The sequence below is a fragment of the Phyllobates terribilis genome, unplaced genomic scaffold (genome assembly GCF_046119375.1).
Source record: "Phyllobates terribilis strain yellow unplaced genomic scaffold, ASM4611937v1 Scaffold_8__6_contigs__length_399053987, whole genome shotgun sequence".
In the NCBI taxonomy this organism is placed as follows: Eukaryota; Metazoa; Chordata; class Amphibia; order Anura; family Dendrobatidae; genus Phyllobates; species Phyllobates terribilis.
The window spans coordinates 361754482-361866772 of record NW_027362768.1 but is presented as its reverse complement, the minus strand read 5'-3'; the positions used below and the strand labels follow the sequence as shown (position 1 = coordinate 361866772).

At 48.3% G+C, this 112291-nt stretch overlaps 1 protein-coding gene across 2 annotated transcripts; it reads left to right on the top strand.

Moving 5' to 3' along the window:
• The first annotated feature begins 19332 nt into the window (after nt 1-19332).
• Nucleotides 19333-87965, top strand: SHQ1 (SHQ1, H/ACA ribonucleoprotein assembly factor). Of its 2 annotated transcripts, XM_073644764.1 has the most exons (13): nt 19333-19412; nt 22684-22837; nt 23309-23373; nt 24234-24356; nt 26928-27079; nt 28183-28295; nt 33310-33422; nt 37554-37708; nt 40527-40580; nt 52426-52549; nt 57409-57529; nt 84938-85564; nt 87408-87965. In XM_073644764.1, the coding sequence occupies exons 2-13, from the start codon at nt 22695-22697 to the stop codon at nt 87433-87435; spliced, it is 1818 nt and encodes a 605-aa protein (XP_073500865.1). In that variant the 5' UTR covers nt 19333-19412; nt 22684-22694; the 3' UTR covers nt 87436-87965. The 2 variants fall into 2 exon arrangements, with proteins under 2 accessions (XP_073500865.1, XP_073500866.1); XM_073644765.1 differs by lacking the exon at nt 87408-87965 and having other exon boundaries at nt 84938-85643.
• The last annotated feature ends 24326 nt before the right edge of the window (nt 87966-112291 follow it).

Below are 112291 nucleotides of genomic sequence, written 5' to 3'. Positions count from 1 at the left end.
AGAACTATGACAGTGTTCCCCTGCCTTTGCTATATTGAAGTTGTGTCTCTCTCGCCTGTAGTCCTTGGTTGTCCAACGAAGAGTGCCCTCTGCCGCCAGCGCTTTCAGATGGGAATTTTTTTAATAGTTCCTCAACAAGGGCCTTCTGGTACTGCCCCATTTTGTAGACCTGTCCGCCTTAGGAATAAGAGATATAAAGTTCTCCTTGTAGCGTGGGTCTAGAAGTGTCACCAACCAATAATGACTGTCACCCAAAATTTTGAGAACGCGAGGGTCATGGGAAAGGCAGTGTAACATAAACTCAGCCATGCGTGCCAAACTACTAACAGGCAAGACTTCCATGTCCTTACCAAGAGGATGACTGACCATGCTCTCTCCTCCTCCTCTCTGTCCTCTGGCCATCCACACTGAACAGACGGTATGGCAGCTGTGCAGGTAGTACCGTCTATAGCGCATGAAACTAGCTCCTGTTCTTCCTGCTCCTCCTCTTCTTCATTGTCACCCAATCCACATTGGGATGAGATGGGGCTTGGCTGTGTGTAATCAACCTGTATGGTTCCTTGCTTCATCTCATCGGGCTTCGCCTGCAATGCATCCTCTTTGATTGTGAGCAGAGAGCGTTTCAGAAGACTTAGAAGCGGGATGGTGACGCTAATTATGGCGTCATCGCTGCTCACCATCTTGGTGGAGTCCACAAATTTTTGGAGGATGATACATATGTCTGACATCCATGTCCACTCCTGAGGTCTCATGTGTGGAGTCTGAACTGAATACCGACGGCCTTGTTGATGCTGGTAGTCAACAACTGCCCTCTTCTGCTCACAAATCCGCAGCATGGGCATTGACATTGCGCCTTGTCATTGGGAACCATGGGGCGCGGATTACCAAGCATTTCCCAAGCGTTTATGCTGCGGAGATTCCGCAGCATAAACGCTTGTAAAACGCTACGTGGGCATATACCCTAACAAGCAGATTCGGCAGCTCTGGGTAGGATTTGAGAAACCTCTGAACCACGAGGTTAAGCACATGGGCCAGGCATGGTACGTGTGTGAGGTCGCCTCGCCTCAGAGCCGCCACCAGGTTCCGACCATTGTCACACACGACCATGCCTGGCTGTAGATTCAGCGGTGTGAGCCACAGATCTGCCTGCTCTTTCAGAGATGTCCACAACTCTTCAGCATTGTGCGGTTTGTCACCTAAGCATATTAGCTTCAGCACAGCCTGTTGCCGCTTGGCCGGGGCAGTGCTGCAGTGCTTCCAGCTTGTGACTGATGTGGTCATTTCGGAGATGGAGGCTGAAGAGGAGGAGGAGGCTGAGGAGGATGAGGTGCAGGAGCTGTAGACCGTGGGGGCAACCCTGATTGACCTAGGGCCCGCAATCCTTGGCGTCGGGAGGACGTGTTCCGTCCCAAGGTCCGACTGGGTCCCAGCTTCCACTATTTTAACCCAGTGTGCCGTCAGCGAGATGTACCACCCCTGCCCACAAGCACTTGTCCACGTGTTCATGGTTAGGTGAACTTTCCCGGTAACTGCGTTGTTGAGGGCACGGCTAATGTTTTGGGACACGTGCTTGTGTAATGCGGGGATGGCACACCGGGATAAATAGTGGCAGCTGGGGACCGAGTTTGTGGAATGCTTCCGTCTCCACGAGCCTAAAAGGCAACATTTTGCGCACAAGCAGTCGTGAAATGCGAGAATTTAGTAGTGTGGCCTGTGGGGCATTGGCTGCATATTTGCTCTTGCATTCCAAGGTCTGGGGTATGGACAACTGAACGCTGCGCTGGAACAAGGATGTGCTTCCTGATGCTGCTACTTGAGAGTGCGCAACGACAGGTGCAGGGCAGGAGGCATCTTCGCATGCACTATGGATAGGGGATTGGCTTGCATGCACAACAGCGGAAGAAGCAATGGACCCACCCATAGACACTGTTCATTGACCCTGGGGTTTGGCCCACAAAGTCGGGTGCTTTGCTGCCATGTGCCTGATCATGCTGGTGGTGGTCAGGCTGGTCGTTTTGCCACCCCTGCTAATTCTGGCCTGGCAGGTGGTGCAAATTGCCTTTTTGGGATTATCAGCAGAGTCTTTAAAAAACAACCAGACTCTGGAAGACCTAACAGTTGTACTGGCAACTTCCTTCGTGTTAGTGTTAAGGGGAACTGTTGCCTGCCTTCTGTCTGCGGCCACCACACTGCTTCTTCCTGGCTGTTGGGGTGCTCTGCCTCCCTCCCCCTGTGTGCTGCTGTCCTCGCTCTGCATTTCCTCCTTCCAGTTTGGGTCAGTTACTATATCATCCACCACCTCGTCTTCCACTTCCGCACCCTGTTCCTCCTCCTGACTTTCTGGCAATTGTGTCTCATCATCGTCCACCTCTTGTGACACTTTCCCACCATCTCCTTCGTGTGACCGTGGCTGCTCAAATATTTGGGCATCGCTACATGTGATCTCCTCTTGCCCCGCTTCAAGTGGACCGGGCGAGGGGCCCGAATCTATAAATGGAAAAGTGAACAGCTCTTCAAAGTGTCCAAGTGTGGGATCAGTTGTCTCTGGGTACTCGGCATGGTGGGAGGAAGGAGGATCAGGGTGAGGAATATGCGGTCCAGACTCACGGCTACTGAGACTTGACCGTGTGGAAGACAGGGTGGTGTCGGTGGTGGCTAAGTGACTGGAAGCATTATCCGCTATCCAACCAACAACCTTTTGACACTGCTCTGTGTTCAATAGTGGTGTGCTGCGGTCCCCTAGGAATTGGGACAGGAAGGTCGGGCGAGAAGATGTGGGTGTTTGTTGTGGCACAATTTCAGCTTGTCCACGGCCTTGTCCTCGTCCTCTGCATGCACCATTACCATCACGTCCAGTTCCCCGTCCCTTGCCACGTGCCTTGCCCATTTTAAATGGAGGACAATATCTTCCACGCTCACTACAAATGACTGAGTTTGGAGCGAACTTATATGTGATCCGTGTGACGGAGAAAACAGAGTTTTAAATACCTGGCCTGTAGGTAAGTAGTTTGAACAAACTGGTGTCATAGAATCATAGAATCATAGAATGGTAGAGTTGGAAGGGACCTCCTGGGTCATCTGGTCCAACCCCCTGCTCAAAGCAGGATTCACTAGATCATCTCAGACAGATGTCTGTCCAGCCTCTGTTTGAAGACGTCCATTGAAGGGGAACTCACCACCTCTCGTGGCAGCCTGTTCAACTCATTAATCACCCTAACTGTCAAAAAGTTTTTTCTAATATCTAATCTGTGTCTCCTCCCATTTAGTTTCATCCCATTGCTTCTAGTCTTTCCTTGTGCAAATGAGAATAAAGATGATCCTTCTACAATGTGACAGCCCTTGACATATTTGTAGACAGCTATTAAGTCTCCTCTCAGTCTTCTTTTTTGCAAGCTAAACATTCCCAAATCCTGCAACCGTTCCTCATAGGACATGGTTTGCAGACCAGTCACCATTCTGGTCGCTCTTCTCTGAACTTGCTCCAGTTTGTCTATGTCTTTTTTAAAATGTGGTGCCCAAAACTGTACACAGTATTCCAGATGAAGTCTGGCCAAAGAGGAGTAAAGACCGATAATGACTTCACGTGATCTAGACTGTATGCTTCTGTTAATACATCCCAGAATTGTATTTGCCTTTTTTGCTGCTGCATCACACTGTTGACTCATGTTCAGTCTATGATCTATTAGTATACCTAAGTCTTTTTCACATGTACTGTTGTTTAGCTCTATTCCTCCCATTCTGTATATGCTTTTTTTCATTTTTATTGCCCAGATGTAGTACTTTGCATTTTTCCCTGTTAAAAACCATTCTGTTGGTTGCTGCCCACTGCTCCAGTTTATTTAGGTCTTTTTGAATCCTCTCTCTCTCTTCTCTAGTATTAGCTATCCCTCCTAGCTTTGTGTCATCAGCAAATTTAATCAGTTTACCCTCAATTCCTTCATCTAAATCATTGATAAAGATGTTGAACAATACAGGTCCCAGGACGGAGCCCTGTGGTACCCCACTTGAGACATTCATCCAGCTGGATGTGAAGCCATTTACAACCACCCTTTGAGTCCGATCACTAAGCCAGTTATGAATCCACCTAACAGTTGCGTGGTCCATTGCATACTTGGTCATTTTTTCAATAAGGATGGTGTGAGATACTTTGTCAAATGCTTTGCTGAAGTCAAGATATACTATATCTACAGCATTTCCCTGATCCACCCAGTCAGTGATTCTGTCATAGAAGGAAATTAGGTTAGTCTGACATGACTTGTTAGTTACAAACCCATGCTGACTCTGGTTAATCACTTCATTCTTATCCATGTACTTACATACATGTTGTTTAATAATTTGTTCAAAGATCTTTCCTGGTATAGAAGTCAGACTCACCGGCCTATAGTTCCCTGGGTCCACCTTCTTCCCCTTTTTGAAGATAGGAACAACATTTGCTCTTCTCCAGTCTTCTGGGACTTCTCCTGTTCTCCAAGAATTTTCAAAGATTATGGAGAGTGGTTCTAAAATTTCTTCTACGATCTCCTTCAGTACTCTGGGGTGTAATTCATCTGGACCTGGAGACTTGAACTCATTTATGTTAGCTAAATATTCCCTCACAATCTTTCTGTTTACAGATAACTTGGATTCCTCTATTCCTTTAAAAGGACAGTGAAGATCAGTTGATGTTACATTTTGTTTCTGAGAGAAAACAGATGCAAAATAGGAATTAAAAAGTTCGGCCTTCTCAACATCCTCTCTTACCATTTCTCCATTTTCATCCTGTAAAAATCCTATAGCATCTTTGACTTTTCTTTTACTTTTGACATACCCCCAAAATCCTTTTTTATTGCTTTTGACATCTCTTGCAAGCCTTAATTCATTGTCAGCTTTAGCTAACCTGATACGTGCCCTGCAGGATCTGCAGACTGCATTATAATCTTCTTTAGATATGCCTCCCTCTTTCCATTTAATAAACATTTCTTTCTTTCTTTTTAGCATGTGTTTAAGTTCTGTGTTCATCCATCCTGGTTTCCTTAAATGCTTCCCATTCTTCCTACTTTTCGGGATTGTTAACGATTGTGCTTTGAGAATCTCATTTTTAAAAATTTCCCATCCTTCCTGGACATTTTTGTCCTTAAGGACATCCAGCCATTGGATCCCTCCTATTCTCTTTCTGAGTCTCTTAAAATCTGCCTTTCTAAAATCTAACCTTGAAGTTTGAGTCTTCACATGTCTTCCTCCTCTAGTTATCCAAAATTCTATAATAGCATGATCGCTGCCTCCTAGGGTCCCAGCCACCTTTACCTCCTCGACCATTTCCTCCCTGTTTATAAGGATTAGATCCAAAGTAGCAGATCCCCTTGTTTTCTCCCCTACCTTTTGGAAGATAAAGTTGTCAGCAAGAGAGGATAAGAATTTGCTTGACCTGTTAGTTTTACTTGAGAGAGATTCCCAACAAATGTCTGGATAGTTGAAATCTCCCATGACCACTACGTCATATTTTTTGGAGAACTTGGTCATTTGATACATAAAGAGTTCATCCATATCTTCAGCTTGCCCAGGTGGCCTGTAGTAAATGCCTACAATGGTGTCCTTTCCATTGTTCTCTCCTTGTATTCTTACCCAAACAGTTTCCACAGAACTCCCAGTCTCTGAAGCTTCAATCTCTGTGCAGATATACGCTTTTCTAACATACAATGCAACACCTCCTCCTCGTTTATCAAGTCTGTTTCTTGCAAATAAGTTGTATCCTTTTAGCCTTTTATTCCAATCATGTGTATCGTCCCACCAAGTTTCAGTGATTCCAATGACATCATATTCCTTTTCCTGCATTAGTAGTTCCAATTCTCCTTGTTTGTTGCCCATGCTTTGTGCATTTGTATAAAAACATTTTAGTTTGTGATTGGTTTCTCTTCCTCCCATATTTTTATTATTTAAATTGTTTTGTCTTTGTTCTTCCTTTCCACTTCCAGTAGCAGAGATCTCAATAGTATTTGTCAGCTGTATGGCTTTTTCTGGCCTTTTGCTTCCCTTCCCACATTGTTCTAGTTTAAAGCTCTTCTGATGAGTGTAGCAAGGCGACTTCCAAATACATGTTTTCCAGTCTTCGTAAGGTGCACCCCATCTCTAGCAAGTAGTCCATCGTATAGGTAATTCATTCCGTGATCCAGAAATCCAAATCCTTGTTGACGGCACCATCGACGTAGCCAGTTGTTCACCTGTAGAATCTTATTCCACCTCATTGTTCCATGGCCATCCACAGGGAGGATGGATGAGAAGACCACCTGCGCTCCCAATTCTTTCACTTTCTTGCCTAAGTCTTCAAAGTCACTGCAGATGGTTTCCAGGTCCTTTCTTGCGGTGTCATTTGTCCCCACATGTATTAGCAGGAATGGGTAGTGATCTGTAGGTCTGAAGAGTCTTGATATCCTGTCAGACACATCTTTAATTTTTGCTCCTGGAAGACAGCACATTTCTCTTGAGGTTATGTCTGGTCTGCAGATAGCGGCCTCTGTTCCTCTTAACAGGGAATCCCCCATGACCACCACTCTCCGTTTTTTCTTCACAACATTCTTCTTTCTCCATCCAGGAGGATTCTGAGGGCTTACAAGGTTATTCATTGCTGGCAAAGTCTTATTTTGCTGTATTTCTTCATGGTTCTCCTGTGTGAGAGCCTGGTACTGGTTCCTGAGCAGTATGGGTGCTGACTGCCTCTCGATCCTCCTGCTTCTGTGGGTCACATGCTTCCATTCCTCTGTTTCCTCAGGTGCAGTTCGAATTTCTTCTCTTTCTGAATCATGAAGAGATAATTCTGCTCTGTCTAAGAACTCTTCACCTTCCTTAATGATTTTCAAGGTAGTTAACCTCTCTTCTAGATTTCGCAACTTTTCCTCCAACAGGGACACAAGCTTGCATTTCTGGCATGTGAAGTTTGGCTTTTCCACTGGCAAGTCTGTGAACATGTAGCAGGATATGCAGTTCACCAAATGGCTCCTGGACTCTTCCATGTTCTTATTGTTAATGTTCTGAAAACAATGAAAAAAGCTTAAAAAAAAAGCTTCAAAATGCGCGCGCCTTCCGGCGCTCGGTTTACCGATGTCCTCTTTTCAGCTCCAACAGCCAAAATCCAGTGTTCTTTGAGCTCGCGGAGACTCTTCACTTACCCCAAAATGCAGTGGGAATATGCAAATTATCTCCTCAGGACTCCTCCCCTGGTTTTGTCAATTGTCTAAAGAGCGGCAAACATGCAGGGAGGGGACCCGAGCATCTCGCAAGTACTCGGCGAGCTCCGAGCATCTCGAGTACTGAGATGCTCGGGCGAGTACCGAGTACTTGCGAGTATGCTCGTTCATCACTAGAAACTAATGAAATACAATATAATTTAATTAAGAGAGGTCGACTTCAGTGCCATCCGATGCTTCCAGCTGCTCTACATCCGCATGTGCACAGTTTCTTCCCCCTCCTCTGTCTCTGCAAGTGATGAAGGGGGCTGTCTGTCTGTCTTGGCTCAGTTCAGGGATGGACATATCATTGGTACAACCAAGGCCCAAACGATAAGGGGGCCACTACCACCTCCAAAAAATGTGGAATTGTGCGTTATGATGATTGCAAAGGGTCTTGCACAGGGGCCCTCTTCTATCTTTGTCTGCCAGTAGCTCAGTTCATTAGCTAAGCCAGCCCCCATCTCCATCATGGCTGCTGCACAGACTGAGAAATGGATTGGCTTAGCTATTGAACCCTTCATTATGTGCCTGAACTGAGAATGGGGGAGTTGCTCTGCTGTGTCGGAATGAATGCCGAAGTGAAGTTTCCTAGTCTGTGCCAATGGTGCAAAAATCAGGACAGTTTTCAGAATTAAAGGGGTTGTCCAGAATTTAGGACAGGTCATCAATAAAGGTTACAACACTTGGCACCCCCACCAATCAGTGGCAGCTGGATGCACCTGGTGTACAGAAATGGAATAGCACACGGTTTAGTGGCCGCTGCTGAGCTGTGCAGCTCAGATCATGCATGTTATGAAGCTTTCTATAATCTCCAGACCTGTCCGCCATGCAAACCAACCAATCAATCACATCTTGTCCCTAGAGACATACATTGCACATAGATAAACTACGTTATCATTAACCCCCGCTATCAGTGATCAGCCATGCACAAGATACTAGCAGTGCTGCCAGTCATACTGCTGTGATATGTATGGGCGGCCAGCTATGCCCTGCAGAGATAACCACTCTCAATTGCTGGGCGTGACTTGTAGACAGTGCAATATCTGGGAGATAAATACTAGGATGGGATTAGCTGCCACAATCCCAGAGATGGCCACAGAGACCCCCCACATTACTAGCCCCTTATATCACTATGTACTCCGCTACAAGCAATGCTGGAAAAATACAACATGCAATGGAAGATTTTTTGTATAATTTCATCATAAAAAAAAATCTGTATGACACCGTACACCATTGCAGCCATACAGAATTGGCACATAGATTTCTATGAATGATACATTACAGACTCTGTAATTGGGATGAACCAATGCTACTTTTGAGTAATTGCAAAAAGTTTTCAAACTTTTGTATTTCTTGTTTGGATATGTACTTTTTTTCCTTTAAAACATCGATTCCACCATTGGCAGATATAGGAGACATTCAGGCTCCCCCTCTACCTATTAAAGGGGCTATACCAAGACTTTAAATTATCCCCAACCCATAAATTATTGTTCACTGAGGGTCCGAATGCAGGGACCGCCATCAATCCCGGGAACAGGGCTCTGCGGGACTCCGACTGGGTGGAGGTAAACCGTGCGCACCTCATTTTGGCAATGAATGGAGTAGTGGTGTGCATGACCGACGCCATTCTTGGGATCTGTGGGGGTCCCAGACATCAGACCCCCAACAAATATTTGAGTGATCCCTTGGAGATTATTTACATTCTTGGTGAATTCGCCACAGCATTGATTATAATGGAGCAACAAAGGGCAAAGCTCAAATATCAACTCCAGATAAACTTCCTGCCTTGTTTAAAGGGACAACGAACGTTCGTCTCCACCATGTTGTTTCTCATGAAAGCTTTGAAGGACGTAGGAATCTTCATATTCCGCAATTTACTGATTGTACTGAACATGTGAAAGTATAAGAGAAAACAGACGCCGTTCATGATGTTTATCTGTGAGTCGACATGTAGCCCTAGAGCAGAGTTCCCCAACATGTGGCTCTCCACCTGCTGCAAAACTACAACTCCCATCATGCCCTCACAGCCGCAGGCATTATTGTGTGACTTATCTGAGTGCCGCCATGTAGCCTTATGCAGCCTCCTGGCTGTTGGCATGATGGGGGTTGTTGTTTTACAGCAGCTGGAAACTCACAGGTTGGGGAGCACGGGCTTAGGAACGAAAGTGACCATTACTGGGGATTAATGAGCACAACTATAGGAAGGAAAGTGACCACATCTGGGGAAAAAAATAGAAATCCTTTCAGTCATACCTTCACAGAACAACGTTTTTTTGCAGCATATCCCTTCATAAATGCTGGGCAAACTCCTTTACGTTCACTGTGCCACCCTAAGTGCCAACCTCAGGCCCTCCTCATGTAAACAGGTGCTTGGGATCCAACAGCGCAGATGAGGACACAGCGCTAACTTAACCGAGGCTTATTTATTCCTCTAAGGCTATGTTCATACAAAGCATTTTTGCTGCATTTTTTGCTGAGTTTTTTAATACAAATTTATGCAAATTAAAAGATGCGCTTTACAGTACCAGCAAAAGCTATGAGATTTCGCACATTGTTTTTTTTCTGACTGAATTGGAAAACTGCTGCGTTTTGAAAACTGCAGAATGTCAATTCTTTCCGCGTTTTTGCACCATTTTTCACCCATACAAAGCAATAATGTCTTGGTCTCCTTATCTGAGAATGGCAGTTAGAATTAGTACTGTTTAATTAAATTAGTGATGAGTATAAAGTAAACATCGGCCAACTAAGGTGTGAAATGGAACAATACCTGATCACTTCAAGGACTGACCAAAGTGTGAAAGTAAACTGTCCTACAAACTCAATGCTCTGCCAATGACTTGGGTAAACTATTCCAAACCAATTCACCCCCACCTCGCTGTTACATTTGTAATTGTGCATTTTTTAATGAACTCATATGAACTTTTTTGTTCAGAATAGTCACTATTGTTTGAGACATAAAATTATTTTTCCAATAATTTGATCAAATTGCCCTTTTTCCAAAATTGGTTTTATGGTTTCATAAATGTATTGCATTGTTGAGCTTCTTTACTGCAGAGAGAGTCGGTTTTGCATGCAGAAAAAAAAGTAACGCAAACACAAAAATGCAACGTGTGAACATAGCCTAACACAACAATTTGATTCAGATACAAAATTTAAATGAGGTTAGGGTGCAATAAAGGATTATTAGGGTGCAATAAAATATTTTACAATTTAAAAGTGTCACTTCTTCGGATTAGAGCAGCAGTAACGCATATAACAGTTAAACTCTATCATACTAGACAAAAAAACATTTACAATGGATACAAGTGTCTCTATTCTCTTATTTTGTCCTATGGTGCGTCACAATCAGTTATGTACCTATCTCCGTCATTGCCTTGTCACTCTGTCCAGTCCAGGCCCTAACGAGAGTCTATGCTACTACACTGTTATGCCACAAGTCCCTTTACGGTGAGTTGCTTGTAGCATACGTTGTGCTGGCCACCTTCATTCCCTGAAGCACAGACCTGGTCCCCTGTGTACCGTACTTCTGCACTTCACGTGGCGGATCTCATGAATGTCCTTCTAACACGGTCCGCTTGCTTCTGGAGCCTCTGGTTATGCTCACTCGGTTTTGTTTTAATTCATATAACTCCGGTTTTGGTCCCTTGGTTCTTCGGGTCTGGTTTCTCGGTTCTTCTCACGGGTCTGGTCTCTCGGTTCTTCTCTCGGGTCTTGTCTCTCGGTTCTTCTCTCGGGTCTTGTCTCTCGGTTCTTCTCTCGGGTCTGATCTCTCGGTTCTTCTCTGGGGTGAGGTCTATCTGTTCTTCTCTTGGGTCTAGTGTTTTGGGTCTTCTCTCGGGTCTGGTCTTTCAGTTCTTCTCTCGGATCTGGTCTATCGGTTCTTCTCTCGAGTCTGATCTCTTGGTCCTTCTTTTGGGTTTGGTACCTTGGTTCCTCTCTCGGGTCTGGTCCCTCGGTTCTTCTCTCGGGTTTGGCCCTAGGTTCTTCTCTCGGGTCTGGTCTCTCGGTTCTTCTCTCGGGTTTAGTCCCTTGGTTCTCCTCTCGGGTCTGGTTTCTCGCTTCTTCTCTTGGGTCTGGTCTCTCTATTCTTCTCTTGGGTTTGGTCCCTTGGTTCTTCTCTCAGGTCTGATCTCTTGATTCTTCTCTAGGGTCTGGTTTCTTGGTTCTTCTCTCAGGTTTGGTCCCTTGGTTCTTCGTTTGGGTCTGGCTTCTTGGTTCTTCTCTCGGTTCTTCTCTTCAGTCAGGTTTTTCGGTTCTTCTCTCGGGTTTGGACCCTTGGTTCTTCTCTCGGATCTGGTCTCTTGGTCTTTCTCTCGGGTCTGGTCTCTCGATTCTTCTCTCGGTTTTTCTCTAGTGTCTGGTTTATCGGTTCTTCTCTTGGGTTTAGTCCCTTGGTTCTTCTCTCTGGTCTGATCTCTTGGTTCTTCTCTCGATTCTTCTCTAGGGTCTGGTTTCTTGGTTCTGCTCTTGGGTTTGGTCCCTTGGTTCTTCTCTCGGGTCTGGTTTCTTGGTTCTTCTCTCGCTTCTTCTCATAGGTCTGGTTTCTCGGTTCTTCTCTCGGGTTTGGACCCTTAGTTCTTCTCTCGGGTTTGGTCCCTTGGTTCTTCTCTGGGGTGTGGTCTATCAGTTCTTTTCTTTGGTCTGGCTTTTTTGTTCTTCTCTTGGGTCTAGTGTATCGGTTCTTTTCTCGGCTCTAGTGTGTCGGTCCTTCTCTCGGGTCTGGTCTCTCAGTCCTTCTCTCGGGTCTGGTCTCTCGGTTCTTCTCTCAGGTCTGGTCTCTCGGTTCTTCTCTCGGGTCTGGTCTCTCGGTCCTTCTCTCGGGACTGATCTCTTGGTTTTTCTCGGGGGTCTGGTCTCTCGGTTCTTCTCTCGGGTCTGGTCTCTCGGTTCTTCTCTCAGGTCTGGTCTCCCGGTTCTTCTCTCGGGTCTGGTCTCCCGGTTCTTCTCTTGGGTCTGATCTCCCTGTTCTTCTCTCAGGTCTGGTCTCTCACTTCTGGTCTCTAGATTCTTCTCTTGGTTCTTCTCTAGGGTCCGGTTTCTTGGTTCTTCTCTTGGGTTTGGCCCCTTGGTTCTTCTCTCGGGTCTGGTTTGTTGGTTCTTCTCTCGGTTCTTCTCTTGGGTCTGGTTTCTCGGTTCTTCTCTCGGGTTTGGACCCTTGGTTCTTCTCTTGGGTTTGGTCCTTTGGTTCTTCTCTGGGGTGTGGTCTATTGGTTCTTCTCTTGGGTCTAGTCTTTTGGTTCTTCTCTTGGGTCTAGTGTATCGGTTCTTTTCTCGGCTCTAGTGTGTCGGTCCTTCTCTCGGGTCTGGTCTCTTGGTCCTTCTCTCGGGTCTGGTCTCTCGGTTCTTCTCTTAGGTCTGGTCTCTCGGTTCTTCTCTCGGGTTTGGACCCTTAGTTCTTCTCTCGGGTTTGGTCCCTTGGTTCTTCTCTGGGGTGTGGTCTATTGGTTCTTTTCTTTGGTCTGGCCTTTTTGTTCTTCTCTTGGGTCGAGTGTATCGGTTCTTTTCTTGGCTCTAGTGTGTCGGTCCTTCTCTCGGGTCTGGTCTCTCGGTCCTTCTCTCAGGTCTGGTCTCTCGGTTCTTCTCTCAGGTCTGGTCTCTCTGTTCTTCTCTCGGGTCTGGTCTCTCAGTCCTTCTCTCGGGACTGATCTCTTCGTTTTTCTCTGGGGTCTGGTCTCTCGGTTCTTCTCTCAGGTCTGGTCTCTCGGTTCTTCTCTCAGGTCTGGTCTCCCGGTTCTTCTCTCAGGTCTGGTCTCCCGGTTCTTCTCTTGGGTCTGATCTCCCGGTTCTTCTCTCAGGTCTGGTCTCTTGGTCCTTCTCTCAGGTCTGGTCTCTCACATCTGGTCTCTAGATTCTTCTCTTGGTTCTTCTCTAGGGTCCGGTTTCTTGGTTCTTCTCTCGGGTTTGGCCCCTTGGTTCTTCTCTTGGGTCTGGTTTCTTGGTTCTTCTCATGGTTCTTCTCTTGGGTCTGGTTTCTCGGTTCTTCTCTCGGGTTTGGACTCTTGTTTCTTCTCTCGGGTTTGGTCCCTTGGTTCTTCTCTGGGGTGTGGTCTATCGGTTCTTCTCTTGGGTCTGGTCTTTTGGTTCTTCTCTTGGGTCTAGTGTATCGGTTCTTTTCTCGGCTCTAGTGTGTCGGTCCTTCTCTCGGGTCTGGTCTCTCGGTCCTTCTCTCGGGTCAGGTCTCTCGGTTCTTCTCTCAGGTCTGGTCTCTCGGTTCTTCTCTCGGGTCTGGTCTCTCGGTTCTTCTCTCGGGGCTGGTCTCTTGGTCCTTCTCTCGGGTCTGGTCTCTCAGTTCTTCTCTCGGGTCTGATATCTCGGTTCTTCTCTGGGGTGTAGTCTATCGGTTCTTCTCTTTGGTCTAGTCTTTTGGGTCTTCTCTTGGGTCTAGTGTACAGATTCCTCCCTCGGGACTGGTTTCTTGGTCCTTCACTTGGGTCTGGTCTCTCAGGTCTGGTCTCTCGGTTCTTCTCTCAGTTCTTCTCTAGGGTCTGGTTTCTCAGTTCTTCTCTCGGGTCTGTTCTTTTGGTTCTTCTCTCAGTTCTAGTGTATCTTTTTTTTTCTCGGCTCTAGTGTCTCTGTCCTTCTCTCGGGTCTGGTCTCTTGGTCCTTCTCTCAGGTCTGGTCTCTTGGTTCTTCTCTCGGGTCTGGTCTCTCAATTCTTCTCTCGGGTCTGGTCTCTCAGGTCTGGTCTCTCGGTTCTTCTCTCAGTTCTTCTTTAGGGTCTGGTTTCTCAGTTCTTCTCTCGGGTCTGGTCTCTCGGTCCTTCTCTCAGGTCTGGTCACTCGGTTCTTCTCTCGGGTCTGGTCTCTCAGTTCCTCTCTCGGGTCTGGTCTCCCGGTTCTTCTCTCGGGTCTGGTCTCTTGGTTTTTCTCTTGGGTCTGATCTCTCAGTCCTTCTCTGGGGTGTGGTCTATCGGTTCTTCTCTTGGGTCTAGTCTTTTGGTTCTTCTCTTGGGTCTAGTCTTTTGGGTCTTCTCTTGGGTCTAGTGTACAGATTCTTCCCTCGGGTCTGGTCTCTTGGTCCTTCTCTTGGGTCTGGTCTCTCAGGTCTGGTCTCTCGGTTCTTCTCTCAGTTCATCTCTAGGGTCTGGTTTCTCAGTTCTTCTCTCGGGTCTGGTCTCTTGGTTCTTCTCTCGGGTCTGGTCTCTCAGGTCTGGTCTCTCGGTTCTTCTCTCAGCTCTTCTTTAGGGTCTGGTTTCTCAATTCTTCTCTCGGGTCTGGTCTCTCGGTCCTTCTCTCAGGTCTGGTCACTCGGTTCTTCTCTCGGGTCTGGTCTCTCAGTTCCTCTCTCGGGTCTGGTCTCCCGGTTCTTATCTCGGGTCTGGTCTCTTGGTTTTTCTCTTGGGTCTGATCTCTCAGTCCTTCTCTGGTGTGTGGTCTATCAGTTCTTCTCTTGGGTCTAGTCTTTTCGTTCTTCTCTTGGGTCTATTGTATAGATTCTTCTCTCGGGTCTGGTCTCTTGGTCCTTCTCTTGGGTCTGGTCTCTCAGGTCTGGTCTTTCGGTTCTTCTCTCAGGTCTTGTCTCTTCGTTCTTCTCTCGGGTCTTGTCTCTCGGTTCTTCTCTCGAGTCTGGTCTATTGGTTCTTCTCTCAGGTCCGGTCTCTTGGTTCTTCACTCTGGATTGGTTTCTTGGTTCTTTTCTCGAGTTTGGTCCCTCGAGTCTGGTCTCTCGGTTCTTCTCTCGGTGTCACGGGTGTGTCAGTAGTGACAGACAGTTGCCCTGCTGTTGGTTGTAGGAGATCCCTTTGTTTGGCATTACAGACACCTTCTTACAAGCTGTCTCTCTAGCGGCTACCTTCCTCTTGCTAATTAACACTCTGGCCTGGGTGTATAAATACCTGCTGTTTGCTAGAGGGAGGTGCCGGCGATACTCACATGATCCCTTGTGCCCTTGTGAAGGCTTGGAGCAAGTGCATTACTACTTCCTCTGTGGTGCTAAGAGGAAGTGTGTTCATCTCTCTGATGTTGACTAAAGCTAAGCTATCTTCTCTTGTTTGTTCCCCCTTGTTGTCTTTAGTTGTCAGTGGGGATCGACTAGTGCTCATCCCCTCCCTTCTCTAGCCAGGGCCAAATGCCAGGGAAAGACAGGGCGAGGTTCCTGTGCGGCGATTGGTGCGGAAGTAATATAGGGACGTTAGGGGAGACAGGGTAATATAAGGTCAGCCTAGGAGGTCTCCACTACCCCTTTTCCCTAGAGTCTGGGCCCCCTTTTCCCCCTTCCCTTTGTGTTGCACTTTGTCTTTCCTACACCTTGCGTGACACTCGGGTTTGGTTCCTTGGTTCTTCTCTCGGGTCTGGTCTCTTGGTTCTTCTCTCAGGTCTGGTCTCTTGGTCCTTCTCTCAGGTCTGGTCTCTGGGTTCTTCTCTTGGGTTTGGTCCCTTGGTTCTTCTCTCAGGTCTGGTCTCTTGGTTCTTCTTTTGGGTCTGGTCTCTCGGTTCTTCTCTTGGGTCTGGTTTCTCAGTTCTTCTCTTGGGTCTGGTCTTTTGGTTCTTCTCTCGGGTCTAGTGTATCGGTTCTTCTCTCGGGTCTGGTTTCTTAGTCCTTCTCTCAGGTCTGGTCTCTTGGTTGCCAGCCTAAGGGACCACGGCCCTGGCAGGAGGGATACAGATCTGCTCCATTGACTATCAAAGAACCCATGGATACATTTGGGGAAAACCAGGTTGGGACAATTAGGTCACCTGGTCCCATAGAGATGTTTGGGGTAGCCATGTTGGGACCCACCGGTCACTTAGGACCCACAGTTACGCTTGGAGAAAGCCAGGTTGGGAACCACCGTTCACCTGGTTACATGGATATGTTCTGAGGAGCCAAGTTGGGACCCTCGGGTCACCTAGCCACAGACATCACTGCTCTCGGCTAGTTTCCTAAGCTTGTCGTTACTTCCTCTCTTTGGGTGCCCGCCAAAAGTGGGGTGCCACTGGTGGAAGTAGTCGGCCCTGGAAGCCCGCAAATCGCAGCTGCCCTAATCCCGGCAAGCAAGTGGAAGGGGGAGACTGTGTAATTTTGTACCATCTTGGGTATTTGCTGGGACTGTTCTATATGTTTATTGTCTGTTTGGTGGTTGAATAAAGTATTGCCACACTGTTTTACGCTCACTCTGTGTTGTCTGAGTGGTATTATGCCCACGGGAGACCTCCATGTCTCCACAATTACTAACTTCGCCACAACTATCACCTGACCTGGTGTCTCCTCCAGTATTTTCCCCAGGGAACATGCACTTCACTCTTCAGGTCTTGCTAATGTAATTATCTCTGATTTCCCTTTTATTATCATCTCTGACCAGTAGCTGGGGTGTTCACTTGGGGACACCTTGTTAGACATTAACTGTATGAGTCTTCTCACTTGTCCATCTCCTTACACTCACATTATCAGCCACTGTGACCCCATACAGGCCATCCCCAATACTCCCATAATAGAGCAAGGGGGCACTATGGCGGGCCTAGATAAGTGCCATATCAGACCATACTGTATTACATAGCCAAATAAAAAATAAATATTATCACAATCCTTCATAAAACCTAAAATAAAACAATATCTGCCGGAATTAGACGACGCTTGTCCTGTACATGACCCGTGAAATCCGAAACACGCTCATAAAATGAAGACGATAAAAACCAGCACGTGGGGGTAGAAAGGGGCCTCTTCGGCTTTAAAACAGAAACACGAATCCCTGGAACATCTGGATAGCTTAGGACGACTCGAAAAAGGGTCGTACAGCTGCATTGACTTCACGGGCCGGGCGGCAATGGTGCGGCAGTCGCTGACTAAATCACAAGAAGAAAGCGGCGCGTTCTCTTTCGCTGCATGACAATTACATGAGAGGACCAGATATATTTACTTTCCTCACTGAAAATGGTGTCGAATTGAATCTTTTTTTATTATAGGCCCAAAATGAAGCCTGCTCTAAATTACTCCCCGAAAGTAACGTCTGACTAGAAATATGACCGCACTACGCTACTGTAACCTGGAGTGAACCGTCGCTGCGGCTCCACATTTGGCTTTTGAATGGATTTATGACTGTAGAGAGGGTCCTTTTTGGGGGGGATTTGAAATGAATCTTGGAAATATCAAATCACAGGATGTAAAGTCACAAATGGGGGATTACATTCCCTGCTCAATAGGAGCATTTATCCTCCCTCGATAAGTTGTCTTTATTACATATGGTACGTATTACGGATGGCAGAAAGGCACGGCCCGGGAATTCAGGGGGAAGTATTGTGTTTTATGGAAAGAAAATATCGCTTTTTTTGCTGAGTAAAGCGAGAATAATCTCCCGCGTCGGCAGCAGCGTTTTTGAAATTTATTATTAAAAGCAGAACTTTCGCCACCAGTATTTAAAAAAAAAAAAAATAACCCAAAATGATATTTTTAGTGTTAACCCCATGATTGCAGTGGAGGCTGAAAATGAAAAGACAACATGTTGTCATAGGCTGCAGGGCATGCTGAGAGTTGTAGTTTTCTAGCAGTAGTACATCTTGTAGACCACTGCCATTCATTTCTGCAGTGGTGGGGACATTTTTTGCCATAAGGCCACCCTAACATTGCTAATTGTGGTACCCCTGTAAGCAACAGCTGCAGCCCCCTTACATCGCCAGTCATAATGACCCCATTCCTACCAACCACAGTGCCCTGGAGCAAACCATAGGGCCTGTCAGAGTAGCAGAGCTGACAATTTGCACACACACAGGAGAAGTGGCTAAGAGGCAAATGCCAGTACAAAGAGAGGGGGTGAGAGGTTTCAGGGAGAGAGAGAACCTTAATATTTCTATAACAGGGCCCATATAACATTGCTCGCTATGGCGACCTAAAAAGTGCCAGCTACAGCCCCAACCTACATTACTAGGCACAGCGACTCCATTCTTGGCAACCTCAGACAGCTGTGGTGTCCCATAACACCAAGACCTATGGTTGATCAATAAGGGACAACCACAGGCCCCCAATGTCAGATCATGAAACCATAGTGCCCGGGCCAGCTCCACGTTTCTGCAGGCCATCAGGGCGACAGTGGGACCCTCTCTGCTTTCGTTTTTTCTTCCTCACCTTCTAAGAGCTATAATTTTTTTATTATTTTCAATAGAGTTGTATGGAGGCTTCTTATTTGCAGTATGAGACACATTTTTTATCATTACCTTTTGGGGTCCATATGACTTTCCATTCTTTTATTCTGAAATTTTGATTTGTTTCTGCGTTCGCCATTTGAGATTAATAATATATGTTATTAGCTTGGACTGTTACTTACCACATACGGTAGTTTTTTTTTAAATTATTTTATTTACGTTTTGGAAAAAGGAGGATGATATGAACTTTTATATATTTCAACTTTTTTTTTTTTTTCTTTGTTTATATTAGTCTTCCTGCAATTGCTTGTACAAAACACCATAATACTATAATATTGCAGTGTAATGCAAAATTAATGATTTCCTATGAAGCCACAGGCAAACATAGCACAAACATAGTAGACACGGGGGGCTTTCATCAAGTCCGAAGCAGCCAGGATAACACCTCTGGCAACCTGCCCTCATATTTCCTGGGGAGGGTGGGATGGGCATCGATAGGCACACCACCACCTATTTCCAGTTATTGCAGCAAGTATTGTGTGTAATATATATATATATATATATATATAGTAGATAAAGTCTGATGTAAACGTGCAGCTGTGCAATATACTTTGTATTTCCGCTTTTTGCCATTTTAGAAATCTCTGCTTGCCGTCACATTCTTATTCCCAAAGAGAGACTGAAAACCTGATTGTGTCTTACTGGTGCAGCACATAATCAGGACAAGTATTGAACCTCTGCAAACAGAAAAGGTCCTATAGAAAGCAAGCAGAGATCGTAAAAAGTAAGGGATATTTAATGAACTAATTTATATGTTTTTCTTTATTTCCTTTAATAGATTATGGTACATAGCGCTTTTTTTATTTTTCGTTTCCATGACAACCAGGACGCTTGGTTGGCACTTTCAGACTTTCAGACTTCTTTCCGCCAACCACAAGATGTCTGAACGCCCCGCCCCGCAGCCGCTGTGTCAGCAGCCAATCTCCGCCCGTTTGTTTCTAATCCAAGATGTCATTGGTGAGGAGGTTCAGGGGGGGTGGAGACTCGTTTCATCAGTCGTCCAATCAGTGCTCTGCTTTTGGTCTCATTCTGTAACACGTGCAGACCCGGAAGTAGTAAGACCTGGAGCGCGGCGTGTGCGGAGTGTGTGGCGCAGGTGAGCGGTGAGAGCGCTGCGGTGCTGGAATGTGGTTACTAGCCTAAGAGTAACTGTACCGTGCAGAGGAGGCGTCTGCAACATATGGCTGTACGGTTTGGAGGGGGCTCTGGATCTCAGGGCATGCTGGGAGTTGCAGTCCCCACGAAGCTGAGAAGTTGCAGATTGTCAGTCATTGCATGATGGGAGTTGTAGTTCCACAGCGATTGCAGAATCACAACTTGCAGCTCCCTAGTGAACAGAGAATTGGGGTGTTGCCTGTGTGCAATAACCATTAATAATCTGGAGGGAACTACAAGTCTCAGATATATTCACCATTAAGTGTATTGTATGGACCTGCCTTTGTCTTACATGGGCTAAAATTGGACCTCCAAAAAAGTCTGGACCCCCCTCTGTAGCTGATCGTGTGTATATATATATTTTTTTACACTTTTTTTTCAAGATCCACAGCTGTCTTTTATATTTTCCGGCTCCATACCCATATGAGGGCTTGTGTGTTTTTTTTTTTTTTTTTTTTTTTTTTTTTTTTTGCTGGGCGAGTTGTAGTTGTGATCGACCCCATTCATTTTACCTTACAATTGTGGTGAAATTGTAAATAAATTTTCTTTCTTTTTCCGTTTTATAGCGTTTATTCTGCAGTAAAAATGACCTGGTAACATGAGTCTCCGGGTCATAATGATTTCTGCATATCTAATGTGTTTAATTTTTTTTATTTTATTATTTAAAGGGAACCTGTCGGGTCATTTCAAGCATCTAAACTGTCCCCAGTGCGTTGTTAGTGATGCAATGTGCATCACTAACACGTTATTTTCATAAAAAATGGTGCTGTAATGATGTATAAAAAGCACTTTATATACTTATATTGTACCTGCTCGTTTAGACAGGAAAAGGAGTAAATGGGCACAGCAAAGTCATGTAAAGGAGTGCTACAGATACCCTGCAAGGATAAATTAAATTGCATTCCTATTGTTTTCTCATCTATATCTCTGGTCATAGTCTAATACATCTTGTTACAATACCAGGGACTAATATATATCTTTGCCCTTATTATGATATGTACCTGCGGTAGGGGTTTATCATATTGGATTATTTCATCCAACCCCTTTAAGATTAATGTGTGTATCTTTTTAAATGTTTTTAATTCTCCTAATAAAATTTTGATGATATTTTTCTAAATCTGGTGCGCACATGCTTCTTTCTGCCCTGTGTCTTTCTCTTTCTTTGTGGTACCTGCTCGTTTAGTTATAGGAGTGTGATTCATTTTCTGTTCAGTCATGGGCATTGCCGCCCACTCAGTTTGATTGACTTCCCTGTTTGCAGTGTGTAGCGTGGAGCCAGCCGTGTTGTGCAGTGTAGAGCGGGGAGCTGCACATGCGCCATGACGCGCGGCTCCCCGCCCTACTCTGCGCAAGCGCGGCCGGCTGGGAGCAACCACGCTGCGCAAGCGCGGGATTCTAACGACTGAACAGAAAATGAATCGCACCCCTATGACTAAACGAGCAGGTACTATATAAGTATATAATGTGCTTTATATACAGGTAAATCACTAAATTAGAATATCATCAAAAAGTTAATTTATTTCAGTTCTTCAATACAAAGTGAAACTCATTATATAGAGTCATTACAAACAGAGTGATCTATTTCACGTGTTTATTTCTGTTAATGTTAATGATTATGGCTAACAGCCAATGAAAACACAAAAATCATTATCTCAGTAAATTAGAATAATTAACAAAAAACACGTGCAGAGGCTTCCTAAGCTTTTAAAAAGGTCCCTTAGTCTGTTTCAGTAGGCTCCACAATCATGAGGAAGACTGCTGACTTGACAGATGTCCAGAAGGCAGTCATTGACACACTGCACAAGGTTCCAGAGTCTGGAGGAAGAGTGGAGGGGCCACAATCCAAGCTGCTTGAGGTCTAGTGTGAAGTTTCCACAGTCAGTGATAGTTTGGGGTCATGTCATCTGCTGGTGTAGGTCCCCTGTGTTTTATCAAGACCAAAGTCAGCGCAGCCGTCTACCAGGACATTTTAGAGCACTTCATGCTTCCCTCTGCCGACAAGCTTTTTGGAGATGGAAATGTCATTCTCCAGCAGGACTTGGCCCCTGTCCACACGGCCAAAAGTACCAATACCTGGTTTACACACAACAGTATCACTGTGCTTGATTGGCAGCAAACTCACCTGACCTTAACCCCATAGAGAATCTATTATAGAGAATCTATGGGGTATTGTCAAGAGGAAGACGAGACACCAGACCCCACAATGCAGATGAGCTGAAGGCTGCTATCAAAGCCACCTGGGCTTCCATAACCCCTCAGCAGTGCCACAGGCTGATCGCCTCCATGCCACATTGCCGCATTGATGCAGTAATTGATGCAAATGGAGCCACAACCAAGTATTGAGGCATTTACTGAACATACATTTCAGTAGGAAAACATTTTTCAAGCTGTTATAAAGTATTCTAATTTACTGAGATAATGACTTTTGTGTTTTCATTGGCTGTAAGCCATAATCATCAACATTAACAGAAATAAACACGTGAAATAGATCACTCTGTGTGTAATGACTCTATATAATATAGGAGTTTCACTTTTTGTATTGAAGAACTGAAATAAATTAACTTTTTGATGATATTCTAATTTAGTGAGATGCACCTGTACATCATTGCAGCGTCGTTTTTATTGATAATAACGTGTTAGCGATGCACATTACATCACTAACAACGTGCTGGGGACAGTTTACATGCTTGAAATGACCTGACAGGTTCCCTTAAATTATTTTATCGGTTAAAAAAGTTCCAAACTTTCTTACGAACCAAATTTTTTTTTTTTAAATCTCCAACTCCCGAGACATGTCAATTTTTTATTTTTTTTTTTTTGCATGGCCAATGACTGTTTTAAAGAGATTGTCCACTATTAGGAGAAACCCCTTCTTAAACTAAATGTTTGGCCCCGATAAAATAATAAAGCACAAGCAACAATTTGATTTAGTTTTTTTTTTTGTCCACATTTTTGGAGCAATCTACTGTACCTACTGGGGGCACGGGGAGCCCTAAGCCCTATACACCTGGTAATGCAGCTGCTGTATGAAGAGAATATATGGCGTCCTATAGGGCAGTGTGGTGTGGATGCACCCGTCTTCTTTCTTTCTCTCATCCTGTGGGAGCTAATGTTGGAGAATGCTGATTTTTTTTGGTTAGGTCGGGCGGCTACTTGTCCAAAATCAGTAGATATGAAAAAAAAAAAGTGACCTTTGTTGTGTTCTCTTCTAGTGTGATCCGCAATGATCACTCCGGCGTTTGACATCACGCAGGATCCGGACTTTCTTACCATAACCATCAAGGTTCCCTACGCCAGAGTGTCAGAGTTTGATCTTTACATCGATGGAGAGGACTTGAAGTTCTTTGCCAAGCCGTACTTCCTAAGGTGAGAGATAAACCACGTTTGGCCTCGTTCAGATGCCCATTTTTCACACATGGGTTCTCACCGATGAAACACATTTTAGTTTATGTTTTTTTTTGTGGACTATTTATTCAGTTTTGCTACGGATTTTTACTGAGGATGCACAGTATGAAATTGGTGGAATGGGTGCAAGGAAATGAATGTGTAAAACATGCGTTTTTCCACAAATCTGATGCAGCATTCGTGTTGAAATTTGCAATGAATTGTTCCTATCCAGACGACTCTTAAAGGGAACCTGACAGCTGATGCATGCAGCCTGATCCACGTGCAGCATGGATCAGACGGTGGCTGCTCGATTCCAGCCATATACGTTTAACTCTGGACCGCGCCGCGCTGTAGACCAGTCGGACAGGCGGGTCCCCTATGGCTTCTCCCCGCCGGCTGCCCTAGATTGACAGGTCTTTGTATAGGTTCATGGTTTTCTTCTATCTTTAGATTAACGCTGCCTGGGAGGATAGTGGAAGATGGAAGACAGAAAGCCACGTACAATGCGGATGATGGTAAGAATTTATAACGCCCTTCTTATACACTTTTTAGCAGCGAAGGCTGGAAGCTTCTTTTTTTTTTTTTTTTTTATTATTATTATTCTTTATGGCTTTTACTTACTTAAACATTTACGGAGAAGCCTATGGGAAATGCATGAAACAAATGCACAAAAAATGTGGAAAAAATGCGTCAAATGCAAAAATCTCTCTCTGTAGTGCATCTGATATTTTCCTATTTCCTCACAGCAAACGTGATAGATGATACCTTGTGGGAATGATGGAGGTCTGGCCACTCGGACCCCCACTCAGCCCTAGAGCTTGGGTCTGAAATAACCCATTGGAATTGATGGGTGGCTGTATACAGTGCTCCGGCGGTCCCGTAGAGAATTAGTGGAGCAGTGGGCATTCTCGAGCACAAAAAGTGTTGTTTTTTTTTGTTTTGTTTTTTATTATTATTACATCTTGCCCATTTCAGTCTATGGTTGTACTGCCATATACAGACGAAAGCAGTGGTGTTTTGTTTTTTTTGCGCAATTCAGGTTTATACATCCAACTTAGCACACTGTATAAATGTGATATATGCTTCCTAATATGTCGAGCTTTCCCACTTCAGGTGAAGCTGCTCGGTGTGAATGTCTGATAGCAGGACTGAGCTAAGATAGTGGAATTTTGACAGCAAGCAGAGATCTTTAAGATAGTGCAGCATGAAAACACATCTTGTGTTAGAAATTTGCATAACTTTTTATTTTAATCTGTTTTTGCTTCATTTACATAGGAATGGAAAGTAGTACAACAGCCATCCCCCCCGTTTTTTTTTTTTGCAACTGCTTATTTTTCTGTACAGCTCACCTCTGCGATTTGTGCCTCTTTCTTAGGTGTTTTCACTCTCCAGGTGCCTAAAGAGACCCCCGGACAGCAATTTGAGGGCCTGACTCTGCTGACATCCCTGTTGGCACCTAAGGGGGCACGGACGTGTAAGCCCTTGATTGAAGAGATGGGTGAGTGCTTCTCTTTATTTATGTCTCAGTTGGTACCTGCAAAGTGTAAATCTGACCTTGCTCATTTCCCCCGTCCGCCATCTCTCCCAACGCCCCCCATACAGGAACACTCAGCTGAGTGTTTGTGCGCGAGAGCAGAGAAAGCCGCTGCCAAAAGGATCAGGTGGTGAAATTTACTTTGCCGGACCCTTATCGCCCCTCGACCCATCAGCTGTTGGGGAGCGACACCTGGTGATCCCAAAAATGGGGCTGTACCGTCCCTGTCTGAATGGAGCCGAGGTCGTACATGGAAACCTCCGCTCCATTCATTCTTTATTTGACTGCCAGAAAAAAAAAGCCATTTTCGGCGCTCGTCAATCTCCGACAGCCCCATAGAGAGAGAATGTAGCGGAGGTCATTGTTCTCGGGATTGTTGGGGGGATCTCTGTGGCAGCCGGACCCCCAGCAATCAATACATTTCTTTGGGACTCGGAGGCCCCTGGTGTCGCATCTGGTTCTGATGGTTTACGGTTTACAGGTTTTGCAGATAATGTGATTCACGTCCCAGGATCAATATCTTCTCTCCTGGCGCGCTGCAGTTTTCTGCGCAGACATCGTGTGATGTCCCCGTCTGGGGGAAGCCGATCCCGCAGGAGTAATTCAGGTGCACGGAGCAGACACAGCTGCTTCACTCGCTTCTCCGGAGTCACGGCCGTCTGCGCTCCGCTATCTGGCCACGGGGATGGAGACGGCTATTGACTGCAAACTGTCATTAAGCACTGGGGAAATGCACAGCTTACATGGGATGGAGGGACGTGTGCTGGCGAAAGCAACATTAGTAATGGCTTCTCATAACTGAGGAAGGAGAGTCCACCCCTGGGAGATCCTTCTAGATGATTTATGCAGGAATAAGCAGAGCTGGAGAAGAAAAGTCCCCGCCGTGTCCCTTCGCCGCTGCTTTATGAGGGGATAATACAGAAATGAACGATCCCACTGTGATTAGATCACTGGATCACCGCAGGTTGCATTGGTTTTTCCACAAGTGTTTGCAACAATGCCACCAAGTGGTTGAAGTAGGGTATTGCAGGATAATTTTAAGCAAATTCTTGTGCGAATGCAATTAATAATGGTGACGTATGTATTTCTAAAATTATACTCCCATCACGGAGCACAGGTTTCATATGCTTCTACCCTTGGAGGAGCTTTTTTTTGTCCTGCGTGTCGCCTCCTGCAGCCGTCCAGCGTCTCCTTAGCATCCATTTTAATGGCTGCCCAAAATAAAGCAAGGACAGCGCTAGCCCACCAGGACAGAAGAGGCCCTTATACTGATCCACTAACCGTCGACCACCAGGAAAGCCAATATTAACCCCTCTATTACCCTACTCCACCAGGAATTCCAGTATTAACATATACATGACCCTAGTCTGCCGGGGAAGCCAGGATTACTTGTCTATAGTCTACATCCACCTGCGAAGCCCTCCATTACCCTTATTCTGCCGAAAATCAGGCATTAACTGCCCTCTCCCACCTGCTATTACCCTAGTCTATCTAGAAACCAGTGTTAACCCCTTTACTACACTAGCCCACCAGGGAATCCAGCATGAACTGCTCCACTATCTTAGTCTGCCAGGGAAGGCGACATTACCCATCTATTATCATGGTCAATCAGAACAGCCAGTATTAACCCCTCTACTATCCGAGACCACCAGAGAAGCAACCATGAAACCCTCCATAACCCTAGTCGATCAGGAACCCTCCATTACCCTAATTCAGCTGAAAAGCAGGTGTTAACCCCTCTACTACCCTAGTCCACCAATGTAGTTAGAATTAACCCCTCTACTACCCTAGTCCACCAAGGAAGCCAGAATTAACCCCACTACTCCCCTAGACCACCAGGAAGTCGGTATTAACCCCTCCATTATCCGATCTTTCAGAGAAGCCAGAATTAACCCCTCTACTACCCTAGACCACCAGGAAGCCAGTATGAACTTCTCCATTATGCTATCTTCCAGAGAAGCCAGAATTAATCCCTCAACTACCGTAGTCCATCAGCGAAGCATTCATTAAAGCCTCCACTTCCCCGGTCTATTAGAAAAGCTAATATTAACCCTTCCACTGCCCTAGTTCATTGAAGTCAGTATGAATTCCTCCACTAACCACAGCCCCCGAGGGAAGCAGGCACTGATAAGATAAAATGATTAGCCCATCAATATTAAATCAGCAGGGGGTGCAATTCTTGGATCACTCATCTGTGTGAAGGGGCTTCCGCACTCGTGCGAGTGTTGCGGCCGCTTGATCGCTCATCTGCTTACGGGCCGGTTCATACCCTCTCGTGCCGCACTTTACCATCGCTGCTACATACGAGCCATCCTGCAAATCCATCTTAACCCTGAAGACGTCTCAGCGCTCTCACAAGCACCGCGGCCTCATCAAACCGTCAATCTCAATTGATTTAATGCAAACCATGAATTTTAAAAGACGGGATAATCCCTTTAACTCTGCAATCGCCGAATCATTGGAAACGAAGAATGGTTTTAGCTAGAGTTGTGCGCCGACTCGTTTTCTACTTGTAAATTACTTTTTCTATTTTAGGTTCTGCAAGTGAAGTCCCTGAAGTGGAAGAGGAGGAGGAGTTTGATTGGCAGATAGAGCAGACCCCCTTTGAAGAACCGTCCGGTGATGCCCTCCCACATTGCGGCTATGGATTCGGGAACCTGCGTGCCGGCGTGTTCGGGAGGCTTCAGGTGCGGTCTGTGTAGATAGACGGGCAGCGTCAGGTATAGCTGCGGCGATGCCATCGTTATCCGCTGGTCTATATCCCCACATTAGCACACATTGCTGCGCGTCTTACTAATTGCTGCTTAATTGTTGATGTCTTATCTCTTGGCACCGACTTCCGCCTCTCGGGGACGTTCGCGCTCCGGCTGTCGTCTCCAGCGCGTCTTAATATTTTATTCCACTGTTGCCCTGCTTCTTGTTGGAGCGAAAACGCTGCAGAGTAACTTTCTAATACAAGTAGTCTCCATTTTCAGGATCTCTGCTTGCTGTCACTGGATGAACGCTCTTGTTTTCAGGCATCAAATAAGTTGTTTCTAATCTTCCCAAATATCCGTGAACCACGGGCATCTGCGACACCCAATCTCTTGCAAGCCAAGATCTGATTGTTTGCTACAGTGTATCAGTGCAGATAAAAGGCATCAGTTTGGAGTTGTCCCAACTGGATGCGATTGTAGCAAACTCCCAGCTGTGAGCATTATGAGGTCTACATCCAAGGGCTATAACTGTTTCTGTTCACTGACATCAATGGAGAGATCTTGGGAAACACTAAGGCACCCGAAGCAGCAGCTAGTGCAATGGAGGACGACTACAATCTGCTGCACTCCCGCTGTTGTGTGACTACAATGCCCAGCGTGCTCTGAGTGGGCATTTACCATAAGCAGCTGGAAAGCCACAGGCTGCTCATGGTAAAAGGGCACATAGTAATACCACTCTTCAACAGCAGAGGCCACTGCAGGAGAAATGTGCAGCTGCCGCCGCTTTCTGCATCGATCACAGCTGATCGCCGGGATTAAGGTAAGCACCTTAAGGTCTTTCGTTAAAGTGTTTTCCGCATTGGGAAAACGTCTTTAAGGTATAAGATGACCCCCGAAGTATAGGGCGCATCATTACACCCAGCGGTCTCAATAACAGCATGGTATCTTCTGCTTCCTTATAACCTCGATGTCCATTCTGACCGGTCAGACTAGAGACCATCGAGCTCCTCTTCATCACTCTGCACATTATCATCCATCCCCTTGAAGCCTTTGTGCTCGGCCCCCGGATGACACGCTGCTCTCTGCTCTTACAGGAGGAATTGAATGATGTTATTGACTTACGAGATCCAGACGTCACCCCGGCCTCAGAACGCACGCACCGGCGTCTGGCAGCTGAAAAGGCCAAGTTTGACCCCGATCATTACCTGTAAGTGCCTTTTAATGTCTGCGAGGCAGCACAGTCCCCAGAAGGATTGACATCACTTTAGGTTTGATCCTGTAAGATCTGGCGCCTGTGTATTTTTTTTTTTTTATTCTCTCCATGTATTTGCTTTGATGCGTTTCTCCAAGAGCCTGAAGAAGAGTCCGTGTCAGATCATGTCTTGGAAATGCACCGTGTAGACGGCGGCCCCCTAGTGGGGTGTAAGTGTAACCGTACTGGGGTCATTAAAGGGGTCCTCCCATATCTCTAGATATTCTGTAACATTCAGGGCGACCGTTGGGGCTGCGGCCAAGGTTCCCGAGGAATCCGTGCAGGAGTTTCATCACGTCGTTGGCATCATACCTGCTTCATTCATTGTTTGAGTGAATCAGCAGATAAATGGATAAGCATTCATCAGTATTCCAGACATTCAGTTTACACATTTAGCAGTCACACCCGCGGATGCAGATTTCATGTCATTCGCTTTCATTCACTCTTTCAGTAGCTTACTCTCTCGTAATTCACTCTTTTTTTCTTCACTCGTTCTCATTTTTCCTCATTAATTTTTTTTTCACTTGTATGCCTTCATTAATTCACGAATTCATCTTCATTCAGTCATTCACGGACTGACTGAATGAAGATCTTTCCTTTAATTCGCTCTCATTTATTTTTTTCATTCTTACTTTTTTCCCCTCACTTATTCAATTATTCCCTTTTAATGCTTTCATTCACTCATATGTTCTCACTTTAAGTCAGTTGTTTTGTTACTCATTCCCTTGTTTATCTTCTCATTCAGTAGTTTCCTTATTATTTGGTCCCCCCTCATACTGCCGCCCTCGTTTCCTCTCGCCGCCGCCCTCGTTTCCTCTCGCCGCCGCCCTCGTTTCCTCTCGCCGCCGCCGCGGCCCTCGTTTCCTCTCGCCGCCGCCGCGGCCCTCGTTTCCTCTCGCCGCCGCCGCGGCCCTCGTTTCCTCTCGCCGCCGCCGCGGCCCTCGTTTCCTCTCGCCGCCGCCGCGGCCCTCGTTTCCTCTCGCCGCCGCCGCGGCCCTCGTTTTCTCTCGCCGCCGCCCTCGTTTTCTCTCGCCTCTTACTACCAGTTTTTTGTTCATTTCCACTTTCCTCATTCCGTTCTTTCCTTCTTTCTTTTCTTGTCCCTTATCGCCTGACTTTTCCCGGCTCCCGCATTTATTCCTTCAGTTGTTTTCAGTAATTTACTCTTCTTTCCTCCTTCTAATTGTTCCCTTACCCGGTCAGTCGCCGGCGCGGTCCCTCCTCCGTGTCTGCTCATTCATTCCTTTATGTATATACATGGTGGTTCATTCATTCCCTTGTTCTCCCCGCGGTCCTCGTCTTCTGTCAGTGAGCGCTGCTCTTCCCTCCTGCATATTGTGTGCGGCGCTGCAGTCGCTGCCCCCGGTCCTCCTCCTCCTCGCTTCTTGTCTTTTCAGCTTTTATCTCCCTGGTCCTGGTCCTCCTTCCCCCGTCCGCGCCGTCACTATGGCTACAGCTCCGTCCTGTGCTGCGCCTCCATCCCGGCGCCCCGCAGGCAGCGCTGTCCATCCATCACTTCCCGGGCTCCGGCCCAGCGCGGCGATCCTGCACAATCCCGCCCAGCTCAGGGTAATCCGCCTGATGAACACCAGAGGAATTCTCTGCAGTTGCCGCTGACATCATTCATTCATCCATCAGCCGGAGCCAGCTGGCCGCTCTCCTACCAGCGCTCGTCTCTCTATTTTTATTGCAATGATGCCCATCTATTAAGGGGAGGGGGAATTTAAAGGCAATGTGCCCCGACGCCATTCACAGCATAGCGTATTCTGCATATCGCCAGGCCGTGACCTTTAAAGGGGGGTCATTGCATAGGAACACTTAAAGGGGTCGTGCATTACGTTGATGATCTTATCTTTAGGATGGGTCTTCACTATCAGCTCCGACTGTACGCAGAGCTCGAGGTCCAGAGATTCAGACCACTGAATATTGCTCCAACCTCCATGCCGGTTCTATTCACTGTGTGCAGAATTATTAGGCAAGTTGTATTTTAGAGGATTATTTTTTATTATTGATCAACATCTATGTTCTCAATCAATCGAAAAGACTCAAATATCCAAGCTTAATATTTTTGGAAGTTGGAGTGTTTTTTTTTTAGATTTGGCCATCTTAGGAGGATATCTGTTTGTGCAGGTAACTATTACTGTGCAGAATTATTAGGCAAGTTAATAAAAACCAAATATAATCCCATCTCACTTGTTTATTTTCACCAGGTAAACCAATATCAGTGCACAACATTTAGAAATAAACATTTCTGACATGCAAAAACAAAAAACAAAAAAATTAGTGATGAATATAGCCACCTTTCTCTATGATGACACTCAGCCGCCTCCATCCATAGATTCTGTCAGTTGCTTGATCAACATTGCGTGCAGCAGTCACCACAGCCTCCCAGACACTGTGTACTGTTTTCCCTTCCTGTAGATCTCACATTTTATGATGGACCACAGGTTCTCTATGGGGTTCAGATCAGGTGAACAAGGGGACCTTGTTACTATTTTTTCTTCTTTTAGACCTTTACTGGCCAGCCATGCTGTGGAGTAGTTGGATGCATGTGATGGAGCATTGTCCTGCATGAAAATCATGTTTTTCTTAAACGATACCGACTTCTTCCTGTACCACTGCTTGAAGACGTTGTCTTCCAGAAACTGGCAGTAGGTCTGGGAGTTGACCTTCACTCCATCCTAAACCCGAAAAGGTCCCACAAGTTCACCTTTGATGATACCAGCCCATACCAGTACCCCACCTCCACCTTGCTGGCGTCTGAGTCGGAGTGGAGCTCTCTGCCCTTTACTGATCCAGCCTCTGGCCCATCCATCTGGCCCATCAAGAGTCACTCTCATTTAATCAGTCCATAAAACCTTTGAAAAATCAGTCTTAAGATATTTTTTGGCCCATTCTTGACGTTTTATCTTATGTTTCTTGTTCATAGGTGGTGGTTTTCCAGCCTTCCTTACCTTGGCCATGTCCCTGAGTATCGCACACCTTGTGCTTTTTGATACTCCAGTAACGTTGCAGCTCTGAAATATGGCAAAACTGGTGGCGAATGGCATCTTGGCTGCTTCACGCTTGATTTTCCTCAATTCATGGGCAGTTATTTTGCGCCTTTTTTGGCCAACAAGCTTCTTGCGACCCTGTTGGCTATTTGCCATGAAACGCTTGTTTGTTCGGTGATCACGCTTCAAAAGTTTGGAAATTTCAAGACTGCTGCATCCCTCTGCAAGACATCTCACAATTTTGGACTTTTCAGAGCCCGTCAAATCTCTCTTCTGACCCATTTTGCCAAAGGAAAGGAAGTTGCCTAATAATTAAGCACACCTTATATAGGGTGTTAATGTCATTAGTCAACACCCCTCCTCATTACAGAGATGCACATCACCAGATTTACTTAATTGGTAGTTGGCTCTCAAGCCTATGCAGCTTGGAGTAGGACAACATGTATAAAAAGTATCATGTGATCAAAATACTCATTTGCCTAATAATTCTGCACGCGGTGTATATTTACAACAGCTCCGCCCTCGTCTATTGGTTGCATCCGGTATTGCAGCCATGTCCTATTTATTTGAATAGGGCAATACCAGATGCAGCCTGTGGGTAATGGTGGTGCTGTTTCTGTAGTCCATAGGTCTAAATCTCCTTATCCAATTTTTAATTCGGAGTCAAGTTTCTTGAATGGAAATAAAACTCTTCTCCGGGAAGCAAATAATCATGATCCCCTGGTTTTTTTTTTTTTTTTCATCCCTGCCGAATCGATTCTCCGGACCTGTGATGGTTTCTCATTCCAGGACTTGCTGTCAGTCATTTTTATAGCTGTCTGGAGCTGCGGGCGGCAGGAATCTGAGCGAAGGACCGGTGTCAGATGGCACGGCTAATGAAAGCGGCTCTGCACCTGGGAAAGGACTGGTAGTAATGGAGCTGGCGGGGACAGGACCCGGGAGCAATTCACCATTCACCTCTGTGCTGCGACTTTCTTTAACTCTTTCTTTCCTGCTGCTTGGATTTGTGCCCATGTTCCTACTCAGCAAAACTTCACATTTAGGCCTGATGTCTGACACTTCGTGCAGGGCCTGATGACACTAGGCAGTGTCAACTGCAACTACCTTTGTTGTCTGGAAAGTTACTTTTAAAAGTTAGCTCAACTTTTGAAATGGTTTTGATTTGTCAGGGCCCGTCTAGCAGTTTTCAAGGTCTGAGGTCTGGGTTATAGACTCCCCACCAAGTAAGTGGCCGAAGCCCTCCGCTTATCCTTGAGTGACGTACTGACTTATAGACTTTCTACTGAGCCTATATACTGCCTTCCTGGCGAGTCAGTGGTATACGGGCTCAATAGGGAGTCTATGGGTCTGTATATCGCTCACAGATAAACCAAGCTCTTCAGCCCCTTAATTTGAGCGATCAGTGGGGACGTCGGGACTGGGACCCAATCAATCAAAACTACTAAACAGCGGCTAAAACTTATAAAAACTTTTGGCTCCAATTTAACAAGCCGCTCACACCAGGTGTAAAACTGCTTTGCTTAAAATGTCGCAAAATTCTACGAGTTGCTCAAAAACTTTGCAGCTTTTGGCTTCTTTACTACAGAATCAAGTTATGTCTGAAAAGTTATTGAAAAGTGAGCAGAGCTCAACTGGGATGGGACAAGCCGAGCCCGACCGACAAACTCATACTAACTTATGCCAAAAAAAGTGCCGTAAAAGATGTACTCCATTACTGGCGGTGGCATGTCTCAATGAATATGGCGCATCTTACTCCAGCGCACTGTTTTGGATGTCAATTTTGATGACTTTATTTACAGTTTAGTTGCCCTTTATGACTGTCTTTGCAAGAGATGAAATAAAGATTTTAACAGGAGACTGAATCCTTTGTATCTACAAGTGATTTTTTTGATTTGGAGAACAGAGGTGCAAGTTCTCTCTACCACGTTTCCGTGCAGTAACAAGTGGCTAATTTTCTCCTTTATTCGCTCCTTTAGAGCCGACCTCTTTGAGGACGACGCCATTCAGCACCTGCTGAAGTATAAACCATGGTGGGTGCAGGTAGCGAAAGAAGTCAGCGGCACTGCACCGGCCCGCCAGGACCCCAGAGGTGAGACCATCTGCCCCCTCATGGGAAGACGTAATAACATAACCTTCCAGGTGTCCTCAGGACATGTTTGTGATCTCACAGAGCAGCTGCTCCACGATAAGAATGACTGATTGCGGCCGGCAGGAGATGGCCGTGATGCTGTAATCATAGGAGAAGCATGTTATCTGTAGAGCGGCCGGAGACAGAAATGCACCCCCCTCAATTTCTAGGGAGAAAACCAATATCTTATTTCAGCAAATCATAATCTGTGGGGGCTGGTGGATGGTAACCCAATACCGGAGGAAGCGAAAAGCCTGCTCTGACCTGGCCGGTCCCCGAGAGCAAGCTGCGAGGCACCCCGCCGGCCCCCAACATGCTCTGATCTGGCCGGCCCCCAGGAACAGGCTGCAAGGCACCCCGCCCGGCCCCCATTATGCTTTGACCTGGCCGGCCCCCTGGAGCAGGCCACGAGGTGCCCCGCCGGCCCCCAGTATGCTCTGACCTGGCCGGCCCCCAGGAACAGGCCGCAAGGCACCCCACCGGCCCCCCAATATGCTCTGACCTTGCCGGTCCCCTGAAGCAGGCCGTGAGGCACCCCGCTGGCCCCCAATGTGCTCTGCCCTGGCTGGTCCCTGGGAGCAGGCCGCGCGGCACCCTGCCAGCCCCTAATATGCTCTGACCTGGCCGGCCCTCGGGAGCAGTCCACGAGGCACCCCGCCGGCCCCCAATATGATCTGACCGGGCCAGCCCCCAATATGATCTGACCGGGCCAGCCCCCTGGAGCAGGCTGCAAGGCACCCCTCCGGCCCCAATGTGCTCTGCCCTGGCTGGTCCCTGGGAGCAGGCCGCGAGGCACCCTACCAGCCCCCAATATGCTCTGACCTGGCTGTCCCTCAGGAGCAGGCTGCGAGGCATCCCGGCAGCCCCTAATATGCTTTGACCTGGTTGACCCTCGGGAGCAGGCCATGAGGCGCCCTGCCGGCACCCATTATGGTTTGACCTGGCCGGCCCTTGGGAGCAGGCCATGAGGCGCCCTGCCGGCACCCATTATGGTTTGACCTGGCCGGCCCTTGGGAGCAGGCTGCGAGGCGCCCTGCCGGCACCCATTATGTTTTGACCTGGCCGGCCCTCGGAAGCAGGCCATGAGGCGCCCTGCCGGCCCCCATTATGCTTTGACCTGGACGGCCCCCGGGAGCAGGCTGCGAAGCACCCCATCTGCCCCCAGTATGCTCTGACCTGGCCGGCCCCCAGGAACAGGCCGCAAGGCACCCCACCGGCCCCCCAATATGCTCTGACCTTGCCGGCCCCCTGGAGCAGGCCGTGAGGCACCCCGCTGGCCCCCAATGTGCTCTGCCCTGGCTGGTCCCTGGGAGCAGGCCGCGAGGCACCCTGCCAGCCCCTAATATGCTCTGACCTGGCCAGCCCCCTGGAGCAGGCCGCAAGGCACCCTGCAGGTCCCCAATGTGCTCTGCCCTGGCTGGTCCCTGGGAGCAGGCCATGAGGCGCCCTGCCGGCACCCATTATTGTTTGACCTGGCCGGCCCTTGGGAGCAGGCTGCGAGGTGCCCTGCCGGCCCCCATTATGCTTTGACCTGGACGGTCCCCGGGAGCAGGCTGCGAAGCACCCCATCTGCCCCCAATGTGCTCTACCCTGGCCGGTCCTTGGGAGCAGGCCGCGAGGCGCCCCAGTGGAACCCAATATGCTTTGATCTGGTAGGCCGCGAGGCTGGAGGAAGCGAAAAGCCTGCTCTGTCCGTGCCGGCCGCAAGGCACCCTGCCTGCCCCCAATATGCTCTGACCTGGCCGGCCGTGGGGAGCAGACCGCAAAGCTCCCTGCCGGCTCCCAATATGTTCTGACCTGGCCGCCCCCCCCCCTGGGAGCAGGTCACAAGGCACCCCCCCCCCCCCCCAATATGCTCTGACCTGGCCGGCCCCATAAATAGGTTCTGCATCTATTGCCGAGCAGGAAACCTGGCCTTAGCAGACCCTAAAGCTAGGCCCTAAGTCAGCTCCACTGTAAACTAAAGTACACACAGGGGAAACAAACAGGGATGACACCGGAGAAAGCACAGAAACAATCCACGAAGGAACTCCAAGGTAATTCTTGCCGACTACTATAATCCCAGGCCTGAATAGGAATAACACGCTATCACCAGCAACTCTCTGAGGATCTGAGTGTATATAAGGACACAGGAAGGAACTGCTGATTAACAACAGAAGGGTGAGGATACCTCAGGGTCCTAAAGGGAAAGGTATAATCCCCAAGCAAGGTGAGGATCACCTCTGGTTCCTAAAGAGGAATCATAAAAGGATTATGGAGACGTTTGTAAGGCTAAAATCAGTGATCTTCCACAGCCGGACACCGTATGACTGTCTGTCAACCCTGACGGGGCCCCACCGGCCCCCAATGTGCTCTGATGTGGCTGGTCCCTGGAAGCAGACCGCGAGGCGCCCTGCCAGCCCCCTATATACTGTGAACTGATTTGTCCCTGGGAGCAGGCCACAAAGCGCCCCGCCAGCCCGCGATGTGAACTGACGTGTCCCTGGGAGCAGGCCACAAGGTGCCCCGCCAGCCCGCGATATGTTCTGACCCGGTCGGCCCCCGGGAGAAGACCACGAGGCACCCCACCGGCCCCCAATATGCTCTGACTTGATCGGTCCCCGGGAGCAGGCCGTAAGGTACCCCACCAGCCCCCAATATACTCTGACCTGGCCGGCCCTCGGGAGCACGCTGCGAGGCGCCCCGCCGGCCCCCAATATGCTGTGACCTGGCTGGTCCCCGGGAGCAGGCCGCGAGGCTCCCCGCTGGCCCCCTATGTGCTCTGACCAGGCTGCCTCTCGGGAGCAGGCCACGAGGTGCCCCGTTGACCCCCAATATGCTGTGACCTGGCCGGCCCCCATGGACAGGCTGCGAGGCGCCCCGCCAGTCCACAGTATGCTCTGACCTGGTCGACCCTAGGGAGCAGGCTGCGAGGCGCCCCGCTGGCACCCTGTATGCTCTGACCTGGCCGACCCTAGGGAGCAGGCCATGAGGCACCCCGCTGGCCCCCTGTATGCTCTGACCTGGCCGACCCTAGGGAGCAGGCCGTGAGGCACCCCGCTGGCCCCCTATGTGCTCTGACCTGGCCGACCCTAGGGAGCAGGCCATGAGGCACCCCGCTGGCCCCCTATGTGCTCTGACCTGGCCGACCCTAGGGAGCAGGCCATGAGGCACCCCGCTGGCCCCTTATGTGCTCTGACCTGGCCGACCCTAGGGAGCAGGCCATGAAGCACCCCGCTGGCCCCCTATGTGCTCTGACCTGGCCGACCCTAGGGAGCAGGCTGCGAGGCACCCCGCTGGCCCCCTATGTGCTCTGACCTGGCCGACCCTAGGGAGCAGGCCGTGAGGCACCCCGCTGGCCCCCTATGTGCTGTGACCTGGCCGACCCTAGGGAGCAGGCCGTGAGGCACCCCGCTGGCCCCCTATGTGCTGTGACCTGGCCGACCCTAGGGAGCAGGCCGTGAGGCACCCCGCTGGCCCCCAGTATGCTCTGACCTGGCCGACCCTAGGGAGCAGGCCATGAGGCACCCCGCTGGCCCCCTATGTGCTCTGACCTGGCCGACCCTAGGGAGCAGGCCGTGAGGCACCCCGCTGGCCCCCTATGTGCTCTGACCTGGCCGACCCTAGGGAGCAGGCCGTGAGGCACCCCGCGGGCCCCCAGTATGCTCTGACCTGGCCGACCCTAGGGAGCAGGCCGTGAGGCGCCCCGCTGGCCCCCTATGTGCTCTGACCTGGCTGACCCTAGGGAGCAGGCCATGAGGCGCCCCGCTGGCCCCCTATGTGCTCTGACCTGGCCGACCCTAGGGAGCAGGCCGTGAGGCATCCCGCTGGCCCCCTATGTGCTCTGACCTGGCCGACCCTAGGGAGCAGGCCGTGAGGCACCCCGCTGGCCCCCTATGTGCTCTGACCTGGCTGACCCTAGGGAGCAGGCCGTGAGGCACCCCGCGGGCCCCCTGTATGCTCTGACCTGGCTGACCCTAGGGAGCAGGCCATGAGGCGCCCCGCTGGCCCCCTATGTGCTCTGACCAGGTCATCTACCCATTGTTTGGTTTTTATGCTGTGGCTGATTGACAGAAGACTTTTTATTCTAATGTTTCTTTCCTCCCCTACCAGTAATATTTACAGAGAGCGAGAAAGAGCGGCTGCGAAAATTCACAAACAAGTCGTATCTCCTGGAGAAGAAGGCTGCGCAGCTCGCGTACCTGGGCCTGATGGATCTGCTCCTGGCTTACTGCTATGAGGTCCGCGTTACCGAAGGAGAGAGAAATGTAAGTGGGATTTTATTTTTCCTTCCTCCCTCGCTCTGGCTCAGTCTTCTGTCTGGAGAATACTCCTGCCAAGAGGATTCTGCTGTAATAGCCTTCTATTGTGAGCCTCACGCCTCCTCTCCTGACAGCGCGGCAGCCGACAACCAGCCAGGAATAATCTGACAGGTGAAAAATGAGTCCCACTCGCTCAGAGGATAAGGCTGAAGGCGGCTGTTAGAAGTATTTTGCAGTAGATTTAGCAGATAGTGAGCAGCGCTCCCCGCCTATCCTGGCATCACCGCCGGCGGCACGTAACGGAAAATATCTCCCAGCAAAACTGCGTCCTGTATAATGTATATTGATGTTTTCTATCGGCTCTGTACATCATGTCCTGACTGCGGGCAGAGAAGATGTTTTCTGCAGGATAAGTTAAAGGAAATGCACATTTTGCTTAGTCTATAGTTTCCTCTATCAGTCCATAAAAATTTTATATATTCTACAGAAAAAGACGAATTGCTTCAAACATACATTACATTACTTATCCTGTATTATACTCCAGAGCTGCACTCACTATTCTGCTTGTACACAGTGACTGCACTTACATTACTTATCCTGATTTACCTCCTGTATTATACTCCAGAGCTGCACTCACTAGTCTGCTGGTGCAGTCACTGTGTACATACATTACATTACTGATCCTGAGTTACCTCCTGTATTATACTCCAGAGCTGCACTCACCATTCTGCTGGTGCAGTCACTGTGTACATACATTACATTACTGATCCTGTACTTACACTGAGTTACATCCTGTATTATACTCCAGAGCTGCACTCACTAGTCTGCTGGTGCAGTCACTGTGTACATACATTACATTACTTATCCTGAGTTACATCCTGTATTATACTCCAGAGCTGCACTCACTATTCTGCTGGTGCAGTCACTGTGTACATACATTACATTACTGATCCTGTACTGATCCTGAGTTACATCCTGTATTATACTCCAGAGCTGCACTCACTATTCTGCTGGTGCAGTCACTGTGTACATGCATTACATTACTGATCCTGAGTTACATCCTGTATTATACTCCAGAGCTGCACTCACTATTCTGCTCGTGGAGTCACTGTGTACATACATTACATTACTGATCCTGAGGTACATCCTGTATTATACTCCAGAGCTGCACTCACTATTCTGCTGGTGCAGTCACTGTGTACATACATTACATTACTGATCCTGAGTTACATCCTGTATTATACTCCAGAGCTGCACTCACTATTCTGCTGGCGCAGTCACTGTGTACAGACATTACATTACTGATCCTGAGTTACATCCTGTATTATACTCCAGAGCTGCACTCACTATTCTGCTGGCGCAGTCACTGTGTACAGACATTACATTACTGATCCTGAGTTACATCCTGTATTATACTCCAGAGCTGTACTCACTATTCTGCTGGTGCAGTCACTGTGTACATACATTACATTACTGATCCTGTACTGATCCTGAGTTACATCATGTATTATACTCCAGAGCTGCACTCACTATTCTGCTGGCGCAGTCACTGTGTACAGACATTACATTACTGATCCTGTACTGATCCTGAGTTACATCCTGTATTATACTCCAGAGCTGCACTCACTATTCTGCTGGTGCAGTCACTGTGTACAGACATTACATTACTGATCCTGTACTGATCCTGAGTTACATCATGTATTATACTCCAGAGCTGCACTCACTATTCTGCTGGTGCAGTCACTGTGTACATACATTACATTACTGATCCTGAGTTACATCCTGTATTATACTCCAGAGCTGCACTCACTATTCTGCTGGTGCAGTCACTGTGTACATACATTACATTACTGATCCTGAGTTACATCCTGTATTATACTCCAGTGCTGCACTCACTATTCTGCTGGTGCAGTCACTGTGTACATACATTACATTACTGATCCTGAGGTACATCCTGTATTATACTCCAGAGCTGGACTCACTATTCTGCTGGTGCAGTCACTGTGTACATACATTACATTACTGATCCTGAGGTACATCCTGTATTATACTCCAGAGCTGCACTCACTATTCTGCTGGTGCAGTCACTGTGTACATACATTACATTACTGATCCTGAGTTACATTCTGTATTATACTCCAGAGCTGCACTCACTATTCTGCTGGCGCAGTCACTGTGTACATACATTACATTACTGATCCTGAGTTACATCATGTATTATACTCCAGAGCTGCACTCACTATTCTGCTGGCGCAGTCACTGTGTACTCTTTCAGATCCATTTCTAGATGACCTGTGTCGCGGTGCTCATAGATGGGCAATTCCCTAACAATCGCTCTGTAGCTCTGGCAGCTTTTTGAATTGCACACCAAGGAGTCAATCGAATATTTTCTCTATACATCTCTGCAGGATACAGACTGCAAATGGAAAAAAGTCAGGAATCGCTGGGGTATCGCACGCTGGTATAAGACTCTGTATTAGGGAATTGTTATTTTAAAGGGGGTGTCCACTACTTTCACATTGATGCCCTCAATGTATCAGGGTCAGGGTCTCGCACTCAATTGAATGGGAGGCGAATGTGCAGTACCCTGTGCCGGCCACTACAACTTGATGGCCAAGCCCCGCAGGTAAGTACTTGCGGCCGGCGGCCGCCGGCACCTATAACAGCTGATCGCCTGTCGCATGTGGGACCCCGGCCGATCATACATTGATGCCCTATCCTATGGATAGGGCATCAATGTGAAAGTAGTGGACAACTCCTTTAAGCCCTTTTCTGTTCACCAGATATGAGCTGCCTCTGTGTCTCTGCTTTCTCTGTGACGCAGGTGGAATCTGCCTGGAACGTACGGAAGCTGAGCGGGACCCTCTGCTGGTTCGAGGTGAGTCTCGCCCCAATCATGCAAACGTCATATGAATTGCGGTATAAAAGTTTTCACCCTCCAAAAGAGGCAAAAAGGGGGGGAAAAAATAAAGAAATCTCCCCTGGCCTCCATAGTCATCACCCAAGAGTCATCATTTGCATCTGCACGCCCCCATGTATTCCTAAGGATGCATCCAACTTTATCATCTACTCGAATCCTAGGGATCACCCCGAATATCAGACCCAGCTCAGAGCAGATTCACTATGAAAAAGAGATGCTGTCCCATTAAATACATTATTTTACCAATATTTAGCAGGAAAAGTGATTAAATGTGTGATCGCATCCTGAGAAGGGGCTCCATTCACCACTCCATTCACTTCCATGGGTCTATAGGAGCAATGGTGCAGATGTGAGTATCTTCAAGAAACAGCGCATCTCCTGTCCACAGGTCTTATCTGGTATTGCATCTCCACTACATTGAAGTGAGTGAGGCTCCGCTGCAATGCCGCCGACATGCTAGAGGCGGCTGTTGCTTTTGGAAGAAAGCAGCCGTGTTATTCTATTCTTGGACCATCCCCTTAATTCTTGAATGTCGGGGGGGTGACTAGAGACCATTTTCCCAGCACATTTAAGGTGGATTTGCGACTGGTAGGGATTAAAAAAAAAGTAATCTGCTCTTTCCAGAAACAGTGCCCCCCCCCCTTCCCCGGGTCTGTAGGTTACATCTGGCAATGCAGCTCATCCTATTCAAGTGGATAGCCCCTGCAGTTCCATACTCCCCCCACTGACTAGTGTGGCGCTGTTTCTGGGAAAGGAAGGCAACTTCTGATTTCTAATCCTGCTCAAGCCCTTTAATTGTTTTCCACCGCATCGTAAAAGGGCATGGAAGGGGTTAATGCGAGTATGTGACGGACGTATGATCTTGGCATTCGGAGGCCGAGCCGCTTGAAAGGCTTCCAGTAATAATAATATCGCGTTTCGGCAATAGGAAAGACGTGTGACCACCGGCGCTGCCGGCTGCAGGAATATCAACATGTCCGTGTCAGATCCAGGTCTGGGGTTTTTTATTTTTGTGCTTTCGTTGGCGGCAAAAAACTGTTGATGTAAAAACTCAGCGTTTCCCGATCTCCTGCGACTGACGGTCCTGCACGATGTCAGTTGGAGGGCTGTCCGGTCAGGAACATTGGAGGCCGCGGCACCACTAGTATGGCCGCCATTATGGCTTCCATCGTGGGTTTGCACCCAAGTTTTTCAGCCCCTTATAATAGGTAACAATTGGGCCAGTCACCTCTGCAATTTGCTCATTGACTAGGTCTGGGCAGGGGGCTTCCCGGCTGAGGCAGGCAGGGGGCTTCCCGGCGGAGGCGGGCGGGGGGCTTCCCATCATCACATGCACTGTTGTCATCCCTAAAGCGGATCAGACTATTCTACCTAAAATCCATGTGGAAAATCGCTGACAGCGGGTACAAATGGTCCATCCAGTGGTGTGCCCCCTAAAGCTATGCCGAACTGTCCCACCCCCACCTGCTGGCCGCCCACTTCTCTCTATATCCGCCCCATATGTATGGCAGAAGTTATATGGAGCCGAGTCTCCTCCATACCCGGCTGGTGCCAGCAATCACGGGCATCTAGGCGGTTAGACAGGGAAAAGGGACTGACGAAGCTGATGTGGCGCTGTCACCGCAGTTGGGGGGGCCCATGTGGTGATGGGTGGGCACAATTCAGACCTGTGCTGTGCTGAGGCCCCAGGATATTTATCTATGCCGCCGGATCCAGTTCATCGCACTCTGGTTACATTGTTTCTTTAAGGTCTATAACCATAGTAGCACATTGTTCAGCATAAGAGCTGTGTACACAAAACAGTATTTTTAAAACAATTTGCAAAGATGCTTAATTTTTTTATTTTTTTTTTTAGCTTGTGGCAAATCCTTTTTAGAAAACTTTCTTCATGTCTATTGTTAGGAAATTCTGAGTGAGTTAGAGAAATGTCGCCTGTCCTGGCCTGGGCTAATTCGCTGCATCATTCTCCAGTAATAGTCTGTGCTGGTGCCACCGTTACTATGAAGGGATGATAAATGTTGGCGCGATGTGATACCGCGATCTCCCTGTGTATCGTCTGTCGTCCGCCGTCTGTCCTTCACTCTCGCGTATCCCCGTCCTGATGCCAGTCTTGCAGCTCCGCTCGCTGGCGCCGTGCCATCTCTTTGGTGGGGGATTATCAAAGTGCGATCTTATCTGTGCCCGGGGCGACACTCGCGCAGTATGTGATAGACCTTATTGTGCTTTGAAATCTCGCCAGAGGAATCCCCCGATGCGCGGCAGCGTGCAAAACGCGCACCACGCGCCCCCGTCTCCTTTTGATGCTCGGTGCCTGGGAATAAAAGGGAACATTGTAGATTGGGATAGATTAGATTTCTATTTAATCCCCATTCTGTTTCTTTTACTAAAAGAAGAAAGAGAGAAGAGAAAAAAAATAGAAGAAGAATCTAAGCTCAGCCCAGAAGAACAATTGTAGTCCATTTTCTTAAAGGGTTAGTCACAAAATTGGATATAACAGGATAGCTTGATGGTCTCTGGGACCCCCCACCCCGCGATCCTGGGACCATGGGGCTCTAGATCCTCTGCAGAGCCCCGTCCTAAATGGAGCGAGGGCGCACATCCTCTACCTTCACTCTGCACATTGTCTATGGGACGGCAGACAATGAATGGAGCCAGGGAACACATTCCCAACTCCACTCTGTGCATTGTCTATGATACTGCCGGACGTCCCATAGACAATGAATGGAACGCAGGTGCACGTGCTCTACCTTCACTCTGTGCATTGTCTATGGGACTTTCTGCTGTCCCATAGATAATAAATGGAGCAAGGGCGCATATGCTCTTCCTTCACTCTGTGCATTGTCAATGATACTGTTGGCCATCCCATAGAGCACGTTCACCTGCGCTCCATTCATTGTCTGTGGGATGGCCGACAGTATCATTGACAATGCACAGAGTGGAGGTAGAAGGTACAGCATGTGCACCTGCCCTCCATTCATTGTCTTTGGGACGGCCAGCAGTATCGTAGACAATGCACAGAGTGAAGGTAGAGCATGTCCACCTGCGCTCCATTCATTGTCTATCTTCACTCTGTGCATTGTCTATGGGACCGCCGACAGTCTCATAGACAATGAATCATAGACAATGAATGGAGCGGAGTTAAAGCTTCTGCATCTGCAGAATCCATTCTCGCGTATGCAGAGCCCTCATCTGAAGATGATCTCCAGGTTATCCTCTATTCTGTGGATAGGGGACAACTTATTATTGCAGGATTTTTATGGGATAAGGAAAGGCATCAATATCAGATCGGTGTGCACCCCGGCGATATGAACGGGCATCGGTGCTCAGGTAGACCGTCTTTTTCCACATCACCTACTGCGCAGGGAACCCTGTGAATAATACCATTTTATCTGCCTGATACCACCACTAGGGGGCGCTTACTGCACACAGATATTACATTGAGTTCAATGGGAGTTTATTAATCTAGCTTCAGTAAAATGCACCTTGCCGTATGATGGTACTTTACACCATGATTATAACACGTGATTGCTTGGCCTTCTACACCCACGGCTGCCATCCCTTGTGCCACGTCCCTTTGCGCTGCCCCGGTTGCGCTTGTGTCTTTCTCTGTTTTGAGCTGTATTGGTTCTGTATTTGTTTTATCGCTTTGCTTCTGGAATAAAGGTAGAAATCGCTCGACGCCGGGAGCCGCGTCTTGGCACGGAAAAGCAGCTGTGATCATTTATTTAAGAGGCCTTCAGGAGACACAGATGGGTTGCAGCACTTACGGGGCACGGCAGGACGGCACTTCTCAAATTGCAGAGGATGTCAGTGGATTACAGACACATGTTCAGGAGTTGGCGGCGGCCGGTCTCTCGGGGGTTAATGCGGGCGGTACATGGGGTAATGAAGATCATTGCTTATTGGGGGGGGGGGGATATTGCAGTTCTATTTAGTGGTCTCCTGGTTATTCGTGGTGGCCTGGGAGGGTAGATAAGTCAATATGGCTCATCCGTCCTGTGGATGACCCGGAGTGCTTTTCTCCGTCCTTCAGGAGAATGGGAAAGCTGGGTGCTCACCCTCCTTGGTGACTCAATGGTGGCCATATTGTACTGTCACCCAGCTTTCCAGATATATTTAAGGGGGTATTCTCCGTAAACAGGTGCCAGAGACGGAGAACGAGGGGATCATTGGTCAAGGGGGTAACCACTTTCTGCATTCACTTCTATGAGATTTATGGAGACAGCTGAGCCAGGCATCTTGGAGATTGTTTGCGTAGATAATACTGTCTATAAAGAGTTAATTCCAGCATTAAAAAGTTTTGCTCCTACCCAAAGGATCGATGATAATTTGCAAAACGCTGCAGCACCCTCCAGTCTTGAGGACGCGGCGGTGGCCGTGTATGCACCATTCATCATCCACGGGACTGTACATAAACCTCGTCTGGCAGTGAAGGGGTGGCGTTTTTCCGTACAGCACTGGTGAAATATTCATGCCGAGGCTCCGCAGGGCCAGCGCCGGTTTAATTTTTAATCTGCGGTAAATGTCGACGTCTAATAAACACAAGCTCGTTCTTACGCAGAATCCTCCGCCGCCAATGGCTAATTACCGCCTCCAAAGACTCCGCTCTCACCTCTGGCTCGCTCCACTCTCCGCCGCGCACGACGCTCAGCCGCCGGATTATGCATCCTCCCCCACAGCCCTTTTGTCAGCGCTGAATTTCTGGGAAACGGTCTCATAAATCATCTTTAAAGATCAGCTACGCACTCGCGTCTTCTATAAATACCACATGTTGCGTCGCATTTGGAAGGGAGAAATAAGATTGCGAGCGCTGAAGGACGCGGATGGTGAAGGTACAGGCTGTGACGCAGGCTTAATTAAAGGGGATGTTTGCTGCCACCTTTTTTATTTGTATCACTTTCATTCCAAATTGCCAATGGACTTTGTAGAAACACATCCTGCAAACCCAGCTGTCAATTTGATTATACATTTCCAGGAGCAATAACAGAGGAACGGCACCATGTAGAGCAGGGATGTCAAACTCAAACCCACATAGGGCCAAAATGAAAAACAGAAAAGTCGTGGGCCGACCAATATACAGTATAATGTGCCCCGCGTAGTCCTCCATACAGAATAATGGGCCCCGCGTAGTCCTCCACACAGAATAATGGGCCCCGCGTAGTCCTCCACGCGGAATGATGGGCCCCGCGTAGTCCTCCACGCGGAATGATGGGCCCCGCGTAGTCCTCCACGCGGAATGATGGGCCCACATAGGGGTGGTGATTCTGGTGTCTCGGGCCAAATATAACCACCGTGGGAGCCAGATTTGGCTCATGGGCCGGAGTTTGGCATGTATGATGCAGGGGTCCCAAACACGCGGCCCGCAGGCACAGACCCCGTAACTATCGCGGCTCTCTCCTGCAGCCGTCGACATCAGCGCTGTAGTGCAGTGTATTGCCGCGCAGAGACCGGCTCTCTGCACAGCAATACCAGTGTCACCCGCCGACCTATCAGAGGCCAGCAGCTGCCATCTGCGTCCCAGCGCAGCGGAGTATGACGTCACTGCCATGGGCAGATATCAGCTGCTGGCCTCTGATAGGTCGGCGCTGATATCGGCGGCTGTTGGAGAGAGCCGCGATCGTTATGGGGTCTGTGGCTGCGGACCACAGGTGTAGAAAGGACGCCGAGGGAATGGAGGACAGGTGAAATACACCACAGGGGACCTGTGCTCAGTATGGGGGGACGGGGACCCTGAGCGCAGTATGGGGGGGACGGGGACCCTGAGCGCGGTATGGCGGGGGGGGGGACCCTGAGCGCGGTATGGCGGGGGGGGGGGACCCTGAGCGCTGTATGGGGGGACGGGGACCCTGAGCGCTGTATGGGGGGACGGGGACCCTGAGCGCTGTATGGGGGGACGGGGACCCTGAGCGCTGTATGGGGGGGGGACCCTGAGCGCGGTATGGGGGGAGATGGGGACCCTGTGCGCAGCATGGGGCGGGTGCCCTGTGCGCACTATGGGGGGGGGACCTGGATGGGGGACATGTCTGCAAGATTAGGACCAGGATGGGGGACCATGACTGCAATATGGGGGACCTGGATGGGGGACCATGTCTGCAATATGGGGGACCTGGATGGGGGACCACATCTGCAATATGGGGTACCTGGATGGGAGACCACGTCTGCAATATGGGGGACCTGGATGGGAGACCACGTCTGCAATATGGGGGACCTGGATGGGAGACCACGTCTGTAATATGGGGGACCTGGATGGGAGACCACGTCTGTAATATGGGAGACCACGTCTGTAATATGGGGGACCTGGATGGGAGACCACGTCTGTAATATGGGGGGACCTGGATGGGAGACCACGTCTGTAATATGGGGGGACCTGGATGAGAGACCACGTCTGCAATATGGGGGACCTGGATGGGAGACCACGTCTGCAATATGGGGCACCTGGATGGGAGACCACGTCTGCAATATGGGGCACCTGGATGGGAGACCACGTCTGCAATATGGGGCACCTGGATGGGAGACCACGTCTGCAATATGGGGCACCTGGATGGGAGACCACGTCTGCAATATGGGGCACCTGGATGGGAGACCACGTCTGCAATATGGGGCACCTGGATGGGAGACCACGTCTGCAATATGGGGCACCTGGATGGGAGTCCACGTCTGCAATATGGGGCACCTGGATGGGAGACCACGTCTGCAATATGGGGCACCTGGATGGGAGACCACGTCTGCAATATGGGGCACCTGGATGGGAGACCACGTCTGCAATATGGGGCACCTGGATGGGAGACCACGTCTGCAATATGGGGCACCTGGATGGGAGACCACGTCTGCAATATGGGGCACCTGGATGGGAGACCACGTCTGCAATATGGGGCACCTGGATGGGAGACCACGTCTGCAATATGGGGCACCTGAATGGGAGACCACGTCTGCAATATGGGGCACCTGGATGGGAGACCACGTCTGCAATATGGGGCACCTGGCGGGGAGACCATGTCTGCAAGATAAGGACCAGTTCAAAAGATGTATAGAAAATAAAATGGTATCACTAAAAATGTCACTTTGTCATGCAAATAATGCGGCCCCCCAAATGAAATGTTTTTCCGTGTGCGGCCCATATGCCCAGCTGAGTTTGAGACCCCTGATCTAGGGTATATAATATACACAGGGGCCCGTGTGTGTATAGACTTCTCGAATGGCACCAGTCCCATTAATTCACGTCCGTGTTTAAACACTGATGTGTGAAGGAGGCCTTAGGCAATAATAATAATAATAATAAAAAAATATATATATATTGGCGCTAGACCCCCTTCACACATCAGTGTTTAAACACGTACGTGAAATAAGGGGACTGGTGCCATCCGTGTTATTCATCCGTGTCTCCGTTTTTACGATCATTGTAGTCATCAGTGTTTTTCCAGTATGGATAAAGAAATGACAAAGCTTCTCCTATACTTCACAATGTTATCCCCTTAATGACCAGGCCATTTTCCGATTTTGCGTTTTTCGTTTTTTTGCTCCCCTTCTTCCCAGAGACAAACTTATTTTGTTTTTCGGTCAATATGGCCGTGTGAGGGCTTGTTTCTTGCGGACGAGTTGTACTTTTGAATGACACCATTGGTTTTACCATATTGTGTACTGGAAAACGGGAAAAAAATTCCAAGTGCGGTGAAATTGCAAAAAAAAGTGCAATTCCACAGTTGTTTTTTAGGGTTATTTTTACCATGTTCACTAAATGCTAAAACTGACCGGCCATTATTATTCTCCAGGTCATTACGAATTCGTAGACACCAAACATGTATAGGTTCTTTTTTATGTAAGTGGTGAAAAAAAAAATCCAGAGTTTGTTAACAAAAAAATGGCGCCATTTTCCGAGACCCGTAGCGTCTCCATTTTTCAGGATCTGGGGCAGAGTGAGGACTTAGTTTTTACGCACCGAGCTGACGTTTTTATTGATACTATTTTGGGGTAGATCCGATGTTTTGATCGCCCGTTATTGCATTTCATTTAAATGTTGCGGTGACCAAAAAAACTTCATTCTGGGGTTTTTCATTTTTTTTCTTGTTACGCCGTTTACCGATCGGATTAATTCTTTTTTTACATTGATATATCGGGCGGTTCTGAACGCGGCGATACCAAATATATGTATATTTGTTTTTTTTTATTGTTTTATTTTGAATGGGGTGAAAGGGGGCTGATTTAAACTTTTATACTTTTTTTTTCAAAAAATTTTTTTTTACCTTTTTCATGATTCAATGTCTCCATGGGAGACTAGAAGCTGCAGTTGTCTGTTCTCCTTTACTACACACAGGCGATCATCAGATCAACTGTGTGTAGCAGAATTGCTCACTGGCTGTGAGCGCCAACTGCTGGGTGGCACTCATAGCAATCTGGCAATGACAACTGCAGGGGTCTCCTGCAGACCCCGGGTTATCATGCCAAACCATCGGCGACCTGCAATCATGTGATGGGGTCGCCGATGGGTGGAGCCAGCGATGCGTTTCCGATAAGTGTCAGTTAAATCCGCTGTCCGAGATTGACAGCGGCATTTAACAAGTTAACAGCCGCGGGTGGATCGTGATTCCACCCGCGGCTGTTGCGGGAAAATGTCAGCTGTATAGATCAGCTAACATGTGCCCGGAAAGGTGCGGGCTCAGCACCAGAGCCCGCGCTAAACAGGGGGTTGTGATGTGTGTCGTACTATTACGGCAGACGTCATAAAGGGGTTAAACCCGTACAGCACACTGATGGTACTCTAACTCCATCCATGAGCTGTACGTGTTTATCACGGACCCATAGACTTGTATTGGCCATTGTCATCCGTGCTGCCAGAAAAAACAGACCTGTCTCCATGTGTTTTGTAAGGACACCCGGTTAGGTTATAACGGGTACCGCATTTACTCTTCCGGGGTGGTGCCGTGTATACACCAATTGTCTCTGGTGATACATTTTGTAATATCACAAGGTAGTTTTCTGTCCACAGCATGGATGTCTATACCTGAGGGACTGTCGGGGCCTATTCCCTCACACATACTACCAGGACAATGTAATGACAGAGAGTAATAATTATACTGAGGATTCATTCCAAGCCTGTGTATTATGGTCTGGGTACATAATGCATTTTCCGGACTGGCTGCGAGTCTCCTCACCCGAACCCAACAGCTTCATATGTGCCTGAGGATGTGGAGTGCGGGGTCCGGAGATTCACAGTCCATATAGCCTTAGGGCCGTTCACACTGCGTTCTTCACCACGTTCACTCGGGGCTTGCGTCCGAACCCCCCGCAAAACAGGATACGTGCATATGCGCCGACAGGACCATTGACTATAATGGTGCAGATAGGACCATTGACTCTACCGTCACCATTATAGTCAATGTCACTGTCAGCGCATATGACCGAATCCTGCTTTGAATTTATTAAGCATGTGAATTAATATTCAACAGATGGGAGAAAAGCAGCACGAGCCTATAATACTGTGTGGATGGGGCCACGGTGGGATTTGAACCCACAACCCAGCGCCGCACCCGTCACTAAGCTTTGAGCCACCAAACCTGTAGGAAAAAATTGTGCTTCGGCCAAGACCACTTCATGTCTTGGAGTCCCTGGCAATGTCCTGCCAGCTACATATGTGGTGGGCAAGCCACATAGGAGAACTCTCTGATCTGCTGCCTATCTATCCTATCTATCTTCTGATAGATATCTGGCTCGCTGGCAGATGCTTTCTTTATGACACTACCATGATCTCTGCACTGCACCCGATTATACAGGTAAACCTCAGCTCTATTTATGTGCCCGTGATGGCAGAAACTTCTAACTTAGGGAGACTTAAAAAAAAAAATATTTAAAGAGACCTGCTGGCAGTGACCCCGCCCCTGCGGGCAAATTGTCCCGCCCCTGCTGACAGTGACCCCGCCCCTGCTGACAGTGACCCCGCCCCTGCTGAATATTTAGGGCAAATTAGTTGAAAAGTCGCTGGTATTGCCACCAGCTCATTTGCATAAGTCGGTGAGTGAGTGCTCTGATTGGCTGGCTGTGGAATGCTGCATCTGCAGCCATGTGATAGATGGGAACATCATCCTGACAGGACAGGTCACTGCACGAGGGACACGAGGTCACAGATTAAGGAAATGGGGCGTAACTCAGGGCTGTATTTACCCCTGGGCACCTTAGAGCGGGTGCCTAGGGCGGCAGACTGCAGGGGGCGACGTCAGCATGATTGAATAAACAAAAATGTATTTCCCCTGCTTCACAGCTGGACCGAGCGTCAGTATCACCGATGATATTTGGTGGGGATATCTATCCATCATCTACCACATCCTATACATAATTTAGGGCAGGGGTCCCAAACACGCGGCCCGCAGGCACAGACCCCTTAACTATCGCGGCTCTCTCCAGCAGCCGCTGACATCAGAGCTGTAATGCAGTGTATTGCTGCGCAGAGACCAGCTCTCTGCACAGCAATACCAGTGTCACCCGCCGGCCTATCAGAGGCCAGCAGCTGACATCTGCGTCCCAGCGCAGCGGAGTATGACGTCACTGCCATGCGCAGATGTCAGCTGCTGGCCTCTGATAGGCCGGCAGCTGACACTGGTATTGCTGTGCAGGGTCTCTGCGCAGCAATACACTGCATTACAGCGCTGATGTCGGCGGCTGCTGGAGAAAGCCAAGATCGTTATGGGGTCTGTGGCTGCGGGCCACAGGTGCAGAAAGGACGCCGAGGGAACGGAGGACAGGTGAGAATCTTTTCTTTTTTTTTTTTTTCTCTGACATGTGAAATACACCACAGGGGACCTGTGCGCGGTATGGGGGGAGACGGGGACCCTGAGCGCAGTATGGGGGGAGACGGGACCCTGAGCGCAGTATGGGGGGAGACGGGACCCTGAGCGCAGTATGGGGGGGGACTGGGACCCTGAGCGCAGTATGGGGGGGACGGGGACCCTGAGCGCAGTATGGGGGGGGGGACCTGGATGGGGGACATGTCTGCAAGATTAGGACCAGGATGGGGGACCATGTCTGCAATATGGGGGACCATGTCTGCAATATGGGGGACCTGGCGGGGAGACCATGTCTGCAAGATGAGGACCAGTTCAAAAGGTGTATAGAAAATAAAATGGTATCACTAAAATTGTCACTTTGTCATGCAAATAATGCGGCCCCCCAATATAAATGTTTTTCCGTGTGCGGCCCATATGCCCAGCTGAGTTTGAGACCCCTGATGTAGAGCGTTAGAAAAAAAAATTCACTTTTTTTTTTTTTTAAATTATTTAATGGGAAATAATTTTATTTTTTTACTATAACAGACTTTAAGAAAGTTACATTTCTTCTAGGATTGCTAAAAAAAATACAATGAGCAGACAAGTCCTTTTGAAGGGTAAGGCCAGACGGGAGCGCCTTACATCTGCATCGCAGCCATTGTGTCTGGCCGTACCCTAAGGGTTTGTGCACGTGATTATATCGCTGCCGCTCGCTCCGCCCCACGATCAGTCGCAATGTTTGGTGTAATTTGTAGATGCTTCATGTAGCTACAGCTCCCCCGCAGGAGAAGTGAGGCATTACACCATTCCCATTGAAGTGACAATTTGTAGCTGCCCTCACTATGGCTAATAGATGAGGGTCCTAAACAGAGGAACCCCCTTCAGTGGGCTGATATCTGTAATTTTTTTTTTCAAGCCAGTTGCTATGGTTTACCCTGAGACCAGCCTGATTGCATTTCTGCGCCGCCTGCATTGACTCGCCAGTGTATGTGGAAGGATGGAAGTTTCTGATTGCACAACATATGTCCCTTCTCTTTTCTTTCGCACAGAATTACCGGTCGGTCACAGATGTCCTGGTGTCATTCGGGAGGCGGGTTTTATGCTATCCGCTTTATAGAAACTTCTGCCTGGTGACCAGGGCTGCAGAGGATGCGTGCACTCTGCTACAAATGGGTAAGAAATTGCATCTTGACATAGAGGAGAGATTAATATGTCTGGTCTGTCTCCCATAAAACCTTGCTGACCGGGGGTTAGAGGGGTACACCCGGGATTGTTGCTCTGACTGTGGCTCCTTCATCTTGAGTGGTGAGGTGGTGGTCCAAAGGTAATAATCTGTCCCACCATTATGCTGTCACTAGTATTGTGTACCCCCAACCTCCCTCCCACCTCAAATCTTTCTGTTGGATCCGGTTACAGCTGAGTATTGAAGTTTATAGACAGGAAGGCAGGAGCAGAGTGAGGTACAGGCGTTGACAGCTTGTGCTGCTACTTTCTAGCACGTGTTTATCCCACCGCAGAGCTGGATTCACAGCTACACTGTTTAGTACTCCTGTGTAATGTCACCTGTATTGGTGCTTTCTAGTAAGTAATTCTCACTTCAGAGCTGGATTCACAGCTACACTGTTCAGTATTGCTTTATAATATGATCTATATTGCTGCTTTCTAGTAAGTATATCACTTCAGAGCTGGATTCACAGCTAAGCTGTTTGGCACTGCTTTATTATGTCACCTGTAATGGTGCTTTCTATTTCACTTCAGAGCTGGATTCACAGCTACACTGTTCAGTGTTGCTGTATAATTTCATAGATGTGCTTTCTACTGTTTGTCTCACCCCAGTGCTGGATTCATAGCTACACTGTTCAGTGTTGCTGTATAATCTCATAGATATTGCTGCTTTCTACTGTTTCTCACCCCAGTCCTGGATTCACAGCTACACTTTTCAGTTCTGCTATATGTTGTTCGTGTTGCTGCTATTTAGTATTTCTCACTTCAGAGCTGGATTCATCGCTCCACTGTTTAGTACTGCTAAAAAGAAGCAAGACAAAAATATATCTCATACCCTACCATAATTATATATAAATGTAAAGCAAAGTTGCATAATAAATATAGGGTACTTGGTGAACTATTTTTGATCAAAAAAAGTATACAAGCCGTCCCACCAGCGGCAAGGTGACCCTAAATTGGGACGGTACCTATACTGCCTATATTAAAAACCTTACTGTATATCAAAGTTGAAATAATGCATATAAAAGGGTAGACAAATAGGACCGGGTCCCAACTCCAGACCACCTAGGCCCGTGGTAAGCTACATATATACCAATCAGCTCAACAAAGGGCATGCCACACCCTTAAATTGCACAGAATGCAAACAAGTCAAAAAACCAGACAATGTGAACTGAGGTCTAAGATGGCAGACATACAAGAAACAGAGGCATGTTCACACTAGCAAAAAAGAAGCAAGACAAAAATATATCTCATACCCTACCATAATTATATATAAATGTAAAGCAAAGTTGCATAATAAATATAGGGTACTTAGTGAACTATTTTTGATCAAAAAAAGTATACAAGCCGTCCCACCAGCGGCAAGGTGACCCTAAATTGGGACGGTACCTATACTGCCTATATTAAAAACCTTACTGTATATCAAAGTGGAAATATTGCATATAAAAGGGTAGACAAATAGGACCGGGTCCCAACTCCAGACCATATAGGCAGTATAGGTACCGTCCCAATTTAGGGTCACCTTGCCGCTGGTGGGACGGCTTGTATACTTTTTTTGATCAAAAATAGTTCACTAAGTACCCTATATTTATTATGCAACTTTGCTTTACATTTATATATAATTATGGTAGGGTATGAGATATATTTTTGTCTTGCTTCTTTTTTGCTAGTGTGAACATGCCTCTGTTTCTTGTATGTCTGCCATCTTAGACCTCAGTTCACATTGTCTGGTGTTTAGTACTGCTGTATGTCATTCATGCTGCTGCTTCCTAGTGTTTCTCACTTCAGAGCTGCATTCACGTCTACACTGCTCAGTAGTGCTTTAAAATGTCCACCATGTTGGTGCTGCTTCTGAGCATGTGCTACCTAGAGACAGGAGAGCAGGAATCCCTCATGTCTGTGTGTGCTGTGTATGGGAGACATCATAGCAGCTTGTCTCCACCCACCAGCTCAGAGACAATTGGAAATAAGATAGACCCTGCAGGGAGGAAAACTAGTGAAAAATGTAGGATACAAGTCATATAATGTCCAGATACATTATTATTCCTCATGTCACATGAACACTCCTTCTGAACAGCGACCTAAAATGACAGGTGGAATGCGCTTTGTCCAACAGTTGACTTTGCAAATCGATACCTGGTGCCATCGCTCTGTCTGGGCAGCACCACTTACATCTGGCTCGGGAGATTCAATACCCGGTGCCATCGCTTTGTCCGGGCAGCACCACTTATTCCTGGCTGCGGAGATTCAATACCCGATGCCATCGCTCTGTCCGGGCAGCACCACTTATTCCTGGCTGGGGAGATTCAATACCCGGTGCCATCGCTCTGTCCGGGCAGCACCACTTATTCCTGGCTGGGGAGATTCAATACCCGGTGCCATCGCTCTGTCCGGGCAGCACCACTTATTCCTGGCTGGGGAGATTCAATACCCGGTGCCATCGCTCTGTCCGGGCAGCACCACTTATTCCTGGCTTGGGAGACTCCATAACCGATGCCATCGCTCTGTCCGGGCAGCACCACTTATTCCTGGCTGGGGAGATTCAATATCCGATGCCATCGCTCTGTCCGGGCACCACCACTTATTCCTGGCTGGGGAGATTCAATACCCGGTGCCATACCCGGTGCCATCGCTTTGTCCGGGCTGCACCACTTATTCCTGGCTGGAGAGATTCGATACCCGGTGCCATCGCTCTGTCCGGGCAGCACCACTTATTCCTGGCTGGAGAGATTCGATACCCGATGCCATCACTCTGTCCGGGCAGCACCACTTATTCCTGGCTGGGGAGATTCAATACCCGGTGCCATCGCTCTATCCGGGCAGCACCACTTATTCCTAGCTGGGGAGATTCAATACGCAATGCCATCGCTCTGTCCGGGCAGCACCACTTATTCCTGGCTGGGGAGATTCAATACCCGGTGCCATCGCTCTGTCCGGGCAGCACCAGTTACTACTGGCTGGGGAGTTTCAATACCCGGTGCCATCGCTCTGTCCGGGCAGCACCACTTACTCCTGGCTGGGAAGATTCAATACCCGGTGCCATCGCTCTGTCCGGCAGCACCACTTATTCCTGCCTGCGTAGATTCAATACCCGGTGCCATTTCTCTGTCCGGGCAGCACCACTTATTTCTAGCTGGGGAGATTCAATACCCGGTGCCATCGCTCTGCCCGGGCAGCACCACTTATTCCTGGCTGGGGAGATTCAATACCCGGTGCCATCGCTCTACCCGGGCAGCACCACTTATTCCTGGCTGGGGAGATTCAATACCTGGTGCCAGCGCTCTACCCGGGCAGCACCACTTATTCCTGGCTGGGGAGATTCAATACCCGGTGCCATCGCTCTGCCCGGGCAGCACCACTTATTCCTGGCTCGGGAGATTCAATACCCGGTGCCATCGCTCTGCCCGGGCAGCACCACTTTTTCCTGGCTGGGGAGATTGGCGGGATGCAGGAGACCACATACCTTTCTGCGGGTTTCTGCTTGCGCCTCGCTGGGGAAGTTGCGGGTTTTGTGTTAAAGAAAAAAAATGTGTGTTTTCTTTAACACAATCTGGATATCATTTTAGCCCAGCGCGTCGCCTGCCAAGAGAAGGGGTGTGAAAACGCGACAGCGCAGAGCAATGCCAAAAAGACATTTCAGTTTAGACAACAATCTCTGTTATTTTTATCCCCTGCGGGTAACGGAGCCAGGAATACGCGGTGGCGGCGAGCTCAGGAGAAGCCTAAAGGGCGCTTCTCCCGTCGTATATTTATCCTTGGATATATATATCCAGCATCTAGGTATACTCTGTGCCGGGGCAATTAAAGGAGAATTTCCATCTCACACATTTATAGCTTATCTGTTCATCAGCAGGAGACACAGTGCTGGTGACTGGGGGGGCCTGCCTCCTGCTGGTGACTGGGGGGGCCTGCCTCCTGCTGGTGACTGGGGGGGCCTGCCTCCTGCTGGTGACTGGGGGGGGGGCTGCCTCCTGCTGGTGACTGGGGGGGGGGCTGCCTCCTGCTGGTGACTGGGGGGGGGCCTGCCTCCTGCTGGTGACTGGGGGGGGGGCCTGCCTCCTGCTGGTGACTGGGGGGGGGGGCCTGCCTCCTGCTGGTGACTGGGGGGGGGCTGCCTCCTGCTGGTGACTGGGGGGGGGGGGCTGCCTCCTGCTGGTGACTGGGGGGGGGGGGGCCTGCCTCCTGCTGGTGACTGGGGGGGGGGGGGGCCTGCCTCCTGCTGGTGACTGGGGGGGGGGGCCTGCCTCCTGCTGGTGACTGGGGGGGGGCCTGCCTCCTGCTGGTGACTGGGGGGGGGGGGCCTGCCTCCTGCTGGTGACTGGGGGGTGGGGCCTGCCTCCTGCTGGTGACTGGGGGGTGGGGCCTGCCTCCTGCTGGTGACTGGGGGGGGGGGCTGCCTCCTGCTGGTGACTGGGGGGGGGGCTGCCTCTTGCTGGTGACTGGGGGGGGGGGCTGCCTCTTGCTGGTGACTGGGGGGGGGGGCTGCCTCCTGCTGGTGACTGGGGGGGGGGGGCTGCCTCTTGCTGGTGACTGGGGGGGGGGGGGCTGCCTCTTGCTGGTGACTGGGGGGGGGGGGCTGCCTCTTGCTGGTGACTGGGGGAGGGGCTGCCTCCTGCTGGTGACTGGGGGGGGGGGGGCTGCCTCCTGCTGGTGACTGGGGGGGGGGGGGGGCTGCCTCCTGCTGGTGACTGGGGGGGGGGGGGGCTGCCTCCTGCTGGTGACTGGGGGGGGGGGGCTGCCTCCTGCTGGTGACTGGGGGGGGCCTGCCTCTTGCTGGTGACTACTATGATGTAGTTTTTCTCTTTTAGGTAAGGCTGCGGTCCTGAAATGTTTGCTGGACATCCACATCACATTTCAAGAGAACGATCCCGCGTATATTCTCAACGATCTCTATATCACTGACTATTGTATCTGGATTCAGAAAGTCAAGTAAGTAACGAAGCCTTTATATTACCTAGCACTGTGTGTGTATTATAGCGTGACTGTATGCAGCCAGCCCCGGAGCGCCCCCTAGTGGGGGCAACAGGCTGACCCAATATTATATCAGGGAAAAAACATTCCAACTACTGTACAGATATACATTTTTTTAAAAAAGAAGAAGAATGGACACAAAATTGTGAATTTATTTCACTTGAAAGAATAAAATGATGTTCAGGGGTGTAAATTTACATTAAATCGTACCTGTATTTTGAAACTTTAACTGTAGAAAATCATGGTCCATACCAGATATGTCTCCTTTCCCATGCTCTGTAACTGGAGTGAGGCAGAGATGTTGCATTCTGCTGGCACTGTAGGAGCTGGAACTTCCTTTCACTCATTTCCCAGTATACAGTCTTCCTGCACTATCCATTGGTGTGCCTGCCCTGAACTGAGCGATTTCCTCAGTCTTATAAAATTTGACAGGCAAGAAAGAGAGCAACAGCAGAGAGTTGGCGAGCCCCGCCCCCGATTTTCTGTGCAGTGACGGGGAGCCGCCCCCCCCCCCCCCCCCCGATTTTCTGTGCAGTGACGGGGAGCCGCCCCCCCCCCCCGATTTTCTGTGCAGTGACGGGGAGCCGCTGCCCCCCCGATTTTCTGTGCAGTGACGGGGAGCCGCTGCCCCCCCGATTTTCTGTGCAGTGACGGGGAGCCGCTGCCCCCCCGATTTTCTGTGCAGTGACGGGGAGCCACCCCCCTGACTGGTTTACCCCTTTCCTTGCAGCTGCTGCCACTTAGGTCTTTCCAGCTGTTCTGCAACTACAGCATATGTTGGGAGTTGTAGTTCTGCAGCGGCTGGGTGGCCGTTGGCCGCGGACCTCTGCAGCGGCTGGGTGGCCGTTGGCCGCGGACCTCTGCAGCGGCTGGGTGGCCGTTGGCCGCGGACCTCTGCAGCGGCTGGGTGGCCGTTGGCCGCGGACCTCTGCAGCGGCTGGGTGGCCGTTGGCCGCGGACCTCTGCAGCGGCTGGGTAGCCGTTGGCCGCGGACGTCTGCAGCGGCTGGCCGGCTGGCCGCGGACCTCTGTAGCGGCTGGGTGGCCGTTGGCCGCGGACCTCTGCAGCGGCTGGGTGGCCGTTGGCCGTGGACCTCTGCAGCGGCTGGGTGGCCGTTGGCCGTGGACCTCTGCAGCGGCTGGGTGGCCGTTGGCCGCGGACCTCTGCAGCGGCTGGGTGGCCGTTGGCCGCGGACCTCTGCAGCGGCTGGGTGGCCGTTGGCCGCGGACCTCTGCAGCGGCTGGGTGGCCGTTGGCCGCGGACCTCTGCAGCGGCTGGGTGGCCGTTGGCCGCGGACCTCTGCAGCGGCTGGGTGGCCGTTGGCCGCGGACCTCTGCAGCGGCTGGGTGGCCGTTGGCCGCGGACGTCTGCAGCGGCTGGCCGGCTGGCCGCAGACCTCTGGAGCGTCATTTTCATTCATCCCCAGCTATTTAGTGTGAATTCGGCCTTCGGTCCAGGCTGTGCGTCCCCTCGGCCCCGTCTCCCTGTGGAGTGGGAGTGTGTGATATAACACTGGCGGGGAGTATCGGCACCAGCCATCTGCGCAGCGTGCCGGCTCGAGTGCAGCGCGGATCAGGGATTTGAGAGCTGGCTCGAGTGCGGAGCGCTCGGCCCCCAGAGAGACACATGGCAGATTGCTCTAACTTTCCTGGCTGTCACAGTGACAAGAGCGAGCCGGGTCTGTTCTGTGAGAAGACGCCGGAGAGAGATGAAATATGAAACGTTTCCAGCATAAGGAGCAGCCGGGGTGGAAGCTCAGCGTCTCAGGATGGGGGGCTCTGCCTCAGCATGCTACAGATAAGGGGGGTGCGAGCGTGAAGGCATCTGTAGTGTGGAACTAATGCCCTAATCTTGGCTGTAGCCCGTGTCCCATCAGTAATGGAGAGTGGGGGCTGCTAGACGATGCCCCGCTGGCTGCCACAGGGGAAACGGGGGTCAGACACTATATTTTCTTAGACTTGCCGTACAGCGAAGTTAAAGGGGTTTTCTTAAGTCTAAGTGATGTTGGATTACAAGGTTCTGACCTTGAGACCTCCTCTAATCCAAAGAATGAAGGAACGGCAGCACTGAATCCTCCAGTAAAATGCGCCGGCCGCAGTTCCATGCATAGCCAGATGGATTTGGGGGCGCTGATGAGCAGCACTGGAACCCCCTTATTGGGATCGGCGGAGGTCCCAAAAGTCAAACTCTCAGCGACCATTAACTGCTGAGAGATCCTAGCTGTATGCCACCGCATGCTGAGATGGGAACACCCCTTCAATATGGCTGCGGTGTAATACCAGGCACTGCCTATGGACAAAGGTGGCGCTGCTCCTGATGGTAAAAAAAAGTGTCCCCTTCCTTTAGATCCAATATACATTAGATCCGACTTTTTCATATAAAAAAGCGTCAGATCCTCCGCTCCCGAAGGGCTGTCGATGGCCCCATTTAAAGGGATCGACCCCTTTAAAGTGTTAGGTTCAACATCACTAATGGTTTAAGATTGCAAACTGCTTGTAAAAAAAAAAAAAAAAAAAAAGTCTACTCTTCAATTTACCGTCTTTTATTGTTTACGGCTCATTACCTAGGTGGCTGAGCATGCACAGCTCTTTTCATAGAGCTTGTAAGCGCTGATCTAAAGCTGGTTGTATCGCAGTAGTGCACGGTCTGGACAGCTCTAGTGCTTCTCTGGTCGGAGCGGGCACACGGTTCTGGCTATCGGCGCAACAATGTAGCTGGTCCGAGCTGTCAATCTGTATAAGTACACCCCTTGACAAACAGGAACCCAGGAGGCAGGGGTGCGGGGCGGCCCTGAAGATGAAACACTTTAAGTGACTTCTCTTTTCCAACCTTTTTTTTTTTTTCCCAATCTTTTTAAAGTTTTCATTATAGTTTGTCCACTAGGTGGCGCTGTTCTGCTTCTGCCAGTAAACATGCAACTTTCATAGTGATCAGAGGATGATGGTTTCAGTATCGTCTCCAGTATCTTTTCATGTACGAGCCGGGTGGCCTCATCTTGAAGGTTAACGCTTGTAACGAGGAACATCTTGAGTTGGAGGATTAGGGAGAAATGTGGATCGTGCTATTTTTCCCTGGTCGGGGAGTCTCGGGGGTTAATTCTATGCACTCAGCGGAAACGTCTTTGTTTCTGGGTGAAGAGATTCTTTTCCCCTCCTGAATGATCTCCGCGCGTCTCCGTATTGTCAGCTAATGTTTTCAGTGTCGATTAGGACCATTGCTTGGCAGACGCTGTGCAGGCATGTGCAAACTACAGCTTTTCACTCGCACTCTCTCCAGGGGAAAAGCTTTGTGGAAGCTGATTGTGCCCAGACGCACGCACTCCATATATTGTGTGCAGCGCGAGAGGAGCAGCTGTTCCCAAATTCAGTCTTTTTTTTTTTTTTTTACTATTGCAGAAACCGCTCTATAAAATCAGAAGTGTAAATATCTCGGCTCCAGACATTGATACTTTCCTGGAGCTTTTTCCTTTAAAGTAGCTGGAAGGCGACAAATACATCTGTGGCCATGTTCTGGAAGCCTCAAAATAATAAGGTTACCTAAAAGGTTTGCCAGAAGGGGTCTGACTGCTGGGGCCCCAATGGTTCACCACAACGGGTCTGACTGCCGGGACTCCCATGGTTCACCGCAACGGGTCTGACGGATAAAACCTCCAGGGTTCGGGAGAACTGTTGTGACTGCCAGGACCTCCCACGGTTCCCCAGAAGGGCTGTGATGGCCAGGACCTCCCACGGTTCGCCAGAAGGGCTCTGACGGCCGGGGCTCCCGCGGTTCGCCGGAAGGGCTCTGACGGCCGGGGCTCCCGCGGTTCGCCGGAAGGGCTCTGACGGCCGGGGCTCCCGCGGTTCGGCGGAAGGGCTCTGACGGCCGGGGCTCCCGCGGCTCGCCGAAAGGGCTCTGACGGCCGGACCATCCGAGATCGGGAGAACTGTTGTGACTGGCGGGACCCCTATTGATTACAAGAGAGGGTCTTACTTGGACTGTCACTTATCATGACAAAGGGTTTGACTACTGAGACCACCATTGATCAATGGAATGGGTATGACTGTCTTAATCCCCTCCATCATACCAACTCTACTGCTGGGATCCAGTAGATCATAAGAACATGTCGGACCTCTGGTATCCTGCAGATCAGGAGAACGTCTCTGACCGCTGAAAAGGAAGCCACACACGGCGGCACCGTGATCCAGTCGCTTTGTCTTTGCCCCTTCTCATCAGTCACTATTAGTCTGTAATCATTGTATCCACCTTCCCTCTAATGCATCTATTAGGAAATTGCCTTTTAAGCATTTTTCTTGTACAAGTGAACATTTTTTTTCATGTAAATTAGTGAGGAGAGCAGGCGCCGAGCGCAAGAATGCTATTTGTTGAGAAATACCGGGACGTTGCCGATACAGTATGGAAATCTCGGCGGCATCGCCTGCGCGCATACAGATAAGCTGATTTGTTGGAGGAAATGACTGAACTGGAACAGCAGCTTCAGCGGCGATTTCATTGTCAGCGGATTGATTCTTCAGATCCTCCAGCGCTGAACAGCAGGCGGTGGCAGGCTGCGCGTCGGAGCCAGGTTTCTCCAGATGGAAAATTGCATCCTTAACCCTGGAGGTCACAGTGGAATGTCATCGCTTCGTTCCATCCTCCCGCTAAGTGAGCTTATCCAACACCCCGCTGCCTGCGCCACTCACATCTAGATAATGCAATTAACCGGAGCCTCCGTCTCCGCAGGTTCTGGTGAAATCTCCTATTTTTTATTTTTTCCTTCTCATCCGTCATTAGTCTGGTGTTCTCTGTTATCAGCCAGAGAAACTCACTGAAGTGGCGCTGTGTGGCCTTTAATGCTCGAGTACGTCCGACCTTGAGCCTCTAGTCCTGCAGATCAGCCCCATTTACTAGATTCGTTCTGCTCTCCAGTGGGGGGTCCTGCTAGGGTTTCTCCTAAGGGAAAAGCCACCACTATGACTTACTGCAAAACCCCCTTAAGAGCTAGTCTTATCCCCCTCCCTGTTGTGCGGACAGCTTTGAAATTTGTTTTTTTTTTTGTTTTGTTTTTGTTTTTTTCCTCCTCTTCTTCCAAGAGTCATTACTTTTTTTTACATTTCCATTTGTGAAGCCATTTTCTGAGACCTGTAAGCCAAGCTGACGCCCCATCAGGATCACACCACTTAAAGGAAGAGTCAGACGGCCATATAACTCGGACGAGGATCACAACGCAATGCTCAGACTGGCCAGTGGATCTCCTGACATGGTCATGACAACATGTAGTCTTATGCAGCTCTCTCACTCGGGTCGAGAGAGCCGAAGGCCAGCCCGAGCATTGCGTCACGATCCTCGTCCAAGTTATACGGCCGTCTGACTCTTCCCTAAAAGGAATCTCTCAGCAGCTTTTTTTTGCTATGTAATCTGAGAGCAGTGTAATGTAGGGGGCAGAGTCCCTGATTCCAGTTGATTCCAGGGATGTGTCACTTATTGGGCTGTGTTTTGCTGTTGCAATGCAATCAGTGTTTTATCAGCAGGAGATTATCACTGCAGGACTAGGTGTCTTTTGCTTATTGGTCCAACTACGCCCCCAGCATTGATTGGCAGCTAAACAGTGTACACAGAAAGAGGCCAATCAGTGGTGGGGGCGGGGTTATACACAGCTCAACATTCCAAGATCTGCAGGCCGGTGAATATTTGTATTCACTATTTCGTTGTTATTTCCGGTGGTGTTAATTCCTCTAGTATTCCTCCTGGAAATTCATAATTTACCAGTAGAGTGTGATTGGGCGTATGAATGTATAGACCAGAGTTGGCTAAATAGAAGAGCAATTCATGGATGGCTAGATGGATACATATAGGGGGATGAGTCTGGCCGGTGTTAGGTTCGGCCGTACATACAGATGTAGCGAGCGCCACGATTTACCGTCAGCAGCTTGCTGCGCCAATGCTATATACCAGAGCGGCCAGGAATACAAGGTTCATTATAACTGCGTAATACCGCGCGTCACGTTCGTGCATTATGTCCACATTTCGGATTTTATTTTGGCGGGGCTATCACCCCGCAGCGTCTCCCTGAATCGGAGGTTCACACTTCGTACAGACATATTTACCTTGGCGCAGACACAAGACGCAGCTTGTGCGAGGAAGATGGATTTGGCAGCATAAGACCCGAGCTATGGAAGAGCTTTTATTACAAGTGCATTTGGCAGGGAAGCCGCACACTTAATGTATGTGAGCACTCGGCGGACGCGGCGTGGTATTCAGGCCTGGATCTGATCTTGGTGGGTGGCTGCACGGATATATGTAGTATTGACACACAATCCAGACCTCCCCCCCCTGCATGGAGACTATCCCCCCTACAGATCTATCTGCTCGGATCAACAAGAACTGATGGTGATGCATCATATATACATGCAGTAAAGCCCAACGTAAAAGACGTTTTCTTCAATTTTTGTACTTTAAGAAACAGACATTTTGGTCCCTAAGGCAAAAGTTATTTGGAATGATGCGTTGTTGGTTTGGTCCGGCCCTGACTTAAAAACCAGTCCGTCAGTCCCAACTGCAGAGATTGTATGTTTTACGTGAGTTTTTTCAGGGTGATACAAATTTACTATTGAGCGCAATGAGGACTGTACACCCCTGTACACAGTGAGCTCCCCCTAGTGGTGACTGCAGGCGGCCACCATTATTTCATCTGCGCGTAAGGAATATTGTTATTTGTGGGGGGGTCGACCATCTGTCCTGAGCTACAGTGAAGAAAATAATTATTTGATCCCTTGCTGTTTTTGTACGTTTGCCCACTGACAAAGACATGAACAGTCTATAATTTTAAGGGTAGGGTAATTTTAACATTGAGAGATAGAATAGCCAAAAAAAATCCAGAAAATCACATTGTATAAATTAGATAATTTTTTTTGCATTTTGCTGTGAGAAATAAGTATTTGATCCCTCTGGCAAACAACACGTAATACTTGGTGGCAAAACCCTTGTTGGCAAGCACAGCAGTCAGACGTTGTTTGTAGTTGATGATGAGGTTTGCGCACATGTCAGGAGGAGTTTTGGTCCACTCCTCTTTGCAGATCATCTCTAAATGATTAAGATTTTGAGGCTGTCGCTTGGCAACTCGGAGCTTCAACTCCCTCCATAAGTTTTCTATGGGACTAAGGTCTGGAGACTGGCTAGGCCACTCCATGACCTTAATGTGCTTCTTTTTGAGCCGCTCCTTTGTTGCCTTGGCCGTATGTTTTGGGTCATTGTCTTGCTGAAAGACCTAGCTACGAACCATTTTTAATTTCCTGTCGGAGGGAAGGAGGTTGTCACTCAGGATTTTACGGTACATGGCTCCATCCATTCTCCCATTGATGCGGTGAAGTAGTCCTGTGCCCTTAGCAGAGAAACACCCCGAAAACATAATGTTTCCACCCCCATGCTTGACAGTGGGGACGGTGTTCTTTGGGTCATAGGCAGCATTTCTCTTCCTCCAAACACGACGAGTTAAGTTCATGCCAAAGAGCTCAATTTTTGTCTCATCTGACCACAGCACCTTCTCCCAATAACTCACAGAATCATCCAGGTGTTCATTGGCAAACTTCAGACGGGCCTGCACATGTGCCTTCTTGAGCAGGGGGATCTTGCGGGCACTGCAGGATTTTAAACCTTTAAGGTATTTCTTCCATTTTCTTACTATTGCACCAACAGTTGTCTCCTTCTCACCCAGCGTCTTACTTATGGTTTTGTAGCCCATTCCAGCTTTGTGCAGGTCTATGATCTTGTCCCTGACATCCTTAGAAAGCTCTTTGGTCTTGCCCATGTTGTAGAGGTTAGAGTCTGACTGATTGAGTCTGTGGACAGGAGTCTTTATACAGGTGACTATGTAAGACAGCTGTCTTTAATGCAGGTAACGAGTTGATTAGGAGCGTCTAACTGGTCTGTAGGAGCCAGAACTCATAATGGTTTGTAGGGGATCAAATACTTATTTCTCACTGCAAAATGCAAATATATCAAATTTATACAGCGTGATTTTCTTGATTTTTTTTGGGGATATGCTATCTCTCAATGTTAAAATGAACCTACCCTTAAAATTATAGACTGTTCATGTCTTTGTCAGTGGGCAAACTTACAAAAACCGCAAGGGATCAAATAATTATTTCCTTCACTGTACTATCAAAAGCATTTACAGCAGCCACATAAACCACAGGAAACTGTGAGCTGGACGTATTCATTGACTTCTATGGGAAAGCCCTACTACCTATGCAACAAAGGCGAATGAGGTGAGCTGTGATATATACTCCTGTGGTTTTGTTTTTTTTTAAAGAAACATTGCCACCCATATCTACAGGCAGTGACTGGTACTGCAGCTTGGGATAAAAAAAAAAACAATTCCGAAAAATATTGTCGAACGTGAGCTGAATATAAACCAATGTATACGCTACCCAAAATGTCCATAGTGGTGAAATATGTGCACATTGATGTAACCTCCCTGCAGATTGTATGGGGGTGTATGAGGCGTCTATGACCAGGTCTTCAGTTTGCAGCCCCTCATCGTCCCTGTGGACGCCCCCCGAGAAGAGGAATTTGGAAATCTCTCCCATCGCTGGAATTGAAGATAATGAACGAGCGCTAACGACTCATCTTCTAATGGACATTAATTGCCTCTGCAGCTTTATTACCTGACTCTGACCTTGGTTGTGAGAACCTGCCAACCTTCATAATGCCCGAGGGACTGACAACCTTTTATAGAGCGTAACCACCAGCGGGGGAGAGACCTGGCGACAGCGGTGCACGGAGAGAGGAGCGCTGCGGACATCCTGTGCTGCTGCTTCCTGCAGCCTCTGCCATAATAACATTTCCTACAAGACCGCGGCGTAATAGAAAGACGCGGGCCCAATCTACGTTATGGGCTGTAGAATGAAAACAAGAAATGTGTTGGGCTTTATTAATTTGTTACAGTGCTGCTCACCATTATTGGCAAACCCCTTCATTTTTTTCATAGACTGTACAATATCTTCAGAAATAAATGGAAATTTACCAAAGTTATATCCTCAGGATTTTTTAACTAGTGGTCCAAAGTAATACAGCAATAAAACATTGTTTTTCAACTTCCATGTTGCAATTTCAAAGAAGAAACAGAATAAACAGCATGTGCAGCAATAAAGGCACCCCTAATTAATACTTGGTTGCCTCCCTAATTAATACTTGGTTGCCCACCCTTTGGCATTGCTGACAGCCTCCAAACATTTCTTGCAGCCATCTATAAGCTTCTTGCACTTCTCAGCTGGAATTTCCTCCCACTTTTCCTTTGCAGTTTGTTCAAGCTCCTGAATGTTTGCAGGCTCTTTTTCCCAATGGCAGATTTCATCTCACCCCAAAGATTTTCAATGGGATTGAGGTCAGGACTTATTGCTGGCCATTTTAAAACAGTCCATTTTTTTCTTTTTCAACCATTCCTGTGTACTTTTGCATGTGTGCTTTGGGTCATTGTCTTGCTGGAGGGCCCATGATCTTCGACTCAAACCAAGTTTTCTTACACTAGGTAGGATATTTCACTCTAAAATCTCTTGATAATTCTCTGATTTCATGATTCCTGTGATACAGTCTAGGCCTCCAGTACCAGACCCAGCAAAGCTACCCCACAGCATTATGTATCCTCCACCATGCTTAACTGTTGATATGGTGTTCTTTTCCTTATAAGCTTCATTGCGCTGTCTGTAAACAAACTGTTACTTTGCATTGCCAAAAAGCTCTATTTTTGTTTCATATGTCCACAGAACATTTTCCCAGAAGGATTGTGGGTTGTCAAGGTACTCTTTGGCAAAGATCAATTGTTCCTTTTTATGTCTTTTCTTCAGCAATGGTTTCTTCTTTGGCCTTCGCCCATAAAGCTCTGCTTGGTTTAGTGTTCGTCGTATGGTACTTGTTGAAACCATGACCCCAGACTGTTCCAGGTTGGCCTTCAGGTCTTTGGATGTTTTGATGTGATGTTTTTTCCACCAACCTTCAAAGACCTCTCTGGTCAATTTTCCTCTTTCCTCCACATCCAGGGAGGTTCTTGACTGTTCCAAACTTCTTAATAACATTGCGCACTGTTGAAACTGAGATACCAAGGTCTTTGGAGATGGCCTTATACCCTGTGGAAGTCTTGTGTTTGCTAATAATAGCAGTTCTGATGTCCTCAGACAGCTCCTTTGTCTTCACTATTGTGACAAAGGAACAGGGCCTACCATGTGGCTTTTTAAAACACTGAAGTCATCATTCATTGGCTAATTCATGTCACATGGGCACCGACAATTAATCACAGGAGAATCTCTTTTGTGATTTACCACAGGCGAGTCAAAATGTGTTTCCATACTAAATTAATATAAAGGTGCCAATACCAGCGACACAGCAGCTTTAGGTTTTTCTATTTTTCCCTCCCATTGTTTTTTGTTTTAAATTATTGTTTCTCATTTGCTCTTTTGTATTTAACACGAGTCTCTATACAAAAAACTGTTTGACTTGATTCATTTTTTTCAGGAGATATTCCACATTATGTACTTACACTTCCTGGGTGCCAATAACGATGAGCAGGACTGTATACGCTTTTCTACCTTTCTTTTTCTTCTTTTTTTTTCCTCCCAGGCTTTATTGCGTTCTACTAAAAGGGGTTAAGATTAAATGACATCACCCCCATCCTCCACTTTTCTGATTAGCCTTAACTTAGCGAAGCGTAGAAAACTCCTTACTTTTATGCAGTACTTTTTTTTTTTTTCTTTCTTATTTTTCTAGAAAAAAATACCTGAAAACCATCAGCAAGCATGTTGTTTGCAGTTTTGTGCAATCGGCTTTGGCTTAAAATAATTTTTCAGGGAATTTCATATTGGTGCCTTATCTTTAAAATCATCTGATTGACGTTGTGCTGTGTAGCAGAAATGTCACAGCGCCGTTCGCTCTGTAGTGGCCGTGAGTGGTACTGCAAGCGCTCTCCTATTCACTTGCAGTACCGTTTACGGCCACTAGACACTTGGTGCAGCATGGCGCCTGCGATCAGCTGATCAGTGGCAGGAGTTGGACCCCCCCCAAATCTGAGGTCACCAGTTTTAAAGGGGCAGTCCATCCATACTACAAACAGTACAGGTGTTATGGATGGGATAAAAATATCAAATTGAAATATACTCGCTTGTAATCACCCCTGTGGCTCCAACACAATCTGCTCCAGTGATGTGCATCAGGCTGAAAGCCATGAAGTCACTGTTCTACTTTCCCAGGACCACTGTGGCCAGTGATTGGCTGCAGCGGTCAAGTGACTAGAACAGCTTGTTGTCGGATATTTCTCTTGCCACCTGACCACTGCAACAGTCCTGTGACAGAAGCACCATGAGATCATGGCTTCCCATCCAGTACAGCCCCCTTTAAAGTTGTGGAAGCCCCCTTTAATTTCATTTTGACTATAACATATGAGCTTTAGAGCGATTAATCCAGATCCATCAATGTCAGCTTGCTGATGGTTTCCAGGCGTTTCAAAGAGATTACAGCAATAGGTCAAGAATTATTTGCACCCCCTTAATATTAACCTGGTTTTATGCCAAGAAAAGAAAGATATTAACTGTTTCCATTTTTATTTTGCAAAACGAATAGTCGCCGACTGATATTTCATTTACATTTTCCAAAATATGCATTTTTCTCCCCTTTTTTGTGTTTATTTTTTTTCTTCGTTAAATAATTGCAGTAATTTATCGAGGAGGTTGTGATTATTATTTTTATTTTATTTTAAAAAGAAGGAAAAATATTTTTCTGTCTTGAGTGAAAGGTACCATTCAGAATTGCAAATTGGTTGCACATGTACCTCGCACTGTCCTCACCTAACCTCATTAAATACAGATTAAATGGCCGACGCAGGAACAACTGCATCCCATTATGGCAGAGATTTCTCCCAGAACGGCCCCGTTATGATATAGGATGTGTTTCTGAAAAGAATAACCCTCCGTGATCCCTGGAAGAACCCGACGCTGTCCGCTGAGCTCCAGAATCCTCCTCCGCATTCATTTACTGATAATGGAAGAAAATATTATAATTTGTCCTGTTCTGAAAAAGCGACATTTTTTTCACCTCCTTATGTGCCTGTCGTTTCCCTTTCCCTTCCGGCAAGACTGTTTGCAAATGTTCAGAAACCTCCTCAGAAATGATTAAAGTTTACTTTCTTCTTAAAGTAAATAATAGACATTGGAGGAGGGAGAGGAGGGGGATGCAGCTGCAGTATCTCTCCCTCTGTGTCCAGGTAAGACTTATGTTGTTAAAGTGGCTGGGGATCATGTTATATTTTGTCCTTCTACGCATGAGACTCGTATTGTAGGAAAGGGCGAGGATTATATTACATTTTTTCCTCCTTTGCCTAACTATGAGAGTTATGCTGTGCTGTGAGAGGGGAGAGGGAGCAGCCCGGGGAGTTGTCTGAGTCCGAACACAAAACTCAGCCAACCAGGCAAGAATCCAGAGAGAAAATGTACTCGTTAAAGGGGAAACCCACTCAAAAATGTAATGATCTTTAGAAAATTGATATGGATAGCCCCTTTAAGCATAGCCAATAAGGTTTCTCATTATGGTCTGCATCTTCTCCACTGGGCATACATTTCCTAGATGTTGGTTTAGCCAACTTCTAGGACTCCTGACCCCCCTCCCACATACACATGCATGCTCGGCCGAGCGTACACGTGTCATCAATAAAGAGGCGAGTAAGCAGCTGCCGAGCAAAAGATCAAAAGGAGCGGGCATGTTGAGATTAAAGAAACCCAACCTATCTTTTCCTCTATAATTGCTTTTTGCGGAGAGTCGGCACCACCTATGGAGTCAATTGATAAAATTCTCACCGCTTGCAGCCACCACTAGGGGGAGCTTACTGTTCACGGATAGAACTCCATAATAGAGCACAATACAGTGAGCTCCCCCTAGTGGTGAGACTGCCAGAATTTTATCACTGTGGTTTGGAGCTATGGGTTCGAAAAAAAAAAAGATCCGTACAATGTAAAAAAAAAAAATAAAAAAAATAGATATCGGAGGTTTTTGTTTTTTTTATTATCATCAGTGGGTGGAGCGATCAGGTCGTTCTCCTATAATCAGAGAGATCCCACCCAAAAAATCCTATTAAATTGCCAAGCACAAAGTTTTGTGACATATTAAATGATTATCCTCCCGGGAAAGAAGAGATGAAGCTCTTTAAAAGCCACTCAGCCGAGAGATTCTGCACCTCCGCCGCGTCCTCCCGGGACTTGTCTATTACATTATGTGTTGATTGCTCCGCTGTCAGTGCCGCGCCTCGGAGGTTACTGAGGGGCTGCTGCAGAGGAAATGAAAATGTGTTGTTTTTTTTTTTTTTTCTAAGATTTACACAAGATCCGTAGCTGCAGGAAGTCGTCTTTGGTTTACAGGGCTACGACAACATATGGGGGACACAAACAGGATGTACCCATCTAATAGAAGAATTATGAGAATGGATTAACCCATTAGGGACATCAGCTATATCATTTTCAGCAAGGTGGGATGTGGAGAAAGCTGCTGAACAATAGGAAGACTATATGGCCGAGTGTTCCCTCTTTACACCACTGCATCCGACTCTGGGCATTGTGCTTGGTGATGTACGGCTGCATGAAGCTCCCGGCAGGGGCACAGTGTTTGTGCTGATGTTAATACCAGAGGAGGTTTGGACTCTGCAGTTATGGGGTCAGCAGAGCGGTGGTGACTTTTCTGCCCTCTGCTCCTCGGGCCCCCCCGCTCTGTAACGTTATGGGGTCTCCACTTCGTGGCTGAGTTGCTGCGGTTTCTTCCACTTCTTAGTAATATCACTCACAGGTGATACAGTCAATGGAATATTTAATTCGCTGAAGGCAAGCAGAGTTACTAAAAATGGTGATAAGAAAAGACTGTAATAGAAAGTCGCTGAAGTTCTCTTTACTGGATGATTAATCTGTGTTTGCAGAGTAAGAGTCAGCACATGGCAGGGCATATGGGGCTCCTGAATGGCTGGCACCGAGCCTTGGTAAATATGGCAGATGTTTCCACCTTCCTTCGCACAGATCAGTTTACGCCAAAGGTGAGGATTTCACAGGTGAAGTAAGAAGAATTGCTTCCCTGATGACTGCTCCTGTCTGGGGTGGGAGATATCAGGCATTATGGGGTTAGGTGGTTCTTAACGTTGATATGTTGAAAGCGGGAAAAGTGGGCAACTACGAGGGCCAGATAGTAAAGGCTAAACAACCGGGTCAGCATCTCCAAATCGGCAGGTCCAGTGGCCTGGACGGCTGGGAACCAGACATACGGTGAGGGGCTCCTAAGACCAGGACAATGCTCTAGCTGACACCTTTGTCTGCCTCTGAAAGGTCCTACCGCTATGTCCGCCCCTCTCTAAGGTCCTACCACTATCTCCACCATTCTGAAAGGTCCTACCGCCCTGGCCGCCACTCTGAAAGGTCCTACCGCCCTGGCCGCCACTCTGAAAGGTCCTACCGCCCTGGCCGCCACTCTGAAAGGTCCTACCGCCCTGGCCGCCACTCTGAAAGGTCCTACCGCCCTGGCCGCCACTCTGAAAGGTCCTACCGCCATGTCCGCCCCTCTGAAAGGTCCTACCGCCATGTCCGCCCCTCTGAAAGGTCCTACCGCTATGTCCGCCCCTCTCTAAGGTCCTACCACTATCTACACCATTCTGAAAGGTCCTACCACTCTGTCTGCCACTCTGAAAGGTCCTACACTGGGTACGTGAAAATCGAAACTGGACCATGAAGAAATGGAAAAGAAAACGTGATTCATGAGACCAGGCCACCTTCTTCCATCATGTGGATGGCTGGATGAGTGTGCTCTTACCTGGAGAAGAGAGAGCACCAGGACTCACTATAGGAAGAAGACGAACCGGCGGAGGCGATGTGCTCCTGAGAGACTTTACGCCCTGGCATCATGTGGATGAGACGCCTATCAAAAACCTAACCATTATACAGACCATGTGCCCCATCATGGCGGCAAGATTCTTTAATGGCAGCGCCTCTTTTAGGATAACGCCCCTGATACCTCTGACGAAGAGCAAGTGATGACTTGTCTCCAAATTCCAAGATCTCAATGCCATCAATCATCTGAAGGATGTGCTGGAAAATGGATCCAATCCATGGAGGCAACCAGCGTCTCGTACCGGACACCACAGGGCAGATTTACAGGACTTCTGGTGTCCAGGTCTCGGTGGAACGGTTTTGGTGGCACATAGGGGCCAATCACAATATTGGGCAGAAGGATGTAATGTTGTGGCTGAATAGTGCATAAGGACATCACTTCATCGTAACGTTCTTCACATTGTGTTATTTTGGGTCATTAGATTTAGGGTTGGACTGGGATTTGTAGCTGTGATTTGGGCACCGTAATGGGCCCTTATTCCGCCTATGTAGAACTGGCCATTATCCTATTTATTTTCTATAGGTTCCTGATCCAACCACCTTACTGCTAGCTAGAATAAGCCGGCTCACTCCCTCGCTGTCTTTCCTGTACTCTCCTTATCGCGGCGTATACACGGCATTACCTTGGTACTGCATATATAATGTATGGGATCGCCTGCCATGTTCTTATATAAATGGATTATTGCATTTATGTTTCTGTCCTCCTTTGATGGCAGAATTGGTGCTGGTTTCCTCCAAGACAGTGTTGCCGAGTTTTTGTGAGGCCGGGGCAGGCACCTGCTCTTCGGCGCTGGCCTCTGTTGCTCTCTGTTCCCGGTTTTTCCTGCTTGTGTCGCAGTCAGACTTTTTGTGTTTTCGCCTCATCCGCAGCCACTTGGCAGTCCCAGGGCATTGATTGGCGAAATGCTGCATTTTCATTGTGCGACATCACAGACGCCGGTAATTATAACAGACACCGAAAACAATTCTCTGATCAGAATCCTGAGCCTGGCAGCGACATGACAGCAGCAGACGACGAGCGGCCGCACTGGGGATCCAGGCGGAGGACGGAGCCGATTGTGGGAAGGGGGACGAGGCGGGGATTTTACAGAGGGAAACTAACCAGAATTCTGCTGAAAATCGCAACAAAGTAAAGGGCAATAATGGCACGTGGCAACTTGTAATGGTCTCTGTTGAGCAGTAAAAATGTGTTCATTTCCTGCACCAGTTATGGGCACAATGTAAATGTAGATCGGGAATAAGGGTATGCCACACAGAACGGGCACAGCTAAACTGCTCAACCTACAACAACCACTTTATAAACTGTCAATTAGTTGTAAAATCACATATTGTCACTGGTGCCCCCTGGAAGTGTCCTCACTAGTGTTGAGCGATACCTTCCGATATCAGGAAATATCGTATCGGATTGGATCGGGCCGATACCCAAAAAGTATCGGATATCGCCGATTCCGATACCGGAAACCAATGCAAGTCAATGGGACACAAATATCGGAATGAAAATAAACCCTTTCTTTCCTTGTAGGTTAATTCTACATGAAGTAAAACAACTAAGAATAATGTAGAATGACATGAAAAGCCGGCAATTCATCAGCGGCATACACCGGTACCCGACAATTTACAACAGAAAGAATAGAGCTTCACACATAGATTAGATAGATAGAAACATGTCAGTCACATATATATGAAGTACAGTGACAGTGTTGCTTACTGTACTTGTCATTTAGTGTAAAGGATTTATTTAAAAAAATAATAGTGTTTTCATGCACCGTCTCTTTAAGAAAGCCGGCCGGCAATTCAGCATCTGTACCCGACAATTTATAACAGAAAGAATAGAGCATCACACATAGATTAGATAGATAGAAACATGTCAGTCACATATATATGAAGTACAGTGACAGTGTTGCTTACTGTACTTGTCATTTAGTGTAAAGGATTTATTTAAAAAAATAATAGTGTTTTCATGCACCGTCTCTTTAAGAAAGCCGGCCGGCAATTCAGCATCTGTACCCGAGAATTTAGAACAGAAAGAATAGAGAATCACACATAGATTAGATAGATAGAAACATGTCAGTCACATATATATGAAGTACAGTGACAGTGTTGATTACTGTACTTGTCATTTAGTGTTAAAATAAAGGATTTATTTAAAAAAAAATTGGCGTGGGGTTCCCCTTAATTTTAGGCTCTAGCGGAGGTTAAGCAGACAGCTGGGGCAAATGTTTGAAGCCTGGGAAGGGGGTAATACCCACGGAGCTTCCCAGGCTACTAATATCAGCCCCCAGCTGAATACCTAGCCTTTACTAGCTATTAAAATGGGGGAACCCCCCCAAAAAAATAACGTGGGGTCCCCCCTAATTTAATAGCTAGCACAGGCTAGGCAGACAGCTGGGGGCTGATATTAATAGCCCAGGAAGGGTGCCATGAATATTGGCCCCCTCCCAGGCTAGAAACACCAGCCGTCAGCCGCCCCAGAAATGGCGCATCCATAGGATGCGCCAATTCTGGCACTTAGCCTCGCTCTTCCACGCTGCCCTGGTGCGGTGGCAGGGGGTAATAGGGTTGGGGTTGATGTCAGCTTATAATGCCAGCTGACATCAAGCCCAGGTTAGTAATGGAGAGGCGTCTATAAGACACCCCCATTACTAACCCCATAGTCAAAGTTAAAAGAAAACACAAACACCCAGAATAAAGTCCTTTAATTGAAATAAAGACACAATCCTTTATTGTTCTAAATTAAACCATACTTACCATCACGCCCATTCCAGCTGAAGCCAACGATCTCCTGCAATAAAAGAAAAATAATAAAGCAACATCATCCTTACCTTTCCATGGTTCCCAGGACAGCTCCAGCTCTGCTACATCGAGATGACAGGATGGACCGCAGCAGAAAGCTGCCATCCAGCCTGTCATCCCGCGGACACTGAGAAGCGCAGGCATGCTTGCGCTCCTCAGTGTCTCTCTGTGACGTCATCCAGATGAGCCGAGTTCATGTCCAATGAACTCAGCTCACCTCATGCACGTCACTGACAGCGTGGGAAAGTTCTCCTGCACTCAGCGCTTCAGCGTGAGAATTCTCCCACGCTGTCAGTGACATACATGAGGTGAGGTCATGTCCAATGAACTCAGCTCACCTCATGCACGTCACTGACAGTGTGGGAAAATTCTCACGCTGAAGTGCTGAGTGCAGGAGAATTTTCCCACGCTGTCAGTGACGTACATGAGGTGAGCTGAGTTCATTGGACATGACCTCGGCTCATCTTTATGCCGTCACAGCCAGACATTGAGGAGCACAAGCATGCCTGTGCTTCTCAGTGTCTGCGGGATGACAGGATGGATGGCAGCGTTCTGCTGCGGTCCAGCCTGTCATCTCGATGTAGCAGAGCTGAAGCTGTCGTGGGAGCCATGGAAAGGTAAGGATGAGGTTGCTTTATTATTTTACTTTTATTGCAGGAGATCGTTGGCTTCAGCTGGAATGGGCGTGATGGTAAGTATGGTTTAATTTAGAACAATAAAGAATTGTGTGTTTATTTCAATTAAAGGACTTTTTTCTGGGTGTTGTGTTTTTTTAAATACTTTACTAGAAATTCATGGTGGTCATGTCTAATATTGGCGTGACCCCATGAATTTTGGGCTTAGGGCCAGCTGATAATACCAAGCTGGCCTTAACCCCTTTATTACCCAGTGAGCCACCGCACCAGGGCCCTGGATGAGTTGGGTACAGCGCCAGAAGATGGCGCTTCAATGAACGCGCCATTTTCTGGGGCGGCTGCGGACTGCAATTTGCAGCGGGGGTGGCCCAGAAAGCTTGGGTCTCCCTGCGCTGCGGATTCCAGCCCCCAGCTGCATAGTTGTATCTGGCTGGACACAAAAATAGGGCGAAGCCCCAAGCATTTTTTTTTTTAATTATTTCATGAAATTCATGGAATAATTAAGAAAAAAAGGGCTTCCCTATATTGTTGTGTCCAACCAGGTACAAATAGGCAGCTGGTGGTTGGGGGCAGCCCATTCCTGCCTGCTGTACCTGGCTGGACACAAATATAGGGCGAAGCCCCACGTCAATTTTTTTTAAAATAAATCCTTTATTTTAACACTAAATGACATTTGAGGAGTTAATAAAGATGCAGTCCCTAAATTATTATTTATTTTTTAATTAATTTTTCCCAAAACTTTTGACGTGGGCTTCGCCATATTTTTGTATGCCAGCCAGGTACAGCATCCAGCTTCTATGAACGCGCCATTTTCCGGGGTGGCTGCGGACTGCAATTTTCAGCGGGGGGGGGGGGGGAGAAAGCTTGGGCTCCCTGCGCTGCAGATTCCATCCCCCAGCTGCCTAGTTGTACCTGGCTGGACACAAAAATAGGGAGAAGCTTCACGTATTTTTTTTTTTTAATTATTTCATGAAATTCATGAAATAATTAAGAAAAAAAGGGCTTCCCTATATTGTTGTGTCCAACCAGGTACAAATAGGCAGCTGGTGGTTGGGGGCAGCCCGTTCCTGCCTGCTGTACCTGGCTGGACACAAATATAGTGCGAAGCCCCACGTCAATTTTTTTTTAATTATTTCATGAAATTCATGGAATAATTAAGAAAAAAAGGGCTTCCCTATATTGTTGTGTCCGGCCAGGTACAAATAGGCAGCTGGTGGTTGGGGGCAGCCCGTTCCTGCCTGCTGTACCTGACTGGACACAAATATAGGGCGAAGCCCCACATAATTTTTTTTTTAATTATTTCATGAATTTCCTGAAATAATTAAAAAAAAATTGACGTGGGGCTTCACACTATATTTGTGTCCAGCCAGGTACAGCAGGCAGGAACGGGCTGCCCCCAACCACCAGCTGCCTATTTGTACCTGGCCAGACACAACAATATAGGGAAGCCCTTTTTTTCTTAATTATTCCATGAATTTCATGAAATAATTAAAAAAAAAAAAACGTGGGGCTTCTCCCTATTTTTGTGTCCAGCCAGGTACAACTAGGCAGCTGGGGGATGGAATCTGCAGCGCAGGGAGGCCCAAGCTTTCTGCCCCCCGCTGAAAATTGCAGTCCGCGGCCGCCCCGGAAAATGGCGCGTTCATAGAAGCTGGATGCTGTACCTGGCTGGCATACAAAAATATGGCGAAGCCCACGTCAAAAGTTTTGGGAAAAATTTATTAAAAAATAAATAATAATTTAGGGACTGCATCTTTATTAAGTCCTCAAATGTCATTTAGTGTTAAAATAAAGGATTTATTTTAAAAAAAAATGGCGTGGGATCCCCCATAATTTTAGTCTCTAGCGGAGGTTAAGCAGACGGCTGGGGCAGATGTTTGAAGCCTGGGAAGGGGGTAAAACCCACGGAGCTTCCCAGGCTACTAATATCAGCCCCCAGCTGAATACCTAGCCTTTACTAGCTATTAAAATGGGGGACCCCCCCAAAAAAAATGACGTGGGGTCCCCCCTATTTTAATAGCTAGCAAAGGCTAGGCAGACAGCTGGGGGCTGATATTAATAGCTCAGGAAGGGTGCCATGAATATTGGCCCCCTCCCAGGCTAGAAACACCAGCCGTCAGCCGCCCCAGAAATGGCGCATCCATAGGATGCGCCAATTCTGGCACTTAGCCTCGCTCTTCCACGCTGCCCTGGTGCGGTGGCAGGGGGTAATAGTGGTGGGGTTCATGTCAGCGCCAGCTGCCATGAAGCCCAGGTTAGTATTGATGGGTGTCTATAAGACACCCCCATTACTAACCTACAAAGTGTTAAAAAGAAAAAACACACTACACCCAGAAAAAAATAATTTATTTGAAATAAAACACCATTTTATTTAATTCTTAGTTTACTAAAAAAAAATAGTTACCTGTCCACGTTCCTGCGCTGATCTCCCATGCACAGCTGTCACATCTGGAGATGGTGACAGCTGTCATGGCTGCTGTAAGCTCACACTGCCGGGAACACGTCCGCTCCCGGCAGCGGGAGCCACTGACTGAGGTCACCGGAGTGCATTCAGGCAGCGCAGCTCCGGAGACCTCCTTTACGGCAGTGCTGTACCGTGGGAATTTCTCACGATACAGCAGTGCCGTAAAGCAGCTAACCGGAGCAGCGCTGCCTTAACTCTGGTGAACCCTTACGGCCCCGTCATTCTAGCGGCGGCAGCGGTTCAGAGCGGTCACATTCTATGTGGCTGCTCTGAACTGGAGATCTTCGTGGGACACTCGTGGACTGCTACGGAGGGGTAAGGATAAGGTTGTGGTTTATTATTTTATATTTTATTACAGGAGATCGATGGCTTCGGGGAATTAGGTGTCTAGGTGAGTATAGGTGTAGTTTTTTATTTTTTACTTTATTTTAGGTGACGATCGGCGGGGACAGGTAATGTATAAACTAATTTATTGTAGGTAACCACTGGCCACCAATGACATGTATCTAACATTTATTGGGGACACAGTAGGGCAATTTATATAGCAGGATCAGGCTGATGGGAACTACTGCTCCCATCGAGCTGATCCTGCTGGCACGAGTGGACGGGGGACAGACATAGGCCGATGGGAGTAGTAGTGTCACATCGGCCTATGTCTGCCTGCACGCACAGACACCCCGCACACACACCCCGCACACACACACACACCCCGCACACACACACACCCCGCACACACACACCCCGCACACACTAATCATGACGGGTCTGGGAGGTGAGGCTGACCTGTGCGGCCGTGGGAAAGTTCATGTGAGTTCATGCAGTCAAGCATGAACTCACATGAACCCTCTGAGGGCACCGCGGCTACTTCAAATGAACAGCTGATCGGCATCACCTGATACCTCAGCTGTTCATTTGAAATAACCGGCGGGAAAGCGCAGCACAGAACGGGAAAGCCGGCGGTGAAGTCTTTTCACTGCCGGCTTCCCCGCCCGGGTCCTTCGCTCCTTGGTGCTGCGCTCCCCGCCCGGTCCTAATTTACGATTGGGATTGGAGGTGGCGAGGGGAGCGGAGGATCGGGGTGGGAGGCTGCGGGGAAGCAGTATGGGGCTGTGTGATTGTTTAAAAGCCGGCGGCTTTTTACCGCCCGCCGGCTTTTAAACAATCAGGAGAATTCTCCCACGCTGGGATGGCATTCTGATGACAAGCTGGATCGCAGCTGAGCGCTGCCATCCAGCTTGTCATCCTTCACAGACACTGCAGAGCGCAGGCATTATGGGAACTTCCGATTCCGGTATTCGATATTATAAAAGTATCGGAATTAAGTATCGGAATTCCGATACAGTGAATATCGGCCGATACCCGATATTTCAGTATCGGAATGCTCAACACTAGTCCTCACCCTGAAGTGAAAAGCAGTCATATTGTACAGGAGGAGGTGAGCTGTGACATCTCCTATTGTGAATAGTGGATCCTGTGTTATCTACTGTATATAGAGGTGTTATCAGTCATTGTACACGAGGAGGAGGTGAGCTGTGACATCACCTATTGTGAATGGTGGATCCTGTGTTATCTACTGTATATAGAGGTGTTAATTATCAGTCCCTGATATAGATATACATATCTATATAGTGAAAATTGAAAAAAGATAAAAATGATCAAATATTGAAATACATATAACCCAAGCTGACTTCCTGATGATCATTTCGTGATGATATTTTCCTTTTAAGGCTGAATAGGATAAAGCTGGATGACTTGGGCACTTTTGCAGCAGACGATAATCGTCTGAGTGTAGGAATGTTCGCGTCCGATCATCGACCCGTGTAATCATGGCTGTGATCTGCGAACAACGCACTCATTCGAAGGTGGATATTTTACGCGGCCCCCAAATATCACTGCCGTGGGCAGAATGTAAGCGGGGTGTGCGGTCGACAACATGCAGACTGAACGGCGACCAAACCAATGTATCACTGATCTTTCTTTCCATACAGCTCTTATAGGCCCATGTGAAGGGTCCGATCAGCGCGTTGTATCGGTGTCCGGCTCACGGACCCGTCCGGACTTCTGATTCCTCTGCAGCCTGATCGATGGAGTCCTTCCTTGACTTTATACCCAGATCCCGGCCCTTAGCACACCGTGAGCGAGATAAAGAAAAGGAAAATCATTTTTGATCTTCACACCCTAGATAAGAATTTCTATCGCCGGTGCTGGCGGGCCGGCACACTTGTCTTTCTCTTTCCAGCTTCTTGAGGGTTTCTTCCCAGACTCCAAAAACTCGCTGATGTCATTCTTTTTCCTATTTGCTCCAGTGTCCATATTCGGCACACGATGCAGGGGGGGGGGGTGTCAGGCAGGGACCCCCAGTGTCCCGTCTCCTGGGAGATGAGCGGTGCCTGAGACCTCCGGCAGTTGCTGATCCATCTCTCCCTATTGAAGTCAACCACGTTCCAGCCTGATAATGGGGGCGTCGTGAGCGATGGCTGCCCGCCAGCCGAGCGTTTGGGTACGGCCGGCAACAGCTGGACCTGATTTCTCTGCTATTTTGTATCTGCAACGTCAAAGTCACAATACGATCATCAAAAAAAAAACACATTGCAAGAGTTTTTATTTTTTCCTTTCGCAGAATGGGGGCATTTTTGTGAGTTTCTTCCTTTTTTTTTTTCTGTCTTTTTCGGAACTTCTCTGTGCTGATTTATGATTACAAGACCACATCAAAATTGAGCTGAAATTCATTGCGGTCATAAATCTGCTCCCAAAATATACAGGAATAAAACTCCTCGTCGGACCATTAGAATGAGCTCACTGGTGAGTTCTCAGTTAACTCTTCTGCAGCCAGCAATAGTCAGCACGACACCATAGCCAACAGTGCAAAACTTTGAATGAAAACCAACTACATAAATAATTTTTATCCTCCAATAAAAAATGTATATAAAGAAAAAATAGAATTACCTTGTTGCAAAAAAAAAAAAAAAAAAAAAAAAGAAAAACCGGACCGCTATAGTTTTGGTCTGTCAGGGATTGCTTATCCACCCTATTAATTGACTGCACTACCAGCCACGACCAAAAGCATAAGGTTGGCGCTGTTTCTTGAAAAAAAAAAACAACTTTTTTTAAAATCTTGGACTTCATCTCCTGAATAAATAATTGAAGAAATGACCAGATGTCGATATCTTCGCATGCGGATTTGTTACACTACCTGCCTGTGGACCGCCAGAGCGTTACTAAATTTCCATCAGATCGAGCTCACCGGTGGATTCTCAGATAGCTCATTCTGCAGCCAGCAATGTGAAAGAAGAAATTGCGCCTGTGAAAGTCCATACGGTGCAAAGGGGCAAATTTTCTTGTACCTCCGTGCTGGAGCTAAGGGTCAGGTGGATCAGCCCCCGAGGGGTCCGGCAGCTGCGCCCTCTGATCCTTCGCCAGTTGTCTTGTGTGTGTCTTCCAGTCGGGAGAAGGTTAAAGATTCCTGCAGTTAATGTCGGCCCCGGGGCTGCGCGCTGTTTGTTTTCTTCCCCTCTCCGAGTTCATTTTTATTCCATTTCCACTAATGTCACAGGATTGGAATGAGAGGGAAGTGGGATTAAACCTGGTTCCCCCCTCCGCTCTCCCCGAGGAGCGGCCGCCTGTGATTGCCTGATGCATCCAGCTGGTTATAACTGCAAACAGATCCCTGCGCTCGCTGAGAGGGAAGAGTGCAGCTTAGGACATGACGTATCAGCTTGACAGGACGCTGATAATCCCACGCCAGAGCTCTGAACAAGCCGGGGGCGACACGCCAAGAGGCGCCGAGTCTGGAAAAAGTCCAGGGGGAACCCGCAGTCAGAACCCCCCACAGTCAGTAAAGGTCACTTTTACCCCTCCGTGGTATGTGTGGTTAACATTGAATCATACAAAAGTGGGACCTGTGTGAAATCTAGCATCCTGCCTCTGCTCAGGTTGCTGTTTTTTTTTTCCCCCATGCTTTGCACTGCAGCTTTGCCTGCTGAAAATTTATCTGTAAACTTTTCATTTACATTGTCTATTATTGGCCAAATTCACTCTGTTCTCAAGAATGGAGCGATTTTTTTTTTTTTAAATTTGTGGCTGATCTGCTAGGCAGAGTGCAGCGCTTACAAGCTTTTTACAGTAGAGCTAGCTTGTTAGCACTGCTCTGAAGCTAGCCAGAGCAATGGATCCGACCATCTTTACTGTCCCTGTGCTGCGCTGATGTTGCCTCTGCTTGCAGCATGAGGGAGCGCACAATTCGGGCCAAACTCCTGTGACTCCCTGCACGGCCACCTGCCGTTTCCTGCCCGCCCTGCACGGCCACCTGCCGGTTACTGCCCGCCCTGCGCGGTTACTGCCCGCCCTGCACGGCCACCTGCCGGTTACTGCACGGTTACTGCCCGCCCTGCACGGCCACCTGCCGGTTACTGCCCGCCCTGCACGGCCACCTGCACGGTTACTGCCCTCCCTGCACGGTTACTGCCCACCCTGCGCGGTTACTGCACGGCCACCTGCCGGTTACTGCCCACCCTGCATGGTTACTGCCCGCCCTGCACGGCCACCTGCCGGTTACTGCACGGCCACCTGCTGGTTACTGCCCGCCCTGCACCGCCACCTGCACAGTTACTGCCCGCCCTGCACGGCCACCTGCCGGTTACTGCACGGCCACCTGCCGGTTACTGCCCGTCCTGCGTGGTTACTGCCCGCCCTGCACGGCCACCTGCCGGTTACTGCCCGCCCTGCACGGCCACCTGCCGGTTACTGCCCGCCCTGCACTGCCACCTGCACGGTTACTGCCCGCCCTGCACGGCCACCTGCCGGTTACTGCACGGCCACCTGCCGGTTACTGCCCGCCCTGCGTGGTTACTGCCCGCCCTGCACGGCCACCTGCCGGTTACTGCCCGCCCTTTACGGCCACCTGCACGGTTACTGCCCGCCCTGCACGGTTACTGCACGGCCACCTGCCGGTTACTGCCCGCCCTGCGTGGTTACTGCCCACCCTGCACGGCCACCTGCCGGTTACTGCCCGCCCTGCACGGCCACCTGCACGGTTACTGCCCGCCCTGCACGGTTACTGCACGGCCACCTGCCGGTTACTGCCCGCCCTGCGCTGTTACTGCCCGCCCTGCACGGCCACCTGCCGGTTACTACCCGCCCTGCACTGTTACTGCCTGCCCTGCACGGCCACCTGCACGGTTACTGCCCGCCCTGCGCGGTTACTGCCTGCCCTGCACGGCCACCTGCTGGTTACTGCCCGCCCTGCGCTGTTACTGCCCGCCCTGCACGGCCACCTGCCGGTTACTGCCCGCCCTGCACGGTTACTACCCGCCCTGCACGGTTACTGTCTGCCCTGCACGACCACCTGCCGGTTACTGCCCACCCTGCGCGGTTACTGCCTGCCCTGCACGGCCACCTGCACGGTTACTGCCCACCCTGCGCGGTTACTGCCTGCCCTGCACGGCCACCTGCACAGTTACTGCCCGCCCTGCACGATCACCTGCCGGCTACTGCCCGCCCTGCACAGCTATGGAATGGAAGCATTAGGGGAAGCAAGGATGAGTCTTTTCCGAGTTTTATGAACTCGCCCTAATATTTTCTCCGAGCTCCAAGACCAGACACCAGTGGCGTGGCAAAAATTACATTTTACGATATGGCACTCGCATTTTATTTTGTAAAGCTGCTGGGAGATTGCAGTGAAGAAAAAAGTGTTTAATAACAGCAGCTGGGCAAGATGAGGAGGCACCTACATTGGCCAAATGCTAAATGAGCGTGGATCGGCTGCAGGCCACCTGATTGATTTGGCCTCCGGCCACCCGATTGAGTTGGCCACCCGATTGACTTGGCCGCCGGCCACCTGATTGACTTGGCCGCCGGCCACCCGATTGGCAGTCATTTAATATCCTGTTTAGACAGTTCAGTCGCACTTTCATGCACACAGGACGATCGATAACACAATTGTCCTGTGTGCATAGAATGTTATGTTCTCGGCAGCACATAGTCCTGTTTAAGCAGGAAATGTGCTGCCGAGAGCGATGCAGTAATATCTGCCTGTAATGAGTGCCGACTGATACCTTTCCATTTTAATGCTGTTACTTTGACTATTTGCCGGTGCTTTGAGATACCATTTGCATATTGTCAGCAGCACAAGGATATCTTGTACATGTCATGAAGGCCGGTCAGCTAAGACCCCATGAAAATCTATAGAGAAGATGGTCCCAGCACGGATAGGTTCACAGGAATAGATCCAAAATTCGACACTTAATCATTCCTTAATATGTCTTGATGGTGGCTGGAGCTCGGTTTTGTCGTTACATAGCTCCAAATCCCCTGCATACACTTCTATGATAAAACTCTGACATTCTGTAGTCACCATTAGGGGGAGCTCATTGCATACAGATGATACATTGATCTCCATAATAACACTGTCTGCACTAAGCTCATCAGGCTCCCCCTAGTGGTGGCTACAGGCAGTGTGAATTATTATGTATTTGGATTTCTGGTAACTAAACAGCAAAAGTTCATCTCAAGGAACTTGTAATCATCCATGTAAAAGTGGTTTTGCATTTTTTTAGTTTTGACATTTTCTTTTCCATTTGTTGTACTTGCCTAGATCTAAGAAATTGGCTGATTTATCAGATTGCCTGCAAGCAACGAGCATCTCCAAGGCAGAGCTGGGCTTGGAGCTGGAGGAGCTGGAGGAAGCCGCCACTTTGGTTCAAGAGGAAGAAAAACTGCTGCAGGCGTCAGACCACGCTCCCCGGCAGCCGGCAGCACTCATTACATCCGAAGCATCGAGCGGCTCTGACTCATCAGAGACAGAATACAGCTCATCAGACGAAGAGGACGAGAGCGGCGGCAGCGAGGAAATGGGATTACGGGACTCGTCTGCAACGCTCCAGGGGGAGCCGGCTGCTCCGCTCATACAGGTTATAGAAGACGATGAGAACCTCCAGGACCTCACCCAGCCCGACCTCACATCTGCTTCTTCACAAGCAGCGATGTGCACGGAGGAGAAGGTGCAAGAAGTGAGTCCCATAAGGCATCACCACACTGCCACCGTTACCCCTGACAAGTCCCAAGACCAGAACGCAGCAGACAGAGCGCAGCGGCACGTGTCGAGCGGCAAAACAGCGCAGCACACCTGGGAGATCGCAGAGGAGGCTCCAAGGATGATGGATCGCCTCCACATTGGGGAATCGGCGGAGGACGAGGGTTGTGATAAACTGCTGTCTGTGGGGTAATCTCTCCTGTCATGGACGCTCCGGATTTATTCTGTAAATATTTCTAGTTCCAAGATATAAAAGCCTCGGATCTGATACTACAGCGTCATCTGTGCCGGGTGTGAGATGTGGCTTATAGGATTGCGCTATAATGTCTGATGTCCTCTGATCCCGGCCAGCGCTCATCACTTCATACACACAATTCTTCACTCTTTTTCTTACATCTTTTCTTTCGTTCTCATCTGTTCTCCCTTTGTCTCATTTTTTTTTCTCTTTTTCTTTTTTTTTTTTATTTCTCCCTTTCATTCTCCCTTTGTCTGTCTTTTTTTCTCTCGTTCTTTAATCTCCTTTGTTTGCTCTCTCTCCCACCTGGGATTCCTTTACACTGACCGACCGACGATACGACACGACAACCGCACATCTTAAACTTTTACTGATTGGCGTCCGTGTAATAACCTGATTACACAGGCAGATCGCAGTAGACGATGCGCAATGAGAGATCTGTAATGGATCACTTCACACCGGCCGTCACGGCTCTTGGCGGTTCAAGTTCTGTTTTCACCTTATAATGCACCGCCGAGAACTATGATAATTTCACTCGATTAACGAGTGTTTTGCTCGTCCATTGGGTGATGGGCAGTCGGTGTACACAGCAAGATAATCGTGAAACGAGCGATCATAAGAATGATAATCACGATAATCTTTCAGTGTAAATGCAGATTTACTCTCTAGTTAGTTCTCTCTCTACCATTTGCTCTTTTTTTTCCCTTCTCATTTTCCTCCTCTTGCGCTGGTCCATCTCTCGCACTGGTGCCCTGTGTTGCTCTGGCATCCTTCCTTGGGCGCACTGGGGTCCTTCCTCTGTTGCCCTCCCTCGCCCTCTTGCTCTGGCTTCCTCCCTTCGCCCTCTGGCATATTCCCTCACCCTCTGTCGTGCTGACGCCCTCCCCTACCCTCTGTCGCTCTGGCACCCTCCCCTGCCCTCTGGCACCCTCCCCAGCCCTCTGTCGCGCTGGCGCCCTCCCCTGCCATCTGTCACCCTCCCCTGCCCTCTGTCGCACTGGCGCCCTCCCCCGCCCTCTGGCACCCTCCCCCACCCTCTGTCGCGCTCGCGCCCTCCCCTGCCCTCTGGCACCCTCCCCCACCCTCTGTCGCGCTGGCGCCCTCTGTCGCGCTGGTGCCCTCTGGCGCCCTCTGTCGCGCTGGTGCCCTCTGGCGCCCTCCCCTGCCCTCTGTCGCTCTGGCGCCCTCCCCTGCCCTCTGTCGCTCTGGCGCCCTCCCCCGCCCTCTGTCGCGCTTGCGCCCTCCCCTGCCCTCTGTCACGCTTGCGCCCTCCCCTGCCCTCTGGCGCCCTCCCCCGCTCTGTCGCGCTGGCGCCCTCTGTCGTGCTGGCGCCCTCATCCGCGCTCTGTCACCTTGGCACCTTACCTTGGTCGCGCTGGCGCCCTCTCTTGCCCTCGGTCACGTTACTGCCATGCTTTGGGCTTCTGTCCCGGTGGTGAGACGTGTCCACGGTTTGGCATGGGCTCTGGGTGGGAAAGCTGCTACTCCAGTAGCCTAGCACAGTGCTGCCTGGCCACTCTCTGAATAGTGCCGGATTATTGGACTGTCATTGTGATCTCGTTCGTTCTTCCGCTCGTTGATTCTCTGGCAGGAAATTCTCGGAGGAGAAAGTCGTCCATGGTAAAATATGCCTCCTCTGGAAATAATCCATTTTATTGACGGCCTTTCTATTGGCTTTGACACCAGAAGTGTGGAGGACGGCGCGTGAACAAATAGGATTAAAAGGCGATTGCTCTTCTTTCTGATGCTTCTCTCCAGGTTTTTCCAGAATGTTTTTTTTTTTTTTTCTTCCTGCAGATTTCTGTCGGCGATAGACATTGATTAGTGCGGATTTATTGCACTAAGTGATAAACGCACCAAACAAATTGATTAATACCTTAGGAAGCGACGGAGGGGAGCGGAGCCGCGCCGGCAGACACTTCTTAAATAATGTCAGAAGATTGAGCTGATGTCTCAAGGCTGGAGAAAACAAACAGGGACACACATGTCAGAGAGATAAATGCTCGCGCTGCTTGAGTCGTGCGCGCAGGCCATTCGTCCTCAAGATAAGCGGCGGAGCTGCAACACAAGATAAGCCGGAGGGGGGGTGCGATCAACAACGCGCGCTGCAGAGAACGGACGCCTGTGTGGTCGGGAGATTATCCGTGACCAATTCTGGAACTTTCCCATTTATTCAGGCGCGTTGTTTTCTGTCTTAGGAATATTTTCGCGCCGGACATTCATAGTATATCCACTGGAAATGCCCTAAATGTCACATTTATCACGGCAAAATGAGCATGCGCCGCTCCCTGCATTCACTTCCATGCAAGCGTGATCTTCCCCTCCGGACGTACCCTACAAAGTGGATAAACCATTGCATATTTTGCATCCATCAGCTTTTACAGTCTCCTTTGTTTCCTTTTTTTTCACATTGCTGGCTGCTGAATGAGTTAACTAAGAATCAGTCAGTGAGCTCATTCTGATGAGCAGTTTTTTTTTTCCCCTCTGCTCAACTCTTCAGGTCCCTGACTGTAAAAAGCCAATCAGTGAAAGCATTTTAATAAAAGAAAACTTTTAAACCAATATGCCTACGTTTTAAGTTAAAAAATTTGCCCACATTTTTTATTTTACGCAAATGAAGGTATTTTTGCGTTACAAATCCTTTTTCCCATTAAAACTTTTGCACCATTTTGGTGTTTACAGGCTGCAAAATGAGCTGAGAATCCGTCAGTGAGAGATGATGCCACTATTTTTATCCAGTGTTTTTCTGAACTCCTCTGTGCTAATTTATCACCTTTAGACCACATCAGGGTTAAACTGAACTTTGCTGTGGTCATACGACCACGCAGAAGAACTCAGAAATAGAAGTCTAGAATGAGTGCAAAATTTCTAACCAAACCCAGTTGCAAAAATATTTTTTAGTAAATACTTAATTTATTTAATAAATATAATAAATGTATCTAATTTTATTTGTTTAATTTATTTTAATAAATACTTTATTAAATTATTTAAATAAATTAAGCTAATTTAATGAAATAAATTATATAACTATTAAATTAAATACATTTATTAATGTATTAAATTATTAAATGTATTTTTAATAAATAATTTAAAAAAATAAAACGTAAAAGGCGTTTGGATCCTTTAAGAAGAAAAATGGACAGCCCCTTTAAGAGCTGGTAAAAGTCATTTTATATTTGTGCTGTTTGATGTTGATCTTTCCTAAGTGTCTGATTATCAAACAATGAAAGATTTCACGGGCAACTTTTTTTTTTATGATTTGTGTCTTGGAGATGAGCGGCGCCAGATGTTCGCAGCTGCCGCTTATCTCCTCCAGCACCATTCACAAAGAAGGGTCCTATTAAAAAGATACAATCAGTTTCGGGCCATTTCAGCCAGAATTGGTCGTCTTCGCTGGCCATTTTGTCTGTTGCGGCAGATTATTGACCGGCGGCGCTCTCGGGAGATTTGTTTCTGTCGGTGGAGATCGGGCTCCGTGCACACAGGCCCTCGGCGCAGAACTATCTCACTTTACACCACTCTCCTCTAAAGAACAGAATCCCAGCTGTGACTGCAAATAGCAGGTCATTGTAAAACCCCGCGGGGGTCCGCTCCCGGAGATGGCGGACAATCGCTCACACCCAGCACGGGCAATTCCCCATAACCCAATTTCCATTTATATTGTAACAGTTACCAATCTCTACCAGCCGGGGGGGATTTCACGCTGAATTAGGTAAAATCCGCTTTTTTCATGTCAATTTTAGAGAATATATATAAAAAATTTATGTTCACCGACTTCCTGATTCCAATGGATGTGGCGCATGGATATGAACGGATCCTACGACACCTGTGTGAACTGAGCCTTACACATCCCCCTTCTTGTCCAGTAGCTGATAATCAGGTCCCATCTATCCAAGATTATGGGAACTGCCCAACAATAAAAAAAAAAATACATTCTTCTAGAAAATAGTGCTACCCCTGGCTACATGTTGTGTCTGGTATTGCAGCTCTGCACCATTAATTTCAATAGAGCTGAACTGTAATACCAGAAGCAACTGTAGACAAGGGTGGCACTGTTTTTTTTTGTTTTTTTTTTAAAGAAAGCAGCCAGCTTTTCCTAATACTGGATGGCTCCTTTAAGGGAAATCTGTCATAAGAAAATGACTAATTGTTTCAATTAAGGTTTTATGATAAATGTATTTTTAAACACTTTTTTGTTTTATTTTTCTCCTAACTCTGTAGTAAAAAAAAAATCTTGCAGTTTTTACACTAACTGCTAGGGCTAAAGTAAGAATTTTACAAGACTGACTCTACTGTATATAGAGGTGTTATCCGTCATTGTACAGGAGGAGGAGGAGGAGGTGAGCTGTGACATAACACAGGATCCACCATTCACAATAGGTTGTCACAGCTCACCTACTCCTCCCGTACAATGACTGATAACACCTCTATATACAGTAGGTAAAACAGGATCCACCATTCACAATAGGTGATGTCACAGTTCACCACCTCCTCCTCCTGTACAATGACTGATAACACCTCTATATACAGTAGATAACAGGATCCACCATTCACAATAGGTTATCTACTGTATATAGAGGTGTACTCACAGCTCACCTCCTCCTCCTCCTCCTGTACAATGACTAATAACACCGCTATATACAGTAGGTAACACAGGATCCACCATTCACAATAGGGGATATCACAGCTCACCTCCTCCTCCTATACTTATTATTATTATTAAATATTTATATAGCGCCATTAGGTTCCATGGCGCTTTATAAGTGTAGGGGCAGACAGGGACATGAACATGAAACATCAAACGAGGCGTACTGGTACAGTAGGGCAGGGGGTCCTGTCCACGAGGGCTCACAGTCTATAGGGGGTGGGTGGGGAGACAGGAGGAAGGGGAAGAGGAGAGGGTGAGATGGTGAAGCGGATGGGTCTCAGTGTGGGCTGTAGGCATGAAGGAAGAGGTGGGTCTTTAGGTTTTTCTTGAAGGTTCCCAGGGTGGGGGAGTGTCGGATGTGATGGGGGAGAGAGTTCCAGAGTATGGCGGATGCACGAGAGAAGTCTTGTAGGCGGTTGTGGGAGGAGGAAATGAGAGGAGAAGTTCGTGAGAGGAGATCGCGCGGGGGGACATATCTGGAAACCAGGTCGGAGAAGTAGGGAGGGGACTGGTTGTGTATGGCCTTGTATGTTAGGGTTAGGGTTTTGAACCGTGCTCTCAGGGCAATTGGGAGCCAGTGTAGGGCTTGGCAGAGGGGGGAGGCGGGGGTGAAACGGGGAGATAGGTGGATGAGTCGGGCAGCGGAATTGAGGATGGTGCGAGGAAGGAAGCGGGGAGGCCAGTGTGCAGGGGGTTGCAGTAGTCGAGACGGGAGATGATGAGGGCGTGGATAAGCGTTTTTGCCGAGTCCTGATCAAGGAACGAGCGGATTCGGGCAATGTTCCTCAGTTGGAGTCGGCAGGCGGTTGCGAGGGCTTCGATGTGGGGCTTGAAGGAGAGCGCGGAGTCGAGGATAACCCCGAGGCACTTGGCGTGGGAGACGGGTGAGAGGGTGCAGTCGTTGATTGTGATGGATAAGTTGTGGACCTGGGGAGAGCGGTTGGGGGGGGAAGACTATTATCTCGGTCTTGTCCATGTTGAGTTTGAGGAAGCGGGCGGAGAAGAAGGATGAGATGGCGGATAGGCATTGGGGAATTTTGGATAGTAGGGCGGAAATGTCGGGGCCAGACAGGTAGAGCTGGGTGTCGTCAGCGTAGAGGTGGTATTGGAGGCTGTGGGATTCGATGAGTTTCCCCAGGCCGAGGGTGTATGTGGAGAAGAGTAGTGGTCCCAGGACTGAGCCTTGGGGAACTCCAACAGAAAGGGGGTGGGGCGAGGATGAGGTGTGGGAGTGGGTGACACTGAAAGTCCGGTCCGTTAGGTAGGAGGAGATCCATGAGAGGGCTAGGTCAGTGATGCCAAGGGATTCTAGGATGTGGAGTAGGAGGGGGTGGTCGATTGTGTCGAAGGCGGCGGAGAGGTAGAGGAGAAGGAGGGCCGAGTAGTGTTGCTTGCTCTTGGTGGTCAATAGGTCGTTGGTGACTTTAGTTAGGGCTGTTTCAGTAGAATGGTGCGGTCGGAAGCCAGATTGGAGACGGTCGAAGAGGGAGGCGGAGGAGAGGTGGGAGGACAGCTCGGCATGAACGTGCTGTTCAAGTAATTTTGAGGCAAAGGGGAGGAGAGATATCGGGCGGTAGTTGGAGACTATTGCAGGGTCAAAGGAGGGTTTTTTGAGGATGGGTGTGATTGTGGCGTGTTTGAAGGATGATGGGAAAGTGCCGGATTTAAGTGATAGGTTGAAAAGATGGGTTAGGGCGGGGATGAGGTGGGAGGGGAGGAAGTCGAGGGCACAGGTGGTGAGGTGTGAGTGAGCTAGCAGAGAGGAGAGGAGGTCTTCTGTCATGGAGGAGAAACTACGTTTGGGTGAGGGGGGCAGGGCGGTGGGGGTGGGGGGCCGAGCGGCTTGTAGATCGAAGCTGTCTGACTTTGTCAATTTTGTCCTTGACGAAATCGTCGGCTGAGATGAGGGGGGGGGGTGCAGGGGGACGGAGTAGGGAGTTGAAGGTACTGAAGAGTTGCTTGGGGTTGCGGGATAGGGTGGTTATTAGGGAGGAGAAGTAGTCTTGTTTTGCATTCGTGACAGCGGTCTTGAAGGCTTTGAGGGACTGTTTGAACAGGGAGAGGTGTTCGGCGGAGTGGGATTTCTTCCATTTCCGCTCAGCCACTCTAGACTTCTGCCGAAGAGTTTTCCTGAGGGGCGTTAGCCAGGGTTGTCTGTGTGCACGGGTTGTGACGTGTGAGGGCGGGGCAGCTTGGTCAAGGGCTGTGGTGAGGGTGGTGTTGTAGAGGGTGGCGGCGGCGTCGGCGTCCTGGGAAGAAGCTAGGCTGGAGAGAGGGAGGAGGGACTCGGAGAGAGAGTGGAAGTCAATGAGTTTGAGGTTTCTGCGGGGGTGGGGAGGGGCGATCAGAGGGGGGGGGAGGGAGGAGAAGGTCAGTAGGTTGTGGTCAGATAGGGGGAGAGGTGAGTTTTCAAGGTCAGCGAGGGAACAGAGGTGGGTGAAGACAAGGTCCAGTGTGTGACCGTCGGTGTGTGTGGCGGATGAGGTCCATTGGGAGAGAGGGAGGAGGTTAGGGATAGGAGTCTGGAGGTGGTGGTGCAGGGGGTGTCAACGGGGATATTTAAGTCACCCATGATGATGGTGGGGATGTCAGGGGAGAGGAGGTGGAGGAGCCAGTTTGTGAAGTGGTCAAAGAAAGAGGAGGGGGATCCTGGGGGACGGTAGATAACTGCCAGTTGGAGGTTGCAAGGGGAGAAGAAGCGCATAGAGTGTGCCTCATAGGAGGGGAGGGGGTAGGAGGGGGGCGGCGTAATCGGGATGAAGGAGCACGTATTGGCCAGGAGTGGGCCGACGCCTCCACCGCGGGTGTTGTTGGGGCGGGGGATGTGGGAAAATGTAAGTCCACCGTAGGAGAGGGCGGCCGGGGAGGTTGTGTCAGAGGGGGTGAGCCAGGTTTCCGTGATGCCGAGGAAGGAGAGTTTTTTGGAGATGAAGAGGTCGTGGATGTATGGAAGTTTATTGCAGACCGAGCGGGCGTTCCAGAGGGCGCCTAGAAGGGCAGTTAGGAGGAGCAGGGAGAGGGTGAGAAGGTGCGGGCAGGAGAGCTTGCGTGTCGGGCATGTTTGTTTGGAGATGGAGGGTTGAAAGTGGAGGAACAGTTCAGAGGAGAGGGTGAGGTGAGTAGGTAGGATGGAGGGTAGGTAGGTAGGATGGAGTAGGTAGGATGGAGGGAGAGATGAGCAGTTCATTATTGGGGGGGAGTGATGATTGGGGGTAGTAGGAAGTGGAGAAGGATGTGAGTGAGGGTGAGAAGAAGCGGGAACATGGTTGGGGTGGGTAGTGGGCGAGAGGTGACAGGGGTGGGAGGCAGCCCGGGAGCGATGTAGGTGGGGTGAGTCCTAGTGGGGGACGGGTGGCCGCATGAGGGGTGCTGCTGGGGGATAGGATGCGATCAGGGATGGGGAGCAGTTCAGGGATGAGTTGCAGTCCGGGGGAGAGGTACAAACAGCCGGGGTAGAGATGAAGGTGAAGTAGCCGGGGGAGATGCGGCAGCTGAGGACGAGGTGATGGAGCCCGGATGAGAGGGTGCGGCTGGGGATAGGATGATACGGCAGGGGTGCGGTGATGCGGCAGGGATGAGATGAAGCAGCCGGAGATGAGGTGGTGCAGTCGGGGTGGGAAGATGCAGTCAGAGATGAGGTGATGCAGCCGAGGATGGGAAGATGCGGCCGAGGATGGGGGGATGATGATGCGGCCGTGGATGGGGGGATGATGATGCGGCCGTGGATGGGGGGATGATGATGCGGCCGTGGATGGGGGGATGATGATGCGGCCGAGGATGGGGGGATGATGAGGCGGCCGAGGATGGGGGGATGATGAGGCGGCCGAGGATGGGGGGATGATGAGGCGGCCGAGGATGGGAGGATGATGAGGCGGCCGAGGATGGGAGGATGATGAGGCGGCCGAGGATGGGAGGATGATGAGGCGGCCGAGGATGGGAGGATGATGAGGCGGCCGAGGATGGGAGGATGATGAGGCGGCCGAGGGTAGGATGGTGCAGGTGATGCAGCCGAGGATAGGATGATGCAGCCGGGAGCAGGATGAAGCAGCCCGGGGCTTAGGAGCGGCTGGCAGGGTTAGGGGCAGGCAGCAGGGTGGGAGGCAGGATGAGAGGCAGCCAGGAGGGTCAGAGGCGGCCAGCAGGGTCAGAGGCAGCCAGAGGGGGTTTGTTGCGGCCAGGGGGCCGGGTGGGGTGGGGAGTCAGGTGCGGTCGGGTCCTGTGAAGCCGAGGGCTCAGTTCATTCAGGGGCACTTTGCAGATAAGGGCCTGAACCTGCAGGTGGGCCAGGCGTAGCTGAGGGCTCAGCGCGGTCGGGGGGCACGGTGCGGTCAGGGCCAGCGCAGGCATGTGCAGCCAGGGGCCAGATGTAGCTGGGGCCCAATGTAGCCTGGGGTACGGTGCAGTTAGGGCCGGCAAAGACAGGTGCGGCCAGGTGTGGCTGGGGGCCCGGTGCGGCCTAGGGTACGGACCAGACGGTCTTGGCTGCGGTGTGGGCAGCTGTGGGGCCCCGGGTCGGGGCAGGCCAGTGTGGGGGTCCGCTGCACAGTCTATGGGCTGGGAGCTGCAGTGGGGCAGCAGGCTCCACGCTAGGCCGGGGCCGATAGGGGTAGGGCACCGAAGGCGGCGCCGTCGATCCCCGCACAGCCCACGGCTCCGCACCGCTGTGGAGGGTCCCGAGGGCAGCGCTGGCCGTTCCACTTGGTCCTCAGCTGGGTATGCTTTCGGTGGACCCCGTGAGAGCACCGGTTGCCCTCCGCAGCCCACAGCTCTGTAGCACTGCGGGGGGCCAGACGCAGGTACGGGAGCCCAGGAGGGAGCAGGCCAGGCTGCGGTCGGGCCTGCAGCAGTGGGGGGGTGTGGAGGACTGGGACGGCGGCACCGCACTTACCGGTGGTCCAGGTGGTGAAGAGCCGCACAGAGGTCCGGAGTTGCAGCAGCGCGGATGAGCGCCGCAGCCTTTGGGGGACTGGGCCGGGAGTGCTGGAGGTACCCGGGTGCCGGGAGCGCTGGAGGTGACTGATAACACCTCTATATACAGTAGGTAACACAGGATCCACCATTCATTAGGCCTTGTGCTCAGTGTGAAAATTTCAAGATTTCTGATTTTTTTTTATCATTATAGGTAGTGATGGAAAAATTGTAGAAAAAAAAATATATATTTTTGTAAAAATACATTTAACATATAAAAACCTGATTTGGGCAATTGGTCATTTTCTGATGCCACGTTCCCTTTAAGCTGCATTATAATTGGCTGCTGTGAGTCACAAGGACAGTGTCTTTTGTCAATTAAAGGGGGACGACAGCTGGGCTATTTTCTATTATCGACGGACCCTTGAAATGGAGTAGATGAGCAGACCTTTGTAAGCTGTAGGAGCAGCTTTAAGGTTACCGTCCCTTTAAGAGTAGCAGATCCCTTGGTCTGATTCAGCGAGCTCCCATCTGCTCGGGGTAGACCCTTCATGCCGCGTTCCTGTGTTTCACGCTGTGGTTGTGGTCTACATTCTGCTCAGTAATAAGCTGGATTGTGTTTCTTCCCTATTCCCTCGCCCGCCATTCTCCAGCACAATCTTCAGCCTTCTCGCATCATGTAACAGCCGCCCGCAATGATCTGCTTCATTTTCCACCCAATTCCCTAATTATGTGTATTACAAGTGTGCAGCCGGGGGGCGCCGCAGCCTGGGAACAAAATAATAAGAGAGGTGCAGAGTAGAGATCACAACCTGCAGGTGTCGGAGATGGAGCAGGTGTCGTGCCAGGAGGTGACATCCAAGGAAAACGTGGAGGAGGCACCATACACATGTACCAGAGTTATCCGTATGTCACACACACAGGCCGTGTCGCTCCAGCTGTTCCTAAAACTACAATTCTCAGACTATCGGGGCATGCTGAGAGTTGTAGTTCTGCAACAGACTCTGACGATCGCCGCTGCAGTTTCATCCCGCCTCCTGTTGCAAAAAAAAAAAAATGCTCTGCAAGAAAAAAAGCGGATGTCTAGCTTATTGCGGAGGAAACCATAAAACTGGACAGCGAGGCCCACGGCTTTTTTAGTTGTGGATTTTTTCAACCACATCTCCAAAAAAAAAAACATGAAAAGCACCAAAAACTGGACAGAAAAAGCACAAATGCAATAATTAATGTTTATTTTTTGGTGATTTCATTTCTAGTTTTTTTTTTTTATTATTTAGACGAAGCTGAAAAATCCACATCTAAGGAAAATGTGGGTTTTGAAAGGACAAAATTTTTAATGCTTTTTTGTTTGTTTGTTTCTGCGTAGTTTTTGATACTTTTTTTTAATCCTGTGCATGGTAGGGTGAGAAGTTTTTACGTTCGTGCTGCAAAATCAACACCAAAGGATCCATGAAAAAACGGTGATTCATGTGCAGAAGAATTGGACGTGATGACGTCGTCGCTGATTTTTGTTTACATCCGTGTGACCGCTGCAGCCAAACAATGGCCTTGTGGTTATGTTTGCATGCACAAGACAAGACTGCTGAGTTCCGTGATTGGCTGCAGCGGTAACATGAATGTACATGACCTAATTGCTGCAGGAGGAGCAAAAATAAAAAATAGACTGTCGAGGACCACTGGAGATTCACTTGCCTTAAAAAGCTGTCGCCGATGATTCTGGTGCAAGGAATACCTACTTTGCCGTACAGAAAAGAGAGAAGCTGCCAAAAATAACCCTGGTGCCACTTATCCCTTAAAGGAACAAAGTCTAACCCTTCAGCACAGTCTATCGTTGCTCTGGTGGTGTCATGGGTGTGTCAGATGTGACAGTCGCCCTGCAGTTGATTGCAGGAGATCTCTTCGTTTGGCATTACAGACGCCTTCTTAGATCTGTCTCCCTGCAGGAGCCCGCGGCTACTTCCCTCCTGCTAATTGACACCCAGGCCTGGGTGTTTAAGTACTTATGGGCAGCACGGTGGCGCAGTGGTTAGCACTGCAGCCTTGCAGCGCTGGGGTCCTCGGTTCAAATCCCACCAAGGACAACATCTGCAAGGAGTTTGTATGTTCTCCCTGTGTTTGCTTGGGTTTCCTCCGGGTTCTCCGGTTTCCTCCCACACACCAAAGACATACTGATAGGGAATCTAGATTGTGAGCCCCAATGGGGACAGAGACGATAATGTATGTAAAGCGCTGCGGAATATGTTAGCGCTATATAAAAAATAAAGATTATTATTATTATTACTTTGTTTGCTATGAGGCGGTGCCGGTGATATTCACATGTTCCCTTGTGAAGGCTTGGAGCTATTGCAGTCTGCTTACTTCCTCTCGTGCTAAGAGGATGTGTGGTGTAAACTCTGAAGTAGGCTCAAGCTAAGTTACTTTCCCCCATGTTTGTCTCCCTTGTTGTCTTTAGTTGTTAGTAGGTCACCCCCCCCCTTCCCTATCCAGGGCCAAGCTGTAAGAAAATACAGGGTTTAGGTTCCTGTGTAGCGATTGGTGAGGAACCAATATAGGGCCGATGGGGGAGACAGGGTAATATCAGATCAGCCTAGGAGGTCTCCACTCCCCCTTTATTTAGTGTTTGGGCTTCCTTCCCCTCTTCCCTTCGTGTTGCACTAAGTCTTTCCCACACCTTGCGTGACAGGTGGTCAGTACGTCCCATGGTTATAAACCGGATCTACCGGCTCGCCGTGCCGTAAAATACTCCGTCTTTGATTGACAGATCGATTTTGCACAATGTTTGCTAATGAGAAGCGGATCATGATCTTATTAGCAAAATTGCTTCATTTATTTGCTCAGCACCAGGTTACGGATGCAACAAACTTGTTCTCTGCTCCTTTAAGAGATCAGTGATGGTGGATAGCGGCTCTGGAGAGGCGGCGGTGGACCTCACCGCTGCAATCCAAAGTTCTGCGCTGCCCACGGGGGCCAATTTAGTGCGCTGAATCTATATTATACTGCTCTTTCAGCGGTCTTTAGAACACTCCCTCATCATCTCCCCATAGTTCTCATTAACGAGCTGCACGGCTTATGTTGCATGAATCTCAGATCTTGGCTTAATTAACCCCGTTGCTTCCTGAAGTGGATGCACTAAATAGCAATTAATTATGTCATTTCTTGGCCTGGAAGAAACTAACAATGCAAACTTAGCTGCTTCCGCCTTTCCACCATCATGGATGAGAAGTTAAAAGGGAAAAAAAACTTCATTGATAGTCACATGCGGATTACATGCATTTTAATGCATTTTTACCTGCGGATTTTTTGCTAATGCAATTTAATGGGAAAAATGTGCACATAAAACTCAGCGCATCCGCAAGAGAAACGCACCGACGCACCGCAGGGCAGTTTGTTGTGTAAAAAGTAAAAAGTGCTAACTTTCATGGTCTTTAGAAGGGGGCGTGGCTAACAGGATCCTCAGGGGCGTGTCTTTAAGCCGCTCTGCATTATTGTCCTGTGAGCTCCGCCCCCTTGGCAAAGCCCATACAAATTAGCACCAAATAAAAAGGCCATTATCTCTGGAACTGTAAGGTGGATTAAAACAGAAAAAAAAGCGGAATACCGAGGAGAGCAGCGGGGGTAAAATAAAAGCTAAAACTGGACACTTTTGACCTGATGACAGTTTCTCTTTAAAGGTGGATCCGTCACCATATTGTACAATACAAACTGTATTGCTGTAAAGTACTGCTGAATATACAAATAAAAATGATATATGATATTAAACATATCTCTTAGACCTGATGAGGCTGGTGTATTTACTCTAAAAAATCCAGTTCAGAATGGCTGTATAAATTCTGTAATTTTTTTTCCCACCTCCCATCTGCTCATTTTAATATCAGGCAGGGGAAAAAATAAAAAAAAAAGGATTATACAGCCATTCTGACAAGAATTTTCAATGTAAGTACATCAGCCCCATTGGGTAGAAGAGAACGGTTTGAGGTTTATAGTGTGAAATCTGGTGATAGATCCAATTTGATTACTAAGTTTCTGTTTTTCCGAGAGGGAGATCATGGACGCTGTAATTCTCAGGTTTCTAAACATCGGAAATGCGTAGAATAAGAAGTGAGCGGAGACTTTAGATCTGTGAATATCAGCTCAAGTACGATCAATGCAGAAGTTTGATTTAGATCACTCGTCATGGCACCGGCTTGATCAATACATGGCTGGAGACTCCGGGGCTGCGTTCCTGCGGTTCATCGAGTCTCACAAGGTGGAAGTGGCTACTAGAAGATGAGATGCAAGAGCTGCACCACTTCGCATGGTCACCGCTACACACAATTTTGTCGTTTACTGCTTAGGTTACCTGCTACCTCTGAGTGGCTGCTTTACTAGGCAAGAAGTTTGCGCTAGCGAGCGGTTTGTTATGCAACTTGGAAGTGCCAGTCTGAAACTGGCCGGATCAGATGAGCTTCGGTGCTCCCGGGTTTCGCCGATGTTGCAGAGGCAAAGCTGCATCATAGAGCGCACAGTGCCACGCTGGTCTGAACTATCATTCTTCAGGAGCGCACCGCCACTCCTGACAAGCAGTAAGCTGGGAAGCTGAGGAGCAGTGCGCTCCTGAAGATAGAAGATGAGCTATACACTTTAGCCAAATCCTCGTTCAGCTCACACCCTTATTGCAAATAGATGGACGCTAAGCTGAGCATGCATGGATTCCTAATACAGAAGAGGGACAAGGCCACTGCCAGCTCATTAAAGTCCAATGGGAGGCACGGTGGCTCAGTGGTTAGCACTGTAGCCTTGCAGCACTGGGGTACTCAGTTCAAATCCCACCAAGGACAACATCTGCAAGGAGTTTGTATGTTCTCCGCGTGTCTGCGTGGGTTTTCCTCCCACGCTCCAAAGACATCCTGATTAGGAATGTAGATTGTGAGCCTCAATGGGGACAGCGATGAGGTCTGTAAAGTGCTGCCGAATATGATGGCGCTATATAAGCAAAGCAAAAAAATAATGTGTTTCCCCCCAAAATCTGCCTTCATAAAAGTCAGGATGGACATTTGATGGGCAGCTGGTTGGGCCAAAATTGAGAGAGATCGAGGATGAACAGCTGTCATCTGCCATCATCTCCCGTCCTTACTCAGGCTCTTGGCACCCCAGGTCTATGCCACTCTGTACCACCTCAATCTGTAGACTTGGAGCCAACGTGTCTTATTAATACGACACTATAATGCATCCCTCCTAATCGGTTGCTGCAGTAACCATCCGTTTCGCTCCGGCGCTGACTTCACATGTCTATCCACAGTTATTAGACGCCTGAGCTGATTACGGACCAGTTCGTGGTATTTTGAGCCGAGCTGTCACACTGCGTTTCTAGTAGAACCTGCTGATAAATCACTGTTGTACGTCTGCTAATACTTTGACTGACACCTCCCATTCATGTGCATTGCCGGTGGTGAAGACGCCGTTATACAAATCTCTCTGTATTCTCCTGTCTGTCTTATTTTCATCCAAGGATTTTTTTTTTCTCTTTTTCGAGGACACTAATTTGCACGATGAAGATGAAGGTTGTAGTTAATGTCTGTATTATATCCGAAACACGTCAAGGATCTGACAACGGTGGTCTGCCGGGACGAGAAGCTGACAAGAGCCTCACATCAATCACCGTGATCAGTACAAGGTACTAAGGAGCCTCCGGATGTTCATCAGGATTAATAATGGGGTGTTAAATGGCGGAAAACTACAGTGCCAGAAATGGCTGATAACAGGGACTAATAGATTATATCCTACAGGAAATACTTTAGGGTCAGTGCAGATAATGCTTTTAAGGGCTGATCACATACGTAAGACAAATTTATTGCACCAAGAAAAGTTCTCCAACTTTCAAAGTAAATCTACATAGAGTATCCAAAGTTGGACCTGTGGTGATCAGCCGATCATCAAGTCTCCTTTAAAGGGGCATTCCCATCACTCAAATATCAAGCTGTATGATCACTGTATGACCTCTGGAACCCCATCGATCCCGAGAATGAAGTCACTGTGACCTCTAGAAACCCCACCAATCCTGAGAATGAAGTCACTGTGACCTCTGGAACCCCCACCGATCCCGAGAATGAAGTCACTGTATGACCTCTGGAACCCCCACCGATCACGAGAATGAAGTCACTGTATGACCTCTGGAACCTTCACCGATCCCAAGAATGAAGTCACTGTATGACCTCTGGAACCCCCACCGATCCCGAGAATGAAGTCACTCTATGACCTCTGGAACCCCCACCGATCCCGAGAATGAAGTCACTGTATGACCTCTGGAACCCCCACCGATCCCGAGAATGAACTCACTGTATGACCTCTGGAACCTTCACCGATCCCGAGAATGAAGTCACTGTGACCTCTGGAACCCCCACCGATCCCGAGAATAAAGTCACTGTATGACCTCTGGAACCCCCACCGATCCCGAGAATGAAGTCACTGTATGACCTCTGGAACTTCCACCGATCCCGAGAATGAAGTCACTGTGACCTCTGGAACTTCCACCAATCCCGAGAATGAAGTCACTGTGACCTCTGGAACTTCCACCGATCCCAAAAATGAAGTCACTATGACCTCTGGAAACCCCACCGATCCCGAGAGTGAAGTCACTGTGACCTCTGGAACCCCCACCGATCCCAAAAATGAAGTCACTGTGACCTCTGGAAACCCCACCGATCCCGAGAGTGAAGTCACTGTGACCTCTGGAAACCCCACCGATCCCGAGAATGAAGTCACTGTGACCTCTAGAACCCCCACCGATCCCAAAAATGAAGTCACTGTGACCTCTGGAAACCCCACCGATCCCGAGAGTGAAGTCACTGTGACCTCTGGAACCCCCATCGATCCCAAAAATGAAGTCACTGTATAACCTCTGGAACCCCCACTGATCCCGAGAATTAAGTCACTGTATGACCTCTGGAACCCCCACCGATCCCGAGAATGAAGTCACTGTATGACCTCTGGAACCCCCACCGATCCCGAGAATGAAGTCACTGTATGACCTCTGGAACCCCCACCGATCCCGAGAATGAAGTCACTGTGACCTCTGGAACGTCCACCGATCCCGAGAATGAAGTCACTGTGACCTCTGGAACTTCCACCGATCCCGAGAATGAAGTCACTGTGACCTCTGGAACCTCCACCAATCCCAAAAATGAAGTCACTGTGACCTCTGGAACCCCCAACAATCCCAAAAATGAAGTAACTGTGACCTCTGGAACACCCACCGATCCAGAGAATGAAGTCACTGTGACCTCTGGAACCCCCACCGATCCCAAAAATGAAGGAGTTACTGCTCTGGTGTAGCCCTACATCACAGTCTACATTTTTTTTGCATAGTGGCACTCCAGCCTAAATGAAGTCACTTTGTCTCCTTGCACAGTGGCCCGTTGGCTATCCGCTGTGCAAAAAATTACTGATTGGCGCCATTTAGCTTGGAGGTTGGGTTAAAAAATAGAAAAACACAAGTACAAATAAAAAAGGGTTTGGAAAACCAACTCACCATTGTGGATCAAGGCGTGTAGGTGCTCGGAACTCCGTTATGACCAAACTGGATGAATCTGAGAAATGAAGAGGGGTTGGTTCCAGCTCCTTTAAAAACCAATCCTTTACTGGTGTACAGCAAAAATAGATTCCATATTGAATGAGAGAAAAGCTCTGGGACCCTCACCGATCCCGAGAATTAAGTCACTGTGACCTCTGGAACCCCCACTGATCCCAAAAATTAAGTCACTGTGACCTCTGGAACCCCCACCGATCCCAAAAATGAAGTCACTGTGACCTCTGAAACCCCCACCGATCCTGAGAATGAAGTTACTGTGACCTCTGGAACCCCCACCGATCCCAAGAATGAAGTCACTGTGACCTCTGGTACTTCCACCGATCCCGAGAATGAAGTCACTGTGACCTCTGGAACTTCCACCGATCCCGAGAATGAAGTCACTGTGACCTCTGGAACCCCCACCGATCCCAAAAATGAAGTCACTGTGACCTCTGAAACCCCCACTGATCCCAAAAATGAAGTCACTGTGACCTCTGGAACCCCCACCGATCCTGAGAATGAAGTTACTGTGACCTCTGGAACCCCCTCCGATCCCGAGAATGAAGGAGTTACTGCTCTGGTGTAGCCCTACATCACTGTCTACATTTTTTTTGCATAGTGGAACCCCAGCCTCAAGGCTAAATGAAGTCACTTTGTCTCCTTGCACAGTGGCCCGTTAGCTACCCGCTGTGCAAAAAATTACAGATTTGCGCCATTTAGCTGGGCGGTTGGGTTAAAAAATAGTAAAACACAAGTACAAATAAAAAAGGGTTTGGAAAACCAACTCACCATTGTGGATCAAGGCGTGTAGGTGCTCGGAACTCCGCTATGACCAAATGGGATGAATCTGAGAAATGAAGAGGGGTTGGTTCCAGCTCCTTTAAAAAAACAATCCTTTACTGGTGTACAGCAAAAATAGATTCCATATTGAATGAGAGAAAAGCTCTGGGACCCTCACCAATCCCGAGAATGAAGTCACTGTGACCTCTGGAACCCCCACTGATCCCAAGAATAAAGTCACTGTGACCTCTGGAACCCCCACTGATCCCAAGAATAAAGTCACTGTGACATCTGGAACCCCCACCAATCCCAAAAATGAAGTCACTGTGACATCTGGAACACCCACCGATCCCAAAAATGAAGTCACTGTCACCTCTGGGACCCCCACCGATCCCGAGAATAAAGTCAATGTGACCTCTGGAACCCCCACCGATCCCAAGAATAACGTCATGAAGAGGGGTTGGTTCCAGCTCCTTTAAAAACCAATCCTTTACTGGTGTGCAACAAAAATAGATTCCATATTGAATGAGGGAAAAGGCAACGGGTTTCCAACGCACTCCGGCGATCTTTGTATGAGCCAAAGAAAGAACACCGGAGTGTATCCGAAACGCGTTGCATTTTCCCTTATGCAATATGGAATCTATTTTTAAAGTACATCAATGAAGGATTGGTTTTTAAAGGAGCTGGAACCAATCACTTTTCATTTCTTGTAAAAAGTAGTAACAGCTGTAGCACAACACCGCCACTATTGCCGCTTCATTATCAGGATTGCTGGGGGTCCCAGTGGTCGGACCCCTAATGATCATAGCACTTGAAATTATTACCTCTAATAAATAGTTGTCTTTATAGAAAAAGAAACACCTTAGGCCATATTCACATATGCAACTGCGCTGCTTTTCTTTGCCGCGATTTTCCAAGATTGCAGTAAAAAGAGGCAAATTTACACCAATTTCAAACAAATTATTGCAAAAAAAATAGCAATGTGCAAATAAAGTCTAGAGGACAACCAACATGGTCATCATTCTAGTCTTCCATCATTCTAGTTTGCCCATACAATTGAATGGCAGATGTCGTCTATATATCTGCACCACCGATTTTCGCTAAATACGGTGCATCTACTAATGTTGGGAGTTGCAGTTTTTGCAACAGCAGAAGCTTGTGTTTAGTATATAGGATCAATAGCTCTGTACTCGTATAACCCATGCCAGCTCTATGTAACAAAGGGAAAACACCATTGACCCCAATCCCTAGTAGCAGCGTAAGCAAATTATTCTTCCTACAGATGTTAAACTGCAGCACATTAAAAAAAAAAGCCCTCCCTCGGTGTGCTGTCCTGTTGGTTGAACTATTAATTAAAAATGTTCTACGGAAGCCTTTTGATTCATTTAGCGCTCGGAAGCTAATGAGGTGTAAATCCTACAGACTGCTATATCCTACAGCTGACACGGTAATTTATATCAATTGCTGCGATTAGTAGCCGTCCTCAATCATTCTGTTCTTGCTTGCTCCAGTCTGTCACAGTCCTAATGGAAGACACTGAGGTTTGGGTTAGTATTAGGGATTCCTGCCGCGGTGTTGGAATAGGCAGAAAGATGACAAACAGAAAGATCTCTTGGGAGTTTTAGGATTGAAATGCAATGAGAAGACAATTTTCTTCAAGAGTGTCTACTAAAAGAAAATAATGAGATTTATTAGGGGGCAGTGTCGGTCATGGTCTTTGGTAAGACAAGTTGATGACACCAATTGACTGTGGCTTTCAGCTATGGTTGTATGTGCCTTAGAGTTCAACTCTTGCAAATGCTGTGGCGGACAAGGGTCTCTGGTAGAGTTGGTCCCCTCTTCCTTACTCATGAGTTATATGAGGCTACCCAAACATAGTCAGCTTTCTGTTCAAGGATGAATATTCAATGAAGGTAAGCCCATGGAAAGATGGAGATCCTTAGAAGGTCATGGAGAATGGGCTTCAGGTAAGGTGGATCCTTTCTTGCCTCCTTCTATAACCACAGATTAATCAAGAAGTCAGTTGCTGAAAGGGGTCTCTTTGCCAATCTCATTTGGGCATTGGTCCTCTGAGCCATTTTACAAAAAGTGAAGACAGTCAAAAATGTACCAGATTGTCCTATCCTAAGAATAGGAGAGGGGGAGTGGTTGGTGATAAGAACCAAGACTGCAAGGGTCTAAATAGTGCCTATATGTAGATGAATGATGGAACTGGCCAAAATTTCCTCAATGTCAGGTGGAAGAATAATTGTTCATGGAGTTAGCATGCGTGATCTTTCTTCTTATTTCTTCTCTCCCCTCTGAGAATATGAGCATGCATGTGCATGGGGGATCGGAAAGGAATAGCTGTTGGCTGAACGAGCATTTGAATCTAAGCCACCTTAGATGCCATAGAGGTAGCACATGGGGTCTTTGAACAAAACTGTCCCTTTCCTGGTTGGTCCCTTTCCATTGGCTAGTGAGTGGTTAGAATCTCGGGATTAGTTGAAAAATTACCCAAGGGGAAAACACTGGATTCTTTCTTGGGTGCCAAACTTAGCACCATAACGGACAATGAGGGTCGAAAGAGATAGCCACCCCATACTATGACCAACGTTCAATGACCCACCAGCTACTTCTCATGGGGATGGCTAAGCACTGGAACTATCAAATCTTCATAGGGGACACCATTGGATGAATGCGTAAATTTCCTCTTGCCATGTAGTTCGAAGCTAATGAACAGAAGCACCCACATTGCAAATACTGAAAATCTCATTTACTTTAATGAGCCATCCTGAGAGGATAATTCTTTTCCTGCCGTCACCATGCGACGTGACCTTTGGAAATGCGACACCACTTTGAATTACATGAGAAAGACAAATTGAGAAGTAATAGCCACCTGTATGCTGTTTACATGACAAAACGAGAGCTTAGTCAAATCCTGCAGAGATAATGTAGCAGCCGCAGTTTTAGGAGTGAAATCTGAGACCAGGAGGTTCATGGATGGGAGCTAACATGTGACTATACTTGGCCATAGATGTACCAATGAAGATAAAAAAACAAAATCCAACATTTTTGGTCAAAAATTTCAACTTTTCAAAGTGTCCTAAGAAAGTGTGACTAAGATACTGAAGAAATGGACCTTGTAGATGCTTCTGGCTTAAGATTTCCCGCAAAGACAAATATGCCCAATATGTTAGAAAGTGTCTGCATTATTATGATGGAGACTAGAGAGTGGTGGATGTGCAACATCTTTTTGCAACTGAGACAGCCATTCATGGTGGCTTGATCCTTGAGTCATAGTTGGGGTTTGATTTCTCACATCTATCATGACCGACCGACTCTGAATATCACCCAGCGGCAGGTTTAAAAAGAGAAACGCCTTTGTCTCAGAATTGAGGCACATTTTTTCTGCTCTTTGCCCTCATCTTGACCCCATCATAGTTCAGTCTTCTGGTTTTGACTCTTGGCTTGGTCTTATGGTAACATCTTCACCTCCTCCTCTGGCTTTACTTTGACTCTGACTCCGCATCACCCCAGACACTCCTACACTCAATGCCAACTGGGGACCATAATTCAGAGATCCAAGTGGGAGACAATTATTGGGGTCGTCGGGTGTAGACTCCACACCTCAGTTTAGCTAAAAATGGTTTAAACATCCACTTCTCTGTTGAGAACCACAAGACTCATGATTAGACTTTGTCTGACCCTCAAAGATTAGATCAATTTTGTAATCTCATAATGGAAATTTCTGCAAGAATCTTTAGTATTAATAATGAAGACTACTTCACTTATTTTTGAAGAAGAACCTTACCAAGGCTCGGTGTGTGAAGGATCCACTACTCTCATGAGAAAACGTCAGACCCTCAAGAATTTCAACATTGGAAAAGAGTTAATTTGTTGAACATTCCTCACAAAGCTTTTCTTCAATTTCGTGCGAAATTAGACTTCAACATAGCAATTAACTTTCCAAAGATGTTTTTTGGAATGTTTTTTATCTTTCTTGAGGGTCATGGTTAGGGTGACCCGAGAGGTCAATGCTTAGAAGCTGTGCTCCCTCAGTAGCGCAGGTGCACAATCTCACACTCTCTTACTGTCAATTCACAGACTTGCAGAAGGTGTGATATCGTGATCCTGGCCTCATTAACGCACTCAGTGGAATTGTCGCTGCCAAGAAGTGATGACTTACAGATCCCGATGTGTGTAATGCCACCAAAGTAGTAGCCTGTCCCTCATTCATTCATGTATTTTCCCAAGTCGCACAGTTAATCCCTGTTAAGGAAAGTTAAACCTTTAGGATTAAGGGCCGGCTTTATGTTCTGAGTGTGATCACTTTTTGATCCCCCCCCTCCCCTCTCCCTTGTACACACACCTGTCTTTTGACCATTCGATAAGTCTAGACTAGAACATGCAAAGTCTGCAGAACTTCCTGTCACTTATTTAGAGACTAATTTCCCCTAAAACACCTAAAAATAAAAATTCTTGAGTTTAAAATTAATATAACCGTCTTTATATTTCACCCAGGAAGTTAAAGAAAGTGTATAGAGTCTGAAAACTGCTCTCGGAGAAGAGTAGATCAGAAAGGAAAAGTCATAGATCTCAACTGAACGTTCTACCACTCTGGTTAAGTGATGATTGGGGGTTTTAGCATCCAGACCACCACTAATTAAAACTTCGTACGAGCATCACTATGGCCTTTCAAAAGTTGTTTTTTTGTATTACCTAGAATTCATTTTCAAATACTATATGGGTAAATTCTGAGTTAATAGAAGGGGTTTTAGGACCCTCATATTTTTAGCCATTATGGAAAACCTCTTCAAAGAGTGTCACACTCTGGAGGACCTCCATGGACTGCCCATATTTCAATAGTATTTATGTAATGCTTTATTTCTCCTCTGGGGGTGCAGCAGGGAAATCAAACGCTTGCTTGGCTTCCATCACTGATACTACTGAGTGCCGGGGGTCCCAGAAATAAGACCCCTTGTGATCAGCTTAACAAGATCAGATCTAACAAAATTGGATTTTCTGAAGTGGACAACACTTTTGATACCCCAATCATCTGAATTGGTTTTGCAGGAATCGCTGTACATAGTGTAGAAACCCCCTTTAGATATATGGAATTTATTTAACTATATATTAAATTCAATTTTTGGGATCAAAAACACAACCTGTCGATACGGATTGAGAATGCGACAATCTGACGGGTCTCATTTACTGTAAGGAACCGAGACATAATCTAAATAATGGGAATGTAACATGAAACAACATAACTTGTGATTCACAGACAACGCTTAACCATGACGGGAGATGATCTCACCATGAGTATTATAAAAACTGTGGGCAACTCTGGGAAGGAAGAATAACACGGCTTTGAGAGTGACCACTGACGTACCACAGGAAGCCAAGTCATGGTCGGGATTCTTGATATTTTTCCGCAAGTTGCTTGCAACTTTTTTGTTTATAGAAAATAATTGAAGTCTTCCTACTTGCAGGTGACCTTCATGGTCCTGGACTTAGTGAAAACTCATGGTAATTGCTCATACCCAGGAACGTCATATTGATCCATGCCGCCTTCTATAGAGACATAGCCACCCTCAGATTTCCTACAGAGACATTGCTTTTAAGGGAGAATATCTCTGTAATATGTTGCTGATGTTCGGGAGAGATGTTGGACTGCCGATCGCATTGTTCTCCCGGAGGTAAGTCGGTGGTTTTCTTATAGAGAGCACAGGAGCTCTCCGGTGTATGGGAGAGTCGGCCAAAATATTAACCAAAGCATCGTTCGACCGACAGCCATCTAATGTGTATGGCCAATGCTCTGCCATATGTATACAGCAGTACCCTAAAGGGTTTGCCCTATTTGGATAAACCTATATCATAGCAGATAGGTGAGGAACACAGGATACTGACAGGAGACCGCAGGCAGGTAGGCGGAGTGCAGGAAACCGCTGGCAGGTAGGAGACATCAGAAGGCCACAGGCAGGGAACTGCAAGCCGGAGAAAGACATCCAGGAGACTGCAAGCATGTAGGAGATAGATGTCAGGAAACCGCAGGCAGGCAGGTAGAGTGCAGGGAACCACAGGCAGGTAGAAGACGTCCACAAGACTGCCGGCAGGTAGGCGGGAGACATCAGGAGACCGCAGGCAGACCAAGCAAAGGGAACCTCAGAAAGGCGGACGTCGTTCAGGAGACCATAGGCAGGTAGGTAGGAGACATCAGGAGACCGCAGGCAGGCAGAGCACAGGGAACTGCAGACAGGCGGAAGATGTTCAGGAAACCATAGGCACGTAGGCGGGAGACATCAGGAGACCGTAGGCAGGCGGATCACAGGGAACCGCAGACAGGCGGAAAACGTTCAGGAGACAGTAGGCCGGAGACAGCAGGAGATCGCAGGCAGGGGGAAGACCAGGAAACTGCAGACAGCAGCAAAGCAGGTCAAGGCAAATATAGCAAGCCAGATTACTGAAGTCTTAATACCAAGACACAGGTGTATGAGTCTTGGTGAGCCTTATATAGGCCCCGGGTGAATGCTCACATGGGATCACACTGGGCCATCTGCAAAGGCCAATATGAAGCACAACAGAGTCTAGCGGACCAGGGTAAGGGAAGCAAGACGCAGATTCAGGACAGGTGTGTAACAAATATATTCCTTCACTTACAGTATGATGTCCCACAGCCACCCACACAAAGTATGATGTCCCCACAGTGCACCCCAAAAAAAGTATGATGTCCCCACTGTACACTCTCCCACACAGCGCATAAGGGGATCAATATGTCCACAATTATAGCTCTTCATGGGCCGTCCCCCAGCTTTCCCAGCCTCCCGATTATCAAATTTGCCTAACTATGCAGTGATACACTATCGACTCCCCTGACAATCAGATTATTCCACAATTCCAGAGTATTATGAGGTCAAATTTATCCAAAAAAATGTTTAGTAGTCCACGGCAACCAATCACAGCTCAGCTTTCATTTTACCAAAGCTGTTTAAAATCTGAAAGCTGCCCTGTGATTGGTTGCTATGGGCAACAAAGACAATTTTGATAAACGAGGCCTAGATAATTGTGTTTCGTCCGGCCTTGCGTTGTCATCTGACAGATTGTCAGTACATTGCACATACGAGACTCCCCTGTCAGGGTTTTGTCGCGGCCGTTGTCACTTCAGGTGTGACGGTGACGATGATCGATTGTGATGCTCTAAGCGGGAATCTCGGTGTCGACTGTCAGTTCGGATAAGGCAGCGTGTGTTTTTTGGCAAAGGAGCGAGCGAGCGAGGAGACTCGGGCTGCCAAGAGCGGTTCTGACCACAACATCTGCCTCCAAATCCTCTATAGATTTCCACATAATGAATCATAACAATGAATTAAATAAGCTACTTGTTCGCCGCCATCTCATCCCCTACTACTGAATCATCCCTACCAGCGGGGCTTATGGCGGCGTATAATACGTTACAGAGATTTGCGGAGCTGCCTCTCGCTGTGGAGAGCGCAATATAATATTCTTATAGCAATCAAGGGGAAAAAAGTATTAAATCCTGTAATATTTCCCCGCAGAGCACTTTGTTTCCCCTACAGCAAATGTCCTCGGAGCAGCATTAGGCCGGTAGTAGCCGTGACATGAAATGAGGTCACCGCGCTGATGGTCGGAGGACGTGACAGGCGGCAGAAGCTGTTCATTGTGTCGGGGACCTGCTGGGATTTAGGAGCAGCCATGTTTGCAGGAAATGTCTGAGTTTTCACTAAATATTTGCCCAGGGCTGACACATTTCGTGTAACGTCAGAGGCCCGCGGGGGCCGAAATGTAAACCCTGTGGCTCCGCACCCAATATGTGCCACAGGCGGACACAGACAGAAGAGGCCCCTGGGCAAGAGCAGTACATGGGCCCTCTGCAGCCCAATAGCTTTGGAGGTGGTAGTGGCCCCCTCTACCTCTAGGGCCCCTGTGTGGCCGCACCAATCATATGGCCTCCCCTGATCTCTTCGTATGCAGAAAAAAAAAGTTTTATTGGGCCTCATTCACAACTACTATTCTGCTCCACCTTTCTATGCTTTTGATAATTCCTCCTCACTCACCTTAATTTTATTTATTTTTATTTATTTTTTTAATTTACTTACTTATTTTCCAAGTCAGTAGTTTTATCAGGGCTTGTTTTTTTTTTCATTAACTTTCTATGCTTTCGATTTTTCCTCCTCACTTACCTTAATTTTATTTATTTTTTTAATTTATTTATTTTTCACATCAATAGTTTTATCAGGTCTTGTTTTTCTTTTTGTATTACCATTCTACGCTTTCGATTTTTCCTCCTCGCTTAACTTTATTTATTTATTTTTCACATTACTAGTTTAATCAGGGCTTTTTTTTTCCGGCACCATTTTGGAGTCCATATGACTTTCTGATCTCTTTTTAATCCATTCTTTTTCATTCCGGCTTTCACTATATGGGATAAATATCATATTCTATTAATCCGGACAGTTATGTTCTCAGCGATAATAAATATGTTCATTTAAAAAAAAAAATATATATATATATACAGTACAGACCAAAAGTTTGGACACACATTCTCATTTAAAGATTTTTCTGTATTTTCTTGACTATGAAAATTGTACATTCACACTGAAGGCATCAAAACTATGAATTAACACATGTGGAATTATATACTTAACAAAAAAGTGTGAAACAACTGAAAATATGTCTTATATTCTAGGTTCTTCAGAGTAGCCACCTTTTGCTTTGATGACTGCTTTGCACACTCTTGGCATTCTCTTGATGAGCTTCAAGAGGTAGTCACCGGAAATGGTTTTCACTTCACAGGTGTGCCCT

Excerpts from the sequence above, each read along its gene's own strand:
- SHQ1 (XM_073644764.1), top strand. The coding sequence starts at position 22,695 with ATGATCACTCCGGCGTTTGACATCACGCAGGATCCGGACTTTCTTACC. Across the intron at positions 52,550-57,408 it reads GTGCACTCTGCTACAAATGG|GTAAGGCTGCGGTCCTGAAA; the intron begins GTAAGAAATTGC and ends TTTCTCTTTTAG. Across the intron at positions 85,565-87,407 it reads GATAAACTGCTGTCTGTGGG|ATTTCTGTCGGCGATAGACA; the intron begins GTAATCTCTCCT and ends TTCTTCCTGCAG.